We start from the raw sequence: 144,179 nt of genomic DNA on the forward strand, positions 1-144,179 counted from the left end.
TTATTATTACAAAAATAATTTCAGGTTGAAGAAGTGTTTCAACATTGCATCAACTATGAACACATTCATTTTTTTTTAATTATGTGTTTTTTGTATACTTTATAATTGCACTGTCCTTGGAGCGGACCTGACTTGCATTTCATTGCTGGTTATACTCTGTATAATTGTGTATGTGACAAATAAAAATCTTGAATCTTATCACTCAGTAGGTTATTTAACCATGTATTATTATGTATTATTGAAAGGCTTTTGTCTTTCAAACTCACTGAAATGCACAAATTCTTGTTATTTCTTATTTGCAGACATTCTAAAACGTTTTGTTATCTGAACCTCTTTCACATAATATATTTACTTTAAAGGGGTGGTCAATCAGCAATTCTGTAAAAGACAATATCTCCCTTTGCATTGAACTTTGAGCATTGTAACTTTGCAGATGTTGTTTGTGCTCAAACAGCAACATTACACACTAACTAAAGTTAAAAAAGTGAAATCATAATCAATGACCCCTTTAAGTAGGCCTACCTCTGAGATTAAAAACTTTTTTTTTTTCAATAATTAAGTATCGCATTTGCATGTTCACAGTTCTCTGACATTGGTTAATTGTCATATGGCGTGCAGGTAAACAAAAAATATTAATATTAAATCCCCTGCAGTTCCTTTACGAAGCCCAGTTTGGGAAACCTTGATGTAATATAATGTTTAATGCACTTCATGTTGTTAATCACAATCAAAGGAATATGTTTTCTAACTCTTTGTATTTTTTACATCATTATGGTACAAGATTGTCCTGTTTAAATCAATGTGATAAACGAGTTCGGTCAAAAGTAATCTGATTATATTGCCTAAAATGTGTAATGTAATGGATTACGTTACTGACTACAATTTTTGTCATGTAATCTGGAATCAGTAACGGATTACAATATGTAAGTAATCTACCCAGCTCTGTATATACACATACATGTGGTCAGAATTGTTGGTACCCTTGGTAAATATGATCAAAGAAGGCTGTGGAAATAAATATTACAGGGTTAATCCTTTTGATCTATTATTTTAAAAAATCACAAAAATCTAAAAATAGATTATGAAATATCATTATGAAATAAATGTTTTTCTCTATCATACATTGGACACAATTAACGGTACCATTTTATTCAATACTTTTGAAACCTCCATTTGCTGAAATAGTATAGAAGTTTTCTCCTATAATGCCTGATGAGGTTAGAGAACACCTGACAAGAGATCAGAGACCGTTCCTTCATCCAGAATCTCTCCAGATCCTTCAGATTCACAGCTCCATGACGGTGCTTCTTCTCTTCAGTTCACCTCACTCATTTTCTGCAGGGTTCAGGTCAGAGGACTGGAATGGCCAGCAGAAGCTTGGTTTTGTGCTCAGTGACCCATTTTTGTGTTGTTTTTGAGGTTTATGTTTGGATTATTGTCCGGTTGGAAGATCCAAACATGGCCCATTATAAGATTTCTAACAGAGTCAGTCACTTATTGATTTTTTTTTATCTGTTGGTATTTGATAGAATCCATGATGCCATGAGTCTAAACAAGATGTCCAGGACCTCCAGCAGAAATACAGGCCCAAAAAACATTAAAAAAGGGTACTTTTTATCCCTGTGTTCACCAAACCCATCTTGAATGTTTGCTGCTAAAAATAAAAAAAATTTGTTACATCTGACCATAGAAGCCATACCCATTTGAAGTTCCAGTTGTGTCTGACAACTGAATATGCTGGAGATTGTTTTTTGGTGAAAGCATTTTCTTTTCTTGATTTTTTTTCTTGAAGCCCTCCCAAACAACATGTGGTGATGTAGGTGCTGTTTGATAATTTTTAAAAGGTTTTCTGACCCCAAATACAATATAGCCAATAGACCTACAATAATAAAATGTATTACTATCAGATATTAATATATCATAAAAAGGTGAAGTCCGAATCTATTTGGTAAACTCAACTACACAACTTAAAATGAGATCCAGTATAGAAATTAAACAACAAAATTAATATTCAAAAGGCAATCTCAGAATGAAGATACCAAAAGATCTGATAGTACTAGTCGAGCTGTACAAATATTCACCAGGAATGGATATGGGTTAGTCTCTGTCCATGTTAAAGGACATCTGTCAGAGAACAAATTGTCAAGCTTGTCAGTCTCATGTACAATGGGTCAGCAAATGCAAATAAAATCAATTGTTAATACTGTGTGTTATGTAATCTCTCACAGCTTCTGCGAACATTGCTAATGAAATACTATTTTCAACATTCACAATTTCACCGCCACAAAACATTGTGTTATTATTGTGAATTATATTTATGATAAAAATGATTTTATATACACAGATAAATGTTTAGATGAATGCACTTACTGATCTTTGAAGGTAAGCAACATCAACTATAGCGCGCAGTTACTCACAAACACTCTGATATGTAATATATAAGATACTATGTTGTACAGTATACAGTGCAACAGAATGTGGGAAAACATAAATGAGTTGAACATACACAGATGGCAGATGACATTAAAAGCTTCTCTGTCAGATTTATTGACTATTGGATTGTGTAAATGTAGTGTGATGGGAGAAGCAGACACTCTATTGTGTAATAGCAGCTGGTGGAAAAACATCATGTTGACTTTTCTGCCCGTTGCTACTGATTTTACACGGACCACCTGTAGATCTGTGTTTATGCTCACATGGACATGTCAATCAGGGACCTGCTGTGACATTACTTCATCTAATACAGTCTTGGATACAGAATTGTCTTACTTTTTGGAGAGTTTCAAAAAAAAAAATTTTTATTTATTATTATTATTTTTTTACTCATTATGTTTTCATTATTATACCCCATGACCCTAGCAATTAATTTTTACATGACATTTTAAAGAGTGTTAAAGAGGAAATTGTGGCCTTTTCTGAGATACCAAATGTGTTGTTTGGTCATGTCAACTTCCCCTCGTTGATTGTAAAACTGCTGACACCACAGTACAATATTGGAAAGAAGAGCAGTAGGCATATTATTTTGTAATGAGCATTTATGTTTGTTTTTATTTTTCACTTTGTCTCTTATAAACAAACATCTCTCTCTCTCTCTTTTAATTAATTACTTTCTTACAAGAAAGACATTTATAAATGGTTTTATATGTAATCTGTCATGACCACTATGACTTTCTGCAGACGTTTTCACTGGCTGGGAAGAACATATACACTCTTAAGTGGTTCTAGACAGTGCCAGTTTAGGGTTCTTCAGCTTGTAAGAATAGTTGAACACATTTATAAGGTTCCATAAAGAACCATGCTTTAAAAGTGCTATATAGGACCTTAATGGTGTCGTAAAGAATATTTAATAATACCCTTTTCATTAATATTATTATTGTTATTTTTTCATTTATTAATATTGTATTTGTTTTCTACCCCAGGTCATCTGCCTGATCTTATAATATCTTGTACTCTCTAGGGTTTCACATCAACACCCCAACAGCATGTTGTGACAGTTAGGTACTTTTTTAACATATGAAACTGTAGCATTTATGACCGTGCTCTAACAACAGTTATTAGCTGAATATAATAATAAATGATAATTGAAGTAAAACTCAAACCCGCCGGTTCTCCCGCTCCACACCAGCGCTTTCCAGTATCCACTCCTAGTCAGAATTCCCCAGTGCTCGCTTCTCCAGAGCCAGTCCCTCCAGTGCCCGATTCTCCAGGGTCAGTCCCTCCTGTACCTATGCTGACAGAGCGCCCCCAGGAATTAGCGCTGCCTGAGCGCCCCCAAGAGTCTGCTCCTCGCAAGTGCCCTCCAGTGTCTACTCCTCGCAAGTGCCCTCCAGTGTCTACTCCTCGCAAGTGCCCTCCAGTGCCTGCTCCTCGCAAGTGCTCTCCTGTGTCTCCGCTGTCCCGTCCAGCTCTCCTGTGTGGACGGTACCCGCGCCTTCAGAGCGCCCCCAAGTGCTCGCTCCTCCAGAGCGCCCTCAAGTGCCCGCTCCTCCAGAGCGCCCTCAAGTGCCCGCTCCTCTAGAGCGCCCCACAGAGCCCGCTCCTCCTCAATGGCTCCCAGAGGGGAACTTCCCCAATACATTTTTTGGGGGGGCATATACCCTCTGCCCGTGTGATCGGGCCTAGAGCCAAGGCCACGGAACCCCTTGATCCCGGATCCACCATGGCCGTCCAAGCTCCCAGATCCGTCCAAGATCCCAGATCCGCCATGGCCTCCCGAGTCTCCAGTGCCGACATGGCTTCCCGAGTCTCCAGTCCCACCATGGCTCCCCGAGTCTCCTGTCCCACCATGGCTTCTTGAATCCCCTGATCCACCCTGGAGGCTTCCCGTGTCTCCTCCTTGTCCTAGCTCTGCTCCAGCCTCGAGGGCGCCCGCCCCTATTATTATTAATATTATTATTATCATCATTATTTAAAACAGTTCAGTAAATTTTTTTCTTTGATGAATAGAAAGATCCAAAGATCAGCATTTATCGGAAATAAAAAGCTTTTGTAACAAAAGAGGATAAACTCACAGTCGCCCCCAGATGTCGACAGAATTCTGTCCAAAACCTAGACACAAACTGGGGACCCCTGTCAGAAACCAGGTTCACCGGGAGGCCATACGGAAAACGTGATCCAAGACAACAGTCGCTGTCTCCCTCGCTGAAGGTAATTTGGGGAGGGGAATGAAATGAGCTGCCTTAGAGAAACTGTCCACCACAGTGAAGACTACCGTCATGCCACTAGACGGGGGTAGGCCAGCGAAGTCCATCACTATATTTGACCAGGGCTGCAATGGGACAGGCAGTGGTTGGAGTAGCTCTGCTGGGGGTCGATTGGAGCCCTTCCCCGCAGCGCAAACCGGACAGGCCGACACGTAACAAACGGGCATCCCGCACCACGGACGACCACCAAAACCGCTTCTTACATTTACATTTATTTACATTTATGCATTTAGCAGATGCTTTTATCCAAAGCAACTTACATTGCATTCAAGTTAGTTTTTACATTTTATCAGCTCTTCTTGATCAACATGCAGGTACGAGTGCATGTGGACCACTCTATTATGATATCCACAGTCATTTTTATCCGACAGAAATTTTTTTGTCAAAGTAGGTAACTTCTCTTCCTCCATTGCTCATCTCACCCGTGGCCTCCCTCAAGGCTCGATATTGGCGCCCTCCCTTTTTTCCCTGTACATGCTTCCTTTGGGTTCCATTCTAAGAAAGCATCGGGTGTCTTTTCATTTCTACGCTGATGACACCCAGATCTATTTACCTTTTGAGAAAAATGATCCTTCAGGTCAAAATCTGGCTTGCTCAATTTTTTAACATTAAATGAAGATAAAACAGAAGTGATTGTTTTTAGTCCTACTGATCATTCTCAGGCTATCAGCCTAGATCTGGGTAGCTTATCGGCCTCAAGATCTTCTCGGGTGTGAAATCTGGGTGTCCATCTCGATGAGTCATTAAAATTGGATAAACACATCTCTTCTGTAATTGGTTACAGTTTTTATCAACTACGCTTGCTGTCTAAAATCAAACACTTTTTAAATGCCACAATGTTAGAGATTGTTGTCCACGCCTTTATTACCTCACGTTTAGATTACTGCAACTCACTATATTACGGTATTTCAAAATCTCAAATCACTCGCCTGCAGTTGGTTCAAAACGCTGCTGCTAGATTTATTCAAAATAGTCGCAAATATGATCACATCACCTCTATACTGAGGGCCCTCCACTGGCTGCCTATTCAATTTAGAATCGATTTTAAAATGCTCTTATTGGTGTACAAATCTTTACATAACCAAGCCCCTAGCTATCTTTCAGAGCAGTTGCATTTTTATACTCCCACTAGAAATCTAAGATCCAGTGATCAGAATCTCCTTTTAGTCCCTTTGTCCAGACTTAAACATAGAGGGGATCGAGCTTTCTCTGTGGTCAGGCCTCGGTTATGGAACAATCTGCCGCCTGAGATTAGAGTGGCATCTTCCCTATCCGTTTTCAAGTCACTTTTAAAAACACATTTGTTTGATCTGGCCTACTAATATCCCTTTCTTATTACACTGTATTATGGTCTGGATTGTTACTCTGTTTTAAGAATGTCTATTTGTCATTCCTTTTTGGTTTTTAATTTATATGTTGTATTATCTCTGTTTTATGTGTTTATGGTTTGATTTTAATGTACAGCACTTTGGTCAGTCTTGTGGCTGTTTTTAAATGTGCTTGATAAATAAATGAACTTGAACTTGACTTGAGTCGCTCCTGGGTGGCAAGCTAGCTCGGATGAGTGGCCCCACTGTAGGACGCAAGTTCGGACTGACTCGGGCACAAACCTCTGGGCATCCCGTGGGAATAGTAGTGCCACGTTGCGCCGTACGGACCTTCGACTCCACCCACCAGGTGACCACTGCCACTACCCGTTCGAGAGGCAGAGGATTAGATGCAAACAGAAGGTTTATTCTCCAAAGGTGAACAAAACAAATTAAAACGGTAACAAAAACAGCGAGCAAGTCTCTGGGGTAATCCAGTTATCATCGGCAGTGAGATGCGGATCCAATATGCTGATCACTGCCCAAGACCTAGCGGTCGCACAGGACCAACCACCTGAGAGTGGAGCGAGGCAGAGAGCGGCAGTCCTACTCTCTCTGGCTGGCGTCCTGGGATACAGACAGACGGACGGAACATGAGTGAAACACAAGAGCACAGCACGAGCATAGAACACAAAACAATCTACTCACAACAAGGTCTAGTCAGAAGAGAACTATAAAGGAAAGGGTAATGAGCGACAGCTGGAAAAGAAGCAGCTCATGACATGTGCCCACTGCCAGATCAGCGCTGATTGCACCTGTCACGAGCCGCCGAAAAGGACATGACAACACAGACAGAAGAGGGAGCCAGGAAGGCACCCTGACCTGTGACACATCCACCTGGATGATGCGACGGCAGCCATATTGCGCCAGAATGTCCACCACACACCAGCTTATTGGTGGAGAGAAGACATAGTGATGAAGCCAATCAGTATATGGGGATGATTAGGAGGCCATGATGGTCAGAGCCTGTTGTCCCATTTAGCAACTTATTAGCAACCGTCTTTTTTAAGAAACATAACAGTTTAAAAAAAATCAGGAGTGGGGTGTAACTGATGTGTTTTATGTCGTAGAATAAAACCTGAAAGTATCTTGAGCTTGTATGAACCATGGACCTTATTTAAGGGATTTAACCAAATTCCCATTCAAAAAACCCATTGACTCTGGGACGACGGAACCGGAAGTGCTAAATTGCTAACTCGCTTCCGGGTTTTCGCCTACAAAGTGACATCATGGTTCCACCACTCTATGGGCAAATTTGGCAAATTTATTTATATTATTAGGTAAGTTTTATATACACAAATGTAAATGGCCAGAAAGGAAGCCCAATATTTCCCACTTCAAAGTTGATTTGAGGATTTAGAAAGAAATCAGAACTATGAACACACTCAAAGAACTAAACTCCTATTTTTTTATTGTTGTGATTATTGATGTATACCCTCCTTGTTATTTATGTTATTTTATTTGAGTATTTTTTATTTAGTTTTTTCTTCCAGGAAACGTGAACACCATGTTTGTAACATTTTATTATACTGTTGAATGTTAATTGTTCAATATATACATTTAATAAAAATATATATATATATTTATAAATTTGGCACATTTATAATGTTACAAAATATTTATATTTCGGATAAAACCTGTTCATCTGAACTTTCTACTCATCAAAGAAAAAATTCTACTCAGCTGTTTTCAACATAATAATAATAATAATAATAATAAATGTTTTTTGAGCAGCAAATCAGCATATTAGAATGATTTCTGAAGGATCATGTGACTGGAGTAACTTCAGCTTTGAAATCACAGGAATAAATTACATTTTAAAATATATTCAAATAGAAAACAGTTATTTTATATAGGCTTAGTAAAAAATACTTCAAAATTTTGCTGTACTTTGGAATGGATCAAATAAATGCAGGCTTGGTGAACAGAAGAGACTTCTTTAAATTACATTATAAAATCTTACTGTTCAAAAACTTTTGACTGGTAACGTATATATATATACATAATAGGTCTACACACACACACACTCTCACACACACACAAACACACACCCACACACACACACAGTTTAGTTTCCATTATAATTCTATCCTATAGTGTGGAAAAAGCACTTTGACATTGGTGTGGATATAAAAAATACAGTTTTTATGAGAGCAGCTGTACAGAGAACAGTAAAAAACAAACATTAAAGTTTCATATTTTCCACTATACATAGGCCTACATTTTACCTTAAAATATGGATGGAATCCTTATTAATTGTCTAACCATTTCGTAATAGACCTACAGGAGGTGCACACACCCAGTTTGCATCCTTGAGTAGATGACAGCATGATGACCTCATTTCCGGTCGGTTCCTTCATCAGACGGTCGGTGGCGCGCTTGCTCGTGTGTTTTGTCTTTTAGAGCTCGCGCTCGTGCACTGTCAGTCTGAGACGCGCGCTGAGAGCAGGATCGACGCACACAACAAGCGCTCGCGGACCGTCTACTGAGCTGTTTTCTGTTTAAGAGCCTCTTATAAGAATCCATAGCGGGATAATTTCAGCACAAACCCCAGCAGACAGTAACCGTGGAAGATGGGTTCAATCCCGGCCATATCTGTGCTCATTCTGGCCATCGCTGTTCCGAGTCTAGCCGGATACATTGAGGTAACGTTACTAATATTTCACCTTGTTGTCATAATTATCTTCCATCAGTTACACTGACATCTCTGTACTGAGACTGTGATGTTAATATTTCTGGGTAAGTAGTAGTTTACTAATGATGTTCAGCCTATAAAATCATTAGTCTGACACTTTAAAGTGTCCGTGTCCCTTGTTGTGTTTATTTAGATTAATTGAAGGCTATACCAGAAAAGACACTAATTCAAATTTAATATGAAATAATAAATAAGTGTTATTTTGTAAATTGTCTCTGGACGGAGTAAAAAAAAAAAAAAGTCTTAATTTAGACGAGCTGTGGAGGTTAAATCCCTTTATCTTTTCACTGTGGCGTTTATTATGTGGTGTTTATTTCTGTTGTTGTATTGGAAAACTGATTTTATCATAGTGTCAGTCTGAAGTCCTCTGTAGCTAATGTCTGAGGTTGTTAAAAAACCTTTAGATGCTTTCAAATCTTCTTTTAGCCAGTAATGTTAGTTGCTGTTTTAATTTTTGCATTATTTCATAAATGCATGGATTATAATTGTCCTCTTGCATTGGAGAATATCCACTCTTCCTTGATGACTCCATCAGAGGAGACCTTTTAAAGGTTTGTACCTACTCTGGCGTTAAATGACAGAAACAGAAATCAAGATGGACAATGAGCCTCAAAATATTGGATCACACTATATAACTGAAATGATTCAGATCATTATACATATTCATCAGGAATAGCTTTCAGGTGTTTGATTTGAACGGTGTTTCTGGCAAGCTTTAGGTGATAAATCACTCCCCATGTTAAAGGGCAAGTTTGTATTTGTCGGAGAACACCGCGTCAGGCTTGTGAAACGTGTCAGTTGCTTTCACAGTAGGAAAATTATGCAAATTAACTCATGTAAGAAAGTCAAGTTTATGGAGTCAAAAGCTCTCACACCTTTCCTGGATGATCCCTGTCTGGTTGCTTTAAACCTTAGCTGCCCTTGTCCTAGAGGCGTTTTTCCGCTTTTACATGTCTACCAACAGTCCTTTCCGATGGCATGCTCTTCCAATAAGAGCTCAGCCTGAAGGCATGATATAACAAATTATGAAACAATTATTTTCAGTGCCAGAAATAATGGCAGTGATGCACTGAAATGATGAAATCTCTTTGTTGCTAATCGATGCATTTAGAAAGAAAGGACCTGCCAGTGGTTCACCGCCATGAAGAGGTGCAGTGATGTTCATGGATATGCATAGATCAGCATTACTGTAGAAAATCAAAGAATCATTTTACCTTCAGATTAATATTATGACCCTATTGTATTTCTGTTATTACTGCTTTTGTCTTTGTTATACATTTGACTCCTTGTATCTTTGATTTTTTTTGATCTGATAGCTCCTCAAGCGTACGATAACCATGGTGAAATGTGATTTTGAGAGAGGTGTGTGTGTGTGCAGCACTGTTTCTCTGGTCAGCGGGAGTTTGATGCTGAGCTAGTGAGTCTCGTTGACCTCAGACCTGATTTATAACCTGGCCGGGAAAGTTCTGCAGAGGTTCTGCGCAGCCCTGAGCTCTCTCTAACTAAACTGCTGGAGAACTGTATGCATTGAAACCTTCAGTTTCTCCCTCCCAGTGCTGGTGATGGGAATATTCCCTCGCTTTTCCCAGGTGTCATTGTATTTTGCAGGAGACAAAGGCAATGTGTTAAAATCACACCAGGCTGTCTGTGTGATCATTGATGCTTTGCTGTTAACTCTCTGAAGCTGGTGCAAGCTTGCATTTGGCTTTTTTTTGTTTGCTTCCTCAGCTGTGGATATGTCCCTTTTTTATTTTGTTACACAGCCATATGTTATATAACCATGGCACATCCAGGCTCAACAATATAGATTTTTCCTGTTCAGCCCTGAGACCAAACTGAAACATTTTGCTTGGTTTTACCTGCATATTTTTAAATTAAGTGACTGAATATATTTATTAACATTTAACAATTTATTATCTACCAGAAAAATTTGCAACATTTTTAAACTTCACAGTATCCTTCAAAAGATTGGGGTCGCTAATATTTTTTTTTTGAAGAGTCTTTAATTCTTGCCAAGAATCATCAAAAATAAATGCAGTGAAAACTGTAAAATTGTCAAATATTATTACTTTTTAAATAAGTGCGCTATATTTTAATATGATAAAACGTAATTTATTCCTATGATAGTAAAGCTGAATTTTCATTTGTATGTAACTTTTAGGTGTTTGCAATTGTCATTAATTTAATAGCTGTAAATTGAACAAATATAATGCAACTCTATGTGAACTTGATTGACAATAAGAAAACATACGTTAAATGGGCAAGTGTTTGAATTTTAAAGTCATGGAGTCATTGTTTTTGCAACTAAGGCTAAGTTTACATGACAACGATGTAGTCAAAAACTGAAGTTAGAAAGTTTAGAAAAGTTTCATGTATACACGACAACATTTTCAAAACGATTTGCGTTTACACACATCCGTGAAAACTGCCAAAACACTGTATTACGTATGCCAGGCCAGTAGTAGGCACTGTCACCTTGTTTACATGTCTACATACCTAACACATACTACACACACGCATGACGTCACCGTTTTCAAAAATTCCTGTATTGGGTGTTTACACGGAAAAGATAATGGGGGCGTTTTCAAAAGCTTGCACTTTGAAACCCATTTTCAAAATGATGCGTTTTCAGTCCCCAAAACGCCGTTGTCGTGTAAACGAACAGGCAAAATGCATAAAAAGTTTCCCGTTTTTGGCTGAAAACCTTGTTGTGTAAACAACCCCTAAAACAGTGGCATTAATGCATAATGTATAATCATGGCCTCCTAATAATCCCCATACACTTGATTGGCTCTATGACTGTCTCTCCTTTCCACCTGTAGCTGGTGTGTGGTTAGCGCACTGGCGCCATTGTACTGTGGCTGCCGTCGCATCATCCAAGTGGATGCTGCACACTGGTGGTGGTTGAGGAGAGACCCCCCCCCCCCCCACATGATTGTACAGCAATACACAAAGCGCTATATAAATGCTTCATTCATTCATATAACTGTCACAGGGCACTCTATATTGCACTTTTTTTTTTTTTTATGAGAAAACTATGTATACAAACAATGCGTTTCTCCAGTCCTATTTAATTTTTTTGGCTGTTGCATTTGCCTGTTGTTTACCGACTTGTGCCATGTGTGTTGCTTTTTTAAAACTGCATGTCAAGTCATAAGCCCCTTTCACAAATAATACCAGTAAATTGCCATAACATTCCCGAAAACGATTTTACCTGTAGATACAAAAATACGCTGTTCACACAGGCAATGACATTGTCTTTTTACCGGTAAAGCACCATTCACACATCATTTTCAAAATACCGGTAAATTCTGTGACAAGATTAACCGGAAATTACTTCTCCTCCTGGTATTGTGTTTGTAAACAGGGAAGGGTACACAGTCAGTGTTTTTATTGATCTTTTAATTTTTGTCAAACAATCACATTCATGCAGCTGCTTTTGGCCCAGAGACATTGTATTGGATGAATTCAAACGAACTACACATTGCGGAGTAAATGTGTCCTCTGCGTCAGAATGTTATGGTTGGCCCAGAGTCTTTTGTCGGGGCATTCTCGTACATGCTCACACCAGTAGTCTCGTTCTGTGTTCACACAGTTATTTACCAGTAAACGTCTCATACCAGTAAATTGCCAGAATGAATTTACCGGTGTTTTTGAAAAGATCATGTTCACACATGATCTCTTAACAGTACTTTAGAGTAAAGACTGTATGTGTGAAAAAGGGCTATAGATAAACACCTCTTGAGACCCTGGTGTCAAGTTGGTTGTTTTGTCTCACTTTAAGAATGATCATTATACTCGACGGCACAACCTGAATTGATGGCATAAATGCAGCACTAGGTTCAAGCTTCGGCCTTGAGCTATCTTTATTGTTAAGCCCTGAACATTTTATCCGTGTTTTTTCCGATAGTGCATTTGATCAAATCCTGTTTTGTTAGTTTTCACAGTTGTCTGGCTCAGTGTGTCAGTTTTTGCTTGTACAGCTTTCATAATGACTGGCACTACCGCTCGGGGTTTTTTTTTTTCCTTGTTGTTTTTGTTGTCAGATGTGTTATTAAAAGAACAAATTCAGAGGAAAAAACGTTTATTTGAAATGAGTTCATTTCTTGAACCATTAATTTAGAAATGAGTTCTCCTCAAATTCAAATGAATAAACTGCCCAACCCAAAGCCCAGCCTTCCTGATAGAACATGTTGCCAACTAACGCAATGCAGGCATGCTGCAATTTGACTGGCGCCAAATCATATGTGTGCCGTGTACAAAGCTTGCCTGCTTTTTCACATTTTAGTATTTTCACTGATTGTAGCACAAGCTTTGGCACATACTGTGTTTATTTTAAATGCTTAAAGCAATGCCCTGTGTGCTCCTGTAACCTGCTGCTGGTGCAGACATGACAGATTCAGATAATAACAAGAGTGATCATCAAGTACATTAACAACACTGAACTTGGCGTACTTGGGAGTTATGCAGCCCCACTATTGTCACTGTGTAGGTTTAAGAGAAATCTAAAAAAGAGCTTGTAAAATCTCAGTGGTTGAGTGGGAGTCTCTGTGCTCTTTTCCAAGCCACTGAGATGGTAAACAAAGTGTTGTCTCTTCTCCAGGTTGCTCGAGGGCCCACCTTGCTCTTGTTATGCAGTCGTGCAGCACTGTCTCCTATGATGGGACTCTAGGCTCTTGTAATTATGCATTGCAAGGAGTAGTTGAACAAAAGGCTTAAAGTCAACATGAAATCTAATCTGATCACATTCCTGGTCTTATTTTGCATGATTCATCAGTGCACGTTATAAAAAAGGCTGTTTTTGTCATAATAATGTACATCCCTGTGCTTTTTGGCTTACACATGCGTTTCTTGAAAGGAAGAAAATATGCCTATTTTATTTGTAAATTTTCCTAACTGTATTTTGCTCAAAGTATGTCCTTTAAAGAAAATCTACTGGAAACATTATTGGAATTCATCATATCAATTTGAAAGATTGATTTGTTTATTTATTTGTTGACTTATTTAAATGTGAAATTATTGTATACAATTAATTTAGTTATCAAGTCCATTTTCAATCTTTATATTATTATTATTATTATTATTATTATTATCTTATTTAAATCTCTTTAGTTTGCCATGAATATAGCCTTTGATATGTTGTAAAATTATTAATACAGAAAATAATAATAAAAAACCTTGCTTTTTCTCTGACATCCAATCCATTCTAGTATGGACTGTCTGCTTTTCACAATCAGTGTTCTGCCTTATATATTTCTTGCCATTTAATATCTTGTTCCCTCATATTATAGATGTTAAATGGGTTGGGAGTGCCTTGAAGTGTTGACTTTTTTTTTTTTTTTTTTTTTTTTTTTTTTTTTTTCAAATCTGTTTGGTTCTGATCAAATTTTCCATTCGGTTAGAGACAACATTCCGTAAAGTCAAGGCACTGACTCTAAAGCAACATTTGTTTGGTTTTTGCACCTGTGTTTGGTTAACCACATGTAGTGGTTTTATGTGTGCATGTGAATGTTTACAGGGGTGTATGGTGTTTGCGGGGGTGATTCTGTCTGCAGCCTTTTGTATGCAGACTTCATTGTGTGGATGTGTTAGCAGGGCTTTTTATAGCATGGATTGCTCACACCAGGAGTGATGAATGGACTGTGGTGAGGGGCTATTGTGAGCTTTGAATGGGTGCAAGCATCCTGACCAGCACAAGGACCCGATTGGGACATAACCGCATCAGATGCGATGACAACCAGGCTGGAGATCAGATGTTAATTGCTACATTGTGCACTTCTCTTGATGTGATGCTCAGTGGAAGCATACAGAGTAGCTGTCATTTGTCTCTCTGTGCAAAGAAAACATTTATGTAAATTTAATATTTATTGCATTTATTTGAATGTACCAGCATTTGATAAATAAATGGTACATTTTAAATCGTAAAATTAATGATACATTAGTGTTTTTAATTATTTCTTTTTTTTTTTATTTAAATGTTCTATTTTTTACTTTTTCTTTTGCTTTTATCATAGGTGTGCAGTCAGTTTGATGGATTTGTACTTTTGCGCTCACAATTATTTTTTTTTACCCCCACATATTTTGTAATATATGTATTTTTTATTTATTGAATAGACTCAGCTTTTGTTGCCTCACAGCCTTTTTATTATTATTATTTATTTTATTTTTTTTATATAATTAGCGTCAGAATAAATGGGGCATCTACCCTTACTAAGTTCCATGACAGGTGAATAAATAAAATTTGCATCAACATTACTAGTTATCTAGATTTCATATTTATGTCTGTATGACTACAATAGTTTTATTTATTTTTTTTGAGTTGATGAGGAATATTCCATGTGTGGAAAACCCCCCCCAAAAAACATTTGGCATCCTAGACAAAATTCTGATGTTTTCCCTGCTTTTCACACATCACTCACCCTGCTAAGTTATTTTGGATGTGAATTCATATGCATGTCAGGTGTGGCAGAGCTCTATTGTTGAGTTGAAGGCATTGATGATGGTCCTGTCAGCCATTTCCTGTTTCGTAAAGCCTGAGCTATGTTAGCACCACCCTGATGCTCATCCTCTGAGCTGAGAGCTTAGTGCTTGGAGACACTTTCAATTATTTTACCAGCCGTTCTCAGTCTCGCCACAAATCCTCTTAGCTGTAAGACACATCGCGTGCTCAACAGGAGAGAAGAGAACATGCTACCGCTGCGGATGCTCCGCCCGCCCATTACTGATATGATATGATACATACATACGCAAACATGCTTTGATAGCCGCACCCTTGAGTGAGCTCAGACTTTGTCTGCACCTTAGTCACTGACATACTTTTTGAGATTGCACTGTTTATTCATAATCCTGCCCTCAATCTCTGGTGATCAGCATGATTATTTGCATTGTCGACTAATAGGTTTAGAGTTTAGCTGAAAATTTATTTTTGTACTTTTGAAGCAGTTTGAGTTCAACGTGTCCTGTGAGGTGACATGAGTTTTTATTAAGTACAAGTATTCCATGTGGTATCTCAATTAATATGAGATCCAGAAAATTTTATTTGTTCATTCAATTTCATTGAATGCTCGTGCTAAATACACCTATTGTACCTGAAAATAAAGCACTTTGTTTTATTTGTATATTGTGTGTATTTGTAATGTCTTTGTTCTTATTTTTTAATAAGAAAGATAAAAATCTTTGTCATTTTATCTTTGCCCACTTTGGCCTAAATATCTGCCATGTCTTTTTTTGTTACCTTGAAAGGCTTTGTCTTTCTAGTTTGGCTGTAATGCTCAGACAACTTGTAAAACCAACATGACAAAGAATCGTGATATCACGATTTTTCTTTTCTTTTTTTTAAATATGATATTTTTTCCATATCGCCCACCCCTAATCTAAAGTAAATGTCTTTTTATTGTCACTTGAGTAATTTAATGCATATATAATGCATTTTATTTCTTAAACACACACACACACACACACACACACACACTCTTACAGAGTTATTTTGGTGAAACTGGTTATCAACTTCTAATTGCAAGTCGCCAACATTTCATTTTGTCTTAAATCTGTACCTTGTTGTTTGAAAAAGCGCATCTTTTTGGTACCCCCTCCCAATAGTTTCCTGCTTTCTTTGTGTCTGAGTTGTGTGCGTCTCTCTTATCTCTGTCTGCCACTGGCTCCCTCTCTTTCTGTAAATGTCTCTTATCTCCTCCTGTGTGTCATGTCTGAGCGTGTCTGCTGCTTCAGGTCCCTCTTCAGGACCGGCTGCATTAGAGGAAGTTATATATAGCGAGCACGTCAGGCAAGCCCTGCTAGCACGATCTCTTCGAATCTCTGTCTCCGGCGCGTTCACTCTAATTATCCAGCACGTATTCATCCGTCTTCTCTTTGTACGAGAGGGCGAGAGGCACCGTTACCTCCCACGGCTCGGCTCATCACAAATTTAGACTCTTCCCCCATCAAAGAGATGCAGAAGCAGGCACATTTGCCCCTTTAGCATGAATGCCAGCAGTCCGTTCCACCTTTAACTGCACCATAGAGATTTGTCAGCTACTCTGCCGTTTGGAGGACATGATAGATTTTGTGGGTCTGAATATTTGCAAGAGTGTGTGCGCTTGTAAGCTCATTGCCTGCATCAGTAGTTGCGTTCGGATGGGGTGTGACTCATCTCCTTTGGATGTGTTCACATATGAATAAAACATTCGCTCTCCTATTCAAGAGCATGTTGTTCTCTATCACACGCACAAACAGATTTTTTCCTTCCATTTCACCAAGTATGCTTATGGCCCATATCTGTGGCCATCTGTGTTTCTCTTGATGCTAGGATATTTGTCAGAATCGGGATCGATAAAGGTCAGCGAGCTGGGACTCGAACTCAGGATGCCGTAGCATAACAGAGCAATATGTGGGCGCACTGCTACAAGACTGTTGGGGCGTGACATCAATTGCAAACATTTATCTCAAATGGAAAAATGTCTAAATTAAAAACACAACAAAACATGTGTATGTGTATATATTAGTGCTGTCAAAGTTAACTCGTTAATGCAAATTCATTTTAATGGCACTAATTTTATTAACGCACGATTAACGCAGTGTGCACTTTCTGTTTGACCCGTGGCCTAGACCGTAGTAGGAGAAATGGAGATGCACAGTGTTGCCGACTTTGCAGGCCCTTTAGCGCCTTTTTTTTTTTGCGACAAATCTTTAGGGTTTGCTCAGATCATGCTAAAATGTTGTTGAATTATTGAAATTAATTAGAATTTTTTAGAGTACTTAAAGAAAATATTTAGCTTCTAAGGAGTTTGGTTAACAAAGTTTGGGATGCAATAAACTTTATTTTGAATTTTTTTTATACGAGTAATATTTTAATCCCTTGAGTTTGCTTCAACTGCCAAAAGTTTTGATGTTTCTACAGAAAATGCAATTAAAATGCAAAAGAAAAACATTTCTTAAAAAAAACCATGATGACAATGTATTTAGATTTATTTAGCATTTTATAAAGCATACTGTGTATGATGCTATTTTTAAATGTCACACTTTTTTTTTTAACTCCTAACTCAATCGTCTGGTGAAAACGACTTGCAATTGCACTTTGGGCGTCCCAAGTTTGAGTCCTGGTTTGTGGATCTTTCCCAATCCCGTCCCCTTCTCTCTCTCCCACTTCGCTTTCTGTCAATACTTAACTGTCCAATCACAATAAAAGGCCAAAATGCCAAAAATAAATCTTAAAAAAAACAAAAACGCAACTCTCATATACTGGATCATTTAGTCTGCATAAGTCACACCCTTTTCTTACAATCAGCTTCCAGCTCTCATTCAGATCTGCTTCCATACAAACAACAACCAGAGGACAGAACCAGTAGCACTCCCAAGGTTTGATTTGCTGGGGCACTAGCAGCCTCAGACTCGCTATTTACAGAGCCTAGGGCTGTCAGGGAGATTTCTCATGACACCTTTTTCAGTGACCTCTCCAGTGTAGGGACATTTAATGGGTTGTATTCTCAAAATAAATTATTTTACATCACCTTTATGCTGGATGCAGGATGGTAATATTCATCTTTGAGGATAGTTTTAATGTTTGTGTGTGTGTAGGTTGCTCACCGTTTTCCCACGTTACATTAATTTACATGGTCTTTCTTGAGTATATTGTGTTTTATTGTTTTCTGTGTTTTAAGAGGATTTTGAAGTCTGTCAGTCGCCCCATTCTTCTCTTGTCTATCAAACTGCTTGTTCTTGCTCTTGTAGGAGTGGCTGCAAATGAATCTGGGAATAAAACAAAATGCAAAACTCCTGCGCGTTGTATTGCTTTAATTTACATGATCAAATGCGCTTGTAAATTTTGTGTGGGAGATGACTGGAGGCTTGGTATCTTCATTTGAATTCAGCTCAGGCTTTGATTCGTAGCCCCTCCTGTGTTGTGGTCTTTATTTGAATTCTAAGAGCAGGTCTCATTGAGAAGGGCATTCAGAGACGGGCTTGTCTCAGTCATTCAGGTCAGTGATAGCGGGCCAGCCATTGTGCTTATTGAGCAGCAGTCTTTAGGCAGTTTGTTTATGCATCTTGAGTACTTTTATCTGGCTGAGGAATGACCAATCATTAGCAGATTGTTTTGTTTTAGGTTGGTTTTAGGAGTTTTCCTAGTGCCTCCCTCTTTTTATGCCAAGTAAACTGTAATCTCTGCCAACATTTCTATTTTGACTGTGTTGACATGTTGGTGCTGGTTAGCAGGCTTTCTGTCTAAAGCATCTGGAGTTTTATTACCTAACTATTTAGATAATACATGACCAGTGCCAAGAACAACAAAGCTGTGCATACTTATTGACACCACCTACCATTCAACATGATCCAATAGGAAACAGATTATTTAAAAAATGGCTAGCTTCGTGATCGTTGGAGTGATAAGTTTTGTAATTTGTTTCAAGAAAAACTTCTGTAAAGTGGGAATAGAAGTAGGGTTACTCCGATCAGGATTTTTGCAGCCGATACAGAGTACCGATTTCTTGTCGTAGTGATCGGCCGATACCGATGCCGATTCTAATGCTTCAAGCGTTATATAACATATGTAATAATGTTATATAAATAAACACAAAAATTGTTCCTTATACAGTGAACATTTTAATATTCCTTTAAAATGAGGTTTATAAATAAATAAAAAAAAAGCATTATTTGCAGGTGGTTCGTGGGTGGATAAAAGAATTAATAAATTATGCAAATATTAACTAGTTTAAAAAAAAATAAAAAAAAAAAAAAAAAAATTTCATCAGATGATTTCAATTGTGTGCGTGTGTTCGCCTGATCGGGAAGTTGCAGTGACCGAAACGGTGACATTCCAGATAAAGTTTGAAAGGTGTAAAGCCTGTGTTAATGCTATCGAGTAGGCTAATATGGCCAAATAATATATTTTGATTTATAAATAAATGTTCATTTAAATAATCATATCATCATGCAAAACATGCATGACAAATAGCAAATTTTTCATTTGTTTCTTGAAACGTCATAGCATATCCACACCGGCAATGACATGACTGCGGCGCCAAATCATTTATGTCCCCGCGCAGCATGTACATCTTCACGCGTTGACATCCTCAAAATGCGATCAGTTCGTGAGATCGGCCAAGTGTAGTGAGTACCGATCGAGTCATAAAATGTGATTAACGGCCGATGCCGATCGATTGGAGCATCCCTAAATAGAAGTATTAAGTTCTTAAAAGAAACTTTACTAACCCCAAACTTTTAGCTGTGGTAAACACATATGTAGAACATGCAGATGGAAGTGAATCACTTCCTAACAAAGTGATGATTGTTTAGGATCAATTCTTAGATGTTTAACTGGATTTCCATCATAGTTTGTGCATATTATAACCAGATAAAAAACACACGCTTTTTTAAAAGCAGAATCCTGAAATTCACAAAGTTGTGAATGGAAACAATGTTACCATTCTACCTACCATACACTTAAAAATAAAGGTTCTGTATTGGTCTCTGTGGTTCTGTGAAGAGCCTTTTAACATCCATGGAATCTTTTCATTGTACAAAAGTTATGGTGTAAAAGTTTTTTTTAATATTATTTAAATGTTCTTTGCACTACGAAAAAATGGTTCTTTTGAGAACTCTTTGCAGAATGTTTCTTCTATGGCATCATATGCCTTTTATTTTTAGGAGTACAGTGGCATTGTGTATTTACTCATTGTGTGATTTGTTTCTGATCTTAAGTGATCTGATCTTATGAGACAGAGAAAGGAAAGAGGATGATGTCAGATCAGGAGAGGTGAGTAGAGAGATCCGTGTGCTGTAACCGTATACACCCCAGAGACCCGGATCCGCACTGCTGAACCACCAAAAGCGCTGCCAACACTGATGCAGCACTTTTGGGGGGAAAACAGATCGAGGGAGAGAATGCGTTTGGCTGCACAGTGAAAATCAAAGCATCCTGAATTCTGACCTCAAGATATCTGGAGCCTCTGAAAAGTTCAGAGGTCAGCGGCTTCCAATGAGTCTGATATCAGCAGCTTATGGGTCTGGATTTTTGGTTTATTGGTGGCAGTGACCGTGGAGAAGTGTCCAATCTGAAATCACCGCAGGCAGGGTTTCTCTGCTCTGTCCTGTGTGATGGAGAAGAGAACAGGATGAGATGAAGGAGCCTTTGAGAAGGGCCTGCAGCAGGACGCCCGTCATGGAGAGATATACGATATCCTCACAAGTTGGAGGGAATGTGGGAATCTTGGAAGGTGTAGAAAAGGGGCTGATGCAATGTACCATGGAGAATTTTGCACAGTCAAACGCAGTGGAAGTTCAATCTCTGGGGAAGTAACTGCACAGCTCATGGCTGCCACGGCACCTTATTGTTACTTCTCTCTGTTCTGCAAATAGAACGGTGCTAATGAAAGTGGTGTGACCAAGTTCTTACTTTCCAGCCTGCATCAGTACAGCTCATATTATTGTGAAACTTGTAATAGATGCAGTAGCACAGTTAGCAATTGCTCACACTTGGGATTTAGAGCAATCTTAATATTTTTAACCGGTGGTTGATGGAATCTCATAGACGTGCTTGGAGGTACAATATTTTGACTAGAAAATAACTGAAACAACTATACTTAACAACTTTTTGGTTACCTAAGGAATCACAAAGCAACATTATTGGACACCTAAAGCCAAAGTATACTTAATTCTTTGTGTACGCTAGGGATGGTATACGTATACTGTACATGCACAGCCAGATTTTAAGTGTGCACCTTGAATTTTTTGCACATATTAGTTTTTCCACAAGATGGCATTTTATCGCAGATGACGCAATTCTAGTTTACATGAATGCAAAGATGTTTGTATAGCTCATACGTTTTGGTGGGAAATATCACAGATATTGGATAAAGATTAAAGTTTTAGTGTGCATGTTGATCGCCATCTTGGCACTTGTAGTCACACTTTATTTTAGGGTCCAGTTCTCAATATTAACTATGATCTCAATCTCCCAATTACTGCTTTTTTATAGTTAGTAAGGTAAAGTTTATAAGCTTTAAAAACTGATAAACAACCTATATGCTATTATGCATGCATGCTAATAAGCAACTAGTTAATAGTGAGAATTGGTCCCTGAAATGTGTGCATTACACAGAACAATTATACTAGTGAGATGTTGCTAAAATGCTTCTTGTCAATATGTGGTTTTGTCAGATATCGGCTTGTTAAGAGTGCACCGTTTCCTGCATGCAACAATGAACACAAGTACAAGCTGTGATGTCCAGTTTGAGAAAAACTGACTCTTGTGAACTGGTTATTTTTAATGAGTCCGTTTATAATTTTCATGAAATTGCTTAACTTGCTTGTGAACTAGCAATTTGAATCAGACTCTCTTAATCAGTGAATCATTTAGAGCCACAACTTCTAAGTTCCCAGCTGAAGCTCTCACTGAACTGCGAATCCAAAATATGGTGCTTCAAACAGACAGCAGATGTCCAAATGTATTGCACACTGAAATAGTGAAAAATCTCCATAAGCTTGGCATAAACTCAGCACATTCTCTATTTGAAGATGCACTCAATCTTTTTCTTTTTAAGAAAAAAGACTCTGATCCCAACAGATTGTTGTTTATCACGGTCCTCATTGAGAGGCTTTTCATTATTAGTTGCTAATTATAATGAATTCCACGCTGCCAGCTGACTCCACCATCTTCCCACTACCCCCCAGAACGTCTTCATCCCGTTCCTAATGTCTCAGAGAGCTATTAAACACGGTGGCTTTAAGGCTCCACTGCTGCTGAGAGAGAGAGCTTCGCATCACGCTCCATTTGAGCAGGAACGGGATGTTTTGTTGTGGGGGCAGAGAGACGTTTTGGAACATTGTTTTTCTGGTTTAGTGAGTTGATTTTCAGTAGTTTTAGAGAGGGAGAGCTTTGTTTCAGCACACTTAACAGAGGAGATCTTCTGTATAGTTTGCAGAGACAGACAGGGCAATAAGAGACGAGCCCTGCGGCTGCGATTGAGTCACAAAACGTGGCAGCATGGATCCACAAACACATGACTCAGCCTCTCGCCGTGCCTATCAGTGCGCACGGGTGAATCTCGTCGAAACATTGCCAGTTCATATAGTGCTTCAAAATCATAAGGTCCTTTCCGTCTATGTGTGTTAATATCAGCCCATCCCTATCGTAAACTTCATGTGAAACTAGCCCTCTATGTCGGTTTCTTTATGTATAAGATTCATCATGATGTTCCTCCTGCAAGATGAAGATAGCCGCTCTCCATTCCCCTCCAGTGCCTCAGGGAAAACGGAGTATGTGTGTGTGGCACCGAGGGATCTGCTTTTCTCCCGCTGCTTGTTGTATGTTCAGCGATAGGGGGTGGATCAGGGGACTCAATGATCCATTTAACCTCGACCTTGGAGGTTGTGAGAGGATGGCAGAGCTGCAGACGAAGGAGGAGTGATTCATTCGCAGTGTGTGAATGTGAATTGCTTTCATTGCATTCATTTCTCTTCCTTGGACTTCTGCCCTGGTTTCTGTTCTGCATCAGTATTTCTTGTTTGGTATGGCCATTCACTTACACAAGGTACTGTGTATGGTGTCGGTATCATGGAAATTCCATGGTGCTGAATCATTTCTGTGATGGCTGAAACACTTTCCCCATTAATTATATAACCTGCTACAATGTATTTAAAAAAAAATAATACCATGGCATTTCCATGTCCAAACCTCTGCCCAAAACAAAATATGGTATTACTATATTATCCTTTTTAAAATAAACATTTAAGTAAATTTCATAGTACATTTATTTAAATGTGCAATAAATGAGACTGAGGTTAAGTACAAATATAATGAATATAGTGCATATATTAAGCAAAATGGTCCTCTCTAGAGTTATATTCTTCTAACTGACAAACTATGGACATTGAATGGCTTTCTGAAGTAATTGCAACATTACATGCCATTGTGGAATGATAGAATGAAACCATGTACATTGAAAAACATTAGAACACATTTAAATTTTGGTCGAAACTGAAAATTCATTGCATCACTGATTACCATGTTACCACCAGAATTACCACAGTACCATGTCTAGAAGTCCATGGTATTATCATGGGACATGTCCAAAAATAAACAGCATTGCCATGGTACCATGTCCTGTTCTCTTTTTCTCACTGTGAGGTGTTTTGTGTGAAATGGGTAAAGCTAGTGTTCTCTGATAAGAGTGCTTTCATTTCTCTCTCTCACTCACACACACACACACACACACGCGCGCACACACACTTCCTCTCAGCCAGCATTGTCTTGCTCCTCTGTGGTTTTCAGAAATAGCACAGATGTGAGATTTTAAGAGGTTTTTCTCCTTGCTGTTCTCACTGCTGGTCAGCCCAGAAACAGATGGACTGTCTGTAAAACCGTTCTGCTTCACTGCAGCCTTCAGCCGCCCTACAGGAACACCAACTTTATTTGAACACATCTTAAGCTTCCTCACTGAGTTCATAACAGTCTTTCCATGTTTATTCTACTTCCTTGGTCTGTCTTTTGTTTCTTTTTTCTCTCCCACTGTCATCTGTGTGTTTAAAAATGAAAGGTGCTCTAGGGGTTAGTTTGGAATGACATACTACTGTTCTATTCATACTATTTCTGCAGTATCTCTACTGTTGCACAGTATGCACATTTCCCCTGATGTGTATGTTGATTTGGAAAATGTGCGGTATACAACAGGGCTCACAGTATGAAATGTATTTTCCATAATGCCTTGCTCATCTCCTTGAATAATTGTTTGTTAAAATTAAAAAATGCAAAGCAACCATTATTTCTAAGAAACTGGACATCACTCACTGAATTAAATATAAAGCATGAGATCAATATGGCAATATGTAGCATTTCATTTGACTTATAGGGTCCCACTTTATATCAGGTGTCTTTAACTACTATGCAGGTTAAAAGTAATTAAGATGCAATGTACTTGTTTAGATGTTGGGTCAACAGTGTAATATAACTACATAAATTAATTGCAGATGTAACTACATGCAGGTAGTAGTATGTTAGCATGTAATTAGTATGTTGGTATGTAGTAGTCACTCACTTAAAATAAAGTGAGAGTCCACATACAGTATACTGTAACATTTTAATAAAATGGCATAGTACTGTGCGCTATAGGCAGCATGCTAGTATTCAATTGCAAACAAGCTATTTTTGCTTCAAACTTATTCACCTTTCTAATCAACAGTTACGTAGGTTTTCTTGAATGTTATACTTGGTGTGGATGAAGCATAATTACAGTGGTTTTAATAAAGCCATCTACAAATTCTGCAACCGAAAGTCTGAAAATAGTGCTACCAAGATAAAGAGGGCAATATTCAGCTGGTCATTTGATCTCAACATGGCAGCCACCATGAAAGTGGACCACCCATGTGAACAATAAAACGGCTTTTTTTTCATATCATAGATCTGTTTCTCTGCTAGTTAGTGGCTGTTGCTAGTCAGAGTCATTGGCTGCCTCTGAAATCACATGCAAAGTAGGTACTACTTTTGAAAGTAGTTGATATTATTGGATGTATGAGATTGCAGATTCAGCCATTGTCATTCTAGAAAGCAGTTGATTGGACAAACATAGTGCAGGATGAGTCATCAGTATTTTTGGCTTTCCTCCTAGAAGAGAGAGGCTGTATATTTTAAATGCGCCATGGAACAAAAGCCACAAAACTCTGGTTTAAAGTTCGTGGCCACTTTAAGTAAAGAGTGCAGACCTCCTGAGAGCTGTCAGGAGCATTGTTGCGTGTGTGTGGCTTTATCATTATGGATGTTCTGGCAGTCCTCGAAGCAGCAAACTTGTATTGCACTGCATTCTGATAAGTACAGGACAAAGCTGTGCAAGAGAATGAGATTGAGGGAGAGAGAGATTGCTTGTGTCTGGCACAGTGAAGTGAGCACAGGTCGTTTCTCAGAAATCCCAAGGTTTGCGTGCAGAGATTAGGCGGGCGAGATGTCAGCCAGACAGAGTCCACGCTGCTGCTTAATCCTGTTCGTTTAAACAGCGAGAGACAAGCAAACAATGCCAAATACAAGCACAGTAACCGACTGCATTCACAGTGGTGTTCACTAAGCCCCAAATCTCCACTTTACGATGCACTGGATTTCCCTGCTTAGACCTCAGGCCTGCTGCGGAAAGCAAGGTTAAAAGGAACCAAGCAATTGAGCATTCACGTAACAAACAAAGAGTTTAGTCTTTACAGCTTAACTTTACAACGCAGACAAGGTGGAATTACAATAAGCGCCTTTGCAAAAAAATGAGCCTCACGTTTCTGCTTTAAACCCTCCAGAATTTCTTGCTTCATAGACTTCCATTGTAAGTGCATTACTGTGATTTTTAAGATTTTCTTCACACTCATTTAATTTTAAACCTGCATTACTTTTTTTTTTTTTCTCTTTTCTACAGAACACAAAATAATATATTTTGAAGAATTTTCACACCATGAGAGCCATTTACTTTCATTGTTTATAATTTATTTAAATTTTTTTTTAAATATCTTGAGTGAGCATGAGTAAATGACATTTTTGGGTGAACTTTCCCTTTTAAATGCAAGCACATTATATCAGATAGAAAGCACAATTTAAACCAACTGGACCCATTTTATCTTGCAATTTTGAGCTTATACCTCACAATTCTGACTTTTTCCTCAACTGAAAGATATAAACTCAAAATTGTGCGAGAAAAAAAATCAGAATCGCAAGTTTATTTCCCTCAGAATTGCGAGAAACAAAGTCTGAATTGTGAGAAAGTCGCAATCACCTTTATTTTTCTCTTCTGTGGTGGAAACTGGCTTCTGTCAAAGACACAATATACAGTGGAACCAACCAACTAGACATCTGTTTTTTTGAAGCCATGTGGTTCATCAACTGTCAGTGGACACCAAGTGTGGAAAGGATTTGTGAGGATTGAGAGAAAAAAGGAAGAGCCCCTGAGAGGAAGGTGATAATCAAAGGAAGGACCACAAAAGATTTTGAAGACCGTGATGCATTGTGGGTGAGCGTCACCTTTTAGAGCTGGTTTGGTTATGGCGAACTGTCGCCTCCTGCGGGGCGGGAAGCATTGTCTATTTCTGTCGTCAGCATCTGGCGTGGTGATGTCAGGAATGTAATCCTCTAAAGGGGCACGTGGGTGCTAAGCCTGGATTGAGAGGGCCGAGAGGTTCGACCTGTCACATGGCACAGAGACGCACTCAGGAGAAAGAAGCAGAGCAACAAAATGAGCACTCATGCATTTAGGAGCATGAGAATCTCACACAGCACTGTGGGAGAAGATGCTTCTGTCACAGTTTGCTGTCAGGATGAGAATGCAGATAGAAGGGTTGTGTGAAAAAATGCAGCAGCCCATAATCTAAACCGATTCTGTTGTTACAATGACAGGACACGTCAGAGCTTTTTTTCCCTACAAAATATTTTTTTTGCAGAACATTTTTTCAGACCTAGCAATTTGTGCCATTTTTGCATCTGATGTGAAAGTCGGCGTGAAATGAAAGTTGCAATCATCTCTTTTTCACTCTTGTATGCGTATACAAGTAAAACCCCTTGAAAATGAGCAAAAATTTAGAGCAGGACTTTAATTTTGTCCTTTAGGTGTTGATTTAGATTATTATTATTTTTTATTGTTAGAAAGGAGACTATTTTGTGAGGAGGGGGAGGTTTTTTTTTTTTTTTTTTTTTTTTAAATCACACTGAAATGATCAGGAATTTTGTTAAATGTGAACTTCAGGTTTTATTTCTAACTTTGGGATCCATTGAAAGGTCAAAAGCACAAGCTTTTCCCAATGCGAGACAAAAAGCTTTAGTGATTTATTAATTTTTTTTCTCTGTATCTTATGTTAGCTAGGCCTTGTATAGCCACTGGAGTAATGTCGTCATCTTGTCTCGGTTGCAAGAAAGCACTTAAAGGGATAGTTTACCCCCAAAAAGGATCATTCTGTTATTTATTCAACCTTACGTCATTTCAAACTTGTATGACTTTTGTCTGTGGAATATAAAAAAATTTGAAGAATGTTTGTAACCAAACACTTTTGGTTCCTATTGACAACAAAGGCATTTTTCAGAATAACTTTTGTTTATACAATTTGAAACAACATGAGTGAATCATTGATTACAGAATTATTTTTGGGTGAACTCTCTCTTTAAGACTTATCTGTAATTCATTGCTCATTATTTCACCATTAATATGATGGCTAAATTGTAAAGATATGCAAACAGACAATTGGTTATATATGATGTGATATGTCCTCTTTAATGCAAATCACTGCTGTGTTATCAGCATCTGAAACAATGGCGCTGATTATTAAAACATCTGTAATGGTTTTTGATGGTTATGTGCTGTCGAGTTGATTGTCTCAGCATGCCTGAAAACATTACACGAAACTGTCTGATGACAAGCAGTTTCAGATGAAACCATCAGGTATTGATTATGTGACAGACCTCAGTGCTTTTGTTAGACTGAAGATCGCTTGTTATTTGCGGCAGCAGCCAGTTGCGCGTTTCATTTTAAAGTTGAGCTTTCCATTTTATTGCTTGCCTGAAGAATTTCAGCTTCCATTTGAGAGAAACGTTCAGCAGGCTCGCCGGAGTTGCGTTTTCACTGCAGTATATTGGTTATGAGACTGTATTTTTAGTCTTCTCAACCGTTACGCAGAGAGGGGGAACGTTCATGTAGGCCTGGAAATTTCATGGGAGAAACCAGTGCTGCATTATAAGAGAGAAAAAAATGTATGAGTGATTCGTTCTCTCAAAGCTTTTCCTCGTCTGTGTCTGGTCGTCGGCTCTAATAAGATCATGTTGGCACTACTCTAACTATCGGCTGTCAAATGGCTCTTAAACCTTTTTTTTTATCAACACCCTTGAGCCATGAATCAGGGAATTTGTGTTTCTTCCAACATCGTTGCATCTCTCACTGTGTTTTTATTCGCTCGGTCTACTTTATCCATCCTTAAATTGGGGACAGAACAGGGCATGACAGTCGTGATTATATTTTAGATGGTAGTTTTTCTTGTTTTTTCATCTATTCATCCACTTCAATGTTTATTTACAATCACACACATTCATTTGGATATCTTTGGCCCCTTTTGTTTATTTCCCTACACTAGTCTCTCCTATTGTCTCAATCTTCATCAAGCAGCGTGAAGACGCAGCCATAATGTTGTAATTTGGTGACGTCTGGGACAAGCCCCTGGAGGGTGTGTTTCTGTGTGTGTGTGTGCTGAGACGTGTCAAGACTGACTGTGTGTGTTTGGTAAGAGGTAAGAGTCTTTTGAGACTGTCTGAAATGTATGTCAGTGAAAGCCAGAGGGGATACAGCTCTTGCTCTTGTCTCTCTTCACTGCAGCCTCTCCTAGATACAGACACACACACAGACACCCCAACAGCTCCTACTGCTTTCTGCCTAGCAGTTACACACACTTTTACACACATGCACTTTATTGCACAGGAGGCAGTATTTTCTTGTGCCATAGCTCACAATACACTCTGTTTCAAAGCGTAGCGTTCTACCTACCTAGACAACATTTTAAAGGGGTCATCAGATGCCCGTTTTGCACAAGTTGATATGATTCTTTAGGGTCTTAATGAAAAGTCTATAACATACTTTGGTTAAAAATTCTCAATGGTAGTGTAAAAAAACTAATTTTTAAACCTGTCAAAATCAGCTCTGTTTTCATCTAGTCCATGTGTCTTTAAATGCTAGTGAGCTCTGCTGACTCCACCCCGCTATTGTGGAGTGTTATGAGTCAGGGTAGCGCCATATTTTATTTTATTTTATTTTATTTTATTTTATTTTATGAAGGATTGAGTTGTTTAACAACATGCCAATTATTCATGACGACTTTTTTTTTTTTTTTTTTTTTTTAACAAAGCTTTCAGTTGATAAATTACATGTGATCTAGGCATGCCGAAGACTGCTAACTCTACCCCTCACAGCATCATTTTCATTAGTATAAAATTCAATATGGTGTCCAACCTGCCTTAGGTCTGTATGATTCATGTGGGGACAGTTGTTTGTGTGACGCTATTTATGTGGACACTTCTGTTGTTTAACTCCAGTTAGCCATGAAGACAGTAGTGCAAACAGCAAGGAAAGTCTCAAGGTTTATGGTTATAGAAGTGCTGTCCTCGAGTCGAGGCAGCCATATTGCCATCCTGCTCTTTTCGAGGTCTGGGCAAAGTAAACATGCTCTTTTCCTCTCCTACGCTCTACTCTGACCTCTGCCGCCTCCTCTGCGCCAGGATCATAAAGCTGGCTTGCTGAGCATGCTGGGAAGAGTGTGACCCAGGGATCTGGCAGAGAGCAGTCCTTTCACCTCTGACCTCTGAATGCCCCTCACCACTCGAACCTCTCTCTATAAACTGCATCGGATGGTGTTATTATCCTGCCTCTGCTGGCGAGAATGGAAATGTGTTACAGGGAAATTTGCTTTAAAGCAAAGTTATTAGCTCACCTGTTTACTGTTGTAACAGCCATGGACGGTCTATAAAACCAGAAACATACTAGAAAGAGTCCAGTTCCTCTTCCGCAAACCTCAGTTCTCAAGCTGTTTTTGACAGGGTAAAAAGGGTGTTGCTTTACACAACCATTAAGGAATTTTAACCAAAGTATGTTTCTGACATTTCATGATGATCCTAAAGAATCGTACCAAATTAGGGAAAATGGGAATCCGATGTCCTCTTTAATTAGCCGAGCAAGATTCTCTTCAAATTGTTGCACCGTCACAACTGTGGTCCTTTTGTTTACAATAATGCCCACTGTTGTGCTATATTGCAGCAACTCATTGCATTATGAATTACCATCTGACAAACTTCAGAAAGCATCAGTACATGAAATTGAGCCTTCTGGGATTTGGTACCTTGTATAGGTTGTTTGCATGAGCAGGGTGTGTTTTGGTTTCAGACTCTGTGTTTTGAGGATATTTTTGTGCTGGAAACTTGAGGTGTCCCATCTTATGGCTTTTGGGAAAAGCAGCTGTGATTTGCAGATGTGTATCTGGCAAGCTTCGAGAACACACAGTACTGATCTCTCTCTCAGCCTCATAACGCCCCCCCCCCCCCCCCCCCCCCCCAAATGAGCTTTGACTTGCACAGTATTGCCAAAGCATTGTTCATTGCATGAATAAGGAACATTCTGTAAATAGATCTGTAAAATAATTAAGTAAATATGTACATGTATACTTTTTATTTTTTCACAAACAAGAACAATATTTAAGACCTTGTTAAAATAAATAACATAAAAAAAAAATTAAAATTAAAATTAAAAATATCTCTCTCTCTTTGTGTGTGAATAGCTGAGATGCCTTTGAGGTGTTTCCATAGAGATGAGAACATTTGAACAAGTCGTCACTTATGTCGGCAGAACCCGAGCTCGAGAACACATGGATCCGTCCTCTCACAGAAACTGTTATTCTGTTCCAAATTTAGTGAGCTGCCGTGCCGCCTGCTGCCCACATAGGCAGAATCCTAACAGTCATTGAAGTTTGTTTTTAGCATGTTGCTAAGCTAGCAACACAATACTCAAGTACAATACAAAACTTGTAAGTAGGTATGTGTAGAGATATATATATATATATATATAATACAATTTAATTACATTTTTAAACATCAGAATCAGAATGAGCTTTATTGGCCAAGTATGTTTACACATACAAGGAATTTGTTGTAGTGACAGAAGCTACAGAGAGACAGCGACAGGACACAGATAATAAAAGAATAATATCCAAATACATTGTAAGCTGCTTAGGCGATGTACAAAGCAGCAAAAACACAATATATAATATGTACAGTTGGGCAAAAAAGTATTTAGTCAGCCACCAATTGTGCAAGTTCTCCCACTTAAAAAGATGAGAGAGGCCTGTAATTTTCATCATAGGTCCACTTCAACTATGAGAGACAGAATAGGGGGAAAGAATCCAGGAAATCACATTGTAGGATTTTTAATGAATTAATTGGTAAATTCCTGGGTAAAATAAGTATTTGGTCACCTACAAACAAGCACGATTTCTGGCTCTCACAGACCTGTAACTTCTTCTTTAAGAGGCTCCTCTGTCCTCCACCCGTTACCTGTATTAATGGCACCTGTTTGAACTCGTTATCAGTATAAAAGACACCTGTCCACAACCTCAAACAGTCACACTCCAAACTCCACTATGGCCAAGACCAAAGAGCTGTCGAAGGACACCAGAAACAAAATTGCAGACCTGCACCAGGCTGGGAAGACTGAATCTGCAATAGGCAAGCAGCTTGGTGTGAAGAAATCAACTGTGGGAGCAATTATTAGAAAATGGAAGACATACAAGACCACTGATAATCTCCCTTGATCTGGGGCTCCACGCAAGATCTCACCCCGTGGGGTCAAAATGATCACAAGAACGGTGAGCAAAAATCCCAGAAGCACACGGGGGGACCAAGTGAATGACCTGCAGAGAGCTGGGACCAAAGTAACAAAGGCTACCATCAGTAACGCACTACGCCGCCAGGGACTCAAATCCTGCAGTGCCAGACGTGTCCCCCAGCTTAAGCCAGTACATGTCCAGGCCCATCTGAAGTTTGCTAGAGAGCATTTGGATGATCCAGAAGAGGATTGGTAGAATGTCATATGGTCAGATGAAACCAAAATAGAACTTTTTGGTAAACTCAACTCGTCGTGTTTGGAGGAGAAAGAATGCTGAGTTGCATCCAAAGAACACCATACCTACTGTGAAGCATGGGGGTGGAAACATCATGCTTTGGGGCTGTTTTTCTGCAAAGGGACCAGGACGACTGATCCGTGTAAAGGAAAGAATGAATGGGGCCATGTATCGTGAGATTTTGAGTGAAAACCTCCTTCCATCAGCAAGGGCATTGAAGATGAAACGTGGCTGGGTCTTTCAGCATGACAATGATCCCAAACACACCGCCCGGGCAACGAAGGAGTGGCTTCGTAAGAAGCATTTCAAGGTCCTGGAGTGGCCTAGCCAGTCTCCAGATCTCAACCCCATAGAAAATCTTTGGAGGGAGTTGAAAGTCCATGTTGCCCAGCGACAGCCCCAAAACATCACTGCTCTAGAGGAGATCTGCATGGAGGAATGGGCCAAAATACCAGCAACAGTGTGTGAAAACCTTGTGAAGACTTACAGAAAACGTTTGAGCTCTGTCATTGCCAACAAAGGGTATATAACAAAGTATTGAGATTAACTTTTGTTATTGACCAAATACTTATTTTCCACCATAATTTGCAAATAAATTCTTTAAAAATCAGACAATGTGATTTCCTGGATTCACAGTTACATCTGTACACCACCTCTCATTGATGTAAAAGCACGTCCCGCTGCTGCGCGATTTTCCCCGTTGATTTCGCGTCCTGATCGGCTCTGATCAGCATGAAGTTAGGCAGATGTAGTACGCTGTCTGGTATGTCATCATTTAGCCAGGTTTCCGTGAAACCGGGTAGCAGAGTTAGAAAAATCCGTGTTTGTCCGGGAGAGCAGAAGGAGCTCATCTGTTTTGTTGGGTAGAGAGCGGAGATTCGCCAGATGGATGCTAGGCAACGCCGTTTGAAATCCACGCTGTTGAAGCTTCACGAGTGCTCCGGCTCACTTCCCCTGCCACCTGCGCCTCCTGTAGCGTTTGACCAGAGCTACGGCTTCGCCAACTACAATGTCCAGCAAAACATCCGAAAAATCTAAATCCGGTAAAAGATTTTGTGGTGTGTTCTGCCGAATGTTCAGCAGGTCATCCCTGGTAAAACTGATTGTATTTGAAAAACAAAAAACAGGAAAAACAAACAAAAACCGTACAAACACTGAAGAGCAACGCACAATAGCTGCCATCAGCGGCGCCATCTTGGTTCTGAGCAGTGCTTTTTTTTTTTTTTTTTTCAGCTTTTCAGTTGCATGCGCGGATGTTAAAAAATGATTTCATAACAGCAATTAAGTCTTTATTCAAAACATAACTATTCTCATACAAAACGAATGAAATCTGAAGCTTTGCTCAATACTGTTCCTCCCAAACCATGAATGCGATCCTGTGATAAGTTGGAGCATTGTAATACACAGAGTTGTGCATGTGTGCGAGTGCAAATTTTTGTGAATAATAACAAGATTAGGGATCATGTGATTTATAGCTTGTTGAGCTTTGCGTCGTTTCATGCTAGTATTTCCTGGACCCTTTCCTCTTGTACTTTTCCACTCTGTATGTGTGTGGGCATAAAGGTGTGCTGCCAGACCTCCTGTGATGAAGGACTGAAGGCTAATGAACCGTAGGGAGAGCCACTCCAGCACTCACAGGAGCTCACACACACACTCAGACACCCACTCAGAGACACACACTCAGACACACACTCGTATGAGTTCAGCTGTCCATGAGAATGTCACACGTTATGCTGAACTGGTTCACACCCCAGTAGAGACTGGCCTCTGCTTCCTGTGACATTGGCCAAGTATTCCAGAGGACACAGCGGCATGATTTATTGAGGTTTTTCTGCTTTTTATGCATGCATATGTATTTGGACCCTTAAAAATCTATCCCTTTAAGTATGACCCAAGTTTTTTTTTTTTTTTTTTGATATTTTGTTTTTCAGTGAAATGAAATGCTTATGTGTACTGTGAGGACCCTGATGGCTGAATATAATTCCATCTGATCCAACTCCCATTTTTACTGAGAACTGAGTTTCTCGTAAACTGAAGTTTTGTTTTCCTCAAACTCTTGAGTTCTGGTTATTAGTGTTTTTCTCAGGTCAGTAATAATGTCTCACTCCAGCAGGGATTTAGAAGAACTGAGTCACTCTGCAGTAGAGGAAGAGAACGCTTTCACAATCATACGCACCATCATCCTTGTGATCAGTTACACAATCCTTCAAAAGGTCCTTCCTTTTTACCATAATTGTGTTTTAGTGGGGGGTTTTATCACTTTGGCGGCTTTCACACTGCAGCTGAAAATGGGTCAAATGTACTTTTTTACCCTTTTCTCAGTATACTTGTATAAATCTATCTTTATGTTGTGATTTATTTCTTTCTATGTATTTTATAATAAATTATAATGCTTTAATGCAGCTATTTGGATATGTATAGCATTTTTATGCATGTGAACTGTCAGGAGTTTTTCAACAATTGAACATCAGTCTAACAATGTAATTCATAATTGCACTTGATTTACCCTTGGCATTAATCATGAAATGTTTTCTTTTATCTTTATACATTTATAATAAGTTACAAGTTTTTTTTTTTCCTTTAACATTTCTTATACAATGTTTGGAAACTCGGCTATGGATGTGTCGAATTTAGTTATCTCTAGTTATATTTAGTTATTTATAGTCTGTTTAATGTGAACATAATTAACATCAGTCTAACTTGCTTGTTAATTGTGTTAATCGTAAAATATTTTGATAAACTATATGAAGTGTTAATAAAACTATATGAAGTTTTACATATTAAATGTTCAGTTTTACAAAAAATATTAAAAAATTTCAGTACATATGGTGACACTTTGAACAGTGAAGTTACATTTTTATACTAAAAGATTTAAGTATCCTAATTTTGATTTCTTAAAGTACATTTTTTTTTTTTTTTTTTTTTTTCTTTTTTCAAGTGATGGACTTGAAGTGAATCCTAGGTTAGTTTAGGAGAGGAGTATCACCCGCTCAGACCAAAACATGTTTCGAAGGTCACAATAAAAAACAAACTCATGAATATACATATTTAAGCGGAAAGTGTGAGTGGGATTTTGGCTTGCAGTGTGTATGTAGCAGTCTTGTCTGCCAGTATCACGTCAGTCGGTCGCAGGACAATGGGATGGTTGTGATGCTTGACACACCTTTATCTTGCACAAATTTGTGTAGGAACAACTGGCCATTTGTGACCAAGTGTGACTGTTTGCTCAGAGATGTGAAACCTAGCCTGATGTAAAGGTCAGGAGGAATTGAACAGACTGCTAAACCTTTAGAAAAGGACATATTCAAAGTGAATAGGCAAATGTTTTTGTCTGGCTCTGTGCTGACTGTGTGCTTCCTGATCTATAACGCTTACAGTAATCACTGTCCCTGTAATACGTAACCATGAGAGCGGAGGATTAAACGGCATTCTCAGGGTCACACGCACGCAAAGCATTGCATTCTGGGAATCCCTGTGATGTGACAGCCTGGTACAGTACCGCCATGGATTTTCGGCTGTATGACCGTCACCTTTAAAACAGCACCATATTACAGCAACTGTATTATATCATTATTTATTGTTTTATTGACCTTTCAGCATTATTACAGACAATTTTAAGACGATTAACTTCTTAAAGACTAATAAAGGTAAAAGCACTGTATTTTGCTTTTATTGCGAATCATCTGCAATAAACAGACCAACAATTTAACAATGTTTAAAATATACAAATTACAAATCTATAAAAATCTATCTATATAGGACATGGGTGATCTGCTATTTTTGCTGGAAATCCAACAATTTTTTTTTTTTTATATTAAATGTTGTAATTTTGGTTCATCCACTAACGATGATGTAAACAATGAAACTGTTTTAGTAATAATAATACACTAAATTCCTTTGTGATTTGTCTGGGACATGTCTTACTCTACATTTCTCATTTGCTAATGTAGTATTTTTAGTTGTATTTTTAATGAATAACAAAGAAATGAATAAATATTGTTATAAATGTATTGTTCGTTGTTAATGTTGGTAAATGCATTAAGAGTAAAACTAGGGTTAGGGAACACTCTTCACTATTATTAGCATGGATATTACTAGCCTGATGGCTGTTTATTAGTACTTTATTCTGTATGACCATATTCTATACCCCTTAACCCTACCTAAACAACTACTCCAACACCTACCTTACATACTATCAATAAGCAGCAAATTTGTTTGAAAATTCTTCCCCAATCTAAAATGTTACCATGTTAACTAATGGAACCTTTTTGTGAAGTATTGCCAAATCTCTAATTGTTGACATTTCTAAGGTCACAGGATTTATGCAGTCGTACTGTCCAGCCCTAATTTTCATCTTGCCATTTTCCATGTTTTCACAGAATTACAGCCCAGACCTGAGGTTAGGGACTGATTATTGGCCAGCCTAAGAATACATTTACGTACATACACGTTTTTTTTGAAGTCTCATCACAAACAGGTGTCTCTGGTTACAGGAGTTTTCAGAAGCACATTGTGACAGTGTTTTAAAGTGGGGCTGTGTGGAGTGGACCAGTACGGCCTCTGGTCTGTTTCTCATCACCCCTGTTGTGCTGAGACATGTTACAAGCTGGTATAAGAGCGGCTCACAGATGGACAGACTTTGTAGAAGTTGAAATAGACCATGATGGGATTCTTGTATTGGGCGTAAAGAGTCTAGGTCTGTGTTTTTAGGAGTGCCAGTTGTTTTACTGTCCAGGCTGAGGTGTGGGCATCATGTTTGGGGCCTGCAGGGTGGTTTTTCCTCATGGTTTAAAATAGAAAACCAGAGGCCACACATACACAAGGGACTGGACCGGCGGGGAGTTTCCAAACATCACAACTGTAATTTCATGCTGTTTGTATGCTGTACTGTTAAATAGCTGTGCGTTCACTAATAATGCAATATTTTGGCAATAAAGTATCAGAGGCTGCACTATTTCTTTTTTTTTTTTTGTCATTCTTAATCACCGCTATGTCATAGATTTAATAAAAAAAAAATATCAAGAACTCAATGTTATTGAATCATTTTTAAACTAATGATTTTCAGTACATGGATTAAACTAATTTGGTGCTGTATTCATGTCTGATTTTGTAGTGAATAGTGATGGTAAATTTTGTGTATTTTCGTGATATATGATCCACACTTTGCTGTAAAGGTGCTTATGGGGGAACAAATCCTGTTTTATCCTGAATGGAGAAATGGGGCTCTGGTTTGTTTTTATGGCAGATCTGAAAGTTTCTGTCTGTTTAGAAGTAGGGCTGCAACTAACGACTATTTTAATAGTCGACTAGTCACCGACTATTGAAACGATTAGTCGAATAATTATTAAATTTTTCAAAAATTTAGCATGAGATTGCTTTAATTCTGTGGAAAATGATAGTAAACAAGAAAGAAGGGGGTACTTCAATGAAAAAGGCATATTTTATTGAACTTTGCTGCTGATAAGCCGTTTCATACTAAAAGTAAATAAAAATGCCCTGTCTAAAACCAATTAGGCACAGTGCTCGGTCAGTATAGACCTAAATGCATAAATAAAGAAACTCTATCATTTTTATATCGGGCATAACGTTAAATCCTTTTTTTTTTTTTTTTTTTTTTTTTAAAGCGAAAATACGCTTATAAAATGTACAATGTACATCCAAAACAAAACGTATTGGCTTCCATGTTATTTAAATCTTACCGAGGCGAGTAAAACTCCGTTTCATTCAACTGTCCGACGTGCTTTCTCTTTAAATGTTCGTGCATCACCGAGGTGCTGCCGTGATACGCAAGGACTGCTTTGCAAACCATGCAGGTAATCTTTTTATTCGCCGTATCCAGGCTAAAATGCTCCCAAACTTTAGATGTTTTGGTACGCGCAGCTGCTGCGTTGGACGCCGCCATTTCTGTATGTTATCGCTCAGCAGAGAAGCTAATGCGCATGTGCGACTCTCGGCAGAGATTGTAATGAAGAGAGATGCCTCACTCGGTCGGAAAAAACATGTCTGGTGACAACTTCGACAATGAAATTCATTGTCGACTATTTCTATTATCGATTTTTGTCGACAACTATTTAGAAGTGTAAAATGACAGTAGTAATTGTCAAATAAATAAATGAGAATGTATAAATAAGTTATGAATATATGATACAAATTAAATAAAATGCAAATAATGAATTTAAATGACAAGTTAATAAAATGATTAATTATTTTGTAACTTAATTAAAATTTTATCTTGTTTTTTGCATTTAATTTTTTTTATTCATATAATACTATTATGTGAGAAATATTAACCACTAAACAAGAATTATATTTGTATGTATATGGATGCATATTTGTGTATTGTGTGTGCGCGTGCATACACTACCAAAAATGATGGTATAATTAATTTTTTTGTTTTTGATCCGCATATTAGAATGTTTTTTTTTTTTTTGAAGTCTCATGCAACACTGAAGGCTGCTGAAATTCAGCTTTGCATCACAAGAATACATTTTAAAATGGAAATCAGATTTTGAATTGTAACAATTTCAATTTGACTGTTTTTGTTAAATTTTTTTCATCATTAATTCAGCCTTACATTTCAGTAATGAAATGTAACAGAGTTCCTCATGTTGTCAAACAGAAACATACTGTGCTGTCTCTATCATTACAGTGCTTTTTAACACACGGTTGTGTTCTGCCCTGCAGGATGTAGTTGTATAGGGTGTGTTTTGTCAGGTCTGTGTGAATATAACAGCAGTAACACAGAATGGCCAGAGCCGCAGGAAGCTAGTCTCCAGCACCGCTGCTACATTTCCATAAAGGGCCAGCAGGACATACTGTTAAAGTGTATCTGAACTAGGAGCAAATATAAAAGGGGAAGAGAGGAGAAACAAAACTAGTGGAGTGTGCTTGTGCTAAATGAGGTCAGATTCGCTGGAATGAGAGCCTCATTTCCACACAAGGTCTCTGTTGTTCATGTTTGTCCACCAGTGACGCCAATTTCCAAATCTCTCTCTCATTAGTGTCCCCGTTTCTTTCCAGGACTCCAGCCCACTGTTTGCTTCCTCTTTCAGGTCTAAACACAGAGGTTACATGTGCGTGAGAGCTTGTATTGTGTGTCTGAAATACGTTTTCTGCCCTCAGCATATTCAAGATGAGGACACATGGCATGCTATCTCCTCATGGGTGCATTTGCTTTCACACTGATTTTGATTCTTCCCAGGAGGCTTCGTCCACTACTTGGTGTGTGTGTGTGTGTGTGTGTGTGTCAGTCAAAGTTTAAGTGCTTTTGAAATGGGCTGCTGCTTGCCGTCTTCCACCTACTGCTGCTCTTGCACTTAAAGCTGGAGTATTTTTGCTTCCACTGGTCATTGTTACTGGCCTTTTCTTTCTGTCTCTTCCATCACCTCTGTCCTCCTTCTCTCATCTTCTGTCCTGTCGCTTTCCCTGCTGGCGTAAACAGGCAGCCTTGCGATTCTGTATTTTCTCTCTTGTATCTTTTTCTTCCCTGCTCTCTCCTGTTGCAGACAGTGTTTGGCAGCCATAACATTTCAAATATGCCACAGGCTCATGTTTACAAAGTAGGAAAGAAATAAAAAAATCGACTAGAAAAGGCATATGTAATTTCAATTGCATAATAATAAAATATACTTCTCATTCATATAGCTTTAACATTTTGTTTTAATAATTTTAATTTAAAAAAATGTTTGTATGAACATGAACAACAATGAATTTGTTGTTCTGGACAAGTTAAAATGCTTTCATAGAAGTTTCACCTCTAAAATCATCCCCTCTGAAGCAGCACCAGCCATCAAAGTGCCACTTTTGTAATAAATTTACTGCCTTCGGTACATTTTCAAGCCTATTACTGTCAGACTTCAAATTATCTGCTGTGAGTAATGTTCCTGTTATTATGTGTAATCCATTTTTGTGATAGTTTTGCACAATAAAGGTTTATAGGGATTTAACCGTTATTTGTCAATCACTATACTGAAGGGCTATGTTTATATACCGCTGAGAAATGCATCAGCTTAATTATACAGGGCTTCATAAAGGCATCTCTCACAACCAATTTTACTTCCAAAAACTGACACATTTCCAGGTGAAATCAAGAATTTTTTTTTTTTTTTTTATTCGTCACATACACAATTATACAGAGTATAACCAGCAGTGAAATGTAAGTAAATGGGTTAAAATGTTATATATATTTATTTATCAGGATGGGTCTCTTGTTCATGGTGAGTTGATTGGGTTAACACTTGAGTATGGAGTTTGGTGGGAGGGGTTGATTTTGTGTTGTTTTGGAGTGGAGTGTATCCTGAGACAGTAACCGAGTGGAAGGAATGAGGCAGGGAGGTGTGGCAGTGCGGGAAGATTGTGGTGGAAAGATGAAGCGGTCACGTCTGGCGTTTGGCTGTGTGGTTTACAGGGCCGTCCTGGCCCTCCTCTGGGCTGTTTTACTATGTTATTTCTCTCTCTCCAAACGTATCCTTTGCTTTTCCCTTCCTCTCTCTTTCCACTCTTCTCTCCATTTTAAAAACCAAATGATCCGCCCATTTACTCGGATGCTGTGTTGCAAACTTGTGGCAGTTGCACAAGTCTCATGATAGTCTTAAAGTCTCTCAAATATGCATTATATTAAAGACATTTATAGATAAAAAGAAGATTCTGTTTCAAATAAATGTACTTTTGAACTTTCTATTCATCAAAAAACTTGAAAAGAATGGTATCACTAATGCATTAAATTGATCAAAAGTGCCAGTAAAAACATTTGTTATAAGATTTCTATTGGGGAAAAAATGTTGTTCTTTAAAAGATAATGATAAACTAAAATCACAAAATAAATGCATCACTGTTTCAACCATTTTCATTATTGATGATAAGAAATGTTTCTTGAGTACCAAATCAGCATGTCGTCATATAATATTTCTCATACTATATTTTTAATCAAATATGATGTCCTGGTGAGCATTTGAGACTTTTATTTCTAAAACATTAAAATCAACTTACAGAATTAGACACTTATATTGTACATATACAAGTGTGTTTGTGAAGATGTCAAACAAAGTGAGTCGATTGCGGTGTTGAGACATGCTACTCAAAGCTTTACGTGTCTGGGCTGTGACCCGACCTCCCGCATCTCTTCAGGCTCTGTCTTCAGATTGCAGAAAACACAAGGTTTCAGTGTAACACACGCCCCTATAATTGCCCCATGATTACAGCAGTTTGTTCGCATTTTAGAAGTGTAATCTTAGTTACTCAGAATAAATCACTTATCACAGTCGAGAAATGTTTGTGTAGAGCTTACACAATGACAGGTCGGGTGTAGCTGCTTCCTGTTTCAGGAAAAGAGTAGGAACATGGTAATGTAAACGTGAGTGTCTCCTATCTACAGGAAGGACGAAAAGGGACTAGAGGAGGGAAACTTCACATGTTTCACGGAGGTGGGGGATTTTGTTTGAGCTAGTGAAACTAGGTTTTGGGCTTTTTGGTGATTTAAAACGCAAAGTCCTCTTATATTCTCCCACTTTCTCTGGCCTTTCATGGCAAGCATGATAGAGAAACTTGGTATCTTGCATGGTTTTTGCAGTGGTAAACAAGTAAAAATCCCAGCCGCCCAGAAGCGTGTGCTTTTACCTGCGCTCTGGCCAGTAAATGTTTTGCAGCTCTGTCGCTGCTATGAGTTGTGCAGTGACGCGGGCATCATCAACCTCAGCCATCGGCAGGAAATGATGCGTTTAGAGGCTGTCGGACATTTTCGTTTTGTCCCTGGAGTGTTTTAAGTGATTTCAAAGAGTCGTCAGGAAGGTCAATGCGCGAGTTCGGAGGCATGACCGTGTGCTGCTGAGAACACATGGATAGAACTGACAGGCTCTCATTGCGATCAAGCATGTATAAGCAAACAAATCAAATTAAAATCCATTTGATGGGGCGAACAGTGACCCTAGAGCACAAGGATTGTCTTTTAGAGATCCTAAGCAGATATTATGTTTATTCTGCTCACTCCAGATAATATCTTTCTTTATGAGAATATACAGATGGGCGTCTTGTTTTTGTAGATCGCATGAAATCAAAGTCCATGCTTGTTTGCTTGAAGGCCATATGCTAAAAATAATATCTAAGGATCATGTGACACAATTCAGCTTTGCATCACAGGAATTTTAAAATACTTTCAAATATCAAATTTGTATTTTATTTAATTATTGATTTAATTGACTTTTTAGTCTCTGGCTGAAAGCAGTCATTATAAAAGAACTCCCGTGTTATGTCAAGGCTCCTTTGAGTGTGTTATGCCAAGTCTGATCCCGTTTGGCTTTTATTGGACTATAATAAGAGTGTCCATTAACTTCGTCCCTTAATCTTTCTCTTACCTTTCTTCTTTGTTCTTCCCAGGCATTGGCAGCAAATGCAGGTACCGGATTTGCCGTTGCGGAACCGCAGGTTGCCATGTTTTGCGGCAAGCTCAACATGCACATTAACATCCAGACTGGCCGCTGGGAGCCTGACCCTTCCGGATCCAAAACCTGCGTCGGAACCAAAGAAGGAGTGCTGCAATACTGTCAAGAGGTAAAACAATTTTACACAACATAAACGTCCATTAAAATTAATTTATATTCTGTCCTTGCAGGGAGTGAGTAGTGAGCCCATGTGCTTGAGCATCCACTTCACAGTATCATCAATTGCCGATTAATGGAAATGCATAGATTGGGTTACGTTTTACGCTGACTTAAAACTAGCATTTTACTTTTTAATGTTTATTACATTAGAAATGTTATAAATTACTTTGGGGTCAGTTAGAATTTTATTAAGTAATTAACATTTTTATTCAGCAAAAATACATAATTATCAAACGTGACAGTGAGTTTACAAACATTTGTTACAAAAGAGTTCTGTTTGGAAAAAATGCTGTTCTTTTGTAATCTATTCATCAGAAAAATCCCAAAATAAATCTATCACTGTTTCCACCAAAATATTAACACTTCTCCTTTGCCAAGATAATCCATCCACCTCACAGGTGTGGCATATCAAGATGCTGATTAGACAGCATGATTACTGCACAGGTGTGCCTTAGGCTGGCCACAATAAAAGGCCACTCTAAGGCTACGTCCACACGAAGACGGGCTTCCCCGTATCCAATCTTTTTTTTTTTTTGCCTCAAATTCCGTAAACACGGAGTCGTCTCAGGAAATATCTGCGTCCACACGGAATCACTGAAACCGACTGAAAACGATGTAGTACACATGCCAGACCAATATGTGGCGCTGTAATTCTGCCACAGAGATACACAAAAAAACAGAGAAGAAGACTTGGACCATGTGCGTAAACCTTGCGCGCTGAATATAAACTAACACACAAAGCAGAAGATTTTGCTTTAATAAAACTAATGAGATCAGTAGGTTCTGCAGCACGAACACAGGCACGTAGTCTGACGTTGTTGTTGTCGCTGTTATGTGACGTAGCGACGTCTGATTAGGGGCGAGACGTGGGCTGATGATGTCATCGTTTCAGAAAATATACGGATTCGCCGTCCACACGAAAACATGAAAACGGCGTTTTCAAATTTATCCACCCTGGGACCCGGTTTCTAAAATTATCGGTTTCACTCTTCGAAAACGCCGGTTTCGTGTGGACGAAACGCCTATACGGTAAAAAATGTATGCGTATACAGAGAAACCCGTCTTCGTGTGGACGGGGCCTAAAATGTGCAGTTTAATCACACAGCACAATGCCACAGATCTTGCAAGTTTTGAGGGAGTGTGCAATTGGCATGCTGACTGCAGGAATGTCCACCAGAGCTGTTGCCTGTGAATTGAATGTTCATTTCTCTACCATAAGCCATCTCCAAAGGCGTTTTAGAGAATTTGGCAGTATATCCAACCGGCCTCACAACCGCAGACCACGTTTAACCACACCAGCCCAGGACCTCCACATCCAGCATCTTCACCTCCAAGATCATCTGAGACCAGCCACCCGGACAGCTGCTGCAACAATCGGTTTGCATAACCAAAGAATTTCTGCACAAACTGTCAGAAACCGTCTCAGGGAAGCTCATCTGCATGCTCGTCGTCCTCATCGGGGTCTCGACCTGACTACAGTTCTGGCACTTTGGAGAGGTGTTCTCTTCACGGATGAATCCCGGTTTTCACTGTACAGGGCAGATGCAGACAGCGTGTATGGCGTCGTGTGGGTGAGCGGTTTGCTGATGTCAATGTTGGAGATCGAGTGGCCCATGGTGGCGGTGGGGTTATGGTATGGGCAGGCGTATGTTATGGACAACGAACACAGGTGCATTTTATTGATGGCATTTTGAATGCACAGAGATACAGTGATGAGATCCTGAGGCCCATTGTTGTGCCATTCATCCACAACCATCACCTCATGTTGCAGCATGATAATGCACGGCCCCATGTTGCAAGGATCTGTACACAATTCCTGGAAGCTGAAAACATCCCAGTTCTTGCATGGCCAGCATATTCACCGGACATGTCACCAATTGAGCATGTTTGGGATGCTCTGGATCGGCGTATACGGCAACGTGTTCCAGTTCCTGCCAATATCCAGCAACTTCGCACAACCATTGAAGAGGAGTGGACAACCTGTGAAGGAGATGTGTTGACTGGTTTTCGGACCCCCCTGGACACCCCCCCCCCCAATACAGTAAAACTGCATATTTTAGAGTGGCCTTTTATTGTGGCCAGCCTAAGGCACACCTGTGCAGTAATCATGCTGTCTAATCAGCATCTTGATATGGCACACCTGTGAGGTGGATGGATTATCTCTGCAAACTGCTCACTAACACAGATTTAGACAGATTTACATTTACATTTAGTCATTTGGCAGACAAAGATTTGTGAACAATATTTGAGAGAAATAGGCCTTTTGTGTACATAGAAATAGTTCAGCTCATGAAAAATGAGGGCAAAAACAAAAGTGTTGCGGTTATAATTTTGTTCAGTTTGTATATAAAAACTGTTTTTGCTCTATTGGGAAACTTGGTATTTAACAAAAAAAATGCAAATGTATATTTTCCCCCTTTAATTTATTCCATTATTGCATTTAATTCTCTTTAAATACTACTTTCAGACATTGGTGTCTTTTGCAATATTGCTGGTACTGCTGATTTATAAAAGCAATAACTCTCCCAACACACTGTACTCTAAAAGATCCTTTCCCACAACTATATTAAAAAAACACTATTTGGATAATGTCAAATATTGCTCTCATCTATCATATGGCTGACTGCAAAAACAGCAATACCGTCCCTGATTGCTTTTCATTGATGTCCTTTTAATGCATTTCAGGAGAGAGTAAATCTTGTGTTAGTTCCAATATGTGAGCAGATGGCGTCTGGAGATTGTGAAGCATGGATCACCGCTTACTGTACTGACTCAATCTCTCCGCTCTCTTGCCTTTTTAGATGTATCCTGAGCTGCGAATCACAAATGTGGTGGAAGCCAACCAGCCTGTCAAGATTGAGAACTGGTGCAAGAAGGACAAGAAACAGTGCAAGGGCCACGCTCACATTGTGGTCCCCTACAAGTGCTTGGGTAAGTGGTGTTTGATTGACAGCTCTGTTGTCCTTTTTAATGGCCAGCTATCCAGAATGTCCCGTGGGGTTAAAGACGCCATTGTTGAATTGAGACATCTGAGAAGCCAGAACAGCAGTTCAAAGTGACAAGAGAAGACGTTAAAGATAGATTCAGTCTCTGAACTTGAGCTCAGGTAGCTGTTTCTCATCTGTGATTGGCTACAGGCTCCAAAAAATATATTGCTCTTCTACTTGTTGGAAAAAGTACCTACAGTTTAACTAAGTTTAATTACGGTCACATGTCTTGGGGGAAAAAACCCTGAAAGTTCAGTTAGTGCTGTTGCTTGTAGTGCATAATGCATGCTGGGAACCAGAACCACAGAAATCAGAACATATAGTACAGTGGGTAGTACACAAGTAAGTCCACACTGAAAACTGAGATTGAAAATTTTTATTAAAACCTGGAAGTTTAAGATCGTAGGAATGGGAAAAATATATACAGTATATACACTCGCCTGCCACTTTATTAGGAACACCTGTTCAATTGCTTGGTAACACAAATTGCTAATCAGCCAATCACATGGCAGCAACTCAATGCATTTAGGCATCTACAGTAGATGTGGTGAAGACGACTTGCTGAAATTCAAACCGAGCATCAGAATGGGGAAGAAAGGTATATTTAAGTGACTTTGAATGTGGAATGGTTGTTGGTGCCAGACGGGCTGGTCTGAGTATTTCAAAAACTGCTGATCTATTGGGATTTTCACGCACAACCATCTCTAGGGTTTACAGAGAATGGTCCGAAAAAGAGAAAATATCCAGTGAGCGGCAGTTGTGTGGACGAAAATGCCTTGCTGATGTCAGAGGAGAATGGGCAGACTGGTTAGAGATGATAGAAAGGCAACAGTAACTCAAATAACCACTCGTTACAACCAAGGTATGCAGAATACCATCTCTGAACGCACAACACGTCGAACCCTGAAGCAGGTGGGCTATAGCAGCAGAAGACCACACCGGGTGCCGCTCCTGTCAGATAAGAACAGGAAATGGAGGCTACAATTCGCACAGGCTCACCAAAATTGGACTATAGAAGATTGGAAAAACGTTGCCTGGTCTGATGAGTCTTAATTCCTGCATGCATACACAAATAAATAAATATTGTTTCTAGGTTACTGATCAAAAACACAACACATTTGTGACCATAAAATGCAATTTTTTAAATTGCACTACTCTTGTTGTGCTGATAATACAATTATAACATTTCATTTAAATAGACCTATAATACAAATAAATAGACATTTAAATAAACATTTAAACAGCCCCATGACAAGTAGTTTTATACTGTATATTTATGTTTTTGGTGAAAAATTAAAAATGCCACTCAATCCCTGAAAAACTGTCAGTAATGCAAATTTATTCATAAATACTACAGTCACAGTCTTACTCGACCAGACATTAATAACTTCCCACTGTTATTCATTTTCTTAGCTCAAATAAATGATTCCAGTCCCATATTTGCATTTGTTCTAATCCACATAAGAACAATAACATTTATCTCATTGCGTCTCGTCAGAGAACTGTCCGTCTGTCCGTGCCTTTTCCTCTTCTCCTCCCGTGTTTGTCCCTCTCTTGTAGGAGAGGATTGAGTTGTGGTTCTTTGCGGGCTGAAAAAAGCCATTAGCGCTGCCAGCCGACTGTGAAATGGGCAGACGGTCGGAGGCTTTCCAAGATGGCTGATTTTTGTTTTCTGTGTGTGTTTGAGCTGACGCGGCAGCTGTTGACTCGCATCACCTGACGTTGGCTGCTGTTTTATTGACGGGGTCAGGCGGACGATGCACTTTCAGTCCACTGCTTCCTGTGTCTCTTTCTCTTTGAATGACGGCTTGCCAATAGAATCTCATGGTCTGGAGGAACCTAAAGCTGTTTTAGTCAGCCTATAGCAGCACCACACTGTTCCATCAACAATTTTCTCTACTTATGAGTCGCCATGGAAACTGTTTTATTGATTTGAAGTGAAGCGTGCAAATTGGCTGAAGATAGAAACAGAAAAATGAAACTGCAGCAAAACCCATAACAAAAGCAGATTTTTTTTTTTTTTTTTTTTTTTTTTTTACGTAACAAATTACTGAGTTGCTTTGTAGTAGCTACGTTTTTGGTTGGCTTCTATAGCTTTACTTCTGATGTTTTACTGTCCAGATCTCAGTAACAGCACATTTCTCGTTAAAAATCGCAGGATTTGAAGAGAGTTTGATCATTTGTGTCTGAGAAACAAATTATGCTGGACAATTTATGGACTGATGTTTAATGCATACTCATAACCCTAACCAAAATATGAGAAGTATTGATGTTTGCCTTGACGAATGGTGCTAAAATGTGGGTGTTTCTGGCCGCAGTTGATGGTGATTGCTGCAAAGCAGTCAAGGACTACATGTTTTCTGTGTCTGGAAAAGCAGCCCCTGGTGTTTGAGGAGATTTTCTTCTTTAGGTGCATTTGTATCCTTTAATTGAATCGGTACATCAGCGAGACTCGCTCGTGTTCTGACTCACCTTGTCTTCTCACCTCTCTGCTTCCTCTGGGGTTTAACCGCACTTATTAATGAGGAGGCTTCATTGTGATTCAGCAACATTATGGCCTCTGGAGTTTAATTAGGGAGAGGGATTTGTTTTAGTGGTGTAATGCAGTGAAATGGGCGGCTTGTCTGTGTCTCTGTCTCTCACTGCAGCGTAAACCTCAAAGAAATCTGCAAATATGCTTGGGCTTGATCTTTGAGGATTATGCAGTATTGTAGTTTGTACTTCCAAGCAGTTGCATTTCTTTAAAAAAAAGATGCATGCTCTTAAAAATATTTTTAAAATTGTCATTTACTCATCCTCATGTCATTCCAAATCCGTCCGTATGATGTAAGAAGAGGAAATGTACATGCTGCAATTTTCAATACAGCGGGAGCACAGTGATCAGACAGCCAAACTCTTAAAAGGGCCAAAAAAGTATGAAATGTGTATGTAGTCCATAAGTGTCCAAAGCCATGCAATAGTTTTGTTAGTTGTTGTAAGGTCATTATTGCATGTGCATTTGGCAGGGTTGATATTAGTAGTACCAAACACAATTGGATCACACTGGTCTCTGTTGCATTTACATTAAAGTATGTGCAAAACTTTAAGAGATGAATGGAAAAGAGCAGCATGAGCATTCTTCAGAACTTCTCTTTGTATTTCATGAAAGTCATATGATATTACAAATCCACATTCGTTCAACTTTGAAACACAAATTAAGATATTTTAATGAAATCTGAGAGTAACTCCAGTGAAAGTCCATTCCACCAAAATTTGGATTCTTTTAAAAAGTTCATATAGGTTAGAAAATCAAGACTTTATATGATTTGATTTAGTATAGTAAAGCAATTGTGTTTCTTCACCAGATACAAGATGAACAAAGTCTTATGGCTTTGGAGCAACGTGAAGGTGTGTAAATGACAGAATTGATTTTTGGATGAGCAGTCCTATTTTTAGTCAGTCTTTCCTTGATCTTTTTGGCTTTAGGTTCCTCAAACGAAATGGAGAGAGCTTGAGATGAGGAGGTTTATATGACCGCAGTAATTGCATCTGCGAGTGAATGTTAAGAGTTTTCAGAGCTATTCTGGTCAACTGAGAGCAGGGCTCATATTTGACCATTAGCTCTTTACTTTGAAACACTGGCTTTATTTAATTTCAGCCGACGTTAACTCCTAATGGGCAGTCAGCAGACGGTTTCCAGTATTTTGTTTGGGTTTGTTTAGCAGCTCACTGTTTCATCCTTTAGCCTTAATAGTCTTGAATGATACCAATACAAGGTATTGCTGAGATAAACAGCTCTTTAGCAGAGAGGATTGTGCTAAATCAACAGCAGCCCTGCTCCACAGAAACATCAGCAGTGTTCAGCTCTCCAAAGGTTACAATGGTTCATTTGATGCTAGTGTTTCTGAAAACAGACGTGGATGCGGGCAGATTCAATCCGGGCCGAAGAGTCTAGTAGATACAACCAGAGATATAAACCGAAAGAAAAGGGGGAAAATCGTTTTTAGAGAGATTATACTGCGTTTAATGTGTAATAGCCATAAATCTTTGATGCAGGACTGGGACAGAGCAGAGGAACTGGGCTATAAACGATGAAGTTGAAAGCAGCTGGCCTCAATCCTTTTGTGTCGTTTTTCTTCATAGCATTTTTTTCTCCCTTTGTCTCTTTCTAACTAACTATAACACGCTGCTTTTGTCGGATCAGCTAAGAGTTTTTTGATCATGTCATCAGCCTGCAGTTTGCCTTCACAAGTCGAGCGCCAAGTCGAATTCATGCACAGTTGTTTGATATGAAATATGAAATGGAAGATCAGGGATTACATGAGCGCACAAATGAGTCATTCCACATGCCTTCCTGCTTTTTGGGATTTGAAAGCTTTTTTTAGTGTCACTTTTTGGCCAAAAATATATTAAATTATCAAAGCAATAATTAATCCAACAATAAAAAAATGTATTTGTTTATCATCATCGTTCCAAACCTGGATGCTATTATTTGGTCCGTGGAACATAAAATGAGAAATCTTGAAGCATCTTCTCACAGTTTTTTCCGTACATTGAATGTCATACTTCATTCATCCTATTGAAATGTTTTGTTCTGTTCTGCTTCAAACACCTCCGGAGAAACAGTGAAGCTTGCCATCAATGACAGCAAACCTTGTACAGTGTATCAGCATCAACAAGCATTTTGTGCTGATTTTTAGAGAATAGTGACCTTCAACATTTGTATTTGGTTCACACAGAGAGCTTATGTATGACTTCAAAAGACTTGTGCACACAAATTGTTAAAAAAAGTGTTGCTTTTTGGTTATTGACATTGTGGGTCAGGTGCTTGTTTGATCATCTACTACATATGCCAAAATGTGCAATATACATCAGGATATATTGTTGTGGGAACTTTATTTATTTTCCTTAATTCATTATTTATTCACATTAGCAAAAGACATGATTTTCTTTCCACAAAAGTCAAATAAAGTAACTAAAATAACTTATAATAAATCTGCAACATGAGGTCAGAGTACTACTGTTTGAAACATTTATTGTTGTCTACTGCAACAAAATACTGTGTGTGCATGCATGCATCATACATGCATGCATGCATGCATGCATACACACACGCGCGCGCACACACACACACAGTTCACTGCCTCGCTCTTCACATGATATCAATGCGATACCCCGTTTATTCCAGTTGAGCAGCAGCGTGCAGTCCTGCCGATGCTGTCAGGACCTATTTTCTGCTTTTTCTACTGCAGCTGTAAAATAAATAATGTAATTGCTGAATCACCCACATGCTTTTTCAGCAGAGCAGATTGTGTTGTGAACATTCCGGGTTCAATACAAGTTAAGCTTTATCGACGGCATCTGTGACATGCTGTCGATTGCCACTGAATATAATTTTTGACGCACCCCTCAGCTTGTAAAAACAAGCAAAAATCGTTTACATTAATGCACTTATAGTGGAAACCTTTGGGACAAGGCATAACGTGCTATATAAACTTGTCTGTTTAAACCGATTCCTGTCATGAACTTGTTCAAAGTTGTTGGAAATGAAGTAGTTTTTTCCATGATAATCAAGTGTGTTGTTTTGAATGTATAACGTTCCTCTACACATCTCAATAGCACGAGCAGGTGTTTAGAAGCAATGCTGCATTTCATAATGTGACTTAGTTAGGGTCTTATGAAATCTGTTTAGTTTTTTCACAAATTCCAGTTTTTAAGTTTTAGTTTTTCTGTTTTTCCATTTAAATTTCAATGGTTAAATTTTAGTAATCAAAAATCATGTCTAAATGAATTGAAATCATGAAACTTAGACAATTTAGCAACAATTTAGTAAATCTTAATTTAAAGAAAAAAAAAAAGTTAGTTTAAAAAAAAAATTAAGGATGCCAAGAAATCCATATTTTTATTTTATTTATTTATTAAATTCTCTCTCTTAATTCTTCTGGGTTTCGGTTTAATGCTTCAGTTATATTTAAAGTAATCAAAAAGCATGTCTAATCAAATTCATAGGACTTTAACAATGTTGGCTACTAAAAATGTTTATTATTATTATTATTAATACTTTGAGAACTACATTCTTTTGTAGATTATTACTATATTTTTGTCACAATTTCAAGTTAAACCAAATTAGTTTTTTTTTTTTTGTAGGTTATCATGAAAGCCTTTTTGAGTTTCTGTGTGTATATGACAATAGGTTTTATCAAATTAATTGAAATACTTGTGAAGTGACTCCTGGAGCAGCTCTGGAGATGAAGTTTGTGTTCGTGTCCAAGTCTTTTTGCAGTTCATTATTCACAAACCCAAGTCTATATCGCCAATTGATCAAGAGCACAGCCCTGCGTTTTAATTTATTCATCCAGAATTTGCCAAATTCCAAGACAGTCCACATTATACAGTCAGTTCCTTTAAAAAAAAACTGGATTCTGTGATTCCTTCCACATTTTCTGCTTAAAGGAAATCATAGGGCCCTAGTTGGAGTATGAGTTGTGTGAGTAAGACTGCATGTGTTGAGTCATTCAGGTTAGATGCTGTTTTCAGTTATGTAAGGACTTCAGTTAGTTTGGCCCCTGAGGGCCAATGGGACGAGTTTTTGAAAGAATGCATGTGTGAGTTTGTGTTGCGTGGAGAGGCTTTGGTTCGTACAACAGATGTGTTCTCTCTGCTATTTCCAGTTCTTTCCTCCAAACCCTCTCATTTTCCAAACACTGGCCTTTTCTTTCTTTCTCTCCTGTCTGCCTTTCCTCTCTGGATTCTGGCTGATTTGGCCCTAGGCCTGTTTTGTGGTAATGGCTAAATGAGCAGTTTGGACTGTCACAATCCTCTTCTATTGTGATCAGACTTCTGGTCATTAAAGGATTCAATCTCTCTCTCTCTCTCGTTCAGGCTCAAAGGTCGGATTGGCCTCCCAGCTGTCCTGAAATCAGCTCTGTAATAACTCTCCTGCGTATGGCACACATGCTGACCCATCTGATGCCATCTGAGCTTCTCAGCTGTCACTCGCTCATTCACACGCTCCCTTTACTGTTTCATTTACACATTAATCCTTGTTTAGTGAAAATTAATCAATTTAATAAATAAGATGAAAAAATATTGCATCAAAAAAACACTTTCACTATCAATTCAGCTGATGTTTTCAGTGATTAACTTCTAGGGCTGGGCAAAAAAATAGATTTTTCGATTAATCGTTTTTTTCTCAATGATGTCGATTCAATATCGATCCTCAAAAGCAAAATAAATCCCGTCAAAAACGTTTGGTTTAACGTGAAGAAACTGACAGAAATATATTACTATTGTGCAGTCTTAAGACTTGATGTAATAACAATAATACTAGTACTACTAAGTATTAATAACTTTATTTTTAAAGAAATAATAACATTTGTTTTCTTTTTAATTTTAACAGTAAAGCTCCGTTGTGCTGCACTTTGTTTGCAAAAAATAAAAGGGTTTAATTTTCATTTAATTAGGATGAATTAAACTATTTTTTTATGCCTTGATTTGATTACCAGAAAATTTAAGAAAAACATTTTATAGGGCCCTTTATTGTTTAAAAAAATAGGACCCTGAACAAAAAAAGAATGGGTTTAAAATAAGCTTTGTGGCTCTTAATTTCTTTATTCATTCAACATTTGTAAACTGTTTACTTTTCATTTTTTAGAAATATCAATAGCAGTTTATTAACTATTTTCACTGAAATAAAAAAATCTAGAATCGATTCAGATCGAATCGAGAGCTTGCGAGTCGGAATCGAATCCGGACGTCTGAATTGATACCCAGCCCTATTAACTTCCTTCATTTGGCGTGATGAAAATAACACATGCTAATTAAATGTAAAAAAATAAAACCAAACTACAATGATATGGTTGTAATTGTAATATTGAGTTAATATTAACAAACTTAAGCCCAGTTAGGATGAGAAAATGAGATATTTGCCTGTTTTTGCTGGCCATAATTTTAGTGCATTTCTACTAATTAATCGAAATAAAACCGAAATCATGATATCGTTTTGTGTAATTACTAAACCACAAAGGTGTATCTAATTAAATAAATATGTCATGTTTCATAGTGAAACACTGCTCTGTTCATACTTTAAATATTAGTGTTATTTTTCTTATACACTCGATTTAGTGGAATACTACAATAGTAATTTAATTTTATATTTTATTTAAAATATATTTATTTAAAATAATGGTCTAATAATCATAATATTAATAATAACTCTTATTGTTATTCTTATATAATTATTGTATAGCCATATTGATACTGTGTGTGTATGTATATATATATCACTGTTTCTTGAGATAAGGGACAAAAGTACTTTTGAAAAGTGACAAACAAAAAATCCATACTACATTCATTTGAATTGGATATCTTCATAAACACGGGTCTCATCTATCATACCATGAAAAGGAACAGGTTTTTTATTTAACCACTTTTTTAAAAAAATTACATTTACTCACTTAGTAACTTGACTTTTGTCAACTCCGTCTGACACATGAAAATGTTTTTTTTTGTGTGTTTGATCAATTCAACAACACTGTCAAGTCTTTAAGTGTGTAGAAATGGTGTGCCTTAGCAAGGTTAAGTGATAAATTGCATTGTATACACTTTTAATATTATTTAATATTGTTTTGGAATTAGCCATTTTAAATTACCGTCATTTAGTTTACAAATTTTTTCATTTTTAATATATACAATCAATGGTTTTGTGCACACAAGACACTGATAAATGTAGATAAGTTGGTGTTTAAATGCATGAACACACTCAATTGAACAAATGAAACATACATTTTTTTATAAAAATGAAAAACCTCCATCTTACGGTGTTGACGCATAACTAACGGTGTTGACACACAACTGACGGTGTTGACAAACTAATCGAGAATTAAACTGAATAAAGATATTTACCTAGTTTTAACATGGAAAAGGGAGAGAGTATCAAGGGAAAGGGTATCAAACTTCAAACAAAGAGTACCTGGTGACAGGATCTTTAAGGCACACATGAAAATCACATTGGGCGGTCTATGTCCAGCATTGTAGTATTGGAACGTCATCTGTGGCTCACGCTGACAGAGATGAAGGAGGAGGATAAGGTCCCCTTCCTCGATGCTCCAGTTTCAGCCAACAGCCTGTTCGGGACGGATAGACTCGGTGCAGATGACAGCAACTGTCTCAGTGGAATGAGCCATGACTATTCAGCGCCATGCGGTCTCCTTCAAGGAAGGGACCGTCCACTCGCTCAAGGCTTTCCAGAGAATGCTGGGCCTTATGGCAGCGGCTTCGCCAGTGCTTCGTTTGGGTCTGCTTCACATGCGTCCCATACAATTCTGGCTGAAGCAGAGGGTTCCATTTTCAGCTTGGCGTCACGGTCGCCATCGCATAGCGGTGACTCGGGCCTGTGTATCAGCCCTGAGCTGTTGGAGGGACCCTTTCTGGCTGAAGCGAGGTGTGATCTTAGACACGGCGCACAGAAGGAAAGTTGTCACGACAGACGCTTCCAACAAGGGTTGGGGAGCGCTGTGCGAGGGCAAACCGACCTTCGGTCTTTGGTCTGAGGAGGAAGTCTTTGGTCTGCACATCAACTACCTAGAAATGCTAGCAGTGTGCCGTGCCTGTCAATTCTTCCTGCGGGACATAAGGGGACACCACGTTCTAGTACGATCAGTTATCTCTTTGCCTCCGAAGACAACTCTCACTGCCCAATCTATTTTATGAGGAGCACGGATGCCCAGTCTTCCGCTCTACGCGTTCCCTCCAGTCGCTCTGCTACCTCAGGTACTCAAGTCAGGGAACAACGGCACAGGCTTCTCCTAATAGCCCCCTTCTGGAGGAACTAGCCGTGGGTGTCAGAACTTTTCCAGCTGCTGGAAGCAGCCCCGTGGCCCATTCCCTTGAGACGGGACCTCCTCTCTCAAGCGAACAGCATGCTGTGGCATCCATGGCCCGAGTTATGGGCCCTGCATGTGTGGCCGCTCAACGGGAGCCTTTTGTCCTCCCAGAGTGTGTCTTAAGCACTATGGCAGAAGCTAGAGCCCCGTCTACTAGACGCCTCTATGCTCTGAAATGGTCTATTTTCTCGGCTTTGTGACAAGACCGTGATTTGGATCCGGTCATCTCTGAGGTTCCAGTGGTTCTCTCGTTTCTGCAGGGGCTGCTGGACAAACAGCGTTCCCCATCCACCGTCAAAGTCTACGCTTCAGCCATAGCGGCTTTTCATGCCCTATTGCTGGTCGTTCGGTGGGCAGAAATAGTGCGGTGGTCCAATTTATACGTGGCGCCAGGAGGTTGAACCCTCCTCGCCCTTGTACAGTTCCACTTTGGGACTTACCAATCGTGCTGAGGGCCTTGAGAGGCCCCCCGTTTGAACCACTGCAATCTGCGAGCCTGAGATCGCTCTCGTTTAAAACCACCCTGCTGTTGACACTGGCATCGGTTAAGCGGGTAGGAGACTTACAGGCCCTTTCTGTCAACCCTGCTTGCCTGGAATTCGGGCCTAACAACTCCAAGGTCGTCCTGAAACCAAGGCTGGGTTATGTACCAAAGGTGCTCTCCACTTCGTTCAGAGCCCAGGTCATAGCGCTTTCCGCGCTTCCCCCCCTCGATGGACGACCAGGAATTGTTCCTGCTCTGCCCCGTCAGGGCCCTAAGGGTATACATCGAGCGTTCTGCCTCGTTCAGGAGATCAGAACAGCTTTTTGTCAGCTTCGGTACCGCGCTAAAGGTCACCCTGTTATGAAGCAAAGTATCTCCAGGTGGATAGTGGATGCTATCACCCTAGCATACTCCTCCATGGGCTTGCAGTGCCCCATTGGAGTCAGAGCCCATTCCACCAGAGGCATCGCCTCTTCCTGGGCATGGTCCAGCGGGGTGTCCATTTCAGAAATTTGTGAGGCGGCCGGCTGGTCCTCGCCGTCCACATTTATGAGGTTTTACAACCTGGACGTCCCCCGCCTTGCAGGCCAGGGTCCTTTCTGCTTAAAATTCGCCGTTCCGGCTAGATAAGCTATCTCTGGGATTCCTTGACCATTTCTGCTCAAGGCCCTCCTTCTCTTGGAAGATCCATATTATGGGCACTAAGTGTCTACTTCGGGACGACACCCAGGCCATGGTTGACCCGGTGGCTCAGCCTGTGCTTGGTGTAATTTTAACTCCCCTGGGCCCTCCCATGGGAGTCATGTTTGAGTCGTTCCCCATCATAGCACGGCGGGATTGTATTGGTTCCCATACAGCGTCTTACGACGCAGTACGAGTGAAATATCGACAGGGAACATACTCGTTTACTAATGTAACCTCAGTTCCCTGAGATATGGGAACAAGTACTGCATTCCTGGCCGTGCTATGAGCTGCACGCCTCAGTCGCTTCTTTCGAAGAAATCTGAGTTCCGGCGGTGAAGCGGCCGCTTATATAGCCAGAAGCCCCCCCATTTTGGCGGGCTGCATAGCCATAGGCTTGCTCATCGCCGCCACCGTGCCACTGGTTTGTTTTTATCGCACTGCACGAACCAATGGACGTGTAGTTTCACTGCGTGATTGAAAAGGCTTCAGTGAAGAGGAAAAAAGGAGTTTCTATGTGACTGGTCCAGAGGACTTTCTGGTGGGGTGTCTATTTAATTTAGCCGTCTATTCTGCATAGCTCTGGACCTTTTCTTTGCTTTCCTCCAATACTTTCTGCGGTGCCTCTTTGCTCTTGGTCCTAATTCTCCTATTTGTTTTACTGTTTTGTTTTGGACCCTGTCCTTCCATCTCTGTCTCTCCTTTTCTAACTGGTCTCTTCTGCTTTCTGGGTCACTGTTAATTCTTTCTCTCATTTTTCTCTGGTACTCTGTTTCTTTTTCTTTGCTCCTCCACTGACAGTTTTGGTCTAGCCATGTCTGCCTACAGTACAGATAAAATATATTAAGATATTTTAAATATCTTAATATATTTTAAATATATAGTCAATCAACATGTATACTTAGATCATATTATCATGTTATGTAGTTGTTATACATTACTATGTGAGATTATATGAGTATTTTGGAGCACTTTTCCACTCCGTCAGCTTACAGGTCAACACCGTCAGACAAAATATCTCACGGAGTTGACGTCTGACGGAGTTGACAAAACAACATGTTTTTTCAACTTAATCATGTCTAATAGATGGTAGCCATTTTGATTTTCCTCAGTTGCCAGCTGCCACTAAACTAAACCAAAATACCAACTTTTATTTCAAAATTCTTGATTAAAATCATCCCTACTTTGAAGACAGTGTTGACACATAAAAGCTGTGACCACAGGGATTTCAACTTGTTTGCTGAATATTTAAAAAAATTTAAAACATACGAGACCATGTGTTGGACTGCTGCATCCATCAACAGAAAGAAGTCAAAGGGGGTCCTCAGGGTTAAAGCTGACCAAAATATGCCTGATTTATTTCAAATTTGAAAAATATCTGATGGAGTTGACATGAATTGATGACAGATTTTGAAAGGCTGTTGTTAATGTATAAAATAATTCAATGTTCACTTTAAGTATTTTGTGATATTTTATTAAGCCATCCAATTAACCTCATATTCATATTTGTGCATTTTGGGCATTTTAAAACCCTTTTTCTTTGCAGTTTGATACTGTGACCTCTACAGAGGACGAGTTCATTTGCATGGGCTTTCATAGTACAGTGCCGGTATTTTATAAAATTACTATGAAATAATATAAATATATACAAAACTAAGGGTCTAAACATACACAAGTCTTTCATATCCAACTTTTAAAGCCTTTTTAAATTAAACAATTTATTGTTTTTTAAGGCAAATTGTAACATTTTGATGGGGGACATGTTTTGTCCCTTATTTCAAGAATCAGTGATATATATATATATATATATATATATATATATATATATATCACACATTTCTGCAGCCCTACTAGCAAGCACAGTAAACCTTTTTTAGTCATATTTTAAAAAGGCAGAAAATTTTGATTTTTGCCTCCCAAATTGTGCAGCCCGAAGTCCTACTAATTAAGTATTGTGTCAGGTTGCTCCTGATATTTTATTGTTCAGACAAACAGGTAGTCCTGTCCCAAACTACACCATTGGTTGAGCCAGATCAGAGCAAAGATAATTAGTACCACCACGGTCAAACTCCCCAGAATGCAATGAGACCTCCTGCTGTATTCACTCTCTCTCTCTCTGCTGTGAACGGGGCTGTCTGTGGTCCAGATCTTTGTTCTGTCTCCTGGTACTGACCAGATGTCTGTTCAGATGCCACTTGCCCTATTTGTAATATGCTCATTATAGAATGCAAAAGACCATGTGTTGATGAATTATTGAGCTGTGTTGTCTCTTGCTGTCCCAAATTTTCAATTCTGTTTTGTTTGCGTGGGTGTAAGATGTTTTGCTGTTTGCATTGTACCAGCTGCATAATATTAAAGTCTCAGCTTTGCCAATAATCTGCGTGTTATGTGTTTATATGTTTTCAGTTGGGGAATTTGTGTGTGACGTCCTCCTGGTGCCAGAGAACTGTAAATTCTTCCATAAGGAGCATATGGACATGTGCGTGAGTCATCAGCAGTGGCACGGTGTAGCCAAAGAGGTAAGATAACAGCATCCAGTGCCACAAACTGAATAATGCACATTAACGCCTAATCAGATACAGTGCAACAAGTAATGCAAAGATGCTACCAGCGCAACAGAATAGAAATCTAATACAGCTTTGTAAAACCAGCTTTTAGTCCAATGAGATATATTTGAGATGTTCAACAGATATTGGTAATACAAAAGATTCAGATGGAGCCAAATCAGTTTGAAATGGAAATTCTATAAACTGAATTTCTCAAAACACAATTAGATCTGGATTCCATTTAATGGTTTAGTTAAATTGTAATAATCAGAAAGCATGTCTAATCAATAGATTCATAAAATATTGATGAAACCTAACATTTTAAGTTTTTTTTTTTTTTTTTATGGCTTATTTATTTTTAACAAAAATAGTGTTCTCAGAAATAATGCCCTTTCTCAGAATTGTGATTCCTATGATTTATGTGATGCTGAAAACACAGACTGAATTGCGGAAACTCACTGAATTCAAGGAATCACAATTCTGAGAAAGGGCACCCTACAGAACATGGCTTTCACAAACTGTGATTGACATCTGTGCCGTCCTCCATCCTTGTTAAAATCAGTGGCTTTTAGTGTAGAATGGAGTGTCTCACTCTTATTCTCTCACAGTCTTTCCTGCTGAATCTTGAGTCCTCACATTTCACTCTGATAATTGGATAAGCCGAGCTGCTGTAATACTGCTAATCTCTAGACTTCTATCACCTCACACACATGCACTGCTCTCCAAATCTGCTATTGAACAGTTCGTTTTACGCTTGCTCACAACTCAAGAATGCTACTCTGCTTCTGCCTCACTTATTTTCTTAACACTCTTTCCAGTTTCCCTGCCGTCTGTGCTGTCTTTTCTAATTGCTGGCGCGTCCACCCCATCAGTCCGGATTCAGCTTGAATTTTGTTTCAGATATGCCTCTTATATGCTATTCAGTTATTATTGGTGCTCAATTATTAATAATAGTGCTTATTATGAATGTTGAATGTTTTTGCTGCTTAATATTTTTGTGGAAATGGTGCTACTTTTTTTTTTTTGATAGATTGGATTCTTTGATGAATAGAAAGCTACAAGGAAAGAATTTAAATTTAATATGTAATAGGATTTATTTTGTAACAGTTATAAGTGTTTGCTGTCACATTTGCTTCATGACCAATTTAATGCATCCTTGCTGAATAAAGGAATTAATAAAAATCTTACTGACACCAAACGTTCGAATGGTTGTAAAACTTGTGAAATGTAATAATTCACAAATGAAATGCACTTAATCTTGATTTATTTTTTATTTTATTTTTTGACTTTTCTGCATTTATTTTGTTGGGTTAAACTGAAAGATAAGGTTCATAACTGAATAAATTTGATTGAAAAAAATATATCAAAAATCTATAACAAAACTAAAATGCTTCTTTATAAAAAGTAAAGCAAAATCACCAGATCTATGAAGTCATTGTGAAAACTGTAGCAAAGTTTTGGCATATCACATGTCAGCATGAAATGTATGTATAGCAACAGTTTTTGAACTAAATTTGCATCCCAGACACGTATTGTCATCACTACTTCCTCGTGAATGAATTTGCAGGATGGTGTGAACTGTGTGTAGTGTGTACAGAATAGGGTTGAGCATGTAGAAGAGGACACAACAGAGTGTGTATGACGGTCACAATGTGTGTTGGTACTGTAAATCACCCTGAGCTGCTGTCATTCATTCTCAGCGTGTGCGTACTGAAAGCATCTGTGTGAGCTGCCTCTTCGGGCTGTTCTTACATAGCAGACTGGCCTTTCAAAGCACATTAGCTCTAATTGAATGGGATTTCTTTACCCTCTGTAGGCCTGCTCTAAGGGGAACATGGTCCTGCACAGCTATGGCATGCTGCTGCCCTGTGGCATCGATAAGTTCCATGGTACTGAATACGTCTGCTGCCCGTCTACTCGTCCTGAAGAGCCCGCACCTCCTGCTTCATCCTTTAAAGAGCTAGATGATGAGGATGAAGACGAGGATGAGGAGGTGGATGAGCCTGTCGTTGAGGATGATGATGATGATGAAGCAGTAGAGGAGAGGTAATGTAGTGCACGTACACGTGATCCCCTTGGAGGATGATTATATGACTAATAAGGATAAAGAGAGTTTTAAAAATCATTCTGAATATAAAAGGGTAGCAGAGTCTACATCACAACACGGGAACAATATCATTGGAATCACTTTCAGAACTATTTTATCCAGCTGATCAACAATAAAAACAGGCATAAAACTGTGCCTTTTATTTACCACAATTTCAGTTAAATGAATTTACCACAATTTACCTTGAACCATGAAGAAGAAAATGATATCATACTTTCTCTTCACATAAAAATGCATTTTATTGAAACTTTGCCACACCAGGTCAAGGTTGTTTTATCTTTTTTTTTTTTTTTTTTTTTTTCATCTCTGATCACTTCCATTCAGCTCCAAAGGTTTAGTCCAGTTTTAAGATATCATACAGAACTAAATTTACATTTAGTCATTTAGCAGATGCTTTTATCCAAAGTGACTATGCAAGTTCTATAACAAGTCTGTTAGCTTAACGCAGTATACGTAGCAAGTTTTTTTTTTTTTTTTTTTTTTTTTTTTTTTTCATCATCTAATAAATAAAAAGAAAACGGACAGAATACAAAAATAGAGAAGATGGTGTTAGTGTTTTTTTTTTTTTTTTTTTTTTTTAAAGGGACAAGTTTTTTTAAAAGAATAGAATTAGAATAGAGACTGTTTGAGTTGGTTAAATTAAACTATTTTTAATGTCAACTTAAATATATGCACCTATTGCTCAAATGGTGGGTAAGATTTATTTATTTATATATATATATATATATATATATATATATATATATATATATATATATATATATATATATATATATATATATATATATATATATATATATATATATATATATATATATATATATATATATATATATATATATATATATAATTTTTTTTTATTTTTTTTTTTTTATAGTGTCTTATGCTCACCAAGGCTTTTATAAAAAAATACGGTAAACTTATGAAATTTTACTACTATTTATAATACCTGTTTTCTATTTGAAAATACTTTCAAATGTAATTTATTTCTGTGACGCAAAGGTGAATTTTCAGCATCATCAGTCTTCAGTGTTGATTACTATCTTTACAATCCTTCGGAAATCATTCTGATGTGCTGATTTGGTTACTACTTATTTTGTGTAAACAGGATTCTTTGAATATAAGGTTTATTTGAATTTATTATTTTTTTTATTACATTACAAATGTCTTGACTGCTCATTCTGATCAATTTATTAATAAATCCTGAATGAAAGTAATAACTTCTTGATCCTAAACTTTTGAACAGTAGTGTACAGTACAACTGACCTCTTACATTTATTTATTTTTTAGTTATAGAATAACTGCAGTAATACAGTAAAAAATAAATAAAAAAAAGTTGCCTTTTATATGATTAGTTTTATTTATATTAATCATGACATTTTTTTCATTAACAGATCATCAGTTAAATAAGTTCCCAGGCGTGGAGGTTGAGCTCTAATTTAGTCAGTGTTTTTGTATTGTCGATTATTTACTCATCCAAATCTTTGGCGGAGGCTTAGCCTCCTCGGAGCAAACACCTCGGCGCGCTTATCGAAGGTTGATGTATCAGTATGACGGTCACTGTGAGCTGTCGTATCTCATCACGCTTTGAGGAGTAGTAGCTGATAGATTGTGTGTGCCGTGTGAGTGTTTGTGTAGGATAAATTAGGTTGACCATCTGGATATTTTCGAGTGCCATGCCTTTGACCTCTGACAGCTGCTTGATTCACTTCCATAAATCATAAAACCTGTGCTCCTCCTCTCCCTCTGTTTCCTATGTACTCCTTCCCTCTCATCCCACTGTGCTCCTGTCATTTCTTTGTCATATCTCTTCCTGCTTGTTTCCTGAATTACACTGTGTCCTTCATATGTAGTTCACCTAAAAATAAATGTCGTCATTTACTGAAGTATCATTTATATACTATTAAAGCTTTTGTTGTTTAAATTTTACTTTTTGTAATTTAATTTTTAATCTTTATTTTATTTCGAGTAAGGTTTTTTTTTTTTTATGGTTGTTTTAGATAATGAAATTTACACATTTGAATTCAAAGCATGTCTCACTTTCTCCTATGGATCAGAAAAAGGATAAATCGTGAAAAATGTTCAAGCTGCTCATAAACGCAAATTGCTATTTTAAAGTGCTTCGATTATAGTTACTCTTTTAAAAAGGTACTTTGGCAGAAATATTATTTGAAATGTTGAGTGGGGTGTGGATTGGGACATTACTGCTGTAGATAAATGTGAATAAAGTCAAAAAAGGCTAAGAAAAATGTACTTCAAAATCCTGTTCATCCTGTCTTTTCTTGTTTTTAGTGATCCTGTTGCCAACGAGCCGCCCACTCCAGAGGACACAGCTGAAGAGGAGGAGGCGGAGCAGGAGGACGACGGAGACGAGGAGGACTACCACTATGTGTATGAAGATGAAGAGGATGACCGAGACGGTGAGGAAAAGGATGTGAAGAAAGACAAAGCTGCCATCCCGGAGAGCCAGGATGTTGATAAATCTCTGCAGGAAGTGGAAGGTCTGTATCACACAGTTCGCTTCATTTATTTCCTTACTGCCACGGTGTGATTCATTGATACATATTTCTGGTCCTGTTCACTGTAGAGGTTTACAATTATTGGCTCTTATTTTTAGAAATGATGGGGGAAAAAAAAGTGTGCATTTTATTGTTTGGCATTGTCTATACATCCTATATAGCGCAACAGTCCCGGGGTCTAGAAATAAAAATCTCATTCACTTTTTCCATAGATAAATATTTTCTTTTATTAGTTATGTAAATACATTGCCAGAAAGATTAAGAAAAGATACGACTCTGTTAAAGCCACACATCAGTGTGATTTAAACTTTATTTATTTATTTTTCTGCATGCTATAGCCAGAATTACATCTACCCAGAATCCTGATAAAGATGAATGCACCAATCAAAGTCGCTGTTGCCATAGAAACAAAATTATGGTAGAGCTCAGCAGTGCTCACTATCTATGAAGCATGTAATCAAATAATTTCCCCTACACTCTCAAACTTATGTATTTGTAGGTATCTGAATATTTTGTTCACACCAAGAATGACAACTGTAAGAGAATAGGGAGGTCCAAACCACAACTATAACGATAACAGAGGAACGATATTGTTGGAGTCACTTTCAGAACAATTTTTTCCAGCTGATCACTGATAAAAATGCATATAGCCAATCAGAATCCACCAGACTTTAACCAACTCGAGCATTTAACACAGCAAATGAAATTGGAGTATGGACGCTAATATTGTTATCGTTATAGTTGACTCCTTTAGTGATTCCTCCTTTCTAGGTGCAAAGTCTATGGAGAAAGTAAATGGGAAAACTATTCTGAACCAAGGCCGCTGAAGTGTGCGGTCACTGTTGCGCTCTATAGTTCAAGGGCATTACTGATTGCTGCCCCCGGTGGCTGGAGGCTCTAACTGCGCCTCCCCTCCTGTGTTAGCGGTGTGTTCTCTGGAGGCAGAGACCGGCCCCTGCCGTGCCTCTATGCCTCGCTGGCACTTCGACATGCAGCAGAGGAAGTGTGTGCGCTTCATCTACGGAGGCTGTGCCGGCAACCGCAACAATTTCGACTCCGAGGAGTACTGCATGGCCGTTTGTAAACGTTTGAGTAAGTCACCAAAGACTCCGCCCCTTCTGCTCCGCCCTGTTCCTTCTCCTTGCTTTCTCTCACAATGCTCATGCAATGTTAGCTTACCTAGATGTCCACTTTAAAACAGCTTTGCTTTAAAACACTGTGTTGCAACCGTGGAATACAAATGATTGATTTTGATTGGATGAGATCTAGTTAAAGCAGTTACAAATGGACATTGTACATTCTATATTAATGTCATTTCTTGTGATGCCTTACAACTATTAGTTTTACTGTTGGCAGACAAATTGTTTATTTGACCTTTTAAAATGGCTGATTGTTATTGGATTAACAGCAACATTTATTATTTCTATTATTACTGTTGTTGTATTTAACTATTTAATTTAATTACTCATTTAATCATAATAAAATTAATAAATTATTTTGAATTACATTACTAATTACATTACAGATTTTTATTTTATATTAAAAATGAATTTAGTGTAGTAACTTATTAATAATACTAATAGTCGTAATAGTTGTTATTAGTAGCAGTGATAATAATTTAGCATGAGGATATAAAATTCTTACATTTTACTAAAGAAGTCACGTAAGATCAACGTTGCCGTGTTATTACTTTAATCTCATCTAATTCACTCTAATGTGGATTAACAGCAACATTTCTTATTATCATTAATAAATTACCTTAAATTACTTATTTACGAATAAAATTATTACATTAACTATTTTTATTGAATTATTTAATAATAATAATAATTATTTAATGTAATTACGTTTTATATTTAATAATTGTAATAATAATAGTAGTAGTAGTGATTATTAGTAGCAGTAATATTCATTTAGTTCAATATTTATCAAATTGTTCTTACATTTTTCTAAAAGTCACGCAAGGCCATGTGTTTTTACCAACGTTAATGTGATGTTATTGCTTTAATCTTATCTAATTCAAGGCTAATATGTTCTTATCCTGTTATTTCTGCGTGTGCAGGGTCCCATCCTTTGTTACTTGTTCTTTTCTTTCGTTTTGTGTCTCTTTCAGTTCTAATCTACCAGTGTTTTGAATTCATGTAGGAGTAGAAACCATCATCCTTCGTTGTTGTGGCAACATGAAATGATGGGTTCAATGTGATGTTTTTTTTTATCGTGTTAACCTTCATAATTCAAGGTTTCTCTTGTGCTCTTATCAGTCTAGATGCTGAAGACTGTTTGTTCTCATCAATATGCATGTCTCATGTTGCCTTTTGTGCACAGCCTTATGGATAATCATGTCGGTCTTGTCATCTGTATACTAAGGAAATCTGATTTGAGTTCATATCTTTATCATAGCGTGCAGAACAGCGCAGTAACTCTTAAGATAAATGCTAAGGAGAGCGCTTCTGTCAGAAAAGAGCTATTCAGAGGACAGGATGAAAGGAATGGGAAATGAAGGACTGTCTGGTTCTCTCAGAATCAGGGGAAATACAAAGTCATCTCTTGAGTCGTAGCTCTCTGTGGGAAGCTTATTCTTTGTTTTGGTCTGATCTTAGTGTGCTTTTTGTCAGCTGCTCCTCCTTAGCTCCTCTGGACCTGTCTGTTGGTCTGTCTGTCTATTTGTTTCTGTGTGTAAATGTGTTTAAGAAAGTCTCTCTAGCTCTGTTCCAAAAGATAGTGGGCTCCTTAAATGTCTGCTGGCTACCCAGAAGTCTCCTAACTGTCATCAGAGCCTCATAAGTGCCTGATTTGGAACACTTGGCTAATGGTCACTCATGCACCATTCCTCACTTTAACCACACAAAAGGCCTGACTGACCCTCACAGTTTCAATAGAGTGCAACAGTGCTGCCCACATTTCATCAGATTTGAGCCTTGAACCTAACTAACCAGTGGTGAGGGAATTCACAACATTATGAACTTTGAAGTAAAGTAGTAGCTGAAAATGGGATTTAAAAAAAGGTACAAGACTTTGTATTTGATGGCTTTAATGAAGGAAAGAACTACAGTCTCATGGAGCATTGCAAATGATATAATACTATTAAAAATCAAGAAATCTAAAACTGAAAATAATATCTACTAGGGATGCACGATATTATCGGACTGATGTCGGAATCGGCCGATAATGGCTTTAAATGTAAATATCGGCATTGGCCTGATATGAAAAATTATGCCGATATGTCTTGCCGATAAGAGGAATGGGTTAACTCACATGTGCTAGTGATTAGATCACGTCAGCAGTGTGGCTCATTCTTGAAGCAAAGTTTTGTCTGAATGACGATTAGATTCACTATTTTGGATCGCTGTATTTAATCTGTGAAAGCACATACAGAATGACGCGTTTGGTGTGTGATAGAGTAAACAGTAACAGCACGTGCAGCGACAGCAGCGGAAGCCTCCCCCGGGTCCTAATGCCTGTTCGGTAAGGAGTTTTAATCTGTAGGGGGCGCTGTTGGCCTACTTCGAATTAAATTAAAATTAATTCTTCTAATTAAAACTAAACTAGACTACACAAATAACATTTAGACTGTTTCTGATCAAGTAAAGCAGTAATTGATGTCATAAACCGAGTATGTTTTGATTTAATGGTCAGAAGCTAGCTTAAATGGGGGGGAAAAAATCGCAAACATGACGCTTGTAAATTTTAATAATTTTATATATACTGATTTATTTATTAATGTGTCATATGTTTTATTTTTTAAACAAATCATGAGCTCTAAAAGATTTTCTGAGTTTGTACAACTCTTTTGTTTTAGACCATCTACAAATGTTAAATCTTAAAATAAAATGTTGGTGTTAACACTGCATCTTTCTGGGGGAAAAAATGCAGCGATTGATATAGTTTATTTATAGTTATTTTCAAAGCTTCAATGTACTGTTAAAAAAACCTTCCTTTTTTTATTTAATTCTAATAAATGAGTTCTTGTTAAAAACTAACCAAAATTAAAAATATTTTGCTTATAATTTCTGCACAGGAGAGACTTGGTGTTGTGCCCAAGCAAAAGGAAATATATCGGTATCGGCAAAAATGACTTGAAAAATATCGGATATCGTCAAAAATCCAATATTGTGCATCCCTAATATCTACCAAATATTTAAGTACTCTGAAAGTGCAGGAAAACTGACTCTACGTCATTCGCAGTGATTTGTAGAAGTGGGCGGGTGCTAAAAAGTTATTTTTGTGCGATTTTTCTTGTCAGTGTTCTCCTATTGATGGAGATTTCTCTGCAGAATCATGGGTAATGTAATTTTTCCACCAGGAATTTCACAATCAAACAGGATTGCTTGTGATTGTAGTAATATGGTCAACAAAAGCTTATGCCAACAATTAACAACCTCCTAGTTCTGTCTGAAATGTCTTTATATGTTATTGTTCAAAATCAATCCCTCTATGAAGTAAATGAATGGGATTGTTGCTCTCTAGAGAGTTTAATGTTAACACGTTGCTAAGCTAACAGCTTGATACTACTGTAATAAGCTCAAAATACATTGCACACAAAAATGGCAAGATAAGTAAATTTTAAGTGAAGTTAAGCTTATTTTTCAGTACTGAATAAATGTATTTAATTGACATTTCCCTCAACTCTTTTCACTAAGCTTGTCACAGTGCATTATTATTATTATTATTATTATTATTATTATTATTATTATTATTATTATTATTATTTAGTCATTTAGCAGATGCTTTTATCCAAAGCGACTTACAAATGAGGACAACAGAAGCAATAAATTGTAGTATTACAACAACTAAAAACAGATCCTAATCTAAAAGCTAAAACTTTATAAATACTACCTATACACATTTTAAAAATAAAGAAATTAAATAAAAATGACAAATGCATACAACACAATTTCAAAACTTAACTTTTAATGAAAAACAAAAAAAAATAAAGCTAAAAACAATTCAAAATATTAAAGAACAAAAGGTATGAGCATAATAATGATTCTAACATAACACTAATCCAAACACCAAAAAAAACAACTATGTATATGTACAACCACACACATACATACATACACACATACATACATACATACACACATACATACATACACACATATACACACACACACTCACAAGACAGAACGGGACCAAACGTGATATCAGCACGTCTCCACACAGTAAAGAAAACCAGCGTTTCCTAGCAACGACAACTGTGCTAAACACTAATAAGACAAGTACGTACACTTACGAGCTGCATTTAACTTCCGCTGATAAAGACTGCTTCTCTCAGAGGATTTCTTTACACCGTTTTCTGCTGGCGCTTGAACACACTTTCCCTATTTTTAAATTAAAGGAAAAGTTGCCCAAAAATGAGAATTTTCATCATTTACCCTCATGTCATTTTAAACCTGAATGAGTTTCTTTGTTGAATGTAAAACAAGATATTTTGAAAAATGCTGGTAATCAAGCAATTGCTTGAAGTATTTCTTTCCCTACTATGGAAGTCAATGGGTACCAACAAAATATCTTCAAAATATCATCTTTTGTGTTCGATGTAAGAAAGAAACTCATACAGGTTTGGAAAGATATGAGGGTGAGTAAATGACACAATTCTCATTTTTGGGTGCATTGTTCCTTTAAGGCATTGCATTTTCCAGAGACTATTGATGCAGTCCTGCCTTACATTTTGGCCAAAAAGGTACCTTGAAAGACAGCATAATTTGCTGCCTACCTAGTGTCAACAGCAGCCTACGCTTCTGCAGTTCTGTGATTCCTAAAAATGCTTCTTATTTGGTGTTTGGGAGAGAGCTTGAATGTGCCACCTGTTTATAAACTTTCTCTTTACCCCTCAGCCGTGCCGCCCACCCCTCAACCCACAGATGATGTGGATGTGTACTTTGAGACCCCAGCAGATGATAAAGAGCACAGCCGTTTCCAGAAGGCCAAGGAGCAACTTGAGATCAGACACCGCAACCGCATGGAGAGGGTGAGTGAGAGGTCACATTTACAGTTTGAATATAGTTGTCATGTGACATTGAGTTGTTTTCATGTGGCTAGTCAGAGTCCAGCCAGCATTTGAACCCCAAGTGATTTGCGTATGTTGTTCTTACCAGGTGAGGAAGGAGTGGGAGGAGGCTGAGAGCCAGGCCAGGAACCTACCCAAAGCTGAGAGACAGACACTGATCCAGGTAAACCTCAGCTGCTATGCCAGAGGACTTCTCGTACAAGAGGTAACTGTTTATTTATGGGGTCTTCGTTATTTTCACTGCAGCACTTCCAGGCTATGGTTGAGTCCTTAGAGGAGGAGGCAGCCAGCGAGAAACAGCAGCTGGTGGAGACTCATCTTGCCCGGGTGGAGGCCATGCTGAACGATCGCCGCCGTCTTGCCCTGGAGAACTACCTAGCTGCTCTGCAGGCTGATCCACCAAGGGTGAGACGACCCACAATGACCTAATACACCCAGTTTACAACTAAAATTAACATCCTTATTGGTGGTAAATGCAGGCATTAAACACTGCTGTCCACAGTCAAGAAAATCTTTTAAAATCTATTTTAAAACAAGTTTAAAGGGGTCATCGGATGCCCATTTTACACAAGTTGATATGATTCTTTAGGGTCTTAATGAAAAGTCTATAACATACTTTGGTTAAAATTTCTCAGTGGTAGTGTAAAAAACACCTTCTTTACCCTGTTAAAATCAGCTCTGTTTTCAGCACGCTGATCTAGTTCATGCTGCTTTAAATCCTAGTGAGCTCTGCTGACTCCGCCCCTCTCTTCCGTGGAGTGACGAGCAGACCATAGATGTGTAGATTCCCTATTCAAGCACTCCAGATACGTTGACGCGTCAGCCATCTCGCATTCACCATAATAATCAATGAATATTCAAAGATATACAGGCGTATAACTTGCTGTTGTAGATGCACACAGTCAATGCGCACAAAGATTCACGCTAGTGTCAATCAACTATCCTGGGAGAGGTCTGTACAGAACTACGTCATTCTGACAGGAACCTCAGAACAGCCTGATTTCAGAAAGGGGATTTTAAAATGGGGATTAAAAAAAAAAACTACTGGCTGGATTTTTATCATTATAGGATGGATGTGTACACATACTTCCAACACACATTTATGTTCAAACAACTTGAAAGTGAATTTTGCATCCGATGACCCCTTTAAGAAATATACTTGTTGGTTTCATGTGTTAATATTATATAATAAAAGTATTTAAAAATTAACTTTTATATAATTTAAATTTTTTTTAATTTAATTACTTTTAAAAATGTCATGTGGTGTAACCATCAGAAAGTAATATATTTTTGTTATACCCTGAATACATGTGACTACTCATCTTTATTGTTGTTTTAATTTAAAATGCATCTGTGATCAAAGCTGAATTTTCAGCATCATTATTCCAGTCTTCAGTGTCACATAATCCTTCAGAAATAAATCTAATATAATTTGCTGCTCAGGAAACATTTCTGATTATTATTGCTGCTTCATATTTTTGTATAAATCGTGATGCATTTTTCAGAATTAATTTTATATATAGTAATATTCTGATATTTAATGTAATGTGGCAATGGTTTCTTAGGATCTATATGCTTCTGATGCTTTTGGGAAACGCAGCTCTATTTGAACAAACACTTTGACTGAGCCATGCATCAGCAGCGAACACTGTCTGTGATTGATTGGTCCTGTCTTTCAGCTTTTGCGTGCGTTCCGATCATAGGGTTCCAATGAGCAGGAGAAATAGCTCTATCCAACACTATTGTTCGCTAATATAGTCGATTTTTCCATTTATAAGCTTATTTTATGCACCGAGTTTCTTGATAAAATAAGTGGTTTAAAAAAATGCACTTTAGAATCGATGTTTTTATGTGAGGATCGATCCTTTCGATACAACACCAGTATCGATACTTTAGGATCGATCCGCCCATCCCTACTGCTCCTGCCCCCTTTCCAGAATAGGGCTGCGCCATAAAAACATCTGTTTTGGTTCTGATTATCATGTTTATCGCGCTGAAAACCATACGAGTTTAAACTTCTGATATACGGTTTTCTGAGTGCACACGGACAGAAAGCTGCTGTCACAGCATTAGTGAGTAAACTAATTTCTCATTTACACACAAGTTAACGTTAAAAACACACGAGTTACAAAAACAGCCAGTTATGTCTGTGAAGTTAAACAGCTGGGAAATAAATCGCATGATTGATCTGCGTGGCAGCAGCATACAGTAAATAAATCAATAAATCCACTGCTCTCTTGTCTCCTCTGAGGCTGGGACTAAATAGTGTTCTGTGCTCGTCTGTGCATCCAAAGGCAGAACAGTTAGCATGTTTTGCTTAAACTTTCACCATGGCAGTAGAACTGGTTCTCCGTTGTCGCTTGCGAAATCAAAATGACGGCGCCGTGGGTGGAAATTTACAGATTAAGGGGCGGTAATATTCTAATGAGATCCCTTTGCCACGTCACCAAGGGAGCGAAATCAGGCGCTCGTTTTTTTCTAAAAGCTTGCAGAAAAAGGCTTACTAAAACAAAGTTACTGGGTTAATTTTTTTCACGTTTCCTCGGTTAGTACATGCACTGGGGACCTGATTATAGCACTTAAAACCTGGAAAAGTCAGATTTTCGTGATGCGTCACCTTTAAGCAGTATAGCAAGTTTTGTAAAGCTTTTTAATAGCAAAATGATATGTTTTTCTATTTCTATAATAAATAGATTCTACCAAACCATGTTTTTCTTTTTCAAAATTTGAGGCTTTTTTTTCCCCGTCACCATAATGACAGAACAGTTGTTTCACACTGACATTTTTGACAGACTTCGTTAATCAAAATGAAATTAAAAACATGCTCATCTAGAAGAAGTGTATTTGAGTCACAATGTATAAATTGCATATTATATAATAGATTTATCATGTCATTGAAACACCAATTTCCCCTCAAAAGCTGATCACAAGTAGTCACATGCATGCTATTCCCAAGTGTGGATGTTATTGTCTCTGTTGACCACATGTGATCAGATCACCTGAGATGCATGTAAATACCAGCCCAGTGTTTACTTGGGGTTAGCAGCACTGACAGATCCCTTCCAGTATATAAATGAGCATGGATCATGTGCGGTCATGTGTGAAATGCATGCTCTGAGAGGGAGTAAAAGAAGTTTGAGAGATAAGTGCTTTCTTGAAGGATTGTTCTCATCTCGTAATGACCAGATTACACTTCTTATACTTGTCTCTGATGATGAGCGGTGGTTGTCTCTTCTCTCTGCTCTGTGATTTAATGGTGGCGGATTTCCCGTCCTCTATTACCCTACCGAAAGCTCATAACAGGGAGGGTGGCTTCGGTTACTTAAGATATTAATTTGAATTGTGCACCTATGTAATGTTTAATCCCCTGAAATGACTTGCACGAAGAGAACCAGAGCCAGACTCGCACAAGCAGGCGTGCTTTCAGCATCTCTGCTAATCCTCTTGTTATTTCTCTGTCCTGCGGATCTTGCAGCTCTTTGATCTTAGCGCTGATTCAAGGATCAGCCAGCTCATAAGGAGACGTCCACCTGACTCACCCTGCCTTTTATTCTCTCTCCTTTGTGGTCAATTTATCTTCTTTCTCTGTCTCTGCAGCCCCACCGTATCCTGCAGGCTCTGAAGAGGTACGTGCGTGCCGAGAATAAGGATCGTCAGCACACCATCCGCCACTACCAGCACGTCCTGGCCGTGGACCCTGAGAAGGCCGCCCAGATGAAGTCCCAAGTCAGTGTCGCCCAATCTGCCTCCTATTCCTGCTAAATCCCATGTTTTCTATAGTCTTTTCTCACCTTGCAGAGTTTTGTTCTATTTATAACTGTTTTGCTAGCCTTTTGGTACTTGCTTAATATGTAAAGACCACAAATGATCCATTTGCAGGATGATATCACAAGAAGGTCTGGCTGTTTGGCTAAGCAGTGGTGTTTGAAAACAATCATTGTTGCCTTCTAATTAGTTCAGCTAGACTAGAGGCACAGGAATTACACACTTCTCCTTTAATGGTGCTTTCTGTGCATATGTACGGTGTTCAGAAGTTGATAGGATTGTCCAGGAGAGCCATGAGTGAGTTAGCATGACTGGATTCTCATGTTCCAACATTATATGAGAGATTTGCACCGCACTGCTCTTGTGTAACATCACTCGTAGTGATTATTTGGATGTTACTTAATGTAGAGCCAATGGCGTGGCTCTATAATATGCATTCCAGACTGGCCAGCACAGAGGTTTGTCATGGGAGACGGGATGTGGCACAGACCCAGAGGTGTGCACAGATCTGAGAATCATGGGAAACGAAACCCCCGTTCTGGGCCTGAATTTACATAACATTCTTCAGAATAAAATTCTTAACTTTTATTTTCTTAGTTTCTAACTTTAAAATTACAGTTAAGAATATTTGATGTTCCTGTTCTTTGTTTTTAAGAATGTTCTAAAGACAAAACTAGTTCTTAGTTATAAGATATATGGATAACCTCCAACTTGATTTTAAAAGTAACTATTTCAAATAAATAAAATTTAAAAACAGCACATCTCTGCACTCCCGCAAGCCAGGTGCAATGTAAATTGTGTGCGTGATTTATGATTATTACAGTGCAAAAAGCATCTAACCTTTTTGTTGAGCTAATTAGTGAACTGCCATACAATCAAATAAAACCCACTAAAGCCTGTCATATTCTTCTTAAAAAATGTTTTAAAGAAAATATTTGAGAACTTGTCTAGAAGACTTTCTCAATTTATCTCGTGAAATTTCTTAACTTTTTTATTAAGACTATTTTTGTAATCTTGCCCCTGAATCTGTAACCCTCTTCCCATTTAGAAGAATTTTTGGGACAATGGGACAGGGGTTAAAGGCATAGTTCACCCAAATGAAGATTCTGTCATTGGCTTTCCCTCATGTCCCTTATGACTGACTGACTTCTGTGAAACACAAAAGGAGAAATTTGTCCTAAAGCAAAACCCAAATGAGATTTGAGCTGAAAGGGGGTGATTAACGAGCTGAATTTCAATCTGAGCTTTTTTTTTTTTTTGGGGAACCTGACCGTCTTTGTGCTTCATTGTATGGAAAAATGCACTATAAAATGTATATCCCCTGTTCTCTACTACAGGTTTGGATTGACATGAGGGTGTATAAATGATGACCAAATATTCATTTTTGGATGAACTATCCGTTTATCAACTGTCATGACTCATGCAGGTTTTATAAAAGCACTTTGCGTTATATAAAAAATAGCAGTTACGCCAATGACTTGTGGGGCTGCGTTTTATATAACCCTGTGTTTGAGAAATGGCAGTCCAGTCTATTTTGGCAATTGAGTAGAAGTCCAGGTATGACTGGTAGACCAACATAAACTAACTTGCTTCCTAAAGCAACAGTGCGACAGCTAAATACAGTATCTGAGGTCCAGATGGGTGCCTAGAAGGTCTACAAGGACATTTTAGAGCAATTTCCCTCTTCTTTTTCTTCAGATATATAGGCCCTTCATTGCCATCTGTTGCTGGATTTTGAGCATTGCACATAAACGCTGTGATAACAAAGAACCAGGCGTGGTTGCGCGTATACACACACACACACACATTTTACAGCCCACAGTCACAACGTTTCTTCTTCTCACCATTTACCTATTAAGATCACCACAAAGCTCCATCCAACATTACACAACCACAGACATGTTCCATCCTGCAGAATGGAGCCTTTTTATAAATATAATCTTGCGTAACATATCTTCTGTTTTTAAGAGTGTGTGTCTGGGTTTCCTAGGTGATGACCCACCTGCGGGTGATTGAGGAGAGGATGAACCAGAGCCTGTCCTTGCTCTATAAGGTGCCCTACGTCGCAGAGGAGATCCAGGATGAGATTGGTAAGTGTGGAGATCTGGATCAGATTTGGAAAATGGTGCAAATAGGCTTTTTTGAAATCATATAAGCAAGAAACAAGAGAGAGAGAGATGATAATGCTTGGTATTTTTACTACTTTTTGTTATATCTCATCATTTTATCATTATCTTGGAGCTCATGTTGGGTCTTTTTTATGAAAAGCTTGTACATTATTGTTAAAAATCACTTTCCTTATGGAGAAAATTATTAAGAATCTGTGTCCCAAATGACGCACTATGCACTTATGCACGATCTACTCAACCATGTAGTGTATGAATTATATAAGGTTATTTTGGGTCTGAGTCTGATAGCCCCTCCACCTTTGCTACGTAATTAAATCTGCGACAGTTGAGTGCATGAAGAGTTCAGCATTCCACGCTAAGTTTTTTTTCGGTTATTTAAGTGCATCAACCGGCTATTTTAAGTGCAATTTTTCTTTTTGGAATTTTCGGTGTGAACACACCATTCTCACACTTTAAACTACAAAACGTTATAGAATAGTGCATAAGTATGCGATTTGGGACGCAACTTCTGTTTCTGTACAACCAAACTACGAGCAGTTCATGTTACTTAAATAGGTAGATTGTATGTAATCAATACTGATCCATTCCTGCAAGTTTGGTCAGATTGTCTTGAAAAGGGAAGTTTAGGGTTCGGTTTATTTAAAGACCTCTTATGTCAAACTCTAAAGCTCCCTTGATTTATCATGGATAAAACTGTAGAAAGACTTTTGCTCTGTTTTATGCATTTTTTTGTCCTGCTTTGAGCTGTTAGTCCCCTAAACAACTGCACAATCTCTCTGCATCTCAGATGCCAAGATAATTACACCTGTATGAAAAGCTTGGCTTCAGTAATTCTCTCTCTCTCTCTCTCTCTCTCTCTCTCTCTCACTCACTCACTCACTCACTCTCACACACACACAAACACACAAAAGTGTAATTTGGCTTCTCTTTTTATCGCTCAGCTTGAAAACATCTCACCGCAATCAAAGTAAATTGGTGTTCTGAAGCATTTGTTGTACCGTGCTCTTTGTTTCAGGTCTCTTCTCAGAGACGCCCCTCTGCACTTGATTATTTTTTGTCATCTTTTTCGTTCATTTTATGAGAGGAGCTGTGGCATTGTGTAGTATAGATGAGACTAGTGTGTGGGATTTGACAGAACTGGGTCAAGTCTCCTCCAAATTCCCACTAGTGTGTGAAGATGCATAGTTTTTAATCCAGATTCGGTGCAGAATATTTTTTCAAGTTTAGAGAAGTAGAAAGGGTCATTTTAGCTTCACCGATGCCTGGAAGTGCCGCAGTACGGAACCTCGTAATGGATAATTGATTGCGTTTATGACTGCTTCGTGCCTCCTTTTAATGGTTTTAGGTATAGATCCCTTCCTCCACCTCTTCCCTCCTGTGACTTGCTGTTTTTAACTATGTTCCTCTACGTATCTCCCAATTCAGATGAACTTCTGCAGGATCAAAAGGCAGATATGGACCAGTTCCTGTTCTCCATCTCTGAATCGCAGCCTGATGTTACGGTGTCGTCTGAGGAGAGTGTGGAGGTTCCTGCCTTTGAAGGAAAGCCTTTCCGCCCCTTCCAGGTCAACTCTCTGGGCTCCCCCGCTGAACCCGAGGGTACGTTTCTTGTCTAAATTTACACAGGCAAACCTTTTAAGGCTCTCGGTTGCTCTCCACAGTCTCTCAATATGGCACTGTTGCCGAGGCAGGTTTTGTATCGGTGTCATGCCACTACTACCCCCTTCACACTTAGCTGGCTCCTCTGCCTGAGTTTAGCCTGCACACCTGAAAAGTGTCCAAATCCCTTCTAAAACCAGAAAACAGACCAGTCTGGAAGACCAACTAAGACCAGCAAACCAGATTAGACTGGCTGGTTGGACACTGTAGCACTTAAAATGAAAATAAACTAATACCCTTTGGAAAAGTGAATATTCTATTTCCACTCCCTTTTGAATATCATATTTCCAGTACTATTGTGTTATTACCGCTTCTAACACTGTAAGTATTCTGTGAAGGTTTGATATGATTTTCTATAGTAACTCGAGGAGCATATGCCTGTTTAGTAGGATAAATGGTTAGCTAATGTAGCTATAAACAAACTTAAAACACAAAGGCAGGCAAAAGTTTAATCTGGCATTATTATATAATATGTACATATGATGTAGTAATTTCATGTTATAGGAGATATATACTGTGAAACACACAAAAATTTTTATTCACCTTAGCAAACAATATTCAGCCAGTATTTGGCATGGCACCAGTCATTATTACCCACAGCCTACTAAAGTGAATCTTAAAAAACATGTTAGGGTCATATTTCACCCCAAAAATGAAAAGAAGCATTTTGCATGTAGAAAATGAAGCAAATATTATGGTGTTTGCTTTGTGACTTTATGAAAGTACAAAAATATTTTATTATATAAATATTAAAATATACTAAATAAAATATATGAATAATTTATTATAGATACATACACGCAAAAAAAAAAGATATTCCTAAAAAAATATAATATTCTTCATGCAAAATAACTTCATTTTTATTTTGGGGTGAAATGTGATCTGGATGTTTTCCAGGATACGTTCAGCCACCAGTACCTTGTTCACATGTTTTTCTCTGGCTGGCTCTTGTTTAAAGTGTCTGTTTTGAGCCCGTACTAGAGGTCTGCTCATAGCTTCTCTCTCAAAGCCGTTCAGGTGAAGCTCTCTGGCAGCATGAGGCCTGTTAGCGTTAACTTGTCTAAATGCTGAATGAAGCCCGTTGCTCTCGGGCCATAGGTTTCTGCTTATCTAAGCTTGCCTGAATCCCCATTGGCATCGCCTTAAACACCACGCCATTTGAAGTTCAGCTAAAATCATAAAGCCTGAGGCTCTGGCTTCGCACTGCAGCCAAGTGCTTTGAAAATCTCTCTCTTTCTGAGCCCAGTGCTGCTCATTCACTGTCCTGCCTGGGCCTGCCAAGCCTTTAAGGAAACTGCAAAACAGCGAAATTAAAATGCGATCTACAAAAAGAGCAATGTAAAAAACACATTAGAGCCCAGGAGGGCTTTCATTATGACAGGTCTGTCCAGAAACGCATCCTGGGTTTTTCTTTCCCCTGTTCTTTGATTTGTTTTTCTTTTATCATTCTGTCCCTGCGGGATTCTCCTCTCCGTCCGCAGACACAGCTTGATAAGCCTGACTGCTTCTCTTTTACTCACCTGGGTTATTTTCTCTTTCTATTCCAATCTTTTCTTGTTTTGTCTTTTGCTTGTATGCAATGCCTAGGCGATCTCTCTGAACCCCCTCGTGCCTTCAAGAAAGGTGGGTCTCTGCTGCTTTTCACTGTTTCTATTTTTTTTTTTTTTCTTAAATTGCTGAAATGTTGTGTTTGCACTTTTTCTTTTATTTATGTTTTTATTGTTGCATAGAGGGCTGGGTATTTATATATATTTTTTATAGATATTTCATTTTGATTCCATCCGATATTGATTCAATTTTGGAATATTTCAGTTATGTCAAGATGCCTGTTTTTATATAAGACAGTATTTTTTGTGACCGCTAAAGTGCATTACATGCATTATGATTACATTTAAGAGCATATTAAAAACTATGATGATCATAAACTATTAAAAACTAATGTATGTAAATTATTATTATTTCATTAGAATTAAAATGATTTTTTATAAAAAATATATATTTTTTTATATACAAATACATTTTAACATTATTATTATTATTATTATTATTATTATTATTATTATTTAAGCATTATTTCTGTCATTTGGGGATTTTGAGAATCTATATCGGATTGTTTAAAAGTAGATTATTCTGTAGATTCATATTTTTTTACCCAGCTCTCCTTGCTTACATCTTGACTCATCTCCCCATCTATCCTCATTTTTACTGTATTTCCACCCCACGCTTTTGCCCTGTCCGTCCCTTCAGCCCTGTTAGCCATCTTTTTCTTAATTTCCTCTCTCAGTCACTCCCTCAGATGGCGAGACCAACCATCCCATCCCTCAATGTCTGGCCGGAAGAGCTTTGCCTAATGAAAAGTCCAGGCAGCTTGTTAAGATAATTAGCCATTTGGATCGGAGAACGAGTCCAATGTAAATGTGCTGTGTGGTGCTAAGGCAGTTATGGCTGCCTCACTAGCTGCCTGTGTCAGGAAGACAAATAACCTGATTCAGACCCAGCTCTCTGTCGACAGATCCTTATTTGCTACTTATTGGGCATCCTCTCGTCGCTTTCCTGTTATCTTGCGCTTTTCATGATAGGAGCTCATTAATTTAGTAGTTCTGTTGCAGGACCACTGTTTAGCTGACCAACAGCCAGCTTTTGCTCCCAGATTGTACAACTGGAACAGCGACCTGATTACCGCTTAACCTTGTGGTCCCGCCCCTTATGAATTTGCCTATAAACCTGCTCTTAAAACATTAGTGGTAGAAGCTTGCAGTTCACGATTACTATTGTCGATACTTATGGTTAGGAATTTAAACAACCTCCAAACCCAACTGTTCTACTAAGAGGCAATATTTGTTCACTGGAATTGATGTCTCAGGGGCATTTTTTTAATGTTTGTAAGGGCTATTTTTATAATTACCTTATTAAACAGGAAATGTGTGCGCTCAAAACGAACAAAAAGTTCTCAGGTGCGTAGAACAGAAAGAAGAAAGTTTTTAGTCCAATAGGTAGCTGAATTTGTCCGCACACTGAAAAATTCAAACAGACCTAAAAGGTCTACCAAAAATTTCGTTTTACTAAATTTAGGTCTGCTAAATTTTTGGTAGACCTTATTTGGTCAGTGTGCGGACGAATTCAACTACCTATTGGACTATAATTACCTTTAATAAAAGTATCTGTGTTGTCCTTTGTCAATCGATACTTATTTAATAATCAATCCAAATACTATAATCAATCAAATTTAATCAACAGCAACAAAATCCATCTTTACACTGCAAAGGTGTAACAGAAGCTGTATCTGACATTATTTACTGCTGCTCAAAGTTAGCAAACCTATTCACACAACTGCATATAAATAGTTCAGATAGCCTCTGACTGACCATCGCATTCAGAAACGTGTCTAAATGTGATGCTACAATCAACTTTTCATGCATGCCGCTTTTACTGCAACTGATGTATTAGATTTAGTTTAATTGTGATGGGGCATTTTTTTTTGCCATCTTGAAATTTTGGGTTATTTTTAGGGATGCTCCGATCAGGACTTTTGCAGCCGATACGGATTACCGATTTCTTGTCATGGTGATCTGCCGATACCGATTCTGATGCGTCAAGCTTTATATAACATACTGTGTGTAATAATGTTATATAAATAATCACAAAATGTATTCCTTATACAGTGAACATTTTAATATTCCTTTAAAATGGTGTTTATGCATAACGTGTATCAGGATACTTAATATAAGACAAAAATAAATGCAAACGAAATGTGTCTGATGCAACCCAAGGCAGAGATGGGCTTGGACTCGAGTCGCATTTTTATAGCCTTCAGACTTGACTTGACCTGAAATGACTCCAGACTTGACTCGACCCGAGGAAAAGGAAACTAGAGTCTTTTATCCTTAAATACTCATATAACTGATTTTCAAAAGGCGGACCCGCACCCCGGCATCCATCCGGACCGCGAGCCGTAACAGCAGCACCATTTTAAGTGAGCAGCACGTCAACAGCAGAGCGGTTCACATAGCAAGCGCTCAGGGTCGTTTATGGTAAATATCTTTCAGCGCTATATACTCTAGTATTTTTATCTAAAGCTAAACGCGCTTTATTCAAGCCCTTTCAGCTCCATGCACTTTCTCGATCTCTCCGGACACGTGCCAAGTTCAAGAGCTGCCGCGGTTATTTTAACAACAACAGAAACATGGTGAGAGGCAAAATTAGAGATTACTTTCACCAAAATACAGCAGAAAAAAAAATGCTTCAAATATAGTTATTTTTCTTACTATCTATCTATTCTATAACCTACGACTCAAACCAGATGTAACGAGACGTTTCTGATCTACATTTAACATCCTTAATCTGTAGGCTAAGAACATTTATATATATTTAAACTCCAACATGGAGAAGTCTAATGTAACTCATAAGGTTTAATACTGTCCAATATAAGACTGAAGAGGGAAAAATAAATGGAAACGTTAAAACTACTGAAAGAACAAAACGGAGTAGTTTGATCACGGTTATATCCACGGGCGCTGCGGATAATCCGTGGGTCGGGTAATAAAAAATGGATTCTGATTATTTGTGGGTGGGTCACGGGTGGATAAAATAAATCATTAATGATGCTACATTTTCATTAATTCATTAGGCAGATGATTTAATTTTTGTGTGTGTGTGGCAGATCGATCGGAGCATCCCTAGTTATTTTTGTTAATTATTTAAAGGTATTTGTGCTCCAAGCCCCTGTTAATTTATGCCCCTGGGCTTGTATCTAGCAAACAGACTTGAGGTTGGGCTCTTGACTTGAGCTAGTTAGCACCCACTTAGCACAGCCTTAGAAACTACCTAGAAAAGCACTCGGAACGCATTAGAAACCAAATAGCAGCACCCTCAAGACACCAGTTACATTTTCTTCCAAAATTGTCATTTTCTGATTAGTCTTGCTGTTTTTGCTGTCTCATCTCATGTGTAAAGTCTAATTGTCTTGGTGACGCACTTCACCTCCATGTTATGAAGTAGCTTGACTGTGTGTTCTGGTGGTTAGCGGTTCAGTCGTGCATGGTTAAGCTGTAAGCCCTTCTCTCCAGAGCTTGTGACAGCCGCTGAACATAGTTAATCTTTTAGCATCGGTGACCTGCTGCTTTGACAGTCAAACAATGAGTGTGGGTGGAGGGTATTGTTCTTCTGTCAACCAATGAGATTTCCAATGTGGGATTATGCAACCAGGACTCATTTTAGCCAGGTGTCTTTGGAAATTTCTAGCATGTTAATGTTTACCACTGAGAAAAATGCTATTCATGCAGTTTAATTTCTATTCTTGATCTTATTTTTATTTTTTAAATATATAATCAATGTTTATTTAGTGTCGTTGACACACTATTATAGTTTTTATTATTTTGAATTATTTTTTTTAATGTGCCTATTTTTATCCATTTTTATTTTAAATTTAGTTTTATCAGGTTATTTTAGTATATCAAGTTAAACTAAATAAAAATTTATTGAATTATTTTAACATTTATTTTATTATATTTATTAAATCTTTTTTTTTTTTTTTAAGATGAACTATAAAAACCCTGTATCTACTTACTACTAAAAAAAAAAAAAAAAAAAGGCAACATTTTAGTGTAGAAATAGTTAAGGCCTTTTAAATGTTAATGTAATAATGTCACATTTTAGAACTAATTGCCATCTTGCACTTGAACAGTAGCCTCCACATCCTGATTGCCATCTGAGTTCCTGGCATGTAGAAGCTCAAATGTTTTGATTCCTGGTTCTTGTATGGAATGATCACGTTTGACCATCTAGTCATTGGTTTCATTCAGAAATGTCACATTATGGAAGTAAAATGGTTTATTTATTTATTTAGTCATTTAGCAGATGCTTTTATCCAAAGCGACTTACAAATGAGGACATAAGAAGCAATCAAAACCAACAAAAGAGCAACAACGTGCAAGTGCTATTACAATCAAGTTTATGAATCAAGTTTCGTGTTGACTTTAATTGTTTAATAGGTAGGGTGAGGATATATATTTATAGAGCTGTTACTGGAAACAAGTGCTCACAGGATGTCCCAAGATGCTAATTCTACCAGGAAGAGACACAATAGATCACACCTCTTACTCTGAGCTGAATGTTTGCACCGAGCTTGTCTGGACTGATCCAGGAGGACTCTGATCTTCTACTTCATGCATGACTAATTAATTAATGAGCTTGTGTTCCCCCCACCGACTGAAAACAAATTAAATAAAACTGCAAGGCAGTTGTGCTACAAGCTGAGGTTATTTAGCTAATTGCAGCTACTGTTGGTCATATTTGTAAGCATTTGAGTTTTATTAATGCCTATATGCAAGATTCCATCTTGTCTTCCTGTCTCTGATTGGTTGTTCCCTCTGCAGGTTCTGGCTTGAACAGTCTGGATGGTCTGATTGGAGCAGAGGAAAAAGTCATCAACAGCATGGGCAAGATCAACGAAAATGTGGTGAGCCCACCAGCCTGCTTCCAACACCACTCACGCTTCACTGATCTGTTGCGAACAATGCCAACTGCTGGCGCCAACTCTCATGACTGAAATTACACAAAAAACAATGCAGATTTTCATACACATTCAGTTTAAATGCTAGTATTAAAATCAAGAATCGGCTTCATGATACACCTAGATGAACATTTACTTAATAAAGACCACACGCTCTGTAAACTTTACTTGAATAACTATGGTCTCATAGTTATAACTGTGCCATATGAATTTATTTGACTTTACTGCATTTGCAAGGCAGCACTAGTTTGACATTTACTGGGGTTTTGCAAATATTTTGACCCCCAAATATGATGGTCACCTCTCTTTTAAAATATAAAGACAGCTATTTAATGTATAAAAGCCAATTATTCTTTGTAAAAAAGGTTATATTATTAGGATTGTTCACACAAAATTAAAAATTCTGTCATGAATTAACTACAGTCATGTCGTTCCAAACCCGTACGACATTCATTCATCTTCGGAACACAAATGAAGATATTTTTGATGAAATCTGAGAGCTTTCTGATCCTCCATAGACCACAACAGAACTACCACGTTCAAGGCCCAGAAAGATATAAAGACATCGTTATAACAGTCCATGTGACATCAGTGCTTCAACCTTAATTTTATGAAGCTACGAGAATACTACATTTAATTCTACTACAAATAAAACAAAAACAACGACTTTATTCAACAATTTGTGCTCTTCCGTGTCAGTCTTCGATGCACGTTCATAAGAGTACCACGACACATCTGTGTGGTGCTGGTGACACAGGTGCTGGCGAATTTTCATTTTTGGGTAAACTGCATTGTTGGCAAAATTAAATAATTGGATTTTTATATTGTCAATGCACAAAATTAGCCAGAATTATGAAACCACTTTCTGGAAAATATTTTCTCCGTATTAGATTGAAAGAAGATTTTTTTTTTTTCCTACCCATTATTAATGTTAGATTTGATTTTTCAGTTCAATCCATCACTGGCCTCTCACTGCAGGTTGAACAGTCTGTACTTGCTTCGGAATATAATCTATTGTAAAAAAGGGGCTAGAAATACATTTATATTTATATAAAACAGTATCAACCATATAAACTTCATATTTAATTGTAATAATTTAAATCCTCTCATTGACTTTGTATTGGAAGGAAATTGTATTGTCATATTATTTACATGCTGAGTCATGATTGGTTAGTTTACTTAGTTTATTTAAAGATCAATAGATGAACTAAAGCCTAAAATCTAACCTTACCTAAAACTTTAGCACTTCTTCCGCTGCCTTGCAGTCACTGCTATATCCTTCCAGATATACAAATCTGCTCTATTTCAGTCTTATTTCATTCATATCCCAGCATTCATTGCATGCCGCGTTCACATATTTCCCAGTCACATTCCAGTCTCCCCTAATCGCAGCTCACACAAGAGCCCATGTGGTTGTGGAGGGCTGAGCTAGACACATGCAATGCATGATCTCTGTGAAGAACGTGGCTCATGTTCGGCTTGTTTTGTTTGTACTGTATTTCTGCATGTTTGCCTCTCTGAAATCACATAGAGGAGCTATCAGAGGTTTGTGAGAATCTAAGCTGCATTAAAGAGACCGTCCTTCGAGAAAGGACTCATCCTCATGTGGTTCCAAACGTGACTTTTTTTTTTTTTTTTCTCTTCGGAAGATGATGTTTTGAGTATGTATATGGACAAAATTACAATGGAAATGAATGGGAACTGAAACGGGTTGCCAACATTCTTCAAAATATCATCTTTTGTGTTCAGCAGAAGACAAAAGTTATACAGGTTTGGAATGACATGAGTAAATAATGACAATTTTCAATTTTTTGGGGTGAACTATGCCTTTAAACATGCTCTGATGGCTCCTTCATTGAATGTTTTTCAATACATGTTGAGGTGTTTTGTTTAATAGCAAAATACCAAGATGAAAATGATTCTTCCCTGCATTAAATGCCACCGGCCATGTTTTCTAACAAGGACATAGTCACTGTATGAAAGATCATGAATTATTTTGGATTTGCTCACAGTATTTAATACCCAGCTATTGCTGTAACAGCAGTAAACCAGCACCATAACCACCACAGATAACTGAGTCAGCTTAATTGTCAGAATAGTTACCAATCAATAAGCTTTTTCAAATATCTTTTTCATTTGGTTCCCTTGATCTTGAGTGTTTGCTAATGCCCTTTCAGTAAACTAACACACACTGCACATCACGCACACACTGACTCACTCTTCAGTTCCCAAGGAAGTAACTGAGACTGCCCTGTCTGTGTTGACAGGTGATTGATGAGACTCTGGATGTTAAAGAGGTGATTTTGAATGGTGTTGATCCTCTGGTAAGTACAGTGCCCTCCTGTGCTCAATACATGGTACTGTCAAATGCTGCAGTCTCGGATTATTGTAGTAGTCTGCTTCTGTTCTATCTGTGAGCAAATGACAGTTTTACATCATTTATGACCTTATATTGTTTATCCACAAGCTTCCACGGCACGTGTGCATGTTTTTAATGGGATCGCATGAGCATGTCCGGTGGATACGGGTCATCATTTGTCATCATTAGACTTTCACACAAATGGAATTGAGCACTAAACATGTGTGTGTGAAAATTGCCAGTCACTGCTGTCAGTGCACATTCGGTCCATTTAGCACTTTGTGAAGCAGATCGATACCACCAAACACATTCATTCATGTTAAAGCTCAAATTCATTCTTAAAGGAGTAGTCCTCCCCAAAAATGGAAATTGTCATAATTTCAGGCCAGTTCATACTAAGAATGGTAATGTTAATAACTATTTCAATGGATAAGCGTGCGCTGCATTCATCTGCCACTTGAAAGGGATAGTTCACTCAAAAATACATTTAATTTTAATTTGCTCACCCTCTGGCCATCCAAAATATACAGTGGTCTGGTCACAAAAATTATTAGAACACTAGTATTTTCACCAGCTAAAAATGGGTTCAAGTCTTTTGCAACGTCTCCAAGATGCTTAAAGAAATCTATATTTATTCTGTAAGCATCTTGGAGACGTTGCAAAAGATAAAAATAACTGACTTAAAACCATTTTTTAGCTGGTGAAAAAATACTAGTGTTCTAATAAGTTTGGCCACCGCTGTAAGTGACTGTTTTTCTTCAGTGGAACAGTAAAGAAGATTTCCAGCTAAAACCATGTGCCTTGGTGATTTCGTAAAATGCAAGTCAGCAGCTATAGGCTCTTGAGAGTCAAAAAAGCATATCAGGGAAGACCTGGACTTCCCTGTTTGCCTGAGTCTATGGTTTACAAGTAATAATGTTCAGTTTCTTGCACAGATCGATAGTTTCACTTAAGAAGACCTCAATATATTGTCAAGACCTATGGTTATTTTGTGTTGCCTGATACTGCTTTTTTGACTCTCAAAGTGACTGTAGACTTGCATTTTATGAATCACCAAGAAACATGGATGTCACCTACATCATGAATGGCCTGACCAAATTTTCATTTTTGGGTGAACTATTCCTTTAAATGCTTAAGTTCTTTAAAGTTGGTAGATTTTGATTAGCTGTCAGTGCTTTAATATCATAGGCTTGAAAAATTAATCCTGAAAGTGATTGCAAAGATATTTTTCCCTTTGTGCCATAAGCCATTATCATTTTAGTACATTATGGACATCTCTATTTAAATGAATTTGAATAACTATTAAAACATTATAGTGGTAGTTGAGATTATAGCTTTATCATTATAAACTGTATGACTGATTGAGTGAATGCTGGAAAAGAGCAGTATGAACATGTTTCAGGCTTGATTTACATGTCAGACATTGTTTATGCTGTTTGTGATTTTGAAATTATATTCATGTGGAGTGTGATGAAACATCAGAAAATGTTTAGAGAATCTCTTTTTCTGTAGTAAATTCTTTCCATTCTCATTTGGTACCAATTATGGCACAACAACTCTTGCCTCACTGTACATAGTTACAGTATGACTCCCCTGCTTCAACGGCATCGACAGCTCTTTAAGATGTCTGTTAACAGTGCTTGTCTTGGCTCTTTGTGCTTTTGGTGTGTAAATAACACTGGTGTTTTATTTTTCCCTCACAGTTCAGCCGTGGATCAGAGCAGGAGACGTTCCGCCCCCTGGTGGATGATTTCAGCTTTGGAAGCAGCACTCTGATTGGCCTGCTGGTGATTGCAGTGACCATAGCGACCGTGATTGTGATCAGTCTGGTGCTGCTGAGGAAGAGGCAGTATGGCACCATCAGTCACGGCATTGTTGAGGTGAGCTAACGGTCACACATGACGCTCCATTATTCACTCTTAGTGTTTTCAATGCAACCTTGAGGAGTATAACAAACAGGCTTGACTGACTCTCTCAATCGCTGGGAAGGATAATGCCCTTACTCAGAGCACGCAAGGACGAGCAGGTTCAAAGGAAAGTTTAGTACTTTTCGAGTTTATATACATTTACTTATATAAAATATTTAATGGATATACACAGCCATTGAAAGGGTTGATGTCAGTAACATTTTTGAAAACTTAAAAAAAAGCCGCTCTTTTGAACTTTCTATTCATCAAAAATCTCACGATTTCCATAAAATTGTTAAGCAGCACAACTTATTTCTGAAAGCAGTTGTTAACTCCAAAATGAAAATTTGCAGAAAATGTACTCACTCTCAGGCCATCTAAGATGCAGATGAGTTTCTTTATCAGATTAGGAGAAATTTAGTATTACATCACTTCCTCACCAATGGATCCTCTGCAGTGAATGGGTGCCGTCAGAATGAGTCCAAACAGCTGATAAAAACATTTGCATTACATTTTAATCATTTAGCAGATGCTTTTATCCAAAGCGACTTACAAATGAGGACAATGGAAGCAATCAAAATCAACAAAAGAGCAATGATGTGCAAGTGTCAGTTATCTTAACGCAGTACTCGTAGCAAGGTCTTTTTTATTATATAAATAAAAAGAAAACCGATAGAATACAAAAAGATTAGAAAAGCTAGTGTTGGTTATTTTTTTTAAAGAATAGAATTAGAATAGAGAGAGCTAGAGTTCAAATAAAGATGGAAGAGATGTGTTTTTAGCCGATTCTTGAAGATAGCTAAGGACTCAGCTGCTCTGATTGAGTTGGGCAGTTTTAGCAATGTGGTCTGAGAAAGTCAGCTTATCATCAATCATAACTCCAAGGTTTCTGGCTGTTTTTGAAGGAGTTATGTCTGATGTGCCTAACTGGATGGTGAAATTGTGATGAAACAATGTTTTTTTTCTGGAACCACAAGCAGTTCTGTCTTGGCATGGCTGAGTTGAAGGTGATGGTCCTTCATCCAGCAAGAAATGTCTGTTAGACACGCTGAGATACGAGCAGCTATTGTCGGATCATCAGGATTGAATGAGAGGTAGAGTTGAGTGTCATCAGCATAGCAGTGATATGAAAAGCCATGTTTCTGAATGATAGAACCTAGTGATGCCATGTAGACAGAGAAGAGAAGTGGTCCAAGAACTGAGCCCTGAGGCACCCCAGTAGTTAATGTTGCAACTTGGATACCTCACCTCTCCAAGATATATCTGAGAGGTAAGACTCAAACCACTGGAGTGCGGTTCCTGAGATGCCCTTTGCCAATAGGGTTGACAGGAGGATCTGGTGGTTAACTGTGTCAAAAGCAGTGGATAGATCCAGCAAGATAAGTATTGAAGATTTGGAATCCGCTCTTGCAAGTCTTAGGGCTTCAACAACTGAGAGCAAGGCGGTTTCGTTTTTTTATTGTTTTGGCAATGAAAGGAAGAAGGGAAACCGGTCTGTAGTTCTCTTAAAGAGATGGGTTAAGGGTGGGTTTCTTAAGTAGTGGGGTTAAACGAGCCTGTCTAAATGCTGAGGCAAAAACACCAGTGTGAAGGAATGGTGATGTGCGTGCTCGTACAACTGCAGGAGAAATGACTTGAAGGAGATGAGATGGAATAGGATCAAGCGGACAAGTAGTAGGATGATTAGAAAGGACGAGTTTGCAGACTTCTGCCTCAGAGAGTGAAGAGAAGGATGTGAACGAGTGTATGTTTGCTGGTAAGATGTGCTTGACAGATTGTGGTGTGAAAAAAGTGCACTGATGGTTTTAATTTGATTAATGAAGAACGTGGCAAAGTCGTCAGCTTTTAGAGGTGATGAAGAAGGGGGAAGAGGTGGACAAATGAGCGAGGAAAATGTTTTAAAGAGCATGTGAGAGTTAGACGAATTGTTAATTTTGTTATGATAGTATGTATTTTTAGCAGTGATCACAAGAATCCACAAGTGATCATTTAAAATGAAAATGCCTTAAAGATGCTTATGTTGTAGGTACTGATGCATTAACTCTTCCTCTTGTGTTTCAGGTTGATCCTATGCTAACTCCAGAAGAACGTCACCTGAGCAAGATGCAGAACCACGGCTACGAAAACCCCACCTACAAATACCTGGAACAGATGCAGATATAGCCTTCATGGGGCGCTGTGGAGCTAGAAAGAGGTGAACATACTACTGACCAATTATAAAACTGCTCTCAAATCATTTCATGCATTTGAAATGCATATTCTGGTTCATTTAAATAAATAAAAAAACCAATGGTTTATTAATACTACTACTTCAAATACTGCTACTGTTGTACCATGGAGCGCAATTTTTTGCTCTTGTAACTTTTTTTTATTTTTTATTTTAAAGTCAACTGTTTTAAATCAGGAGAACGTGATTCTGCAAATTAGCCTGGAATTGATTTTCCGTAATTGAAATCGGAACGTATTGTAATGTTGTTTTAAATGTTAATTTTATAAAGTTTTGTTCAGATCTAGTCTATAGAGGTACAGCAAAGCTGAAACAATCAAAATGAAACAGCAGTTTTTCTACACCATCGCTGGCCGCCGGATATACTTCTTTTAAATAGATCGCTTGTATATGAAGGTTATTTGTAATGACTTAAATGTATAGTGAATCAGAAAATATGAAAAGAAAATCATTAATATCTTTATAATTATTAAAAACACACAATATACATAAATAGAAAAAGTAGATGGTAAATTTATTCTTTTTTTTTTTCCCAGAGCTTAAATCTTGGCTGGGTTACAGGTTTAAACTTTGAGATTTAAGGACTGATATTCCCGGTCCAAACATCTGATACCATCGCCATTGTAAGATACGATGAATGGTTCGAACTGAATGGCGTGACGGCCTGCCAGATATTTTGGCTGATTGTGAATGTAGAGGTGCCCGATTTCAGTAACATTACTTTCGTTTGTTTTTATCTTTTGGTTATGGTGTCATATACTTGGACCAATAAACGGTTCGGCCCCTGCACATGGTCAGTGCGAATTGGTTGGAAGGGCCACAAGGTTAGGGGCCTCCAGTCTCCCATATCGCACTAAAATGTCTCTTTACTCGGAATGAATGTTATTTTTCCTGCCGTTACATGAACACACTCCAACGCTCCCTAGTAAATCTGGCCTGATGAAATGTTGCATTCAGCTTAGGTTTATCACAGTTATATTGTATTTTTATTTCATAGCTGCCTAATGAGAACTGCCATGGAGAGTTTTATCGTGTGGCAATACTTTGTACACATTGCTTAAATCAAAGAGAGCATAAAGTCGACTGTAATTATAATACTACAATATATATATAGAGTTTATAGCATAAGTCCCACAAGGACATACCCTTGAAAACAATGGTTAAATGAAAAAACACACTAAAGTTACCCAGCTGGAGGCCAAGGCAAGTGTAAGAAATATTTTGCATGTCCACTACGATGCAAGGCAAGGAAAAAATTGAGTCCATTTTTTTTTCCTCTCTCTCTTCCCCCTTAGTAATGTCTTTGTATGCCTGTATAGTTGATGTTGCAATCATGGCTTTTATCAAGGACAACCTGTAGTGTGCATTGTTCTTATATGAGATGTTATGATATATATTTTTAAGTTTTGTTCTTTTCTTTTCTTTTTTTGCCCTCTTCCTGTGACAGTATTTCTGTATGTGACTTTCACTATGCACCTAAATGGCTCCAATCTTGGACCTTATCATTGCCTGCTTGATTGTGGAAATGGTCATAGGGGTGAGGGGAAAATAATACAAAGTTCATATATTAGAAGTAAAATATGGTTGAATCCAGTGGAAAATGGCTTCTTGGTTACAGGTGGGAAACATCAATAAATTCACTACTTCCATGTTGGTGTCATTTTTGTCGTCTTTATTCTACTTGTTTTTATATCAGTATAAAAAAATGCATGAATGTTCTTATATCTGATTTCAGTTCACAATAAAAAAAAAAAAAAGAAAGCATTTTAAATATGAAATATAAAAATATTTAGAGTAATATAAAATATGCATGAATTACATTTACATACTTAATAATGGTTTCATGATGAAACATTTCAATATTTTTTATATATACATTTCAATAAAAAACTGTTTTATTTACTTGGAAAATCAAAAGTAACAGTCAGTATGTGGTGTAGCCACAAGCTTCTTTAAAGGAAGTGTTCACCCCAAAATGAAATTTGCTGACAATGCCCCTTCAGGCCATCCAAGATGTAGATGAGTGTTTCATCAGAACAGATTTGGAGAAATGTAGCAATGTATGAATGGGTGCCATCAGAATGAGAGTCTAAACAGCTGATAAAAACATCACATTAATCCACACAAATCCAGTCAATCAATTAAAATCTGCGTGTTTGTAATCAATCTTAAGGATGTTTTAACTTAAACCCTTGTTTCTGGCCAAAATACCAGTTCATAAGAATCCAGTGAACACGTCAACCCCCCGTAGTGCTTAATCTGTGCATATTTCTCTTCTAATTCAGACAACATGACTTTTTCACTGGAGGCAGCAATATGGATAAAGGACTTGTATTTTAGCTGGAAGCAACGTTTGCAAACACGCAGCTTTTCACCTCACAAGACACTAACTGAAAGACTGGAGTCGTGTGGATTATTGTGAGGTTTTAATCAACTGTATCCACTCTTATACTAAATTTATGAACATTCAACAACTAAGAGAAACTGAAACTTCAGATTTGCCCTGTCATGCTGGAGGATCATGTCAGGATGAGTCTGCAGGAAGGGTACCACATGAGGGAGGAGGAGGTCTTCCCTGTAACACAAGCTCAGTCTGATGCTGTGACACATCCACCCAGAAAATAATGGACCCTCCACCTCCAAATCAATCCCGTTCAAGACTACAGACCTCGGTGTAACGCTCACTCCTTTAATGATAAACACAAGCCTGACCATCGCTCCTGGTGAGACAAAACCATGACTTATCAGCGCCGAGCACTTTCTGCAAGTCCTGTCTAGTCCAGTTCTCAGAAAACACCACTTCACATGTTCAATCTGTGTCTTAATTAGAAAAATACTGAGGAAGAATTAATTGATGTATTTAAGACTTTCTGATTTAAGACCTTTTTAGGCCTTAATTTATGAAATTCAGACTTTGCAGAAACTCTGAAAGGGGATTGTATATAATTTGTGACCCTGGACCACAAAACAGTCATAAGGGTCCATTTGTTTTTTAAATTGAGGTGTTTAATACGCTATTGATGTATGGTTTGTTAGGATAGGGCAATATTTGGCTGAGAAAGTCGTCCAATTGAAGTTGTTCTTAGCAATGCATATTACTAATCAAAAATTAAGATATAATATATTTACGGTAGGAAATTTACAAAATATCTTCATGGAGCATGATCTTTACTTAATATCCTAATGATTTTTGGCATAAAATAAATATCGATCATTTTGACCCTGTGCTACTTATGACTGGTTTTGTGGTCCAGGGTTACATTTCTGTATTATATCATAAATATGTTTTATATATTACATATTATTTATATGAAACATAGGCTATACGTGCATACACGTGCTTGTGTGGCGTGCAATGTCGTCATTGGCACGCTCTCTTTTTTCATTGGACGGCTTTGAAGCCGTTTTATTTTTTTCATTGGTTGGGAGAAATGGCGGAATATTTCCATTGGCACTGTGAGGAAAATGGCATACGAGCTTCAAATGCCAATTATCTCGAAATGAAAAACAATCTACACATATCGGAGTTAAAAATAAACGGACTTTATCCAGCACAGCATATATGCTATTTTATCCCTATCAAATTATATCGCGGTCTGGAAATCGTCGCCTGGGGCCGCGGGTCTGTTGCTAGGTAGATTATGTTAATATATGCAAGGCAGCCGTCTCTGCAGCTACCATTCAGAGGGAAGACCCACTTCAACCTTTTCCTAAAAACGCTGAAAACTCTCGGGAAATCCACACCCGAAGCTTAAGCGCGGATTCAGGATCATCTCTCAGTAAGTGTCACGTAAAATTCACAGGCTGTTTTCCGTTGGACGGTCGATTAGAGTGTAGATATATTTTGTTGAGTGTCTTCGCCGTGCTTTGTTGTTGTCTTAGTCCCACCCAAAATGGAGTCGTGTCGCGTCTTCCTCATTCTGCCGCAGACTCTCGCGGACTCATCTCAGTCCTGCATTTGAAAACCTCCACGAAACTAACTTAGTGTGCTCGATTAAAACGACACCGTAGGCCCGTTCCAGATCAAACAGGCCCTCAGCTCGCATCCTTCTGTCGTTGCCGACCACCAGCACGAGTTTCTGTCAGATGAAGCTGCTGTGGAGCTGTTTTTGTTGGGTTTTGTGGTATAGTCCGACTGGAACTCCCAACCTGCGGCTTGAGACGGGGGGGGAGAGCGCTTCACAAACAGCCCGATCGCTTCATTCGCCATTACAGCCTTTATAATCTCTTCATTCGTCTCAGGGTGTGATGAAGGCCGGGGTGACAGGCGTCTGCGTGTGTTTTTTCTGTCAGCGCGGCTGTTGGGTATTTTGTGTCCGGCCGTGTGTCTCCTCTTCCCCCGTGCAGTGATTAGACTGACCGCTCCTCCTGTGTTTGGGTTAAACAGCCAGCTTTCAATAAATCACACATAATAACACAACCTACGGATGAAATGCCGAACTCGAGCCTTCATCTATTCCGTTCACATCAGCCACTCTGTTACATGTCATTTATACAGATTAATCATGCTATTGTTTTGGAGTGCCATGTGAATTTCACGACATATATTATCATTAGGATATGATCCCATCATTGCACCATGCTCAAGTAGTTTTTTTAAGGAGTTAATCCAATGATTTGGCGTATACAGTATTTCTTATACAAGATTACCACAGAAATATGTGAAAACTGAGATTTCCAGATGTTTCCCTGAGACTATAATTAAAGGCCAAGTCATATTGATTTGAAAATCATGACGTTATTGTTTATAATATATTCATGCCTTTAGTAGATTAGAGCTGGGCAATAATATTGTTTACATTTTATAACAATAAATTCAGTCAAGCAGTTGAGATTGAGTATAATGTATGTATGTGGATAAAGTTGGATATATTTATAAATCCAAATTTGTAAAAATAGCTTTATATAAAGAAGCCACTCTGCCATTTAAATGTGCTATGAACTGAAAATTCACCCTGTCTGTTTCCTAAACGCATATCATAGATCTGTTATTTCCCCTCACACAGTTTAATCAAAATGTCATGAAAACACAAGACGTCTCTGGTGCCCTATGCAGGACTTCTCCAGTCACATCCTCGTAAGGCTATATATCTAGGCTGCCATGTCATTAGTTGTAGGACGTGTTCATTTTAAGTATGCTCAGAAGGTAGTCTTCGTTTTGTGTCCTTCAATTATTTGCACACATTCCAATTCATGACAAATTCAGTTTCATAGTTATGCAAAATATGATTTTTGAGGTGAAGGCATTATATTATCTTTAGTTTTGTTGCAAATGTTTCACAAAATGCTAAATGATACATACAGTAAACCACTGGGAGACCACAGACGCATGCAATAATGGAAATCAGTTTTCAATACAATATACATTTTCAATACATTCTTCTAATTATAATTCTAACTTAATCAAATTGAACTCTAATCAGTTACTAGACCATCTCGTTCTAGCATTTAATGCTGAGTTGACTCTAGCCTTGAAGACTCAGAAGGACACAACCTCACTAGGATGCACTCTTAAACTCTCACTTTCAAACTCAAGTTCATCTGCCTTCACTTTTGAGAGCCATGTCCACATTTCAACATCCAACCAACAACAAATGCATAGAACCAAGTTCTAAATAGCTACATTTTTGTTTTTTTGATAATCCATTACACTCGGACGTATGTCACAAGAAAGAAAAGACCTGTAACAGTAAAACTATATGAGGTCATGTGGCAACAATGTTGCATACTACATTATACAGTGTATATTTTGTGATGATATGCTAATCAGGGCTATGACTATAGACTTTTAAAGTGATATGTTCTCCCCAGTGTTTTTCATAATGGCTCACGCTATTTCGAGAAGTCATGGAAAGTAATAAATTGTTGAAAAGATATGGCAATTTCTGTAATGCATATAGGTGGTTGATGAGCGGTGGATAGGTGGAGGAGGTGTTCGGTCTCACCTCATACTGTTGCTATGGAGGCCAAGCAGGAGTCCTCACCTGTGTGGAGTTCAGCACCCAACGATGGCACTGGAAATACACCTCAGGTACAGCCACACCTTTAGTTATATTAGTTATGTGGAACTATTTAGTTACCTTTCACATTTTTCAACCGAGAAACAATGATGCATGTATTTCTATTTCAATTCTATTGAATTCACTACCCCGCTCTCTTATATAGGTATCTTGATTTCACAGACCATTAAAGTACCGTTAAGATTTTTAGTTTTGCTGAACGCTGGAATAGACTACTTGATTTTGAAAATCTGAACCAATACTAGGCATCATAGACTTGTTGAATTTTAAATGGTTACATGACATTATGCACTAAAAGATTGCAAATAAGAGTAAACATTTTGGCAAAGCCTACTCCAGCTTTAAAACAATTGCATTACATTTAAGCATGCATTACAGGCCGTTACGCACTAAACGTCATTGTCATGAATATGTCACGATAATGTATGCAGGTGCATTTTGAGACCAGTGCGGTGGCTCAGATCGTGTACAGCGGAGAGCAGTCTGACCGCGCTCAGCAGCAGGTTGTATATGCTACAGACGGAAGCTCCTACACCTCGGTTGAGTCTGCCGAACACACACTGGTGTACATACACCCAGCCGATGGAACGCAGGTGAGTTCATCTACACTGTGAAGATGCACAGCCAAGGGTTGTAATTCATAATCATTGCTGTAATTTAGAAGAGTGATCGCTAGACAACGCAGCTTGTGAAGGCACAATTTCCAATTATTTTTGTTACTTAATGCTATTATTAATTGGTTAATGTTAGTTAATGCATTCAAATTAAAATTGAGCAACACAGAAAATGTGATCATATTCTGTATTGCTACCAAAAGCATGTGGGGAAAAGACATTAGCATCTCATTAAACGGCAAATATTAATTGCAGAAATAAACATGTTCCAGACTAAAAAAAAGTCACAATATTTTGTTTTATTACTGAACATTTATTTGACCAGTTTCCTGCAATGCTGTGCTAATGTCATTTTTCACTTACCTCACTTTGTTTTCTTTCTTCAGAATTTCAACTCCATATTTAATGATTTATTTATTGTTTAAGTAGGTGATGTGCAATAAGCTTTACAATCAGATTATATATTTTGTTATTTTTGCAGAATATACCTCTCCCAAGTGTGATACAAGATCAGTCACTTTGTTGGGTTTATTTTGTGGCAATTATTGGCTGACTGAATGAAATTTGCATATGTACTCCTGCTGATAAATAATCACAAATACACTGTAACTCAGGTTTACTGCTCTTTTTTTGTTCCTATTCAGGCGGTGTTTACAGATCAGCCCCAAGTGGCCTACATTCAGCAAGATGGCACAACACAACAGGTAGTGTGGTGTTCCATAGCATTATCATGCTTTCTTTTTCCATTGATGTTGTCCACTAACATTATCTGTTGCCTCTCAGGTGACTGTGTTGCTACCCAGCGGTCAGAACATGAACACTGCAAATCTGCACGTACTGAGTAATGTAGCTGATGGCCCACAGGCGATCCTGGAACCTGTGACACAGGTGAACCCGCACTGCTAAACACATCCCGCAGGATTTTTAGTGTTGATTTGGAATTGTGGACTCAGACCTCTTTTACCTCTCTTTTATCTTGCGTTCCAGGGGGTGTTGATCGCTTTAACCCTTAGACTAAAAAACAACCCCCAGCAACAGTGTAAAAGTAGCCCAATTCTGCAGGAGAACCACTGACTTATTCCAGCAACATCACTGCTTTACACTACATTAGTGAAATTACAATACTTGTATCTAGATTTATTCGCTTACAAGACTTACTCTTATATTTTGGCAAAACTCATGAGCTGCTCACATGAACACAGTGCTGTGCTGCACTTAGTTTGATTGACAGACACTTTGAAGTGAGCTGTTCACCCGAAAGGCTTCTCAACATACCATAGGCATGAGACTACAGAGTATTAAAATAAAGCATCATTTGCTTTAGTGAAGCAAGATTTACCTCCTCTTGACTAGAAACTGATTATTTTCCCAACAGAGCCATCTTGCTGTGACTAATGCAGCTCTGCCCAACATGCCGGAGGCCTCATTGAGTCCCCTGGGGGCCACCGATTCCACTGTGGATTCAGAGGATGAGGAAGAAGACAATGATAGCGACGATTCTGAAATGGATGACTGGGAACCCAGGACTCCCCAGCCGTTCACCCCTCAGAACCTCTGTGAGTAGACATTTAACACTTAAGTCTGTGTGGTGAAAGTGAAGTGACGTGTGACCCATACTTGGATTTTGTGCTCTGCATTTAACCCATCCAAATGCACACACACACACACACACAGCAGTGAACACACACACACACAGCAGTGAACACACACAACGTGAACATACACCCGGAGCAGCGGGCAGCCGTATTGCTGCGGCGCCCGGGGAGCAGTTGGGGGTTTGGTGCCTTGCTCAAGGGTCTCACCTCAGTCGTGGTATTTAGGGTGGAGAGAGTGCTGGTTATTCACTCCCCCCTCCTACAATCCCAGCCAGACCTGAGACTCGAACCCGCAACCTTTGGGTTACAAGTCCGACTCTATCCATTAGGCCACGACTGCCCCGAAAAAAAGGGAAAGGAAAATCAGTTTTAATTCTCTTGCAAAATGCAAGGTCAAGTCACTTTTGAATGTGATCATGTGTTATTATTTCTATGTGTAGGGTGTGAAGACTGTAATAATGCTAATCCTGGAGCATGTATAAAACACGGCCCTCTGCACCCCATCCTCAGCCGCCCTGTGATGTCCAAGGCTCGGGCCAGTCTTCCTCTCGTCCTGTATATCGACCGCTTCCTGGGCGGAGTCTTTACCAAGAGGCGTATCCCCAAACGCACACAGTTCGGTCCTATAGAGGGGCCGCTGGTGCGACAGAGCGAACTGCAGGACACGCACATCCACCTGAAAGTACGACAAACCTGTAAACACCTACTCTTTTATTCTAGATAGTTTTGTAGTATTGCGTTTAAAATTCTCACATCCTGCTGCTTCTGTGTAGTTATACATGCTAGACCCTGAAAAAGAAGGCGAGAGGGCAGAGGACCTCTGGTTTGACCTGACCGATGAAGAGCGATGTAACTGGATGATGTTTGTTCGCCCGGCCCAGAATCACCTGGAGCAGAACCTGGTGGCGTATCAATACGGGTCGGACATTTTTTACACCACCATTAAGAACATTCAGCCCAAACAGGAGCTTAAGGTGCGCTTAAAGGAACAGTTTCTCATCTGTATCAAACAAATGACTGGGCCATATTGCTAAACATTTTATTATTATTATTATTATTATTATTATAATTGGTTTTCAGCTCTGAAACGTGTTACTCGAGCCAGTGACTTTTTATGAATGGCGGTGAGAATTTGAGATTGCTAGTGCGGTCATAAAATTGGCAAAGGTTGTGATGTAATTATATAATTGTCTGTAGTCTGACGCGCTACATGTCTGCTGTTACAGTACTGTTTTTAGTTTCGGTTCTCTGTCAGTGCCAGCTGTGCTGCGCTTGGTTTGAGCCGCTTTAATTTGCATTTGGGAACGCAACATTCATCATTAGAAACGTTTATAAATCTGTTGTTGTTTCAGTGTCACATAATCCTTCAGAAATCATTCGAATATGCTAATTTGCTGCTCAAGAAACATTTCTCATTATTATCAATGTTAAAAACCGTTTTGCTGCTTAATATTTTTGTGGAAACAATGATACCACTCAAACATTTGTATAAGATTTAAAAAAAGAGAGAGAAATTAATAATTTTATTCATCATGCATGAAAGTGATAGAAAGTGAGTGAAGATTTAAAAATGATTTCAATTTAATAAATGCATTAATAAATTTAATGTATTTTATAAATGCAAATAAATACTGTTCATTAAACTTAATATTTTTCAGAAAATCCAGAAAAATTGTGTATCACCATTTCCACACAAAATATGAAGCAGCAAAATTGTTTCCAACATTGATAACACTCAGAAATGTTTCTCGAGTCATAAATTGCAATGATTTCTAAAAGATCATCTGACACTGAAAACTGGAGCAATGATGAAGAAAATTCTGCTTTGCATCACAGCAATAACATAACATTTTATAATATATTAAAATTGAAAGCTTTTTTTTTATTAATAATATTTCACAATATTGCTTTTTTATTTTTTACTTTATTTTGATCGAATACATTCAGCTTTGATGAGCAGAAGATATTTATTTCAAAATCATTAATAATTGTAATGTTTCCAAACTTTTGGCAGATACTTGAATAATAATAACAATTCTATATACTATACTATAATATATTATAGTACTTTATTATAATATATTATATTAAATTGTTATTTATTAAATGCTGCCTTTTTATTTTTTACAGGACAATAGTATGTATTATTGCAATATAAGATGTATATTTTAATGTGCTAAAATAGATATTTTTAATAATAACTACTGGGGGCGTGGTCAGATTTTCCTTCTTTTTGTCTCTAGCTGATCACATGCCTGACTATTGTAGTTTCTCTTAATATTTAGAATTAGATTTTATTTTTATATTTTTGGTTTTCAATTTCAATTTTAGTTTTATCATTTTTATTATATTTTTTTTAAATATGTAGGTTTTGTTTTGTGAAAAAAAATATTTTTAGTTATTTTAATACTTCATCTGAAACTAAACGAAACTTAGAAGGGTTTCTTTTGCAACTAGCTGAAATAAAGTACGTTTTAATAAGTATTAATGTTTTTTAATGTCTTCAAGTAAAGAAATTCACACGCAGTCTTATATTCCAGGTGTGGTACGCGGCATCATATGCAGAGTTTGTCAACCAGAAAGTTCACGATGTCACAGATGAAGAGAGAAAAGGTAAATTGTCATGGCCTCTTCTGAAATGAGTAACTGCTGGAAGTGTTGTAATTGATGACGTTGTTGATTCATTCACATGCCACAGGCATGACAAACGATATATTTACTAAGGATGTAACTTTTAGCTTTCTCAGAGCTCCGTTCATTTAGCAATATTTGGGGTTTCTGTACAATAAAATGTATGGTGTTGTCTATACCGTGTCCCAAAAAAGGTTTATAATATAAATGTTAAAATACAAACTTTTACCATCATAAAAAAGAAACACTGTTTGAAAGCAGCATGACAGGGAAAATCACTCTTGTTAAGACAGACTTTTTACTAAATATATATGTGCATTAATTTCAGTTAATTATATTTACATAATATCCTATCCATTGGGAAGAATGTAATAATAATTAAAGCTTCTAAACACATCAATGAGGCTGATTACACAAAGGTCAAAGCTTAAAACCATAAATGTTCATAATCAAAAATCACACTAAATGCTTATCTCCTCCTTTAACTATATATAACTTCTAATTTAACTTCCTATTTATTTATTTTACCGAGAACTGTACCCCTAGTGTCGCATCTGACCATTGATTTTATCCTGGTAATATTTTAAAAATGTTTCTCTTGTGGTTCCTTGATCAGTTTTACGTGAGCAGGAGAAGAACTGGCCGTGTTATGAGTGTAACAGACGGTTCATGAGCTCAGAGCAGCTTCAGCAGCACTTAAACATGCACGACGACAAGCTCAACCTCATCCAAAGGTTTGAATGCACATCAGTGACTTGATTTCTCCGATGTTCGTGATTGTATTCCTGATAGTGAGTCCATTGCAGAATCTGACTAATATTCTTCTCTTCCAGGCCAAAGGGCCGTGGCCGAGGACGGGGCAGGAAACGATTCAGTGCTGCAAGGCGACCAGGACGACGTACGAAATTCATCTGCCCACAGACTCCTGTTGAGAGTGCCGACAAGACACAGGTACTGTAGACCTCATTTACTCATCATCATGTCATTGTAAGATTTTCATCCATCTTCGAAACACAAATGGACTTTTAATGAAACCTGAGAGATTTCTGTCCCTCCAAAATTGCATTATAAGATGAACAGATTTGATTTAGGCTTTGATTAACATATAAACATTGATTAACACACACATAGAATCATCAAATATGTTAATGGAAGCTCAAATTTGTTTGCTTGACGCAGATTGGATTTCTGATCTCTTTATGAACTTTTAAAAGTTTGAAGGTTTTGTTGGAATTGACTGTGCTAATTTTTTGTCTCTGCACCTGCCAAAGGAGCTTTTAGCATCTGTAGATAAACTACCATTTGAGGAGCGAACAGATGGCGCTCTTAATGGCCTGAAGGTGGTGGAGATGGCAGCTGAATCGATGGAGACCGAGACAGAAGAAGGGCTTGATACCCCAGCAACCCACTCCGAGGCGCTGCAAGAGGAGGGGGATTCTGTCACCCCACCTCCGGCCAAAGAAGTCCCGGGGTCTGCCAAAGAGGACCTGTCTCAGACAAGTCCCGAAGACCCCCACCTCACACCGCAGGACATGAGGAGGGCGAGGAGGATTAGGGTAAGATACGCCCGTCATGAATGACCCACAACCTCAGATCTCTGCATTGTAGTGTGTTGAGTAGACTAGAGTTATTTAACAGTAGCGTGTGTGTGGGTGTGTGTCTTTCTCTTTTGTTGCGTGCTGCACGTTCAGGTGGACTTGCAGGTAGGTCTAATGTGGGCCAGAGTGGAGTCACAGGAAACTTCCTCCTTCAGTCAATACAGTGTTGTGATGTCACGCTACACTGACAGTCTATGACTCCCTACATCCCCTTTACATCTGTCTGTATCAGTTCAGTCCTCAAGCGTCATCAACCAGCAGAGTTATAGGACAGCTGCTCCAAAAATGAACATTCACATCATTAAATTGTAGTCCTGTGACCCTGTTTGACCAAAAGGAGATGATTAGGGTTTCATGGGTGCCCTTTTCTATTATAAAGAAATTGAATGGGAAAGGATGCTAGGCCTGGTTTGACAATATTGATTTTGATATTCATGTCGATGAACCGATATCAATTATTAAATCCCAAGAATCAGTCATTTAGTCTATACTGTTTTCTGTTGATACATAAACAAAACATTGCTTCATTTTATTTGTAGCATGCCTTCCATGCAATAATCGCAATAAGCTTTGTGCTTTATGACTTTTAATATGAAAGTCTCAGTTTATCATGAATTTCAAACAGTAAATACCATTTTGGTGCTGAGTGCGCGTGAACCAGTCATCTCTTCCTCTTTACTTCTTTTTTTGAAATATAAACATTTAGAGTAGGAACATGATTGTCATTAAAAAGAAAAACAGATTTGTGTGAAATTTAAATGTTTGTTAAAGTGTGTTGATCTGAAACTAAATTGTACCATTGTTTAATTTGGACTGGTTTATCTTAGCCTTCAATATTATAGTAATGTACCAATTGACAGCTACATACAGTCATGGCCAAAAATATCGGCACCCTTGGTAAATATGATCCAAGAAGGCTGTGAAAATTAATCTGCATTGTTAATCCTTTAAAAAAATTCACAAAAATCTAACCTTTCATTGGATAATAAGAATTTAAAAAATCAAAGGCTAGTAAGCCGTGTCACATTTTATTAGGCTATTATTCAGAAATTATGTAGGCTAAAATGCTGGTAAATCAAAAAGTTTACAAACATTATAAACACCCTTATTAGTTTTTCTCCACTACAAATCCTCTAAACTTAAGGATATAGGCTATAAAAACGTCATTCCAAAAACAAAATAAAAGTGAAACTGATGCCTACCTTTCTCACTCGGCACAAATCCAAATGTTTCCATATTCTCGACGTATACTAAAATAATATTTATTGGCTTTTACTTTCATCGACATAAAACATCATCCTTATAGTTTTATTGTGTTTTCTCCGTTCACAGAAGCGCCGCAGGTGCGTAAGATCTGTCGAATCCATCTTACACTGTCGTCGGATAAACTCAAAAGCCGGTGTTCTGATGATTTGTGCTACCCTGTCAGATTTTGCTACCTCCCATTAAAACAGATGGTAGCAGAATTTATTGCCATTGCGACTAGAGTTCACAGCTGAGCGCGGGCGGGCGTTTCACTCGCTGGATGCATCAGCATCACCTTTGCATAGTCTGTACTACTTGAATTCCTGATTGGTTGACAGCAAATTTTAAATATTAAATGGAACGATAAAATATTTTATTAACCGGTTAATGGCCATTTCAAATTTTCTATTCTGTTCGGAACTATTTAGTTTCATCTGACCATAGAAGCCAGTCCCATTTGAAGTTCCAGTTGTGTCTGATAACTGAATATACTGGAGATTGTTTTTGGATGAGCTAGGATAATTTTTCTTGAAACCCTCCCAAACAACGTGTGGTGATGTAGGGGCTGTTTGGCAATTTTTTTTTTTTACTTTTCTGACCCCGAGACTCAACTATTTTCTGTAATTCTCCAGCTGTGGTCCTTGGAGAGTCTTTAGCCACTCAAACTCTCCTTCTCACCGTGCATTAGGGCGATAGTTTCGTAACATTTTATGTTGATTGGAAATTCTTAATTATTGTCCTGATGGTGGAAATGGGAATTTTCTTAACTTCTCTTAAAGCCACTTCACTAATTTGTGAAGCTCAATTATCTTTTGCTGCACATCAGAAATATATTCTTTGGTTTTTCTCATTGTGATGGATGATTAAGGGAATTTGGGCTTTGTTTTTTGGGCTGGATAATTTCATGTTCATAATCACCCTGGAGTGCTCAAAATTGTGAATATGAATGGGAATATACTTCAGAGATATTTTACTCATAAGAATTTCTAGGGGTGCCAAAAATTGTCCAATGTGTATTTGAGAAAAACATTTATTTCATAATGATATTTCCCCCATTTTAAATTCTTATTATCCAAAGATAATCTTTTTTATTTTTATTTTTATTTTTTATTTTTTTTAAATAAAAAATCAAAAAGATTTACAATGCAGATTAATTTTCACAGCCTTCTTTGATCATATTTACCAAGGGTGCTGATATTTTTGGCCATGACTGTGTACTGCACCTGATCTAGATCCAAATGAATTGATCTCTAAATCATTCAGAATCTAATCAAATCAAGAGCTTGAACTGAACTGTGAAATCTGTTAATATCAAGCACTAGTGCTTACTATTGTGCTTCAAAAAGGACAAAAAAAAAAAAAAAACCACTGTAAAAGTGGTTCACACTACTGATACTATAATTTGCCAAAATAAAATCAGAATCAGAATGAGCTTTATTGGCCAGGTATGTTTACACATACAAGGAATTTGTTGTAGTGACAGAAGCTACACAGTGCAACAGGACAGGACACGACACAGATAATAAAATAATAATATACAAATAGGCAATGTGCAAAATAGCAAAAACACAAGATATAATATAGATAATTATGTGTAAAGGTCTGATAAGTGCAAATTTGAAATGAAAAAAATAAGTGTGTGGTGAATAAATAATGTATAATGGAGTTGTGTGTTCCACGTTTAGTGTCAAGTGTTCATGAGATGGATTGCCTGAGGGAAGAAACTGTTTCTGTGTCTGGTCGTTCTGGTTCTCAGAACTGGTCGACGCTACAGAGCTCTAAGAGGTTGTGTGCTGGATGTGAGGGGTCCAGACTGATTTTGCCAGCCCTTTTGCTCACTCTGGATAAGTACAGTTCTTGGAGAGTGGGGAGGGTTGTACCAATGATTCGCTCAGCAGTCCGGACTACCTTCTGTAGTCTTCTGAGGTCAGATTTGGTAGCTGAGCTGAACCAGACAGTTATTGAAGTGCAGAGGACGGATTCATTGATGGCAGAGTAGAACTGTTTCAGCAGCTCCTGTGGCAGGTTGAACTTACTCAGCTGGCGAAGGAAGAACAGCCTCTGCTGGGACTTTTTAACAATGGAGTCAATGTGATTGTCCCACTTCAGGTCCTGAGAAATTGTGGTGCCCAGGAATCTGAATGGCTCCACTGTTGTTACAGTGCTGTTCATGATGGTGAGTGGGTGGAGAGCAGGGGAGTTTCTCCTGAAGTCCACGATCATCCACAGTTTTGAGCGTGTTGAGCTCCAGCCAGGTTAAGACTGCACCAAACAGCCAGCTCCTTAACCTCCTGTCTGTAAGCAGACTCGTCACCGTCCTGAATGAGGCCGATCAGTGTGGTGTCATTGCAAACTTCAGGAGCTTGACAGAGGGGTCTTTAGATGTGCAGTCGTTGGTGTAGAGGGAGAAGAGCAGTGGGGAGAGAACACAGCCCTGAGGAGCTCCAGTGCTGATGGTGCGGGTGCTAGATGTGGATTTACCAAGCTTTACTAACTGCTGTCTGTCTGTCAGGAAGCTGTTGATCCACTGGCAGACGGAGGTGGGGACGGAGAGCTGGGTTAGTTTATTCTGAAGGGTTTCCGTGATGATGGTGTTAAAAGCGGAGCTGAAGTCTACGAACAGGATCCTCACATAAGTCCCTGGTCTGTCCAGATGCTGCAGGATGAAGTGCAGTCCCATGTTGACTGCATCATCCACAAACCTCTTTGCTCTGTAGGCAAACTGCAGGGGGTCCAGTAAGGGTAAAAGTAAAAGCTCTATGGTTTAACATTTGAAAGCAAAGAAATTAACAGAGCCATGAATATTAATATTGGCAATGTAAACCATTCTGCCAAACATCTCCTTTTGTGTTCCATGGAGGAAAGTATTTTGGGTTTGGACAGAATGTTCATTTTTGTGTGAACTAGCTACAACTGAAAGATTAAATCTGTGTTCAGCATGCAAACAAAACGGCTTGTTTCAGCCACCACCTCTGTGACATAAAGACCATGCGAGTGCATTATGGCATTGCTCCCAAATCATGTGAATTCAGTGTAATCTAAGTGATTCCTCATCATCCTGCTTGGATTGTTCACCTGGTCGTCTTCTCATTTCAAAAGTGTCCATTCCTCCATGCTTTCTCTCTTCCCTTACCCAGAATGCCGCTCTCCAGCATCTATTCATCCGTAAGTCCTTTCGACCCTTTAAATGTTCTCAGTGCGGGAAAGCCTTTCGGGATAAAGACAAGTTGGACCAGCACATGCGGTACCACGGGCGGGACGGCTGCCGTCACATGTGCCATCAGTGCGGCAAGGGCTTCCTGACGAACACTGCTCTCGAGGATCACCTGCAGTTGCACTCTGATCAGCGCACCTACTCCTGCCTCTTCTGTGCTGAGTCCTATGACAGATTGGACCTGCTCAAAGAGCATGTGAGGGTTCACCTGGTCAACGGCTGCTTTTCCTGTCCTTCCTGCAAGAAAACCTTCACGGACTTCATACAGGTGTGATGTGCTAACAAAAAGATGGACACACAATCACAAAACTGATTCGAAGTAGTTCACCAAAAATTTAAATATGCTGAAAATTGACTTCGTCTAGGATGTAGATGAGTTTGTGTCTTCATCTGAAAAGATTTAGAGAAATTAAGCATAACATCACTTGCTCACTAATGGCAGTGAATGGGTGCCGTCAGAATGAGAGTCCAAAATGCTGATAAACATATCACAGTTATCCAAACCAGTCCATCAATTAATGTTTTGTGAAGTGAAAAGCTGCTTGTTTGTAAGGAAAAGAAATCCATCATGAAGACATTTTAACCATCATTTTTGGGCGCCCATAATCCATAATAACACTCCAGTGAAAAAGACCAGATCACATCAAAATCCACAAATATATGTATGCACAGTCAAACTTTACAGTCATTATTACACCACGTAATTACACCACAGACTGAAAAAAAATTAAGCATTGCTTGGTAATTGGTTGACCTAAATTGGTATTATCTAATTGAGTACTTAAATTTAACAGCCGGCAGCAATTCATTACATACATTTCTTTAAAAGTTATCTGACATTATCAAGATGAATTTGTTTTTACAGTCATTCTAAACAATAGCGAATAATGTGAGAAATGTTGAAGGTGTCTGAATTGGTTTTAGTTTTGCCTGTATGTAGTTATTTTTTGCTTGTAAACAGTGACTGATCTGTGCATGTTTCTCTCCTGATTCAGACAAAATTATAAACATTATTACAACAATTATTCCAAATGCACATCTTTTCACTTTGTAAGATGTTAATTGATGGCCTGGAGTGGTGTGGATTATTGTGATGTTTTAACAGTTGTTTTGGGCTCTCATACTGACGGCACCCATTCACTGCAGAGGATCCATTGCTGAGCAAGTGATGTAAAGCTAAAGACATAAACTAAATTTGACTGTTTTTAGTGAAATAAACCTTTGATAAGTAGATTTTCAAGGGGGAAAAAAAGGAAATTAAAAGTGATATGCCCATTTTAATGTCTGGTTAGATGGCAATATTCTTGTGATTAACCAATCATGCATCTGTGTTGTGCAGGTTAAGAAACATGTGAGAAGTTTCCACTCAGAGAAGATCTTCCAGTGTTCGGAGTGTGATAAAGCCTTCTGCAGGCCTGATAAACTACGACTCCACATGCTTCGCCACTCTGACCGCAAGGACTTCCTGTGCTCCACCTGTGGAAAACAGTTTAAGGTGATTCACATATGCCCAGATGAATATCATTCATGTATAAATGTATACACAAATAAATGCAGTGCATTGTGATGTTTATGCATTTTTAGGATTTTGAACCCATACACATTTGTTGCATTTAAAGTTAAGACATGAAACCCCCCTTAGAATGTGTGTGTGTTTAATATCTTCTCATTCATTTTGTTGTGTTGTTTCTCCTTTGTTGGCCAGAGGAAGGATAAACTACGGGAGCACATGCAGAGGATGCACAACCCTGAACGCGAGGCCAAAAAGGCGGACCGCATCCACCGCACCAAAGCTTTGAAACAGAAGGAGCCCACCACTGACTTTGAGAGCTTCATGTTTAAATGCAGACTCTGTATGATGGGCTTCAGGAGACGAGGGATGCTGGTATTTAAATTTGTTTATCTTAAGTTTGTCCATTACCTTTTTTGCTGTTTCTTAGGCTTTCTAAAATTGGTGTTTTTGAAATCCTAGGCCACTTGTGACCTCTTACTTACTGTACTGTCCACAGGTGAATCACCTATCTAAACGACATCCTGAGATGCGATTGGAGGAGGTTCCTGAGCTGACGCTGCCCATCATTAAACCCAACAGAGATTACTTCTGCCAGTACTGTGATAAGGTCTGGACTCTCAGCACATGAATGGTCTACTGGGGTTGTTCATGATAGCTGTGAGCTCTGCCAATTCTGTCTTACCACCTTCTTTGGATCTGCACATTTTAACGACCCCTCTGGTCTTCACATTGGCTGCAGTTACTGCTGACTCATAGAAAGACAATAGCAGTGTGTCCTAGAGCCAAGAGACTTGAGCCTCCTCTGAAAATAGTTGCCAATTGGCTCTTCCTGCATAGTGCATTCATGTCAGCAGGTTCTCTCTTAAAGCTGATCTTGAAAAATACTTTTTATGCAAACTTTTATGAAAATGAACAGTATAGGTTCTCATAGTAATGGAGACCTTGGAAATATCAGTAAATAATTGTGTTTTGAGGAAAAGTTAATTTCCAGTCCTGGTCACACACACGTATACACTGATGTTCAAAAGTATGAGATCAGTAAGGTTTTTTTTTTTTTTTTTTTTTAAAGAAGTCAAGGCTGCATTTATTTGTTTATAATAATTGTTTTCTGTTTTAATATACTTAAAAATAAAATTTATTCCTGTGATGCAAAGTGAATTTTCATGAACAATTACACCAGTCTTCAGCGTCACATGATCCTTAAGAGATCAAATATGCTGATGTATTATCAATTTTGGAAACAGATCATTTTTTTTTTTTTTGTTTTGGAACTTATACCTTTTAGTATTTAATTTTATATACTAAAAATATTTTTTTTCAGGATTCTTTTATGAATAAAAAGTTAAAGAACAGCATTTGATAAAAACATACACTACTGTAAATTAAATTTATGACCGGTACATTTTTTTTTTTTTTTTTAGAAATTAATATTTTTATTCAGCAAGGATGTTAAATTGATAGTTAAAGTGATAGTTAGGACTTATATTGTTAGAAAAGTTTTTATTAATAAATGTTCCTAATTAACATAAAAAATCTTACTGATCCCAAATTTTGAATGGCACACACACGCTTATTTATATAATGCAATTTAAAAACAGTAGTAATTGTATTTATTAATTATGTTATGCTATGCTATGCTTTATGATATTTTATCTCCACCCTTTTCCTTTTACCTGTTCAGGTGTATAAAAGTGCCAGTAAGAGAAAGGCCCACATTTTGAAGAACCACCCTGGGGCAGAATTGCCCCCCAGCATCCGGAAGCTGCGTCCGGCCGGGCCGGGAGAGCCTGACCCAATGCTGAGCACACACACGCAGCTCACCGGCACCATCGCTACTGCACCGGTGTGCTGCCCGCACTGTGCCAAACAGTACAGCAGCAAGGTACTGTACAGCCATTAATGACATGGTATGTGTTTATCTGTATGGATGTATGCGTCCTAATATATGTCTATCTTTGTTATTAGACAAAAATGGTCCAGCACATCCGTAAGAAGCATCCGGAGTATCAGTACAACAGCAGCAGCAGCATCCAGGCACCTCTGGCCACTACCGTCATCAGCAGTACTCCTGCTGTCATCACAACAGACGATGCTACTACAGAGGCCGTGGTGGTGAGCAGATACACTCGCCCAAACACTTCAAAACGACAACACAAAATCAAATTATACCCAATTTTACTTCTATACAAATGTCTCCGGTCTCAGTGGGCTCATTGGACAATGTTGTTCTAAAGAATTTTTTTTTCAATTCTATTGAATTCTTTTATTTTAGTGTTGTCTTTTAAAGAGTTATCCATAAAGTGTTACTGGTTAGATGGTAAATGAAGTGTCACGTTAGGTAACATCCCAATATTCATCACTTTCTGTCTTCCTCCTAGACGACCGATCTGTTGACCCAGGCCATGACGGAGCTGTCCCAGACCCTGACAACAGACTACCGCACAGCACAAGGAGATTTCCAGAGGATCCAGTACATCCCAGTGTCTCAGGCAGGAGGTGGTCTGTCACAGCCACAGCACATACAGCTGCAGGTGGTACAGGTGGCCCCGGTACGGACACACTCATTCACACTCGCTTCTTTGCTCTGTTACTTTCGGCTTTTTTTAATTAATTTTTTTTCAATTATAATTTTTTTTCTTGCTCTTGCTTTTTGACTTCCGTTTTCTTTCATTCTTTTGACTTTATTTTTATTGAATAATTCAAATTGGAATAATTACGATTTCTTGATATTTTTGAATGAAGTCGCTTAGTCACAGATTTAATCTTGCTCATCAAGGCTGCATTCATTTGATCAAAAATACAGTAAAAACAGTAATATTGTGAAATATTATTACAATTTAAAACAACAGTTTTCTATTTTATATATATATATCTTGAGTTTTAGACTGATTTGATGAGTGAGTGTTGTCTGTTTGTTCCTGCAGGCGTCCTCTCCTCATTCTCAGCACTCTACAGTAGATGTGAGTCAGTTACACGACCCTCACAGTTACAGTCAGCACTCTATTCAGGTTCAGCACATCCAGGTGGCTGAGCCCACGGGGACCGTGCAGGCCAACGCACAGGTGAGCTGCTGACTTTTACAGGATATGCATGCTGTGTAGGGCTGCACAGTATTTTGATAGCATATCTCAATATAGCTTAGTGTAATTATTGAGTAGTTAAATACTAAAACGGTTTAAAAAGAAAAAGTTAAAGTCTTACAATTCTGATCAAAATTCCTGTATTTTTTCATATTGCAATACATTTAGCAGAAAAACTGTAACAAATTTTAAGCTTATTCACACCAAGACCAAATTTTTGGTCCACAATGTTATATTAGGATGATCTATAATGATTCTGTTTCTTTATAGAGTGTATTTAATAATTCAACAAATATGAAATATTAGAATAATTTTGGTTGAAAAAAAGTTTTACTTTTGTGTAGTTTAGTGGCATCAGTCTCACCATCACTACCCCTTTTAACAGTTTTTCTATCATCCAATCAGGTTTCAGCTCAGCCTCTAAGTCCCTCCTCTCAGCAAGTGGCTCAAGAGCTTAGCACCACCCAGCTGACCCCTGTGACCCTCGCTCAGGGCCAGACTCTACAGACTTCCACCAATCAGACGCAAGGTGCTGCACAGCATGCGTACCTACCCAGCAACTGGAACTACAGGAGTTATCGTAAGCATCTTCAGCAAAAGCTTCTGTAATAGATATTTATTGTTATTAACCTGTATTTATACAGAAAACCTAATGGCAGCATTTTGTTTTCCTCCTTTTGCTCCTGTAAGCGTCTGAGATCCAGATGATGGCTCTTCCTCATACTCAGTATGTGATAGCAGAGGCCAGCACCCCCGTCACTGCTGCAGTCAACAGCAGTCAGGTCAAAACGGTGAGTGGAAGAACTATCTAGCTTCCACACGAGTTCCAGTGTTTTTGTTTTCATATTGTAATGCAATTATGTTTTGGTTTCTCGTGCATTTCAGACACATTATGTGATCTCAGAAGGACAGACGGAGCTGGATGGGAAGCAGGTGAACATCCCGTCCACCACAGCGCAGGTTCACCCCGACCCAATGGAGCAGCCGGCCGTCAGTCAGCAGACCACCACGCAGTACATCATCACCACCACCACCAACGGGACAGGGGCGAGTGAAGTTCACATCACCAAACCCTAACCCTAAATCACACGTGAAGAAACTGATTCGTCGTCATCTGCTGCAGAGTTACTTTAAATGAACAGATTTCTGATTTATTTTCTTGGAGTTAAAAAGATGAACTGAAATAGTGAAGATGTTCTGTATGAAATAGTAAGAACACTGGAGTGGTTAACTGTGTTTCTCTAGACACCCAAAAATACCTAATTGTGTATGTTTTCAGGAACTATCATGACTTTTAAACCTGTGCTATCCTGCGTTTTAGCTTCATTTTGGTCTTTTTTTCCCCCGTTTATTTTTTTTTATTCAGTAAAGTATTGAAAGATTCTTGAGTAAGACTTGAGAGACCTTTAAAAGGATTTCTTTTTTTATTATTATTTGTTTGTTTCCCCACAATAAAAGGGGTCAAGCGCTGTGGATCCTCACTTTTACTGGCTTTTGTTTGAATATATTTGGAAATCTTCAAGTAAAATTTGGCACAGCCACAAAGCCTGTAAAAATACTGCCTTGATGAGCAGGCGGATCTTATAAAAGATCACATTTTACCCCAAAATCCAACGAGAGAATTACAATTTGCACAGAGAATGTGAAGCTTTGTGACTAAGAGTTACAATTAAAATTTGCTTTATTGTCATGAACATTCATTGTCATGATGCAAAAATATTAATATTCCTAAAAAAAAAAAAGTATGAAATGTAATGTATTTTCCTATGGTTTTGGAGTGGAATATGACCTTGACATTTAATTTAGAGAATCTATCATCAATCTCAAAATTGCATTGTCCATGCCCACATCAGCTCCCTTGCAAATGAAAGCAAACCCCAAATTAATGCTTTTTTTAATATATTTACCATAAAATATTAAAATATGGTCCACTGAAGGAGTCACCAGCCAGAACGAGGTTCAGCTGTTGAACCCTTCATACCCAACAAAAATCCTTCTCAAAATGTCTCAAGTTATCGGAGTCCTCATATTATTCTATGTATTATCTGTTAAAATGACTGGAAGAACTTGTGTATTTCATGTAACTTGTGTTTATGGACATACTATTATTTATTTGGGTTTTGCACATCCATGAGTGGAGCACTGCTGCAACTTTATAACCTGAGAAAGGGAAATATATCCAGCATACACTATTTATACTGAGACAAACTTGTACAATGTAAAAAAAATCTGTATCTGTACTATAAGTATTGTTATTATTGACGGTTTATGTACAGTAATGCGCCTCAGTGTCTCTGGGTTGGTGTCTCCTGTTGTTCCTAGTGATGGGAAATAAATGTTCTTTTGTACACTTATCTTTATTGTCTGTCAGACCTCAAATCCCTTATCTTGGTTTTTTGTTTGACTGCCTTTTTAAAAAAAGATATTCTGGAATAAATACAAAACTAAGATCTATCTACAGTATAATTAAATCTTTTGACTCAATATCACACCCATTTAAACCCAGTAACAGAAAACTCCTGTTTTACGCTACTGAAGCCTGATATGTTCACGTTTGTGTAGCTGCACAAACCAATGGCGTTTTAGCCTGCCAGAAGGGGCGGAGCCGACCTCTATATAAGTCGGCTCACAGCGCCATTTCATCAGAATCATTCTGAAGCGACAGTCATCGATTTGCGTGCAGTTTATAGCACTGCCAGTGACAATGCTCATTCCCTTATTTCGGAACCAAGGTTACGTCAGTAACTGGAGCGTTCCCTTTCAAACTAATCACATGATATGAGCAGATACAGAACAACCCGCTCTACGAGCCCAGTCTCGGAGCACTTAAGTAAGGACCCCTAAAGAACATGAGCTAACTAAGCCCCAAGCACAGCTGAGGGCCAGCCACATAACCATTTCCACCCTTAGGGAGAAATTGGCAGATCAAGCAGACAGAACCCGTGCCTGCAGGGCGGGGACATCTAGATTATAGAACCTGCCAAATGTGAATGGCGACGACCAGCCGGTGGCCACACAAATCTCATCAAAAGACATCCCACTGGTAGAGTCACGTGACGTGCTCATGAACCTAGTCGCACTTGAGTAGAGCTCTGCATGTTTGGCCTCTTTTTGCTGATTTTTTTCGTTTTGTTTTAAGATTTATTCATTGGTGGTACTTTACCTGATGGCATGCAGTCATAAACAGCAGGAGTTGTCTCCGTTGGCTTCTCCGATTAAGAAGAAATCCAAGCCACCGACCTCAAGCGATATGATGGACAAGATGGCGAACACTGTTACACACTTTGAGGACATTCTAAGAACCGAGTTGACGGCGATGCAGAACGAGTTTGCTTCTCACGTTCACACAGTATCGCATCAGATAGATCCCCTGAGGAACAATTCCACTCATTCTCTACTATAGGAGAGGAAGAATTGTATAAATTTGTTAAATCATCTAAACCAACAACATGTATGTTAGACTAGGGAGCATTTCAGATGTCTGAGATCCAGAATAGATCTGAGCCCGCCATCTTTCTTGGGGACGAGGAAGTAGCGGTTGAAAAAGCCTGATTCGCTGATTGCTGGAGGCACTGTTTCTACAGCGCCCTTTGCAAGCAGTGTTTGAACTTCATGTCGGAGAACATACACTTCATGTTCTGAACAGAAGTCTGAATGATACCTCTGAAACAAGGTGGCCTGTGAGTGAACTGAAGCGAGTAACCTCGTATTATTGTGTTTAGAACCCCACTTGACATGCCCGGAATGGCTGCCCAAGCCTTGAACCGTGATGCAAGGGGTTCTATTTCTAATCTTGTGAATGTAGGCTCACCGCGAGGAGGCGGGGAAATTGCATTCGCGAGTTTGAGTGTGGGAAGAGGAAATTTGCTCTTTTGAGTATGTGGGTCCTCTATCACAGCGGTAAAACATTCAGGTACGCGCTGCGTCTGCAGGACGTGAACTGCTGGAAACAAAACTCCATCTCTCAGAGGTACTCGAAGGGATGGTTGAGTGCGAGCTGTCTTTGAGGTAGTTACGGCCGAGGTGAGAACTGATCCCCTCCTCTTCCTCTCTGCTGGATCAGGATGGCTTTGGGTCTCAGGGTCCAATGCTACGCGAGGGCAGGGACCTTGGCGCTTCGGGAATGGAAACTACTTTGCCGTCTGGGGGTGCTGCTGATGCCCAGGCTCAGTTTTTGGCTGGGGCTGAGCTTCGCAGGCTGAGTGGTGGGGGCTTTCTGGCGACTGGCAGTTGCTGGAATTTGAGCACTTGGGGATGAAGTGACACAGTGCTTGCAACGTCTTCTGAGCCTCAGAGAATCACTTCACAAACCCGTCCATGGCAGGGCCAAAAAGGCCCTTAAGAGAGAAAGGAAATGGGAGAGCAGAACGGGGAGGACGGCTTTCCTTAAAGAAGGCGATCCGTGAGCGGAGACAGGCAGTACTCATATTCTCGCAGTGAGAACACGGGCCCTCAACAAGCGCAGCCTCTGCTTGGGGCGCTGCCCAGGCAGGCAGCGAACTCGCTGTGCCCATCCATCGAGCCAAACTCACGGCGCAACATTTGTAACAACGTGTGCTGGAAATTTGTATTCAGTGCTGGATGGCCGCAGGGGAAAACTGGTCTTCTCTTGCCAGTGGCTCTTCAACGGTGGCAGCGAGCAGAGCTGAGCTTCCTCTTCATCTTCTTCGTCTTTGGCTTCGGCTTCTTCTTGCAGAGTCAGCGAAGAGATGATCCTCATTGCTGAAGGAGAAGATTCTGATGAAATGGCTATGTGAGCCGATTTATGTGGAGGTCAGCTCTGCCCTTTCTGGTGGGCTAAAGCACCATTGGTTTGTGCAGCTACACAAGGCTTCAGAACAGAGTATAAAGGAGTTTTCCCCATACACATCGTGAGAGAACTTTTGAAAGGGAACTAATAATATGTTAAAGTGTAAGCATTCAGAACAGACAGTTGAGTCCTTCTTGAGTGCATTTTTTTTTATTTTAAGTTGCTGTATATTTTAAATGACGCACTGCGTGAGCTGTTGTGTGTATATAATGTGTATGTATTTGAGGAGGGAGTGGTGCAGCTGGGCACAGGTGGGTCGGGCAGTACCTGACTTCCCTCACCATACCGCATTCCGCACATACTCTTCTTACAAACCAACAAGGAAAACAATAAACAGTGTTTGATGAATTAAACCTGCTGGACCGACTGGTGCAACTAGAAAATCCAGTATTCAGTCTCCACGGCATGGGCTGTGGAACTCAAACACTTCCCGCAGGACATCCATGTGGATACATGCCTCAGCTGAGCGCGGGACATGTGTGGAACTGCTGGGAGCAGAGCGGGACTCAGGGCCGAGGAGGAGGGGATGGAGCAGTGGAGGAGAAACAGATGATCAGCCGAGAGCTGGAGGAGAGAGCTGGGCAAGAGTGGAGATGGATGAGGTGGGTGTTTGGAGTGCTGAGAGTGGGTTAACCCTTGTGAAAAACAGTGTACTTAATTGTGTTGAATGTGCACTTGTAGTGTACTTCAAATCTTAAAGGTATTTTTTTAAGTGTACTTACAGATAATAAAATAATACTGAATTCAAGGACAAATTAGGTGTACTTAAAGAGAGCAGTACACTTTTAAGATGAGCATTCTGTAAAAAAGTCAGATTAAAGGTTTTACTCTGAAGTACATAGTTTTAATATTTTGTTGTGCTTTTTAAGGACATGTATTTTGATGCGTTGACTAACATACTGAAGCATATGTGAAGTACTGAAGTTTGTGTTTGATATGAAAGTATTTTAAATGTTTTGCAACATCAGCACTGCAAATGTGTAATTACAAATATTTCTAAATACATAACATACAAGTTTCATTTCATAGTTACATTGATCATAAAGTCTTGCCACTACATTCTGCAGTAAAGTACATATTTCAAAGACAGTAGAGTTAATTATGAAATTATATATGAACACAGCTGGGAACATTCTCAGAACTTTGGCTAGCACTCTGACAAGGTTCTTTCAAAGTTATAAACAAACATTGTTCCATTAACATTAATAGTTAAAGTTTCGGGGTTATATGGTTTGTAAATAAACTTCTCAAAATGTTATGGAAACCCAGTTTTAGTTTAAGAATCCATCCATCTAATGTACTTTACTATTTAAGACTTGGTTCAGAACGTTCATAGAACATTTAAAATGTTCTCATAAATGTTTGCAAAATGATCAAATTAAATGTTCTCTCTAATGTTCATAACCAAGTTTAGACAACTGTATCAATATTATTATATAATCGCTGTTTCTTTTATTGTCAGACTGCACTGGAGAAACTGGCCGAGATGGAGTCCGTGTCTGGCCCTGATGTGCTTGGTTCTTCTGGAGGAGTCTCCTCTGCACCCCTCTGTCGGTCTGACTGAAGCCGCGGGGCGACTGCTCCTCGCTGGGCTGCTGTGTGCTGCCATGGGTCGCTGTGCTTTAGCTTTCCAGTTCCTGCTCTGTTATGATCAGAAAGTAAAGCAGGTCCGTCTACTATTGAATAAGTTTTTCTTAAATCTAGATGACTTTAAAATGTGCTTTCAAATATGTTTCAGAACAAAAGTGTTTTTAGTTTCGCATCCTCTGCCAGCTTGTCAGTGTCAACTAATGGCATTATATCACATAAGCAAATATTAATGTATTGTTATATGTGATTTTTCTCAGATTCTCCCATGCAATGGTGAAGTGATAGTGAGACAAACTGCTGAAATCCAGCAAGCCAGGTAAGATCCTGTAAATATACCAAATACCCAAATTCTCTTGTTCACATAATTGCACTTTTAATAACACTAAAACAAAATATAAATATGATAAATTATGAACTCCTATTGTGTTAAACAAATAGTTTTCCCTTTGAGTCTTAAATTTCAAGAGTACTTGTTTTAAGTAGTTCAGTATTTAATTTTTTTTTACCTGATTCTTTGCTGTTTTTCAAAGTGTTGATCAATTACGTGGAAGCCAACTAACACCATCTTACTCACCAAAATTTGTATAGCCTTTCCAAAACACAGCTATGTGTCAGAACTTTGCTATGACCCTATATGAGAAAAACTCATAACATTTCAAGAATAAAAAAATTAACCACCGTTTCAAGCAGTTGAAGTAAAAATCGAATGTGGATCAAACAGAATAGTAGGGGACTGTTCCGGGTTCAATATGATTCAATATTTCTTCGAGATTTTGGGGAATTTTCAATGTATGAGTAAAATAACATAACTTGATGATACTTTGACGTTTTGTTCTACAACATAAACTGCATACACTCACACCCCAAACTGTATTATCTTAAAAACTGTCTTATCTTACAACCCCAAATCTCAAAGGAACTAGTGGCGAATTAGTCTTCCTGGTTCTGACGTCATACCTGCACCACTCTATACTTGTTTCATTTATCTTATTTCCCTCAGTATAAATCCACAGCAGGGTGCAGGTCATCTTGAATCCCAGGTCAGTGCTCTAGCGGATGGTTTAGCCGTGTCCCTCCTCCACGAGCCCCTGCCGGACCCCAGCGAGCCACACATACGGGTCCTCCTCACCAGACTAGAGGTGAGTCTGTAATGGATGGGTGGTGCATTAACACCATCTGTCAGAAGGAACACTGTCATTAATGAAATGTGTCAGAAGTCATTATGCCGTCATGTCATTACATTTACTGTCATTTTTGTTTCAAATTATGTTGCTGTTGGAAACAGAATGTTCTTGTTGATCCTGCTGAACAGGAATTTGTGATGTTTGTAAATACCTATCATTTTTGTGTTTTTGCATTCAGGCAGTATCTCGGACTCTCCACAGGAAGAGTTATGAGGAAGAAACTGAAGAAAAGGAGAAATGTGCTCTTCGAGACAGAGTTAACCATATACGCTCTTACCTGAGGGACAGGTGAGATAAACTAGATGACAAAATATTTACCCACTGTCACAAACTGTTCAGGCTTCTATGTGTGTGGTTGTTTCTAGGCTTGAACTCCACCTAAAATGTCTCACACCCAGTCTTGTGTCATGTAGGATTTCAGACAACAAGCTGTCCTGTGAAGAGAGGTCTCTCACGCTCTGCCTCTCGATATCCAGTTTCATTTTAATGTTCATGACAAATAACTGTGCGCTCGTATTGTCAATGCTCATGACTAGAGAGAAAAGTTCAGACATATCTACTTAATTTGAATTGTAAAGTGAAAGTGAAAGTGAAGTGACATACGGCCAAGTATGGTGACCCATACTCGGAATTCCTGCTCTGCATTTAACCCATCCAACGTGCACACACATAGCAGTGAACACACACACAGCAGTGAACACACACACACCGTGAACACACACCCGGAGCAGTGGGCAGCCATGCTGCAGCGCCCGGGGAGCAGTTGGGGGTTCGGTGCCTTGCTCAAGGGCACCTCAGTTGTGGTATTGAGGGTGGAGAGAGCGCTGGACATTCACTCCCCCCACCTACAATTCCTGCCGGCCGGGGACTCGAACCCGCAACCTTTGGATTACGAGTCCAACTCTGTAACCATTAGGCCACGACTTCCCACAAAATTTAAATTAGTAAAGGTATTAAAATGATAACATACAAAAAAGGAATAATAGAAGATAGTGACCAAAAATTTTACGCAAATCAAAGCTATTTTATAGTTTGATTTCTTTAGTCTGCACTCTTTAGACGTCAATTTTGTTAATTCTCTCAACAAACATCATGAGGTGCATCCTGGGATGCTTTTAGACGGCAGTAAAGGAGTTCTCATGTATGCCTGATATTCAATATCCACTCCAACCCATCCGTTAAAAAATAAATAAAAATATTTATAATATAATATTAAAATATTATGCACATACACTGTAAAAAATAATTTTGAGATTTTGCCATGTCAACTTTTTTTTTGTAGATAAAACTCATTTTTTTATTGTCCAGAAAACAAGAAAATTTAAGTTTATTGGCCCTCAATTAAGATGAATGAACTAGTATAACTAGTATAGCTCAAAAACATGCTGAAACAACTGCATCACACAGAAAAAAATTTAGACAACAAAACATTTGAAGGCAGCGGGGTAACAAAGTTTTTTTAAAGTTGACTCAACTAAACTTTTTTACAGTGCACACACAGTTTATAATTGTTACAAAACAAATTTCATGCCTAAAATAAATCTTTATATTAAAAAGTTTTTAGGATTATGAAACACAGCCTAGTGTCCAACCTTGAATAACAGTGTACATAAATCAGGCAAGTTACGTAAGGTAATAATAAGGATATTCAGAATATATATACGGAATATATATACGGAAAAATAAAGATAAAATTGAGGAAATTTAAGGAAAAAAAGTTATAGATAGAGGTTAACAGGGCAGTAGTAAAAATGTAAAAATGAGCAAAAATTTAAGTATTGTAATGAACAAACTAATATTTTTGTGATACATTTTTACAGGATTCTTTGATTATTAGAAAATTTAAAAGAACAGCATTTATTTGAAATATATATATATATTAATTATAATATCTTTACTGTCACGTTTGATCAATTTGACACGTCCTTGCTAAATGGTTTTTATTTCTTTCAAAAAGATAAAAAAAAAAAAAAAAACACTTACTGACTCCAAACGTTGGCATAGTATATCTTCTATGGTCAGTATTGATCTAGGTAGTTTTCAGTCAACTCTTTTCTGGTTGGCTGTTTCTGTCTGTTCTGAACTGATAGTCAGTCTTAGTGTGTTCTTTTAATGATTGTGTTGTATTGTTGTGTTTTCTGCGGGTTTATAACGCTGATGTTCTGTGTCTCAGGGTGAGCGGTCTGCGCTCTCTGCTGCAGGTTCAGCATGAGTGTGACGCGAGTGTGTGTGCGGTTCAGAGCAGGTTACAGAAGCGCTGGGCTCTGCTGGAGGAGTTACACACCCGAGTGACTCTGAGGCCTGACATCACACAGGAAGCACACGACCCTCACGCCGTCCTCACAGACACTGAGGTGATACACTATTGCCATATAAAATCTTACAGTGGCACTCTGTGATGCATGTTTACTGATATATGCGTGTGTGTGTGTTTGTGTTTTAGAGCCTGTTCAGTGAGCTCGGTCAGTTCAAAAACAAAGTCCAACAGTGCCGGACGCAGCTGGAAACCAATATAAACCTTTTACAGGTCAGTACACACAAAATTAAACCTTATATAGTCATTTCTGAACCAGTTTTACAAGTTTCAGAAATAGGCATATCAAGACAAGTACTGTATATATTGCCAATACAGTAACTTTCATGCGATAAAGCCTGAATAAGTGTGTTTTTGCTGGCTGATCTTCCTCAGGCACTTCGCAGCAGTCATCAACATCTGAACGAGACTTTCGGTACCACCATCGACTCTACATGGACCAAAGAGTTATTACAGTCCAACACTGATCTGGTATGAAGACATTTACAGATAACAACAGCCTCGGCCTATTATATAGTCAAGTCAAGTCAAATTTATTTGTATAGCGCTTTTCATAATACACATTGTTTCAAAGCAGCTTTCAAGAAAATCATGATGTTAATGTTTATAATAACTTAATGTCTTACAGTTACATTCAGCAGATTAGAGCTGAGCGATAATTATATATATTTTGTGACAATACACCCAGGGCACTTTTCAAGGTCTGCTAAATGACTAAATGTAAATGTATTTCTTCATACCTCATTGCATTCAGCAGATTAGAGTTAATTGATATTATATATATATATATATTAACACAATTTAAATAGATGTTCACCCAGGGCACTTTTCAGGGTATATTCTAACAGTTTAGAGCAAAAATGACTGAAGAAATACTATAACGCAGACAAAAAACCCCGCATATTTTTGCTTTTTATATGCTTTGATTTGCTCAGTAAATCATTTCCTTTCATTCCGTTGACAGTTTTCTGAGATCCATGAGGATTTCATGTCTTTGGAACAGCAGACGTCAAATTTCGTGATCCACTTGAGAGGTCTGAAGGCTTCTGAGCAGGAAAAGACAAAATTATCTGTGAATCAGTCGCGACCGTCTCTTCCCGCTGTACCTGTGTACATTGCTGCTCCGCAATTACATTCAGACCCAGAAAGTGATCCGGAGTCCCCAGGAGCCTCACAGAAAACCCACTCCAGAACGTCCCCCTTCCATATGCTCTGTGGGGTGAGGAGGACGAGGTCATCGCCGTAGTTTTGACAAAAGTTGGATGCCTTTACAGGACATTTTTAATTTCTAGTATTTTATGTGACAGCCTGTTGAGCAGGTGTAAGTTTATGCACTTTATTCACAGTTTTAATATATATTATCATAACAAAAATATTGGAATCGCTATACTGTGACTTGTGATTTTCTACATTTGAAGTGTGTAAATAAGTTGTCATGCATAATTAATAAAATAATAATAATATATTGCATTAAGTATAATATTGATGGTTTTTATTAACTAGTAATATATAATAGAATAATAGAAAAGTTGGATGTCGGAAGATTTATTTGAAAATAATGTAAAAACAGTAATATTGTGAAATATTTCTATTTAAAAGAATATAAAAACATCTCATCATCATCAAAAATAATAATAATAAAATAAATAAATAAATAAATATAAATAAACAAAAGCGACAACTTCAAAGGAACAGCATTTATTTTCTGTTTAAACTAAATCTTTATAATTATACATGCCTTTACGGTCACTTTTGATCAATTTAACGCATCTGTGCTGATTAAAAGCATACCTCTCTCTCTCTCAAAAATAAATAAATTATGAAAAATCTTACCAACCCCAAACTTTAAGGCATAGTATTTGTCTGGTCAGTAGTCAACCACCTCATATGAAGAAATCCTTGTTGTATTGTGACTGTGATGTGACTTGTGATTTTCAGCTTGAAACTGTGCAAATAAGATATTTTCTGAATCTAAGTGCCCATGAAATGGACAGTTAACTGAAACAAACAGTAAATGTGGAAACACAGCCACAGAAAAGTGTTTGTCTATGGCAGTCTATGCTGGTCATGCCGTGTTTGAGCACAAGAGAGCACAATCCAATCACAAATAAAGAGCCAACTCCTTCACCAGAGCTCAATCCAGATGCACTGCAAGGTATGCATTTACTGGTGACAATACTCAACATTAAAGTAACAAGTTAGAGGATTGGAGCATAATATCATACAAACCATTGTACACACATCACATTGCCTTTAAATTAGGATAGTTTACAACAGCTGTAAGTGCAATCTTTGACACATTTGTACAACTGGGAAGTAGAAATAAATAAATAGGATAATAAGGATGTTGTGGGCAATATTAGCCAAACAAGCATTTACTCCTTTAGTATTCTAGATTCAACAGTGGATTTGAACTAATACAATATTTTGTTCCCATACACATTTAGGGGGGATATGCAAACTTCTTAGAGGACCAAAAGCCATTCTTCACGGTCTGTTCTCCATATATCTGTATTTCAGCCAGATACAGATTTTCTTCTGTTTGCTGTCACTCATAGCAGCAAGGCCAAACTTTTCCACCAAATCAACTTTATAGTGGGGAAAATCTGCTCGGTTGCTGTAAAGCACAGCCTGAAAGTATATTTCAAAAAGAGATGAGTGTTCTTATGAGAGCAAAGAAGCTCCTTCATTATACTAGCCTTTGTGGAATTAGCATGAATTTTCATTTGATTTAACTCTGTATGATGTACAATGACAGGACCTGAGGGTCTGTATATTTTTTAAATTTAATTTTGGAGTCTACTTCTCTCTTATATACACTGAATAAAATCATTATTATTAGGTACTTACGTTTTGTGAGGAAAATGCAAGTGGTGCTTGCCTGTTTTGGTTTTTACTTTATAATTTTTTTTTTTGCTTTTAATGTTACTATGTGGTTGTCAGCATGTTTTGGCTGTTTGCTAAGTGTTTGCTTGTTGTCCCTGGATACAATATGGCTTCTGTCCCTCATATGGGATTTTGTTTTTTATTTTTTTGATCCAGCTGGCAACAACTGATCACTTTTTTTTGTCATTCCTTCAAAATGCTGCAGGGTTTTATGTATCATGTCTGTAGCACAAACGTTGTTTAACAAGTTACACTGCCGTTCAAAGCTTTTAAGGCATTTTTTGACAAAACAAAATGATTAGAATTTACAAGAATGCATTAAAAGTGACACTAAAGACTTTTACATTGTTACAGATTTCTATTTCATATAAATGCTGTTCTTTTTGTTCAAAAGTTGTAAAAACTTTTCTGATTTCATCAGAGTTCTGAAAAAAAATATTAAGCAGCACTACTGTTTTTGATATTGATAATAGCAAACAAATCACTGCTTTCTTGAGCAGCAAACTGATTTCTAAAACTGGAGAAATTGAGATTTCAACTGAGTAAATTAAAATAGAAAACAGCTATTTTAAATTCTAATAATATTTCACAATATTTCAATTTGTACTGTATTTTTGAGTAAATAAATGCAGCACTAGTGAACAAAAGAGACTATAAAAACAACCCAAATTTTTCAACTGTAGAGTATATGCTATAACTTAGGTTTAGGGGTTGTTCAAATCATTAACCTTTAGTATTAGCTAAAGTAATAGTGCCAATTGCATTAGTGCACCACTAATAATATGAATCTGTCATTTGAAAAGGTTCCACACATAACTCGTGTAAATACCCATTAACGTTAATGTTAAGTGTGGCCTTTGCTATAAGCATACTCTTTAATACTTGACTGTTCATCAGTTACTATACAACCCTTTTCATTGTTCAAGGACTCTGTTTTGCTCTTTAAAACATGAATTCGGCACGATTCCTCCAGGTTAAAGCCACTATACTGGATTTTATGGTCAGGAAAAGGGGTCTTGAAAGGCCATTGCCAGAAACTTGTTATTACTCAAAAGTGAGCTGCTCTCTGGATTCATTCTGATCCGGCAAATGCTTTTGATCCAACTTCAGTCAGTTCCAGTTTTTACAGGACAGTCCTGTACAGTAACCACTAATCCGCTCCGACCAGAGAACGTCTGTTCAGAAGTCAATGATGGATGGTAATGCACTGATCAACTGCTGATCTCATTATGTGACAGTCCAGCCTATGTGAAAAGTTGACAGAACATAAACCACGTTGCTTTTATGGGACTGGATCTTGAACAGAGGATGAGATCAAGTATATTTATGCGCTGGATGCTGAGATACGCAGAACCAGTCCAGCTGACAGTGTGTCTTAAGAATGTTGAACAGAAGGCCAGAAACATCTCAGCACTGGAACCTCAAAACTGGCGACAAATATGTCCAAGTTATGTGTGAACTGGCTGTGTGTGTGTGTGTGTGTTTGGGTGGGTGTAATTGCATGTGTTTCAGGGGCTGCATTGGCTCAGTGCCTAATTCATCTTGTTTTGTGGCCTCTGCACCTGTTGGTCTTTCTGTGGCTGCGGCTCTAATTGAAAAGGGTGGGCCGTACCCGGGGGACTGCTACGAGGAATGGAATGTGCGCTTAAGCACTCCGGGATAGGAGTTGTCACAACACTTTACATGCACACACACACACAGCGAAGAAAGAAAGCAGGAGAGGGGGAGTGTATGAGAAGTGTGAAGATAGAGATCATTTGTGCAAAGCAATGGCTGAACAAAAGCATTTCATCACTCCACGCCGCACGACCTCTCACTCATTCATTATTAAACCAGAGAAACAATGCAAATAAAAAAGGCTTCATTCATTCTGCTCAGATGCCAGATGTGAATACAGTCTAATTTGACACAGCGGGACTGTAAGAAAGCCAATGAGGCAGATAGCACTGGAATCTCTGCCATGTACCAGGCTGGAAGAGGAGAATTCCCCAGGCCTGCCACAGCTGATGGGTGAGATCAGACCTTTGGAAAGATGACTGTGATTGAAACGTGCTGGCCGATGCTTACCATAGCTGAGAAGATGCAGCTTGTCTGCATACATTGGTTTGTCTATCTATTTATCTATTCCAAAACATATTGAAGAGACAGTTCGCCCAAAAATGAAAATTCTGTCATTAATTACTCACCATCGTGTCATTCCAAACCTGCAAGACCTTTGTTCATCTTCAGAAGACAAATTAAAGGGTTTGTTCAACCAAAACTGTTTTACTCACCCTCAAGGCATCCTTGGTGTATATGACTTTCTTCTTTCAGACGAATCCAATCAGAGTTATATTAAAAATGATCCTTGCTCTTCCAAGCTTCTTAATGGCACTGGGCGGGTGTTTTTGTTCAACAGTCCAAAAGTAGTCAAATAAAGCATGCGCATCCATAATAAATTGTGCCTCACATGGCTCTGGGGGAGCATGGCGGCATTTGCCGGAAAGGCAGTCTCTCGTGAACGCATGTACGGCAGTTAGCGTAATTTACAAAAATACTGTTTATATCATTTTAAATATGGATATTTTTGGATTCGCTACAGGATGCCTTTATTCACCCCCCGGAATGAATGAATGAATGATGCATTTATATAGTGCTTTATTGTGTATTGCTGTACACCCAAAGCGCTTTACAATCATGAGGGGGGGGTATCTCTTCAACCACCACCAGTGTGCAGCATCCACTTGGATGATGCGATGGCAGCCACAGTACAATGGCACCAGTGCGCTAACCACACACCAGCTACAGGTGGAGAGGAGAGAGAGTCATAGAGCCAATCAAGTGTATGGGGATCATTAGGAGGCCATGATAGACAAGGGCCAGTAGAGGGAATTTGGCCAGGACACCGGGGTTACACCCCTACTCTTTACGAGAAGTGCCATGGGATTTTTAATGACCAGAGAGAGTCAGGACCTCGGTTTAATGTCTCATCCAAAAGACGGTGCTTTTTGACAGTATAGTGTCCCTGTCACTATACCGGGGCGTTAGGACCCACACAGACCACAGGGTGAGCACCCCCTGCTGGCCTCACTAACACCTCTTCCAACAGCAACCTAGTTTTCACCGGAGGTCTCCCATCCAGGTACTGACCAGGCTCAATCCTGCTTAGCTTCAGTGGGCCTTGGGCTGCAGAGTGATATGGCTGTGATATGGCCCCGCATAGACAGCAACACAACTACCATGTTCAAGGCCCAGAAAGGTAGTAAAGACATCGTTAAAATGGTCCATGTGACATCTGTGGTTCAACTGTAATGTTATGAAGCTACGAGAACATTTTTGGTGCACAAATTTGTGTTTGAAGACGAACAACATGAAGGTGAACCAACCATTAATAAGGAGTTAAAATTTTTAAAAAAGATGTTCCTTTTATCTTGGACACTCTCATACTCTCTTGACTCTCATAATGGTTATTTAAACAGAATTTGGCCATTTTTAAATGAAAATATGAGTGGTGCTTGTTAAACTCTTGGCGCTGCTTGTTGTTTTGATTGCTTCTGTCTGTCCCTGATTGTAGCTCCGTGTTTCTGTTGAATCTAGGGTTGTGTATCATTTGAATTTTATCGATTCCGATTCCGCTTATTAATTCCGATTCTTTTCGATTCCCAGTTTTGATTCCAATGTGATAAAATAATGATATCAAAGATTTATCCTGTGTCTCTTTTTTGCAAACCATATTATCGGAGCTGAATACCATGGACAAAAATCAACAGGCTACATAAAAACTGGACTCTTTAAGAGCTGTTTGTGTCAGTACCCCATCCTACAGAAAAGCATTAAAAACGGCTAGATCTGCTTACTTTACATCTCTTTTAGAAGAAAACAAACACAACCCCAAGTATTTATTTAATACAGTGGCTAAATTAACAAACAATATAACATCAGCAGGTGCAGACATTACCCAGCTGCACACAAGTAATGACTTTATGAACCACTTTTCTTTACTTCCAAGATCAAAACTATTAGAGATAAAATTGTAACCATGCAGCTGTCAGCCACAGTATCGCATCAGATAGTGCACTGTAGATCCCCTGAGGAACAATTCCACTCATTCTCTTCTATTGGAAATGAAGAAATGTATAAACTTGTTAAATCATCTAAAACAACAACCTGTATTTTAGACCCTGTTCCATCTAAGCTCCTAAAAGAGGTGCTTCCAGAAGTAATAGATCCTCTTCTGAATATTATTAACTCATCATTGTCATGGTGTTAGCTTTACTGTTATGCTGATGATACCCAGCTCTATATTTCTTTGCGACCTGATGAAACTTACCAATTTGCAAAACTAACGGAATGTATAGTTGATATCAAAAACTGGATGATTAGCAGTTTCTTACTGCTAAATTCTGAAAAAACAGAGGTGTTAATTATTGGACCAAACACTTTTGCATGTAATAACCTAGATCACTGTCTAATACTTGAAGGCTGCTCTGTAAATTCTTCGTCATCAGTTAGGAACCTAGGCGTAGTTTTTGATAGCAATCTTTCCTTCGAAAAACATGTTTCTAGCATTTGTAAAACTGCATTTTTCCATCTTAAAAATATATCTAAATTACAACCTATGCTCTCAATGTCAAATGCAGAAACATTAATTCATTCATGACCTCGAGGCTAGATTATTGTAATGCTTTATTGGGTGGTTGCTCTGCACGTTTAATAAACAAATTCCAGCTGGTTCAAAATGCAGCAGCTAGAGTTCTTACTACAACCTGGAAGTATGACCATATTAGCCCGGTTCTGTCAACACTGTCAACACACATCGTATACATTTTAAGATCTTGCTAATTACCTATAAAGCCCTGAATGGTTTGGCACCTCAGTATTTGAGCAAGCTCTTATCACATTATAGTCGTCCATGTCCGCTGCGATCTCAAAACTCTGGCCATTTGATAATACCTAGAATATCAAAATCAACTGCGGGCGGGAGATCGTTTTCCTATTTAGCGCCCAAACTCTGGAACAATCTACCTAACACTGTTCGGGAAGCAGACACACTCTGTCAGTTTAAATCTAGATTAAAGACCCATCTCTGTAAGCTGGTTTACACATAATACACTATCACATTTCTATAATTCAAATCCGTTAAAGGACTGTTAGGCTGCATTAATTAGGTCAACCGGAACCGGGAACACTTCCCAAAACACCTGATGTACTTGTTACATTGTTAGAAGAATGGCATCTAAGCTAATATTAGTCTGCTTCTTTCTTATTATTTCTTTCTATTTGGTATTATATATTTTAGTATTTTTGCCTAAGCAAACAAGCAAACAACACTAAAATGCCTGTCTTAATTCGGATCTGTAACTCAATGTTGAGCCAATATAACATCATTTCCTTCCTAAAGCCTTGGTCTTTGGTGGCACTTTGAGCTATGGACCAATCCGATGGAGCGTCTGCTGCTTAGATAAACTAGAGACTCTGAGGAAAAGTAAAATCATTCATTTTTATGATGGAGTGCTCTGTGAGATCTACTCAAGGACGATATCTCCATGAATAGTTTTCCAAATGTTCGGTGTGCCGTATGCCCATATGCTCATAGCCGCGAGCAGCTTAGTTTTGTTTTAGATGCCATTCGATTTTGAGCAGAATAATTTGGCTGTTTGTAAAAGAATTATGCTGGAGTCTAGTTTTATTGAGGTCATAAAAGATAAGAGCCTCATGCCAACTGATAATAAGTTATTACTGGTAAACTTTTAAGAGCAGATGTGTTATTTTAACGTGTGTTGGACGGCCTAAAAGTCTTATCAAAAGATTCTGGGATATTGGGGAAGGAGAGATGCTTGACACAGCACGATACAGGCTGCTGCAGATATGATTCTCTGGATATTTAGCAAAGTTATATACAGTACGCAAATGTCACCATCATCAATAAAAAAACAAAAAAACAAAAACAAATAGGGAACACTTATTCACTATTAACTCTGACTTTTCCCTCAATAAATTCCTGCGTATTAATAGTTAGTAAGGTAGTTGTTAAGTTTAGGTATTGGGTAGAATTAGGGATGTAGAATAATGTAGAATAAGGCATTAATATGTGCTTAATTTGTACTAATAAATGGCTAATATTCTAGTAATATGCATGCTAATAAGCAACTAGTTAAGAGACCCTAAAATAAAGTATTACCAAAAAATAAAATAAATAAATAAATATAAATAAAGTAAAACCACAGACTGCAACACACAATAAAATTGTGACAGTTATGATCTGTTTTTGTTTAGTTATGTCTCTGTCTACCGTCCTAGTTTATCCCCATGATTATTAGTTAATTAGCTCCACATCTGTTTCTGTTCTTCCTTGATTACGTTCAGCCTTTAAAGCCTGTGTTCTCCCCTGTTTGCTTTGTCCGCTATTATATGTGTTACACCAGCCTGAATCGTCGTGAGTAAAGTTTATTGTTTTGGATATTCCTGCCTGCCGTGTCTTGTTTACCTCTTGGGAGCACTAATGTAACAAAAATCCTATATGAACATGTTAAAATCTAAGACACCAGGAGAAACAAACAACTTGAAGGCCATGAAATTCTCACACATTTTTGTGGATTAAGTAGCAGTGGTGAGTGAATTTTACGTGTGATTTTAAGCGATTGTTTAGTGATATTCATAGCGACGTATCAGCGAATTTTCACAAGTTTGTCCGTTGACGGATAGCCAGGTGTGCCATCTGCTGATGCTGGTGAGGGAAACGGCCAGGACAGTAAGGTGATTTAGAAAGTGAAGGAGAAAGGAAAGAAGAAAAACAAGTGGTGGAGGGTGACCTCTTTCCTTAGAATTCTGAAGGGTAGCTTGAACTCAGTTCAGGGTGAAGTAGAGCAGCTGCAAGAGCAGGAGGAGTGAGGAAGTGAAGCCTCAGAACGAATGTAAAGCCAGATGCAGTGATGGTACATGACATGACCATAGAATACAATCAAACCAAAAATTATTCAGACACCAGATATAACTTTTGTTATATTTTTTACTAGTGTTTGCAGGACACTATATGTAAGTGAGGATAGCAAAAAGAAAGGAAACTGTGACATATTATACCCAAAAATTCTTCATACAGTGTACTATCAGTAAAACTGATAAAAATGTGGGACCAAAAATTATTCAGACACTTTGACCTGACCATGTTTTGCTTGCTGTAAGTGTTTTTTCTTTTTACACCACAGACTGGACAAAATTAAGCATTGCTTGGTAATTGGTTGAACTAAATTGGTATTATCTAATTGTATGTGTATGTGTGTATGTGTGTATATATATATATATATATATATATATATATATATATATATATAATTTTATTTTTATTTTTATTTTTTTGCAATTTTTGTGCTTAAATTATTTGTCATGTCACAAGACTATTTTTTAAAATGGGAAATATGTAGTCGCTAATGATTAAAATAATAGGCAGAGGATGCATTTCTAAGGATGTTCTCCACTGTTTTCAATATAAAATGTCTCTTATTATCAATAATCACATACAGTTGGTTTTTTCAGTAGGGAAACTTGTCCAAAGCTGGACTAATTTGTAAAACAACTTCCATTTTACCAACTGTCTTTCTTTTAGCCTGGGTATCAGCAATGTCTTCCAATGCAGATCGCCCTCACAATCCTGGCAAATAAAAGCCCCAGAGATCATCCAGCTGTTGGAATGGAAGGACTATAATGACCATTATGTCATGATCCTCGAATGTCCCCCTCCTTGCGAGGCTTTGGAAGACTTTGTGAGGGGTCAATGAGAGCTTAGCACGTCAAGTCATGAGGCAGGCGACTCAGGCGACTATGTGTGCTGCCTGTGTGAAGTGTTCCACCGTGACATCAAACCTTCTCAAGGTAGATCTCTTGAAGCATCTTGGAGACGTTGCCAAAGTTCTTCGGATTTAGTCTGTCTCAGTTTGTTTCTTCATGTCATTCCAGACAGACTGGATGATGATGAGATCAGATCTCTGAGTGGAGCACTGGCTGTTGTCAGACTCCTTGGGCAAACAAAAATCTTACTGGATTATTACAATTAATGAATGTTTGGAAATGAAAACTGATATTTCCTACTGGCACACAACAGCAAAAGATAAATAACTGACTTAAAACCATTTTTTAGCTGGTGAAAATACTAGTGTTCCAATACTTTTGCCCACTACTGTATTAATGCTGTATTTATTTCTGTTTTGATTCTGGTCACCACATACCCAGAAATTATTCTGAGGTAACACCACTGTTACCTCAGAAGCTTAAGACTTAAGGCTTTTTGTCATTAAAAACTTAATTTTTTTTAAAGGTTTAAATTGCTGTCTTTTTTTTGCTGTGCTTAATAATATGGAGCACATTTTAAAGCAGTGAAATCAATACCTCAGTCATAAATTGAGTAAATGTAAGTAGAAATTTAGTAGATCTGCGACACTACATTTGGTACCATGACAAATAAACCCAAAAACAGATATATTTCCTCTAAACCTTTGTAAAATATTCCACTGGTTTAATATTTTCCCAGTCCTTAACACACCATATTTTATACCATTTTAAAATATATACAATACTACCATTTAAACTTGTTTACCAAGCATTTTAGAAGTAAAAATGGTAACACTTTATAATAACTGCACGCTATGAATCATTAGTTCATCCTTTATAAAGCATTGTCCCAACATTAATAGGCATTAGTAAGCAGTTTATAAATACAGCTATACAGCTATATATTTCATTTAGCAGACGTTTTTTATCCAAAGCGAATTACAAATAAGAAAAAGTCACTAAAACTCTGTAAATACTCTATACACACCCATTTAAGAAAATACCAAAATTAAATAAAATTGACAAATGCATACAACAAATTATGTGTGAAATTAATTCTGTGAGTGAATATAGTTTTTCAAACTGCAAAAAGTATTGAAATGAAAATAATTCTGTATTATTATAAAATGACTCTTATTTTGCATAGCATTTCCTGTATTTTATTTGTAGTCTTACAAATAAATTGTGTGTGTACACACCTTCTTTTAGTACGTTTTTTTGTAAGGTAGCATAAATGTGGTTCCAATCAATACAAAATTATTCCCTTATATTACTCGCATTACTTCCTGTTTTTGTTAATACGTTCTTATTGAACTTAAAGGCCACAGGCAAAAACAATTTCCATCATGACCTCTGAACGTCTGTCTTATATCAATTACTTAGTCCCTGTCACGCCATACTGATGGACCCCTGGATTCCTTCCGTGCAACTTGGATTATGAAATGTTATTAACAACTACAGAGTTCTCGTTAAAGGATTAGTTTAACTTTGTCATTCCAAACCTATGACTTTCTTTCTTCTGTGGAACACAAAAAATACTGAGAACTCTTTTCCATACTTTTCAAGCTTCAAAATGAGCTGGAATTATCCATTTGATAATAAATCATGTTTATACTGATTATCTCTTTTTCCATGGCTTTGTCTTTAGGCCACTTCTACCAGCTAATCCCACAGGAGGGTCCATCATTTTCTACAAGTTTTGTTCTACTGGTCTCCCTCTCCTCTTATCGCTCTCTCTCTCTTTGTTTATCTCTCCACCCTCTTCATTCAATGTGTAAGGCAGACCACTCACTTAAAGGCTAAACAAACAGCCTGGCCTCAAGACAAAGGCCTCGTCGCTCGTACACATGTGACAGAAAACCTCTTCACACTGTTCCCTCAGAAAAGAGAGAGAGAGAGAGGTGGAGGGGTGGGAGGAGGCTGGTGATGTCTATTCAGAGATTGTCACTGCTACATAAAAGCGACTACATGACACTCAGGCTAAATCAGGAGTTAATGGACTCTTTTCTCAGACCTTTACTACATGATGGTGTGTATGAGGTTTTGGAATCTGAATCTCTCAAAACTAGTCAAAAACATGTCCAGGTCATTTTTCATACAAATTCTCATATTTCATTAAATATATACATATTTACAAACATTTAAGGTATAAACACACACACACACACACACACACGTTGTTTTTTGTGGTTTATGGGGACTCTCCATAGCCGTAATGGTTTTTATACTGAACAAACTGTGTGTGCTATTGCCCTACACCAACCCTACACCTAAACTTAGCCCTCACAGGAGACTTTGTGCATTTTTAGATTTTCAAAAAAATACCATTTAGTATGTTTTTTAAGCCTTTTGAATTACGGGGACATAGGCAGTGTCCTCATAAACCACCTTCATATTGTAATACCTCCGTCATACCCATGTCATTATACAAATTTGTGTCCTCATAAACCACATAAACATGCGCACACACACACACTCACTCACACACACACACACTCACACTGTAAAATGATCTTTTGAGGTTATAGATACAGAGTAAATAAAAACATTTACTTATTTACTGTATATAGTGTTCTTGTTATTCTTGATGTATTCTCTAAAAATCAAAAGTTCTCAAAACATTCATACATATTACAATAATAAAAATTTGAGAGGGAAAATGTGCTTAATTGCCATGAAAATATCGTCATTACTCAACAATGCAAAAAATTTTATAAAAAAAAAATAAAAAAATTAAAAATCCTTAGAACAAGTTTTATGCTCTTGAAGCAAAATTATTTTTTTCATTTTGGTTTTGAAATGTGATCATGTTCTTGTGAGAATCACCTGTTAAAAACGTCTATAAATCTCTATAAATCAAAACTGCATAGCTTAGTACGCTAGTCATATACAAATGTCTGGAACAAAACCAAACACACAATCAGAATATTTATTTTTTTATAAGATGTACTCAAGGACCAGCGTGATGAATTCTAGCTGTCTTTCTTGTGTCATCGTTTGAAACATACTGAGCATAAACATACATGTTATCATGTATAGGCCACGTAAAAAAAACATAACAATAAAGAGATAGATGTTTAGTGCAACAGATACAGAGAGGGGTCCCAACCTTCCCCGCAGTAGACCTGTTGTCCTCTGCATCGCAGTCACTATAGCCCATCAGCTATTTGAGACCTTTGACAATCCATCAGATCTCCAAACCGGCCGATCGCGAGATATTAGCATGAGAAGACGTTAAACACAGCAAGGTGGACCTCCAGGGGACTGACTGCAATTTATGTGGCTTTTGTTTTCTGTTCTCGGGACCAGTCCCCCTTCGGCTCCGATCCCTCCATGCCGGGGACGGATGGCATCGGTGTCAAGTCTGTTCTTTCAGATCGCCGCTGCCCCCTGCTTGCCGTGCAGCGGGGAAAGAGGGCCATCCGGCGAGAGAGACATTAGGAGCCCTAGGTACCGACCTCATTAGCAGATAAAAGCAACCTTTCCCCATAACCCTTGACCTCAGGGGTTGCCATGGAGTCTGCCAGTCCTGACTGGCCTGGAGCATGCTGGGATGGGTCCCAGCAGGAACTTAGGGCGGCTACGAAAATGATTGTTACCGCAAAACACGTGTGCGTGCACAAAAATTGGTATTCATAAGGCTGTCTCCCTGTGGCAGTAATGAGCAGGATAATGGATGTGTTGTGTTTCTGTTTAGTGAACCGCTCAAAATGTCAAAGTGTTTTGTTGTTTTGGATGAGGTTGGAAGAAATCATATGGTGAAGTTATCATTCATCAGAGTTTTATGGATATCTGATGTATTCAAAATGTTCTCTTGAGCTAGGTCAACATAAAACTTACATTATTATTTATCATTAAATGACACAGGCAAGAATTTTCATTTGATTGAATATGTATAGATATGATCAAGATTAGATGCACCTGGTCAGCATAAATGAAAATGTTATGAGCTGATGTCATAGAGGTCACAGAGGAGATAATTACAAAAAGTACTGTATCAGTAAAGTGGAATCAGATAGTAAAATCGTATGGCTTTGATATACATACTATGGTATGGAATAATTCTGTACTCTTTTAAGAGTTTGTAAAATTTGTTAATACATTCCTTGGTCCCCTATACACACACACACACACACACACACATACACACACACACACACACACACGCGTTCTTTTTATGCACACATGCAGTTAAGCCATGAGTAAACCATACATATATAATGTGGTGGTACTATGGTACCATGATGGTATCAGATGGTAAAAGGTAAGGATTTCGATATATTGCAATTAATAACAATTGCCAACATTTCTACAAAAACATGCTAGTACCATAGTACTATGTGGTACTTTTTTGGGTAACACTTTATTTCGATAGTCCACTTTAGACATTCTACTAGCAGTAAGTAACTTTGCAACTACATGTCAACTAGCAGTCATTAGAGTATTAGTAGACTGCCTGCTTAATATCTTCTACCACTTTATTTTGATTGGTCCACAACATACAATATACTGACTATTAGAAACTTTGCAAGTATATGTCAACTTACTCTACTAACCCTAAACCTACCATATTGAGAGCTAGTAGACATGTAGTTGCAAATTAATGAGAATTAGTTGACATGTAGTTACAAAGTTACTTATAGTTAGTAGAATGTCTAAAGTGGACTATCGAAATAAAGTGTAACCCTTTTTTGTTAGCACACACACATACTTAAGCCATGAGTTTGTAAACTTTGTTTACACATCCCTTGGTATTTTCAAGTATATAGTGCTGAGGGAGTGTGCGTGTGTTAAAGATGGCATGTGTGTGTATTTGTATATAATGTATGTGTGCGAGGGGTATATCGCGGTCACGCTGCCTGACTTTTATATGCTGTGGCTAACCTCACTCCCCACAGCTGACTGAATATTAAATAAACAGATCCAAGTGGCTGAATTCAGTCGGGTAAGTACTCAAGCAGGCAGGAGGAGTCACACACACAAACACACACACACACACACAAGGCCCCAGGGCCCCTCGGCAGCCTGTCTTATTTTTGGCAGCTGCACTTGAGGGCCTGGGGGAGGTTTGGCAAAGGGGGCGGTATGTCGAACTTTCAGACAAAGAGAGAGAGAGAGAAACTTGTGGAAAAAAGAACGAGGGAGAAGTGAAAGTCAGAGAGGGATGACAGCTGAGAGGGAGGGTGGAATAGAAATCCTTGTGTTTATTGCTCTGGAATGAAAATCAGGAACAGCAGTGGACAGAAAAAGCCAGGATTGTTGAATGTAGCCACACTGCTAATTTTTCTTGTGGTTAGCAGCGAGAGGCTGGGGGCCGGCTGCTGTCAGTCAGTCAGTCGGAGCGGCCAGTTAGGGTGTCAGGCTGTCTTTGTGTGAGTCTACATTAATCCCCTGTAGTGCCGTCCCCGGGCCCCGCCTCTTATCACTGCACCATACAGATGTATAGAGACGTGGGGTCAAAGGTCACACCGCTCCATCCTGTGAGGTTAGAGTAAAACACTAAAAAGTCACTCCGCTCTCGTCACAGCGTCGCAGCGGCCAGACTTCTGACTTGGGGCATAAAGTCTGGTGCTCACTGTAGTTTATTCTGGCCAAGAACCACCCACTTACTTACAGGACAGGAAGAGTCAGTCTGATTGACTTATTTAAAGCATCTGACCACGGTTAGCCTTTTATGAGATGTTTAGAAGAGAGTAAATCAGAAAGAAATAACAGTCCAGCGTGCAACAAAGTCATAGCTCATTTAAATAACTGCACAGCAGTCTCCACTACTGTGCAAACAACACCAAAGAAATTAGTGGAAAATGTGTGCTGACTTCGTGGTCTGAAATTCCATCCATCCAAAAGTAATAAGGACTGATTATTTTAAAACAAAGTGGATTCATTTTCACATTCAAAGATTCAATTTACAAGTTTTTTTTTTTTTTTTTTAATTAAAGAAATTGAAGAAAACAATGTTGGAATGACATGTTTGAGTCAGGATTGTATAGATAGATAGATGGATGGATGGATGTATGTATGGAGATAGAGATTTTTTTAAACAACTGCAATGAATAATTCATTCATTTATGCACATAACTGAGAGAACAATTTAGAATTGGCAGTGGAACATTCAAAGACTGTCAGCAGATAGACACAGGACACAGAGGTAAGTGCAATACAAACAACAGGTTTATTGAAAAGCAGCAGAGGGGAATGAGACGAGCAGTAAGTCCGGGTAAGCAGGCGGGGAATGGGAAAGTCTCTTGGGGCTTATCTGAGTGTTAATGTCCATGTTTCTTTATCCAGGGGATCCAGAGGGAACAGCGGAGCGTGGAGACGGTGGAGAACTGAAGCGGTGGAGAACAGGGATAGGGACACAGGAGCAACTAGTAGGTAGACAAAAGGTAAGTGGGTCAGGTTAGTCAACATAGAATGTTTGAGACCAGAGGGAGGAGTGCAGGGATATAGGCCGTTTCTCAATACCAAGTTCGCAGAGTCTGGACTTCCGTCCTTTCGAGTTTGGACTTGCCAAGTTCGACTCAGAAGAACGAACTCTCGAGGACGGGAGGACGAACTGAATTCTGGGTTATGGCCCGTATCAAGTCCGCACAAGTCACCTCTCGATGCATCCTCTGTAAAAGGGGCGGATCAAGAACACATCCGGGGATTTGAACTGGACTTGGCTAGATGTGAACTTTGAATTGGAACAGTACTTGGGCAGCGACTGATGACGTTTCACAAGTCCACAAGAACACAAGTACAGACAAGTACACATATTGAGAAACGGCCATAGTGCTGCTGATTAGTTCTGACAGGTGGCGGTGATCAGAAATCAGGGGATTGGGATCTGGTGAGTGTCGTTGGTGGAGACTGCGGTGACTGTGGTGACTCTCTGACAAAGACGTGTGCATTTTATGGGGTTAAATATTTTATTTTATTTAACATAATTCTGGCTTTTCATTTTCTGTTTCCTGTATTTTCAATCACTATATTTAGTCTTGAAATGGCATGAGTGTACATGGCATGCATGCATGAATGAATAAATGAATAATATTAATATTATTCTAAACAAAATCTAAAATAGCATGTATTTAAACATATTTAAACAATTGTTTTTTAAATAAAAAAAACAGTAACTATACAACAACAACAACAAATTGTTGATGCTCATTGCTCATTGTTTCATTGTTGTTAGCTGTACCTTTTAACCTAACTTTGCTTCCCAACAGGCTACTAAAAAACCTGTGCACCCTGACTCTTTTAGAATACAAAAAGACCGCTAGTCTGATTGAAACCGATGATTTCAGGCAGCTCTTGTTATTTGCATCATATGGTCTGTGAACTGTCTGTCTCTAGGCCATCTATGGCTGGAACTTGTCACTATTCTTGCCTGTCAAACAGGGACTCTTCCATTTTTTTGCTTCTTCATTTTTGAAGTGTGTCAGCACCAGGTAAACTCATCTGAAATCATGATTTACTGTGCTTCTGAGTGAACATTTACAGACGGTGAAGTCTGATTTTACCTCCTTCTCACTTCTCTGGACATTACTTTTAATGCTCCCTCCATCCCTCTTCCTGTCTCTCCTCCTGCCAAATGAGTGCAGCACATTAGTCAACATGAAATGGAAATTGACCCTGTTTTCTGATTTAAACTGAAGCAGAAATGTTTTTGGCTCTTTCTCGCAGCTGGCATACTCACATGTCCTGCCTTTGCCTCCTGTTGTGTTTCATTCTTAGTGCTGACATTTCAGTACTGTACAGACGGACTCATCCACCCTCTCAACTTCTACATCCGCCCACTCGGACTCCATCACATAATCTGTCAGTCCCAGCAGTCCTTCACTGGTGTGTAAACATGTTTGTGTGTGTGTTGCTCTCGCTAATTAACCTCACTGGTCAGCCAAAGATTTTTTTTTGCGGGGGATGCAGAAGTTTCCTGCCCTTTGGATGAGACTGTTTGTGTGTGAAGGAGTGAAGCGAATCAATAAGCGTGCTTGTGTTTTTGTGATTAATCACTTGCCCTTTAGTTTCCCCTCCCTAAGCGTTCTCTCTCTGCCTTTCTTTCTCCATCTCTCTCGGACCTCCCACAGCAGGTTGAATTAAAGGAATAGTTCACTCCAAAATGAGAGGTTTCTCATTAGTTACCCAACCTAATATTATTTTAAACTTGCATGCTGCTATTATGTTCCAAAGAAGCACAGTTGGCAATTTTTTGAAGTGAACTACAAATAAAGTTTAAAGTGACCATGTCTATCAAGGCCCAAAAAGGACACAAAGTATCATAAAGGTAGTCCATACAACTTCTAAATTCCAAGTATAATGAATTCATACAATACATAATGGAACAGGATAAAAGTTTACTTGTTTTTTCACTGACAAAAATCTTTGAAATGGACTACATAAGTAATATAGGCTACAAGAAAAGTGATTTACATCAACACAATTTACAGCATTTGGTTCATGTGTGTCCTTCAATCAAACACAATGAAATTCTACAGTCTGACCCATAAATGCAACCCAGGTCCATTCGAAATACATGACTCCAGGTACATTTCACTGCAATTTTCAGGTAACATGTCCATAAAAGGCGCTTTAAGCGATATAATTTTTTTCTCCAGTGTAGATGCGGGTTTATTTATCAGCCCAATGTCATGAAAAAAACATATCTGTGGGTGCAAAATGATGCTTGTAGCATGTTTCAAAGTGAAATATCTAGTAAATGGCGGTAATGTTCAGTTTTCTCTGTGTTAAATGTGACTGTGCAACTTTTCATCGATTGATTAGGCTAATATCATGGCAGTTCACATATGAAATGTCTGAGTTAGTGCTCTACCATGTTTGAAACCAATGTAACACCTAAACTAAACCTAACCAATAGTGTAAGAAAAATCAGACATGAGATAAAACTAATTTTCTGAAGTAACCATTTGTTTCATGGGACCCATACCTGAGTGCTCCGCATTGCAAGTGCAATGCTGTACCAGGTGAGCCTTCGAGCAAGTTTACATGTCTCAAAAAAACCTTTCATATGGAGTGAATTATGTGACGCAACATTAAAATATGTTAGTTTACAAAGCAGGAACTATGATAAACGTGTTTTATGGTTAAGTATTGTGCAAGGAACTGTGCAAAAAATAAAAAATAATAATTGATGCTATGCCCCTGTAATCATAATTTGTGTGAAAAGGAACAAAAGTTGTTGGTGTTTTACTGCCACTAGTGTTCAGTTTACTTTATGTATAGGAACATTTTGCAGAAATGTAGTCAGGAGTAATGCATTTCCAATCAGCCTTAGTTGCAACGGCGCCATGTTTGATCTGAAAGCTGCAGGAAAAGGCATGATAAATGGCATGTAATTTAGGCTGTTCATCACACAAAACAATTTTATGACTTTTTTTGGAATATAATAGAAGATACATTTTTGGAGCTTCACAAATGTGGTCACTATAAATGTGGTCATTGTATGTAAAAGAGCTGCATCAAGTTTCGCCTTTTGTGTTTGCACTGAAAAGAATAACAACAGTATGAGGTTTTGGAACAATTTTAGGACACATCATGTAAATAATGACAGAATATTTATTTTTCGGAGAACTATCCCTTTAATGTTTTCGTGAGGAGTGTGACGTTCACTGAAACAGAGGGAAAGAACAGGAACGTTGCTGTAGATGAAAACCAGGAGAAGAGGAATAAAGTGATGAAATAAAGAAGAGATCTGCTGTAACTCGATGCAGTTGTTTCGCTGCTTTACTGTCTTTCTTTATTTTTTTCTCTCTTTCTTTTTCCATCCCTGCCTCCATCTCTCTCTCTCTTTCAGCACTCTTCTTGTGTGGTCCGGAGCTCACAGTCATTCCCAAACAATCGGCATTAATCCAGCGAGTTTGGGGTCTTGAGTGCAGCTCTGTCAGAGAGCGTGTTCTTCCGCAGGCTCACGCTGGCCCAGTTTGGAGGCACGCTATAGGCCCTGCTCAGCCACAGCAAAAGCCCAGTGCTCTGGGCCCTTTCTCAGGGACCCCTCCATCCACTCACCCCCTAAACCCCGGTAAGATTAACCACTGCGGCTTGGAATGCACGCCCTGGCAGAACTTACAGTAAATTGCCGTAATCAGCCATTAGTCTAATTCAGCCATTTACTGAACTCTGCACATTCATCACTCTCTTCCGCTCTTATGTTCTCTTGTTCTCTCTCTCGCAAGCACTCTTTCTTCACCAGACGCTAGTATGATGGACTGGAGTGTTTTAATGGGCCTCCAGCTCATGGTTCAAGACAAAACAGGGCTCTTGAGAGTAGGACAATATGACCTGACTCTCTCTCACCTGATATGCATAGAAAATAAATATCTCAAGATTGCTTTAATGTTACTTGACAGCTATTAAATTAAATGGAGATCTTTGTTTAAATTCAAAACTGAACAATGGAACCTATTTACATTCTTTATACTCATTTGTTGTCTTATTGGTTATCTTCAGCTTTTACTCCCTGCTGGAAGATGTGTTTACTGCATCATTATTTGGACAAAAAGCATCTTTGTCTTTTGACGGACACTCAGATGTGTATTCTAATATTTTTTTTTGGTAACATAACTAGTCTGCAATATGCAATGACATTTCAGTATTATTTGTCATGAAAATCTCCAAACGTCAATTATACATTTAGCTATATATTTATATATTTAATCATAATAATATTCAATAGAATTTTTAAATTTCATTTTATAATTGACAAAAACAAAATTAAAAGACAAAATAATAATATAAATAAATTAATTAATAAAGCAAATATGCAAAAATGTAATGTATGAATTTAAACATGTATAAATGTTTAAGAAAGACATTTAATCTAGTGACAATGTTTCTGGTATTACAGAATGGCATCTCATGTCTGAATATTTCCTGTATATTTTACAACAACTGTATAATTAATTAATTATGTCATGTCAGTTTACCAATCTACTTGAACTGCCAGAATCTGTTTATTAAACTTTAAAATGTGTCCTCTTTTTCACTGTGAATTATTCAGTAAAATCATTCCAAAAATCATATTTGTAAATTAATTTACAGTAAAATTAAATATAATGCAATTTTAAGACATTTAATTTTTCAGTATTTTTTTGTATATTTGAAGTAGAATATAGTTCATTCACTTGCATTCATGTCTTTTTGTGCAGATCTAAGTTATGAAATGATATATGTTGCTATGTTGTGTATCCTGTACATGTGATTAATCTAATACAGTATGTATGCATGAGTGAGTTAATTATGCTGCCAGTCAAGCGCATCAGTTTACTGCTGTTCACTCACTGTTCAGCTTCAGCTCATATGCAGCTCAAGGGAATTAATTCACCAAAATGTTTGACTTTGAATGTGATTTGAAGATACATGAATAAT

At 38.3% G+C, this 144,179-nt stretch overlaps 3 protein-coding genes across 6 annotated transcripts; all 3 read left to right on the forward strand.

Moving 5' to 3' along the window:
• Positions 1–8,455: 8,455 nt before the first annotated feature.
• On the forward strand, positions 8,456–92,449 carry LOC306888566 (amyloid beta precursor like protein 2-like). 4 transcript variants are annotated; one of them, XM_079446964.1, is made up of 19 exons: positions 8,456–8,715; positions 42,735–42,908; positions 45,760–45,889; positions 59,380–59,492; positions 61,336–61,565; positions 63,919–64,127; positions 65,070–65,237; positions 69,986–70,119; positions 70,247–70,321; positions 70,405–70,563; positions 73,756–73,884; positions 75,914–76,013; positions 77,478–77,651; positions 79,299–79,334; positions 84,086–84,168; positions 86,490–86,546; positions 88,285–88,461; positions 90,550–90,682; positions 91,252–92,364. In XM_079446964.1, exons 1-18 carry the CDS (start codon positions 8,644–8,646, stop codon positions 90,649–90,651), a joined length of 2,322 nt encoding a protein of 773 aa, XP_079303090.1. In that variant the 5' UTR covers positions 8,456–8,643; the 3' UTR covers positions 90,652–90,682; positions 91,252–92,364. The 4 variants fall into 4 exon arrangements, with proteins under 4 accessions (XP_079303090.1, XP_079303089.1, XP_079303092.1 ...); XM_079446963.1 differs by having other exon boundaries at positions 90,550–92,449; XM_079446966.1 differs by lacking the exon at positions 79,299–79,334.
• Positions 92,450–94,364: 1,915 nt separating this feature from the next.
• On the forward strand, positions 94,365–114,584 carry LOC306888565 (PR domain zinc finger protein 10). The gene is made up of 23 exons (XM_079446962.1): positions 94,365–94,494; positions 96,616–96,746; positions 97,167–97,328; positions 97,994–98,053; positions 98,133–98,237; positions 98,725–98,905; positions 99,385–99,626; positions 99,718–99,918; positions 101,485–101,557; positions 102,192–102,309; positions 102,409–102,526; positions 102,847–103,131; positions 107,556–107,900; positions 108,972–109,127; positions 109,338–109,517; positions 109,642–109,752; positions 110,827–111,027; positions 111,111–111,257; positions 111,524–111,694; positions 112,070–112,207; positions 112,631–112,805; positions 112,916–113,016; positions 113,111–114,584. The coding sequence occupies exons 2-23, from the start codon at positions 96,675–96,677 to the stop codon at positions 113,300–113,302; spliced, it is 3,534 nt and encodes a 1,177-aa protein (XP_079303088.1). The 5' UTR covers positions 94,365–94,494; positions 96,616–96,674; the 3' UTR covers positions 113,303–114,584.
• A 2,882-nt stretch (positions 114,585–117,466) lies between these two features.
• On the forward strand, positions 117,467–123,747 carry LOC306888127 (uncharacterized protein). Its single transcript, XM_079446279.1, has 9 exons — positions 117,467–117,637; positions 118,498–118,702; positions 118,883–118,941; positions 119,626–119,764; positions 119,988–120,097; positions 121,983–122,163; positions 122,253–122,336; positions 122,499–122,594; positions 123,088–123,747. Exons 1-9 carry the CDS (start codon positions 117,489–117,491, stop codon positions 123,367–123,369), a joined length of 1,305 nt encoding a protein of 434 aa, XP_079302405.1. The 5' UTR covers positions 117,467–117,488; the 3' UTR covers positions 123,370–123,747.
• Positions 123,748–144,179: the final 20,432 nt, after the last annotated feature.

The sequence above is a fragment of the Barbus barbus genome, assembly GCF_936440315.1.
Source record: "Barbus barbus genome assembly, chromosome: 22".
Lineage (NCBI taxonomy): Eukaryota > Metazoa > Chordata > Actinopteri > Cypriniformes > Cyprinidae > Barbus > Barbus barbus.

Coding starts and splice junctions, on each gene's coding strand:
- LOC306888127 (XM_079446279.1), top strand. CDS start 117,489: ATGCCTCAGCTGAGCGCGGGACATGTGTGGAACTGCTGGGAGCAGAGC. Junction 118,942..119,625: donor GCTGAAATCCAGCAAGCCAG/GTAAGATCCTGT, acceptor TATTTCCCTCAG/TATAAATCCACAGCAGGGTG. Junction 119,765..119,987: donor TCCTCCTCACCAGACTAGAG/GTGAGTCTGTAA, acceptor TTTTGCATTCAG/GCAGTATCTCGGACTCTCCA.
- LOC306888565 (XM_079446962.1), top strand. CDS start 96,675: ATGGAGGCCAAGCAGGAGTCCTCACCTGTGTGGAGTTCAGCACCCAAC. Junction 98,906..99,384: donor GTTCACCCCTCAGAACCTCT/GTGAGTAGACAT, acceptor TTCTATGTGTAG/GGTGTGAAGACTGTAATAAT. Junction 112,806..112,915: donor CTGGAACTACAGGAGTTATC/GTAAGCATCTTC, acceptor TGCTCCTGTAAG/CGTCTGAGATCCAGATGATG.
- LOC306888566 (XM_079446963.1), top strand. CDS start 8,644: ATGGGTTCAATCCCGGCCATATCTGTGCTCATTCTGGCCATCGCTGTT. Junction 84,169..86,489: donor GCAAGATCAACGAAAATGTG/GTGAGCCCACCA, acceptor CTGTGTTGACAG/GTGATTGATGAGACTCTGGA. Junction 88,462..90,549: donor TCAGTCACGGCATTGTTGAG/GTGAGCTAACGG, acceptor CTTGTGTTTCAG/GTTGATCCTATGCTAACTCC.